The sequence below is a fragment of the Oncorhynchus kisutch genome, linkage group LG28, assembly GCF_002021735.2.
Source record: "Oncorhynchus kisutch isolate 150728-3 linkage group LG28, Okis_V2, whole genome shotgun sequence".
Taxonomy (NCBI): Eukaryota; Metazoa; Chordata; class Actinopteri; order Salmoniformes; family Salmonidae; genus Oncorhynchus; species Oncorhynchus kisutch.
The window spans coordinates 9,044,293-9,158,526 of record NC_034201.2 but is presented as its reverse complement, the minus strand read 5'-3'; the positions used below and the strand labels follow the sequence as shown (position 1 = coordinate 9,158,526).

The following is a 114,234-nucleotide window of genomic DNA, read 5'->3' as shown; positions in this document are numbered from 1 at the left end:
CTTTACACAGATCAGTCGTCCTGGTACTTTTGCAGAAAAACAGCCCCAAAGCATGATGTTTCCACCCCCATGCTTCACAGTAGGTATGGTGTTTTTTGGATGCAACTCAGCATTCTTTGTCCTCCAAACACGACGAGTTGAGTTTTTACCAAAAAGTTATATTTTGGTTTCATCTGACCATATGACATTCTCCCAATCTTCTTCTGGATCATCAAAATGCTCTCTAGCAAACTTCAGACGGGCCTGGACATGTACTGGCTTAAGCAGGGGGACACGTCTGGCACTACAGGATTTGAGTCCCTGGCTGCGTAGTGTGTTGCTGATGGTAGGCTTTGTTACTTTGGTCCCAGCTCTCTGCAGGTCATTCACTAGGTCCCCCCGTGTGGTTCTGGGATTTTTGCTCACCGTTTGCTCACTTGTGATCATTTTGACCCCACGGGGTGAGATCTTGCGTGGAGCCCCAGATCGAGGGAGATTATAAGTGGTCTTGTATGTCTTCCATTTCCTAATAATTGCTCCCACAGTTGATTTCTTCAAACCAAGCTGCTTACCTATTGCAGATTCAGTCTTCCCAGCCTGGTGCATGTCTACAATTTTGTTTTTGGTGTCCTCTTTGGTCTTGGCCATAGTGGAGTTTGGAGTGTGACTGTTTGAGGTTGTGGACAGGTGTCTTTATTACTGATAACAAGTTCAAACAGGTGCCATTAATACAGGTAATGAGTGGAGGACAGAGGAGCCTCTTAAAGAAGAAGTTACAGGTCTGTGAGAGCCAGAAATCTTGCTTGTTTGTAGGTGACCAAATACTTATTTTCCACCATAATTTGCAAATAAATTCATTAAAATTCCTACAATGTGATTTTCTGGATTTCTTTTCTCATTTTGTCTGTCATAGTTTAAGTGTACCTATGATGAAAATTACAGGCCTCTCTCATCTTTTTAAGTGGGAGACCTTGCACAATTGGTGGCTGACTAAATACTTTTTTGCCCCACTGTGTATATATATATATATATATATATATATATATATACACACTGTATCTTGGGAGTTGTGCAATGGAGCAGCTTGTGGCTGGTGGAGGAGTGACCAAGGTTTAATCGTGCCAATTCTTAGGAAAATGGGGTGAAACCAGAAACCTACAACTCAGTGAATGAAACCAGATCTGGTGCCAATAGAGGGATGGTCAAGAGCAACAATACACAGACAACACTGAACAGATTCAGCAGACTATTATTGAACAGGACTTAGTCATGGATCTATCTATGTTGTCTTTCCAACAGACAATGGTTGGAAAGATATAAAAATATGAACACTGCAAAGTGTGTGCTTTAATTAAGACACAAAACTGCACCAAGATGTTGTTCTTTGAGTGCCCTCCTTGTTTGTGGAATATTTCTCCTGAACATGTTTACTATTGCATATATACAAGTACAGAGTATTTATTTTTATGGATGTGTTTTGTCATATATTTTGTGTTGTTTATGTCACTGCTTATATTTGAACTTAAAGAATATACATTATATACATGTATGTATTAAAATGTATCATTACTGAGAAGGAAGTCGAGGAAAAAGAGGGAATATAGAAAATACCCTTGATCATTTCTTGTAATTGGGAAAGATACAGTAGTAATGAAAATCAGGCTTGAAATATAAGATAAAGGCAGCAGAGAGACAATCCTTGTCAACTTGCCTTCCTTTCGTTTATGGCCTAGATAATTATTATCTTTTTAAATGTTTTTTTTAAACAATACGTTTTTAAAGCAGTTGATTTATATTAGACTTATTCAATGAAATCCTTTGATTGCAAAACTGAGGACTTTGAGGTCCTTAGCCAAACTATTAGGTTGGGAATGAAAATATAATGCAATGTTCAACTTTCCTAGTCTTTAGATAGTATCCAGGCCTTTATCTGCCTTGTCTGTCTGCCTGTTTGTCTGCTCATCTATCTTTATCCTCCACCCATCCTAGTCTTGAGTTAATTAGTTCTTCCTGATCCGTTTATTCCCTCAAGCTGTATTCAGCTATGCCATGTTACTGTGTGTATATCATGCTCAGGATAACAGAAAGGAGCAATCCTTTGTAGCAGACAGAATGATATACCTCTCTTACTCTTATCTTCTGACGTGATGTTGTATCCCTTCTTTTACCCTCCAGTGTCTGCTTTGTGCTCCCATCTGCCTCTAGAGTTTGAATCTCTTTTACTACAATACTATGCATTGGTCTTGTTAAAAAAATATGGATTTGATCCGCGAAAACGATAACGAAGCTTTATCATTGAGTTCACTGTGAATCACACTCTTCCTGCATATTGTTTAGTTCTCAGCCTTGGTCCTTAAGTTTAAACCCATCCAACTTGTATTTAATACTGTGGGTTGTCAGTCGCCCCTTGAGCTCCAGTCTGTCAGACTGTGGTTCCTGCTCACTAGTTTTACATTTACTGATCCTTATCGCACAATTTATTCTGTGATGCCCAGACAAATTTGATCTATTAATGTCTTGCTATGTATCAAATGTGGATATAAACTGAACAAAAATATAAACGCAACATGCAACAATTCCATTTGATTTTACGGAGTTACAGTTCATATGAGAAAAGCAGTCAATTGAAATAAATTCATTAGGCACTAATCTATGGATTTCACATGACTGGGAATACCGATATGCATGGGGCACTGCATCAGCAAACCACTCGTCCACACAACGCTATACACGTGGTCTGCGGTTGTGAGGCCAGTTGGACGTACTGCCAAATTCTCTAAAACAGCTTATGGTAGAGAAATTAACATTCAGTTATCTGGCAACAGCTCTGGTGGACGTTCCTGCAGTCAGCATGCAAATTGCACGCTCCTTCAAAACTTGAGAAGTCTGTGGCATTGTGTTGTGTGACAAAACTGCACATTTTAGAGTGGCCTTTTATTGTCCCCAGCACAAGGTGCACCTGTGTAATGATCATGCTGTTTGATCAGATTCTTGATATGCCACACCTGTCAGGTTATCTTGGCAAAGAAGAAAATGCTCACTAACAGGGATGTAAAAAAAATGTGGCACAACATTTTTGAGAAATAAGATTTTTGTGCATATGGAACATTTCTGGGATCTTTTATTTCAGCTCATGAAACATGGGACCAACACTTTCGCGTTTATATTTTTGTTTGGTGTAGATTATATCAATGATCTCTAGTTGTTCCCACACACTATTTTCTGATTATTGATGATGACCCCTATTGATGGTTGTTTCATTTGATTTAGGTGCATTAAGGCCTAGTTTGTCCCCAACCTCATACCAAAGGGTTCAGTTTGATGAGGGAGCTCTGGGTTTGGCTAGACAAAACCTAACTCATGGGTGGGTGTTGCTGCTGTAAAAAAAAAAAAAGAATATATGTGTATTTAAAACTTGAACTTTTGTACTTGAGATTATGGCTTTCATATAAGTGTTCCCAAGGGATTGAGAGGTTCACTCGTAATCATCCTATGCCATAAGTGTTTTGCTGTGAAGGCATAATTTCCCCCAACACATTTTGATTGAAAACTGCCAGTAGCCCCTTTTCCAGATTTATAAACACATTTGGTATAAATGCAAGAAATCTGAAATCTGAAAACCAAGAATGCCTTTGGTTAGGATGTGTATAGCTTGGTTATCCAAAGCAAAATAGCATCCATTCATATTAAATTTGCAGTTGAATAGTTTGATCTCTAATTGATCTCTTAATTGATTCTGGGATTTTTCTCCTGCCTACTACGTAATTATGTGTTGATCTATATTTTTCTACATTTCCATTTGTTCATGACGTACACACATTTGTGTGTACCTGCATCTGAGGGAGTTTTTGACTGTGGATCTCAGTTTTGTATGAGTAAATGGTTCATCATTGCTTTTTCCAGTCATCTCTACCAGGTATTTCCGAAATAATGACCTCCAGCTGCCCTCAGTCTTGCTTTGTATTATTCAATCACGCATCAGACCTCACTAAAGGTGTGCTGTGTGTCAACACACCATATTCCACTGTGACCTCCAAAATTAGTTTATTTTCCTGCTGATCTTTTCAATTTGATCTGAATGACATCCTTCCAATGGGATCTATTGTGAATGAACCATGTCAAAGTGATGCAAAGCGGGTGTCCACACAATTATATTGCATTCAACTTTTACTTAAAAAAAAAAAAAGTTGGGTTTACCCAGCCCTCACGCTGACCTCAGACGCTTCTCTGAGGAACAATTATTAGATCGTACATTAGATCAAGAGAAGAAAAAATAACTGAATAGACTTCACTTTAATCTTTGATGGCTTCTTGAACATTCTCCCTTTAGTTCACGCAAGGCAAAAGGGAACCGTCTAAATATATAGAACTCGTGATGAGTAAAGAATCTTCCATTTGTAGTTTGCACATGAAAAGAAACGCAAACAATTTAAACAATTATTGCTTTGTTGTTTGACTTCCTTGTTGTAAATCTGTTAATTGATGAGTTGTGTGAATGTACATTTATTCGCGTATGTGTTTTAGGCTTGTTTTCTATTGTTCTCTAATTAGAGACATCCTCCTTTATAAATGATGAGGGTAATAAATGTCTATAAGATGTGGAAAACCTATCATTAGATCTATAGTGTTTTTATCCTGTTGCTCTGCATCCTTGGACATCAATCGGTCAGTTCCGCTGGCCTCTAATGATACTGCTGTAACCTTCTCAGTTTTCCAACCCGTTGAACAACTGAGCAGATAATACTATTTTCATTTTGTAATAATTGGTCTTCCCTTCCATGTATGTACAGTTTTATCTTATTGTATGGAGTGCACTGTGATTAATAAGATGCTTCTACACTACATGGCCAAAAGTATGTGGACACCTGCTTGCCGAACATCTCATTGCATCTCACTGGCATTAGTATGGAGTTTGTCCCCCTTTTGCTGCTATAACAGCCTCCACTCTTCTGGGTAGGCTTTCCACTAGATGTTGGAACATTGCTGCTAGGACTTGCTCCCATTCAGCCACAAGAGCATTAGTGAGGTCGAGCACTGATGTTGGGCTTGCGGTTGGCATTCCAATTCATCCCAAAGGTGTTCGGTGGGGATGAGGTCAGGGCTCTGTTAAGTTCTACCACACCGATCTCGACAAACATTTATGTATGGACCTCGCTTTGTGCACGAGGCATTGTTATTCTGAAACCGGAAAGGGCCTTCCCCAAACGGTTGCCACAAAGTTGGAAGCACAGAATCGTCTAGAATGTCATTGTATGCTGTAGCGTTAAGATTGTAACTAAGGGGTCTAGCCCGAACCATGAAAAACAGCCTTAGACCATTATTCCTCCTCCACCAAACTTTACAGTTGGCACTATGCATTGGGGCAGGTAGCATTCTCCTGGCATCCACCAAACCCAGATTCTGTCGGACGGCCAGATGGTGAAGCGTGATTCATCACTCCAGAGAACACGTTTCCACTGCTCCAGAGTCCAATGGTGGCAAGCTTAACACCACTCCAGCCGACTTTTGACATTGTGCATGGTGATCTTAGGCTTGTGTGCGGCTTCTCAGTCACGGAAACCCATTTCATAACGCTCCCAAACAATTCCTGTGCTGACATTGCTTCCGGAGGCAGTGAGTGTTGCAACCGAGGACAGACCATTTTTACGCTCTACACGCTTCAGCACTCAGCGGTCCTGTTCTGTGATGTTGTGTGGCCTACCACTTCGCAGCTGAGCCATTGTTGCTCCTAGAGGTTTCCACTTCACTATAACAGCACTTACAGTTGACTGGGGTAGCTTTATCAGGGCAGATATTTGACTAACTGACTTGTTGGAAGTCACGTTGAAAGTCACTGAGCACTTCAGTAAGGCCATTCTACTGTCAATGTTTGTCTATGGAGATTTCATGGCTGTGTCCTCGATTTTATACACCTGTCAGCCACGGGTGTGGCTAAAATAGCCGATTCCACTCATTTGAAGGGTGTCCACATACCTTTGTATACATAGTGTATGTCAGACAGGCATGATCAGAGTGTCACATTCAGTTAATGGAAGGTGGTAAATTTCACTAAGGACGACTGATACGAACTGGACATGCATGTTCTCAATCCTGCTTATATTTCCTCTGATCAATTCAGATTGCGGTGTACTGCTCAATGCCACGGTGCATGAGGCTGGATGTGTTGATTTATATCAGTATGGCCATACATGCATACAAACTGTGTGGTTTTCCTCAAGTTCCTCATTGACGGTGCAGGGGGAGGATCTTTCTGTTTGAGAACATTCTAAACATTCCAACCTCTTCTTTCCTACACCTTACTGTGATAAAGAAACTGTAATAATGCTGTTCAACGGCAATAATAATCAGTGATATTAATACCAACAGTGTTAATTAACAGTTGATTACATGATTACAATACTGTATATTATGAGTGTGTTTTACCCATTGTACATAAAGGACGGATGAGTGGAAGGGAGAGGATAATGATTCTTTACCCATGATTACACCCCTAAACATGTGCAGGACCAAAACAGACGGCTGGAATATAAAACCAACCACTGTGCAACATTTCTGGTAAATATGAAAAACCAGAACCGTTTATTGGAATAAATTTTTTTACATACAAAACCATGTGAATCTTTTGTTTTTATTATGTTGTAACAATACTTTCTAGTCTGACGTTTAATGGTGAATGGCACACACTTGAAAAGTCCATATCTATTCAATCCATTGTAGACTTTGTTGACTGGAAACATGCACAAGTGATATGTGTGTGCTGAAAGGTGCCATGAACCAACAAAAAAAGCAACCAATATAATGACACATTAGTGAGTGATACTCTGAAGCAGAGGCTGCTGCTCTCTCTCCATTGACTGTTGGACTTTCAAGCCAGGAATGCCAGTTTGGAAATTATCGAACAGTTACATTATACAGTCAATAGGACTGTCAGATTGCCATTGATGATTCTGATTTTCACCCAACCCGGATGCACCCTGTCCATCATTACATAAGTGTTGGTTGGGAGGCAGGGTGGTGTGATTAGGCTCCCTGGGGGCAGATCAATCAGTAGCTCCAGTCTAGGACTCACATCTACGGCATGTGGTCTGTGTGACAACAGCCTCTCCAGCCAACAATACTAGACAGGTACAGGCATAGTGAAACTGCCAAACACTTGATGTTGCCTTGGCCGGGACCTCTGTCCTTGATGAAACTTTGGTTCCATCATTGCATACAAACGGATGATTTTCAGGGACGAGAGGAAAGTGGTTAGAACAGGTTTCAGCAAGCTAAAGGGACAGGGAAAGGGGGAGGGATGGAGTGCCACAGACCAGCAAGGAATCAATGGGTAGAGAAATGTTACTGATACTGGTGCTCCTCAATGCAGTTATCATGAAAGTGTTACAACTAAAGCCTTAGAGGGAGGGAGTTTTATTCAGGTTTGCACAATATGTGTTTCATATAACCTATGACCTTCAGCTGCAACATTCTTTTCATCTGTAGGCTACTGTACTGATGTGTTATAGCTAATGTCCTCAAAAAGGACAATATATTATTATGAAGTTGTACTTATGTCTAAATCCATCATTCAAATCATATAGTCAAATACAATTCTGCAATCAGAAGAACGTAAATCCGAGCGTAGATGTTAAACAACTAAGTGAAAACAAAGGTTGTCTGTGATTTATAAATACAGTGAGATCTTTTTTTACAATAACCCTCCTGCTTTGAGGAGTTTGACTGTTTGTGTATGTGGTGGGCGGTGGCCCCATATTTCAAAACCTCATGACAGATGTGCATTCACCTGTTGGTACAGTGTATTTAGATATCTTAGGCCTATGGGTGTGGTTTGCCTTTGCCTTGTGAAGAACTCACATGCGGAGGCTCCCCTGCGTGCAAATCGGTTTTCTTCAATTTCGACGAGTGATAGTGTATATCTAATTATTGAACACAACGCCGACCAAAGCTAATAACTAACATCATTATTTTTGATTCAAAGCTATAGGAAAGAATATGCACAATTTAGTTTTTCCTTTTCCTACCAAATGGATGAAGGCGCCATAATCTTTTTGAATCTTGGGATATTGATTTGTTGACTAGCCGATTATTGTAGTTTGTTGGAGTTCATTTTCTCAATAAATTTTTTGGATTAGGCTGTGTATCATTAGGTTTTCAAACTACTAGAAGACATATACTGATGTATGCTCTCTACTCAGCATCATATCGTCTCCGCCTCAGCCTACAGTAATTTACTTCCAAATGTATTCAATATAACCTATATTTTATTTGTGATTGTTGATAATGTTTTGATTCATGGTGGCAGGCATAAGTTCACAATGACAGGATGTAGACGTAAAACTATGTGGGCTAATAACCTTGAAATATGTATTACATGGGAATTATATATCATGGCTCACATCAACACCATTTTCCCAGAAACCCTGGACCCACTCCAATTTGCATACCTCCCCAACAGATCCACAGATGATGCAATCTCTATTGCACCCTTTCACACCTGGACCAAAGGAACACCTATGTGAGAATGCTATTCATTGACTACAGCTCAGCGTTCAACTCCATAGTGCCCTCAAAGCTCATCACTAAGCTAAGGACCCTGGGACTAAACACCTCCCTCTGCAAATGGATCCTGGACTTCCTGAGGGGCCGCCCCCCAGGTGGTAAGAGTAGGTAACAACACATTTGCCATGCTGATCCTCAACACGGGTGCCCCTCAGGGGTGCATGCTCAGTCCCCTCCTGTACTCCCTGTCAACTTATCACTGCATTGCCAGGCACGACTCCGACACCATCATTAAGTTTCCCGATAACACAACAGTGCCGACAACGATGAGTCAGCCTATAGGGAGGAGGTCAGAGACCTGGCCGTGTGGTGCCAGGACAACAACCTCTCCCTCAACGTGATCAAGACAAAGTAGATGATTGTGGACGACAGGAAAAGGTGGACCGAGCACACCCCCATTCTCACGGGACTGTAGCGGAGCAGGTTGAGAGCTTCAAGTTCCTTGGTGTCCACATCAACAACAAACTATCATGATCCAAACACACCAAGACAGTCATGAAGAGGACACGTCAAAGCCTTTCCCCCCTCAAGAGACTAAACATTTTTTGCATGAGTCCTCAGACCCTTTATATGTCACTCTCTTAGGTTTCTTCCCCCGTCATCAATGTTTCTGTATCTGTGTCATGTTGGTGCGCTGTTTGTGTTTCTTGTTGTGTTCGTTTATTTATTAAATGTATTCACTCCCTGTACTTGCTTCCCGACATTCAGCGTACATCATTACAGAGAGTCAACTTATCGTACATACATTTGGAAGCTAGACTCACGGGAATATGAATACTTTGTACATGAACGATCGCTCATTCGGAAAAGAAATGCAATGTATATATTTACACATAGATGTCTTTGTCTTCTCTCTGTTGAACTCGATGGTTCTATGGGAAGTGGTTGGATGTAAGTCTCTTGTTTTCCACCAGAGGTCACAATGTCATTCTTAGTTAGCTTCTTCTGTCTTGGAGTGTTTGTTAGGATAGATACCTCAGGTGTACCACGAGGTGGTGAGAGAGATCTGTTCTTCCCTCTCGTCTTTGGCCAAATGTCCTAGACTACTTAACATACACAGCTGCAGACTGTGAATGTTTGGTCTAGTCTTTACCTTCTTCACTCGTTGAGAGTTTCAGAGGGTCTTACCATTTTCAGCCTCCCCTCCACACTGTCTGGTCTTGTAGTTAACCATTTCAACATGTGGGCCACTGCCTCACAAATCAAATCAAATTGTATTGGTCACATACACATGGTAAGCAGATGTTAATGTGAGTGTAGCGAAATGCTTGTGCTTCTATTTCCGACAGTGCATGTCACGCCCTGACTGTAGAGAGCTTGTATTCTCTATGTTGGTTAGGTCGGGGTGTGACTAGGGTGGGTCATCTAGGTCATTATATTTCTATGTTGGCCTGGTATGGTTCCCAGTCAGAGGCAGCTGTTTATCGTTGTCTCTGATTGGGGTTCATATTTAGGCAGCCATTTCCCCTTTGTGTTTTGTGGGATCTTGTCTATGGATAGCTGCCTGTTAGCACTATTGTTAGCTTCACGTTTCGTTTTGAGACGTATTGTTTTGGTTTTGCTGTGAGTTTCACTTAGAAATGAAAAAGATGTGGAACCCAGATCACGCTGCGCTTTGGTCCAGTTATTCTAACGATCATGACAGTGCAGTAATATCTAACAAGTGATCTAACAATTCCACAACTACCTAATACACACAAATCTAAAGAGAGGAATAAGAATATGTATGTATAAATATATGGATGAGTGGCATAGGCATGGTGCAATAGATGGGATAAGGTACAGTATATACATATGAGATGAGTAATGTAAGATATGTTAACATTATTAAGTGGCATTGTTTAAAGTGACTAGTGATCCTTTTATTTAAGTGGCCAGTGATATGAGTCTCTATGTAGGCAGCAGCCTCTCTGAGTTAGTGATTGCTGTTTAGCAGTCTGATGGCCTTGAGATAGAAGCTGTTTTTCAGTCTCTCGGTCCCATGATGATGATGCACCTGTACTGAACATGCCTTCTTTGTATTAAAAATAAATAGTGCCTTAGACCACTGCGCCACTCGGGAGGCCCTGACCTCTCCTTCTTGATGGTAGCGGAGTGAACAGGCAGTGGCTTGAGTGGTTGTTGTCCTTGATGATCTTTTTGGCCTTCCTGTGAAATTGGGTGCTGTAGGTGTCTTGGAGGGCAGGTAGTTTGCCCACGGTGATGCGTTGTGCAGACCACACAACCCTCTGGAGAGCCTTGCGGTTGAGGACGGTGCAGTTTCCGTACCAGGCGGGGATACAGCCCGACAGGATGCTCTCGATTGTGCATCTGTAAAAGTTTGTCAGGGTTTTAGGTGACAAGACAACTTCTTCAGCCTCCTACTTCACCACACTGTCTGTGTGGGTGGACCATTTCAGTTTGTCTGTAATGTGTACGCCGAGGAACTAGGGGGGTGCTCCCTCTGCTGTTTCCTGAAGTCCACGATCATCTCCTTTGTTTTGTTGGTGTTGAGTGAGAGGTTGTTGATGGGGGTCACCTTGGGGTCATGATAGGGGCTGCACCAAATGATTGATGTTTTATAATAATTGATTATGCTTATATTTTATTAATAGAAGGGAAAGGCTATAAGACCTTCTCCAACTACATTTATAGGGTCCTGGACCACAGATTAGCAATACATGCATTATAAGGTTTAATACTGTTCCACAGTTCTTTTCTAGTCTCTGCCTCTTATAAGAAATGTTCTGAGCAGATGTGTGAGCCATTGCATTCAAAACAAGGTGTCTGTGAGAAAGCACATCAAGGCTAAAAGAAATACATAGACCCAGACCCCTGCAGAGGAGTAAATAGAGAAGAGACAAGTCAGACACAACACTGTAAGCCACACGGGAATGGAAAATTACTGCTGAGTCCTTAGAGAATGCTGGACTATTGTTTTCTCCTGCAAGTTTGTATAACTGTATATGCATGGGCTTGGTCTCACGAGTAGAAGGTGTTGATGTAGGCAGTTACATCACTAGGGGTTGACTGCAAGTAAATTAAAGTAACTTTGACCTTTTTTATTTTGCAGAACTTACTCTGAAACATACGTGCTGTGTTTCCGTTGTCAACTTCTGTCTGCAATTACATTAATAAAGGTTTGATTGATTTACTTAAAGAAGATATTGTCCGATTGCTGATTTCACCAATAAGCCAATCATTGACAAGGAACAAGGAACCTACCCCGACATTGTTTTCCTAACACCACACTCTAACACCACACACCACACCGCCCTCACCTCCTCCCTGTGGGCTGTCTCGTCGTTGTTAGTAATCAAGCCCTCTACTGTTGTGTCGTCTACAAACTTGATGATTGAGTTGGAGGCGTGCATGGCCATGCAGTCATGGGTGAACAGGGAGTACAGGAGAGGGCTGAGCAACGCAACCCTTGTGGGGCCCCAGTGTTGAGGGTCAGTGAAGTGGAGGCATTGTTTCCTACCTTCCCCACCTGGTGGCGGCCAGTCAGAAAGTCCAGGACCCAATTGCACAGGGCGGGGTTGAGACCCAGGGCGTCCAGCCTAATTTTTTTAAACATTTTTATTTCACCTTTATTTGACCAGGTAGGCTAGTTGAGAACAAGTTCTCATTTGCAACTGGGACCTGGCCAAGATAAAGCATAGCAGTGTGAACAGACAACACAGAGTTACACATGAAGTAAACAATTAACAAGTCAATAACACAGTAGAAAAAAAGAGAGTCTGTATACATTGTGTGCAAAAGGCATGAGGAGGTAGGCGAATAAATACAATTTTGCAGATTAACACTGGAGTGATAAATGATCAGATGGTCATGTACAGGTAGAGATATTGGTGTGCAAAAGAGCAGAAAAGTAAATCAATATAACCTTATGGGGATGAGGTAGGTCAAATTGGGTGGGCTATTTACCGATAGACTATGTACAGCTGTAGCGATCGGTTAGCAGCTCAGATAGCAGATGTTTGAAGTTGGTGAGGGAGATAAAAGTCTCCAACTTCAGCATTTTTGCAATTCGTTCCAATCACAGGCAGCAGAGAACTGGAACGAAAGGCGGCCAAATGAGGTGTTGTGTTAAGGTTTTCTTCCGATGAAGGAGAGGAGGACCAAACTGCGGCGTGGTTATTTCGATACATCTTTAATAAAGATAATGACGAACAATACAAAACACTAAACGTAACGTGAAGAAAAAAAAAACAGCCCTATCTGGTGCAAACAAACACAGAGACAGGAACAATCACCCACGAGACACTCAAAGAATATGGCTGCCTAAATATGGTTCCCAATCAGAGACAACGATAAACACCTGCCTCTGATTGAGAACCACTCCAGGCAACCATAGACTTTTCTAGACAACTATACCACACCACAATCCCATAACCTACAAAAAAACTCTAGACAAAACACACCACATAAATAACCCATGTCATATGGAGGGTACTATGGTGTTGAATGCTGAGCTGTAGTCAATGAACATCATTCTTGCATGGGTATTCCTCTTGTCCAGATGGGATAGGGCAGTGTGCAGTGTGATGGCGATTGCATCGTCTATGGACCTGTTGGGGCGGTATGCAAACTGAAGTGGGTCTAGGGTGGCAGGTAAGGTGGAGGTGATATGATCCTTGACTAGTCTCATGATGACAGAAGTGAGTGCTAGTAGTCTTTTAGTTCAGTTATCTTTGCCTTCTTGGGTACAGGAACAATGGTGGCCATCTTGAAGCATGTGGGGACAGCAGACTCGGATAGGGAAAGATTGAATATGTCCGTAAACACACCAGCCAGCTGGTGTGTTTCAGAGCACATGCTCTGAGGACGCGGCTAGTGATGCCGTCTGGGCCAGCAGCCTTGCGAGGGTTAACACGTTTAAATGTCTTACTTACGTCGCTTGTTTGATTGCCTTGCGGAGGGAATAACTATACTGTTTATATTCGTCCATATTCCCAGTCCTTTTTCCATGGTTAAATGCGGTGGTTCCTGCTTTCAGTTTTGCGTGAATGCCGCCATCCATCCACAGTTTCTGGTTAGGGTAGGTTATAATAGTCACAGTGGGTACAACATCTCCAATGCACTTCCTTATAAACTCACTCACAGAGTCAGCCTATAGATCAATGTTATTCTCTGAGGCTGTCTTGAACATTTCCCAGTCCGCGTGATCAGCGTGGATTCTGATTGGTTAGACCAGCCTTGAATGGTTCTAGTCACGGGTACATCCTGTTTGAGTTTCTTCCTATAAGACGGTAGGAGCTAGATGGAGTCATGGTCGTATTTTCCGAAGGGAGGGCGAGGGAGGGCCTTGTATGCATCACAGAAGTTAGAGTAGCTGTGATCAAGTGTATTGCCCACGCGAATGCTGCAATCAATATGCTGATAGAATTTAGGTAGCCTTGTTCTCAAATTTGGTTTGTTAAAATCCCCAGCTACAATAAATGCAGCCTCAGCATATATGGTTTCCAGTTTACATAGAGTCCAGTGAAGTTCCTTGAGTGCTGTCGTGGTGTCTGCTTGAGGGGGTATGTACATAGCTGTGACGATAACTGACAAGAATTCTCTTAGGAGATAATATGGCCGACATTTGATTGTAAGGAATTCTAGGTCGGGTGAGCAGAAGGACTTGAGTTCCTGTATGTTGTTATGATTACACCATGAGTCATTAATCATGAAGCATACACCCCCTGACCTTATTCTTCCCAGAGAGGTGTTTATGTTTGTTTGCGTGAAGCATGAAGAAGCCCGGTGGCTAAACCGACTACGATAACGTATCTCGAGAGAGCCTTGTTTCTTTGAAACAGAGAATGTTACAATCTCTGATACCTCTCTGGAAGGCAACCCTTGCTCTAATTTCGTCTACCTTGTTGTCAAGAGACTGGACATTGGCGAGTAGTATACTTGGAAGCGATGGGCGGTGTTCACGCCTACGGAGCCTGACCAGGATGCCGCTCCGTCTGCCTCTTCTACGGCGACATTGTTTTGGGTCGGCTTCTGGGATTAGATCCACTGTCCTGGGTGTTGGTCCGAACAAAGGATCCGCTTCGGGAAAGTGGTATTCCTAGTCGTAATGTTGGTAAGTTGACGTCGCTCTTATATCCAGTAGTCCTTCCCAACTGTATGTAATAACACTTTTTTCTGGGATTTTCTGGGCTAACAATGTAAGAAATAATACATAAAAAAATAAAAAATACTGCATAGTTTCCTAAGGACTCGAAGCGAGGCGACCATCTCTGTCGGTGCCATCTTGTTAGCCATCACGTTCTCTGGTCTAATGTAAAATTTTGTTAGCGAGTCCTCTTAAGCACTCTGGCCTTGGAGGTTGATTCGTCATGTTGACACGAACTCTGAGCTCACTTAGGCATGGCTACTGACTGGGCACAAGTTTGCATGAAACACAATTCTCATTTTGAAGGCTAAAATCACATTGCTATCTTCACAACAATATTCTCATATTTAATCATATAATTTGTACAACATTTAGATGTAAATCTGATATATACAAGTGTGAAAGCTCTTAAAGTTGTTTCCGTTATAATGTGTTTCCTATCATTTTAATGACAATCCCAACATAGACATTAATTTTCCATATTCCATCTCTCATCCAACATTTGGATGTTGAAATATATTGTCCCAGTGTCCATTGTTTGATGTTGAAGTTTTTGGTGGCAAGAGTCTCTCTGTAACAAAGGGATTTTTACCTTCTTGATACTGCAGGGCAAGAGAGAGAAAGTTTATGACCGGCTGTTAAGTCATAAAACTGTCCCAACTCCTCCCCCCTCTCCTCTCTTGTGGGAGAGTGATGGTCTGGCTATCTATCAGCCATTGCCAGTTGATCTGGCACCTTTGATCCTCACCAAGGGGAGAGGGTCATGACAGAAGTGATGTCAATGTCTATTTAGATTTTGAAAAAGCATATGATACAATGTGCAGCATGGTCCACTGATTTAATTGAATGGAATTAGTGTGAGATTATAAACTGGGTGGTTCGAGCCCTGAATGCTGATTGGCTGACAGGTATGACAAAACATTTATTTGTACTGCTCTAATTACATTGGTAACCAGTTTATAATAGCAATAAGCCGCATCGGGGGTTTGTGTTATATTGCAGATATACAGTTGAAGTCAGACGTTTACATACACTTAGGTTGGAGTCATTAAAACTCGTTTTTCAACCACTCCACAAATTTCTTGTTAACAAACTATAGTTTTGGCAAGTCGGTTAGGACATCTACATTGTGCATGACACAAGTCATTTTTCCAACAATTGTTTACAGACAGATTATTTAACCTATAATTCACTGTATCACAATTCCAGTGGGTCAGAAGTTTACATACACTAAGTTGACTGTGCCTTTAAACAGCTTGGAAAATTCCAGAAAATGATGTCATGGCTAATTTACATTATTTTTGTCAATTGGCGGTGTACCTGTGGATGTGTTTCAAGGCCTACCTTCAAACTCAGCGCCTCTTTGCTTGACATCATGGGAAAATCGAAAGAAATCAGCCAAGACCTACAAAACATTGTAGACCTCCACAAGTCTGGTTCATCCTTGTGAGCAATTTCCAAATGCCTGAAGATACCACGTTCATCTGTACAAACAATAGTGCGCAAGTATAAACACCATGGGACCATGCAGCCGTCATACCGCTCAGGAAGGAGACGCGTTCGGTCTCCTAGAGAGGAACGTACTTTGGTGCTAAAAGTGCAAATCAATCCCAGAACAGAAAAGGACCTTGTGAAGATGCTGGAGGAAACAGGTACAAAAGTATCTATGTCCACAGTAAAACGAGTCCTATATCGACATAACTGACAACTGACAAGATAACTGACATGGTAAAACTATGTTGTTCTGCCCCTGAACAAGGCAGTTAACCCACTGTTCCTAGGCCCTCATTGAAAATATGAATTTGTTCTGAACTGACTTGCCTAGTTAAATAAAGTAAAGGTAAAACAAATAAAATGTAAAACCTGAAAGGCCGCTCAGCTTTACTTGGCTCATCGCGCTCTAGTGATTCCTTGTGGCGGGCCGGGCTCCTGCAGGCTGACACTGTCGTCAGTTGAGCGGCGTTTCTTCCGACACATTGGTGCAGCTGCCTTCCGGGTTAAGCGGGCGGGTGTTAAGGAGTGAGGTTTGGCAGGTCATGTTTTGGAGGACGCATGACTCAACCTTCGCCTCTCCCAATCCCGTTGGTGAGTTGCAGCGATGAGACAAGATTGTAATTGGGGAGAAAAGGGGGTAAAATACAAAAAAAAATAAGTGTTTTGGCCCATAGATTGGACAAAGAATATAGGAATATGGACTCAGAGAAATAGTTATAGGGCCATCTGTGGCAATAGGAAACGTGCCACCATGGTTTTATACAAGACCACATGTTGATCTGAGCCTGACAGAAGTAAATAAACAGTGGTGTGGAGATGATAACATAGGAACAATAGTGGATCGATATATTAGTAATCAGTTTTATTCTTGTCTTGCGGTGTATACGGATTGTTCAAAGGATCCCATGAATGGGAAGACAGGAGCAGATGTATTTTTTCCTGAGTTTGATATTAATCTATGCAAAGAGATTAACAAATTATTTCCATGTATATTCAACAGGAATTGTTGTGATAATTGTTGTATGCAGAGAGGAGGTGCAACATAGAAGAGTAGTAATATGTTGGGACTCTGCATCAGTTTTGTGTAGTTAAAGATCTGGAAAGTCAGAACATGAGGATTTATGGTTAGAAATAATGATGCTATTGTTGGGGTTACAAAGAAATGTTATTGAAATTCAGTTCTGTTGGATTCCTCCTCATACAGGTGTTTATGGAAATGATATAGTAGATATGTTAGCAAAAATATCAGTGAAAAATAATATTGTGGATATACAGGTGCAGTTGGGTGGAGGGGAAATTAAAACATTGATTCTGAAAAACGGATTCGATTGCTGTCAGATAATGGGAACAGAAGGGAGGAGGTTATGTTGTGTGGGATGAGATTATGGCATACAGGTTTGAATTCCTCTTTAAAATTGATAGGGAAACATGATATTGGATTGTGTAATGGCTGTATGGTATAGGAAACGGTTGAACATGTATTATTATTTTGTGAAATGTGTGATGTAGAAAGGGAGAGGTTGTTTGACGGGGTCAGATAGGTTGCACGGGAATGGGGAGTGGTTGGTGTTTTGGGTGGGGGTAATAGGAGTAGTGAGGTTTGAAGGGAATTATTTTATTTGATTAGAAATTCGGGGTTAGTTTAGGAAGAGAATTTAGTGGTATAGATAGGTAGTTGTCGGCCAGTACAGTACGTGGCGATGTATGCACCAGTCAGTTTGTTGTGATTCGTCAATAAAACTTAAAGAAGAAGAACGAGGTCAAATCATGACTTCAGTGCTCTTCAGGTCGGAGCTCAAGAAAGAGGCCCGAGTGAGAGATATACTGATTGGATACTTTACCTACGAGAGAAATAAGCTGAAACAATTTTATGTAATTAATTTCATTATTCCTTTGGCCAAATTTCATATTCACAAATGTACATTTACAAACAAAACATCACATTTTCTTACCTTACAAAAATACATTGAACTGTATTTTAAGACAATTAAATACTCTGCTAACAAATAAAGCTGTTAGAAATATAAGTGTATGTATGTCTCTTAAGGTCCTTGTGTAATGTGATATTGTAACCCCTAGCCCAATTGTACTTTGTATATTATTTATATATACTTGTGTTCCCCCATGTACTTACTGTATTGATTTGTTGTTAATAAAAATAAAAATAAATACAAAATACAGAGGCCCGAGTTCCTGACTTCCTTTCAAAACGGTTTTTCCCAGTCGGAGCTCGTTCTTTTTTCCGAGTTCCCAGTTTACTTGAACGCACTGAAAGCATTTGCTTTCAAGAAAACTGGTAAATCGAGGTGAAATCATGACGTCAGTGCTCTTCAGGTCAGAAAGAGGCCCCGATTTGGAATTCCGAGTTTGATGATAGTTCATAACGATTTTTCGCAGTAGGAGCTTGTTGTTCATTTTTCGATTTTTATTTTATTTTCTAATATCGATGCAGCATTCAAAACAAATAGTAACTCGGAACTTGGAATCTCCGACTTCAGTGTGTTCAAAACAACTGGGAAAAAATCGATTTGAACAGTAATCCAACTCGGAATTCGGGCCTCTTTCCAGAGCTCCCACTTTCCGACCTGAGTATCAATTACGTTATGCTTTGACCTCGTATGTTTCCGTGTTCCCAGTTGTTTTGAATGCAGCATAAAACCAAGGATGTGACGTTTCATATGACACCAGACATAAATCCCAAAAGGTCTTAACAACAAGTCGTCCATTCGTTTCCAGTGTGTTTTTTAGTTGTTATTCACTCATACGTAAAGACTAGCTTAAAACATTTGTTGGAGATTGCACCAAGATGGGGGTTGACTAGCAAGCATTTTAATTATAGTTCAACGTTTTCCCTCTAGCCAGCTAACGTTGTCGCTGGCACGTTAGTTGCACAGACCGGTAAATTGGTGGTACTTCTTTTAAACTAGTTAACGTTAGACATCACTTTGTAGTTGTACAGCACATAACAAGGAAGATGGGGTCGTCGAAGAAACATAAGGAGAAAGGGCGTGATAAGGATGCAGAAGAGCGTCACCGCGAACACAAAAAACACCGTCACAAGGAGCGGGACAAGGAACGAAATGTCACCCGAGAGAGGGAGAAGAGGAAACGGTCCAGATCGAAGGAAAGGAGCGGACGGGGTTCCGAGAGAGAAGGTCGCAGTAAAGGCGAAAGGAGTGCTGGGGAGCCTCGCGTAAAGAAAGAAAAAGTGGAGGCCGGATATCAAGAGAGTCCAGGTAAATGCAGGCAAATATCCTGGCTTAAACAATTACATACATACATAATTAGAACCAGTCAGTGCGCAATACACTCATATAGTCTGCAGGTATGATATTGAAGATGCTATCTTTTCTCCTGTGTTTTTCACTTCAATTGTAAATTTCCTTTTAGGAATTGGACCACAGTCTGCAAGTGGAGATGCCTCACTTAGCATTGAAGAGACAAAGTAAGTGACGGACATTGAATGATGGTGCCCTGATGATGGTGTAAGTAAATTCTGAATAACTTTCTAACCTGCCTGCCTTTCTTAACAGCAAGCTGAGGGCCAAGCTTGGTCTGAAGCCTCTGGAAATGACTGACACAACTAAAGGTGAGAAACTTGAGCCATATGGGGTCTCTGGTTAGAACTAGAACATGGCTGCAAACACGTAAAAGATGCATCCTCAGCCCTCAAATGAAGTGGACTCTTCTGATGCATTATGATGTTTGGTGAATTGACACTTGCAGGGCGAGGGAAGAATTAATTCATTTTAAATGGGCCGCCCTTGACTGGAAATTTGTCACTCGTTAGTCCCACAGTTGTGTTTTCAGTCGTAATGGAACCGGTAGCTGGTGTTTTTAAATTTTTATATGAGCTATAGTTCATTATGATTGCATTTCATATCTTGGCTAGAAGATAACGCATCAGCAGACATCGAATGCTGGCCATCTGATATCAGGTAAATCGAAAATTACAGTGTAGAAGTGTGATGTCAGGGAAAGTTGTATGCACTAGCTAATGTTTCCAAAAGCTAACCAAACAAAAACATAACTTTTACGATGTATGTTAGTGCCGTCATGTGCATTAGTAGCACAATTTCTAATTTATTTACATTTGTTTTTACTTACACTTGCATGTTGACTTCTCCATGTTGGAGTTAAGTTTCGGATGACTTTTCTTAGTGGATGTGCAATCATCGCAAATTGAATTATGGGGTGTTTCAGGCCCCGGAGTGAACAGAATTGTACACTCGCAAACTTGATAAAAAAACGGGGGCTGAGGGGCTTATGTTGCCAACTTCACTTGCTTGGCTAATTGTTTGGAACAACGGCAAAGATGGCCGTGGGGATTCCACCCAAAGGCTTAAGGTGAGGGTAAGTGGAGTAGGCTGTGTCTTTTGTGTTTGAAATGCAGCCCATAGTCTATAGTAGTGACATCATGTATGAAAGTGTGGCTGATCGTGATTGGCTCACCCATGTCTGCTGCCCCAGAGCTCGGTACGAAGGAGCAGCCAATGGTTGCGGAGACGATCAATCCTGTGTACATCAAACAGCAGAACGAGATGAGGGAGAAACTGGCGGCTATGAAGGAGAAGAGGCTCCTCAATAAGAAACTGGGGTAAGGTCTAACTGCAGGAAGGTTTTGTCTGCACATACTCCACCAACATACTCCACCAATTTGCACTACATTGATAAGTGATTTAATGTAACCTTTTTTATTTTCTCTTCCTCGTCCACTTTTTTTTCTTCTACTTCAGGAAAGTGAAGACTTTAGCAGAGGGAGACTGGCTGGACGACACTGTAGCTTGGGTGGAGAGGAGCCGGAAGATGGCCAAAGAGAAAGAACTGGCAGAGAAGAGAGTGAGTAGGGAGGGAACCATGTGGGGAGCAGGAGGGCTGTGAAATGAAGGGAGATGCTTATCTTAGTTATGATTTTGTACTCTGTTTGATTGGTTCCTTTTGATTTCTTTGCTTTCCCTATCAGGCCAAACTTCTGCAGGAGATGGATGAGGAGTTTGGTGTGAGCAATCTGGTGGATGAGGAGTTTGGCCAGACCAAGAAGGTAAAATCTGCTTTCTTGCGTTGAATATCTCACCTGCTCAACTTACGATTGTGAAGACACTGTCTTCTGGTTTGTGTATGAGTGCAGGCTAGATTTCAACCGCATTCAGTGAATCTGTCAGTTTCCCCCCCTATGGAGTTTGAGACCTGTGACACCATGCTTGATGTAGGATGCTTGATGTCTTGATTCTGTGCAGACTGAGTTGTCGCCCTACCTGGTGTTAGAAAATGCCTCTTATGTTATTCTGCTTATCTTTGTTATAGGCCGCTTACAGTTCTCGGGACCTAAAGGGTCTCACTGTGCAGCATAGGATGGAGTCATTTAATGAAGGGGAGACTGTCATCCTCACACTGCAAGACCAAGGTGAGAGGAGGTTGAAATGTTAACATTAACACAGAAATATATCAATGAAGACTATGCCTACACCAGACCCTTATCAAACACCCACACACTTGGCCTTTGTGTGTCTCTTTCAGGTGTGCTTGAAGAGGAGGGTGATGTACTTGTAAACGTGGGTCTAGTGGACAAAGAAAAGGCTGAGAAGAATGTGGAGTTGAAGAAGAAAAAGCCTGATTACAAAGCTTACGAAGAGGACGAGAGTGTCGATGACATGGCTACGGTAAGAAAAGAGTTTGTCTTCTTTTTAGGAAATGCTGTCATGTCGCTCTCATGCTTAATTCAATCTCACTGACCAATGTCCGCCTCTGCACTTATTCTCTGCAGTTCAAGCCGCGCACTGTGCTGGGCAAGTATGATGAGGAGATTGATGGAGAGAAGAAGAAGAGTTTCCAGCTGAGCAAAGGGGGCTGTGCTGAGGGGGAACGGGAACGGGAGCTGCAGGCCATCCGGGAGACCCTGAGGAACCAGGCCCAGTCCCTGGAGATGCCTGCTCTCGCAATTGCCTCAGAGTACTACACACCACAGGAGATGGTGAGGGTTGTGGGGAGGTGCTGCTCTGGAGAGGGCCTGGGAAAGCTGTCTTTTGGATATGGTTTCTCTCAGGTTTCATGTGTAAATGTGTCTACTTTTGAATGCTGTGTTTTTTTTTTTTATAGATTTGTTCACACACAATATGAGCTCTCATTAATGGTTGTTCACACAGATTCTTACTACTTTTGTTGTTAAAGGTGGGCTTTAAGAAGACCAAGCAGCGCGTCAGGAAGATCAGGAAGAAGGCGTTGCCTGACGAGCTCCAACTAGACGACACGCGCAACACCGACTTCGGCTCCAGGTTCTGCTCCTCTCCGCTTCAAGTGGAATATGACAGATGAGCCACCTTAGTTTCAGTCTGACTCTTTCTCTGTCTCTCCTTCAGGGTTCGGGGTCGGGGTCGCAGGCAGTTGGATGAGGGCCAGGAGGTGTCAAAGGAGGGTGTCATCATACCGGGACTAGATGTACCCCAACAGTCTGATGACATCAGGATGGCAGACATGGACATCAGTGACGATGGTGAGGGAGACATCTGTTAGTGGTTTAGTGATGAGCGAAACAAATGTATGGTTCACTCATGTCTGGTTTTGTTTAATATTATGACAACACTTACACTTTACTCTTCCTTCAGAGGACTTCATCCCCACTGAGCCAGCTGTGCTGGAGGAGGACGAGGCAGAGCAAGATCTGCAGAAGCAGCTGGAGAAGCAGAGGAAGCTCAAACAGAAGCAGCTGGAGAAGCAGAGGAAACTCAAACAGAAGCAGCTGCTCCAAGACTCTGGGGAAAAGGTGTGAGCATTGGTGTGGCAAAAGATTCTATCCTGTGTATTGATCCCTAATTTGATGACTGAAAACTGCAATATTGTGTAGATTACCATCAAAACTTTGCTATTAAATCACCAATAAGTGGTTAAACATTGCTCTCACTCTCTTGTGCTTCAGGTGGCAGAGCAGGTCCCATGGCTTGCAAGAGTGGACGGCAGTGACGACGAAGACAACAAGAACAACCTGAACATTGTATTTAACGCCACCTCTGAGTTCTGCAGAACTCTGGGTGACATCCCCACCTACGGTCTGTCAGGAAACAGAGAGGACCAGGAGGATATCATGGTGGGTACATTTTAAGAGATGGGAAATAGCTAATTGGTAAGAAAATGTATATATCATTAGAATTGGCACATAATCACATCATAAACAAGGAAACTGTTACAATTGTATTCTAGTGTGCTCAGTAGAGAGACTTGACATATCCATGAGCTCTGTTGTGTGTTTGCACTTGAACACACTATGGTTTGAGTCTGTATCCTTCTGTTTCTAGGATTTCGAACAGGAGGCGGCGAGAGATGGGGCCGGAGGATCAGACTCGGATGAGGATGAGAACGTTGGCTGGAGCATCGTCAACGTGGATGAGGAACAGAAGCAGCCTGATGTGAGTGTCATCCTCCTGCCTTGTTGTCTCTTCCATTTTTCCATGCATTTACCAGTAGTGCTGGTTGGAGTCCCCTGGTGGGTCATTTACAGAATAACGTACTATGATTAGGGCTGTGGCGATCATTTAATTTTGTCAGCTGGTGATTGTCATGCAAATAACTGCCGGTGTCACTGTAATTGACTATTGGCATAAGCATGTTTAACACTGATGCTGACTTTTGGAACATCTACATTTTAGTCTAATAAATCCATTTAATATAGCCTACAACATCACAATAAATGCATTATTTATTTTAGACCGGTCTAGAGAAACATGATGAAAATGTAGTCTATTTCAGAAGAACAGAATGGCATACTCTGAATTGTCCCTATGTTAGGCCCTGATCTGGCTATACCAAATGGCTGTGGGCTACACTAGTTCATTTAGCAGACAAGATTTGCTTAGAATTCCGTGGTATTCTTTTATAGTATGAAGAATACAATTAAACAAAGCTGAATAAAATAGTGTATTTTCTCCAAACGAGTTGAGGGACTGCGCACATGTGACTATTCTGTGTTGAGCAGTTAACAAAGAACCAGGTACTCCTATATGCTTAATTTAGAGTTATTTATGCAACTTTATATTGTGATACAAATGTTAGGCTATACGTTTTTATACATTCTAAACCTGCATGATGCGACTAATGATCTGCTCTGTTTCTTCTGCAGGCTGCACATACCATCAGTCTAATTCCCATTTTGTCTAGAACTTGATAATATTCTCACCCATCAGACTACTCTTAATTTAATATGGTCTTTACATATAGCCTACTAATAATATGTGTGGAATTATTTTAGATTTGGAATCCCCCCCATATTCATCATTGTTGGGTCAGTGATACTTAAGTTTGTTTTTGGACAATAATTTCCTCCTCCAGTTTAGATGGACGTCATATTCTATTTGTCTTATATTATTAGCCAAAATTATGACTATCCAATCTACTCGTCACATTACGAAGTCTATCTTACATAAGTTCACAAATGCGATGATGCATGAAATGCTTCATTATAAAGGTGCATTTTTATGGTGAAATGTATCTTCCCCAAACGTAACTATATATATATATATGCAACATGAGGCAATTTCAAAGATTTTACTGAGTTACAGTTCATATAAGAAAATCTGTCAAATTTAAATATATTCATTATGCCCTAATCTATAGATTTCAAATGACTGGGTAGGAGTGCAGCCATGGCAGCCAGGCCCAGCCAATCACAATGAGTTTCCCCCCCCCCCCACATAAGGGCTTTATTACAGACAAATACTCCTCTGTTGTGAAATAAATATAGGTGGCCTAGTTTATCGAAAGATGATGGGATTCTCTTTTTAAGAAGCAATCAACTCTGTTTTCTCACACTGTTGCGTAGCCTATAGAAATGTTGAGCAACATGAGCTCATGGGCTCTCATGAAGTGTTTGATTAGATTTTAGATGGCATTTGCATTGTCAAAGAGTGATTAGAGGGACAGTATGACGCCTGAGTACCCGGCAGTTAGGACCTGATTTAGGGACAATAGAGCGCTGAGTACCAGGCCATTAGCGACTAGCCGTTGGTAGGCTACTAATCCATCAGTGGTATCAGTGTGCAGTTTTGGAAAAGCCTAGTTACCTTAAATGGTCACGTGGTATTTGACTGTGCTCTTGACTCGTGACCACTGGTGTGGCGGTAATATGGTCAGCCCTAACCATGATAACCCATAAAAATACACAAGGCTTTCCCATCTGAACTACTGAGGTGAAAATGTTTGTCAGCTGTATGTGCCTTACTCACCTTTTGCTTCCATCTCATAGTTCTCCACAGCATCAACCACCATCCTGGATGAAGAACCCATCGTCAGCTCTGGGCTGGCTGCCGCCTTGGCGCTGTGCAAGAATAAGGGTAAGAGATTGGAGTAGCCCCACTGACAGTATTTGCTTAGTAAAGGACTGTCATGTAATGTTTCTGGTCTATTCCTCTCGTCTCTCTCCTTTACAATTTTCATTATTTCTTTCATACTCTCCTTCTCTCCCTTAGGTCTCTTGGACACTCAAATGCAGAAGATATCCCGTGTCCGTGCTCCTACCGGTGCCCTGCCCAATGATAACTACAGCATTGAGGACAAGATGTGAGTTCCCTGTGCTTTGTGTGCTTATGCTGCCCAAATAATTGCTGCTTGCTCACAGACATTGAAAAAGTTACATCATAAATAAAGTGGCATGTTTTGTGTGTTCCATGTTTTTAGCGCAGTGCCTCGTTAAGTTGCGGATGTAAAATGGAGTCCTAACTGTACTGTATGAAAACCCGTTAGCCCCTCCATCTCTCTGGTCTTGTTTCTCCAATTCTCTAGGACTATAGATGACAAGTACAGTCGGAGGGAGGAATATAGAGGCTTTACCCAGGACTTCAAGGAGAAGGACGCCTACAAGCCTGACGTCAAGATTGAGTATGTGGATGAATCTGGGCGGAAGCTCACTCCCAAAGAGGTAGATTAAATAATCTTCCCTTAACATCATTGACATACAGAATGTTGCTTTTGTCAACTGCTGTTTTGATGTAGGTAAAGGGTGTTCGTTGAGAATATTGCACCCTAATCCTATTCCTTTTCTAGGCTTTCCGGCAGCTCTCACATCGGTTCCATGGGAAGGGGTCTGGCAAGATGAAGACTGAGAGGAGGATGAAAAAGCTGGAAGAGGAAGCGGTATGTCTGACCTTGCTCACTCAAAGATTATTTTAGGTCACTTTTGAAGTGGCAAGCCCTACTTGGTAGGACTGAAATCAGTATTTTTGTCTCTCATTTAAGTTAAAATCTTGGTCTATCTGATACTTTTCATCCAAACTTGCATATGGCTTTCAATTGAATAACACACTTTATTTTCCAGGCCTTACAAGACCATTCAGGTTGCAGGGCTTGCCCAGTTTAGTCTAGACCTGGGACGATAACCAAATATTATCGATACCGATCACTCATCGCAGGCATTTTGCTTATATTTCATTACAATATGTAGCCTATACTAGAGAAATGTGATGTTTTGGAATGAAATCAGTTTGCGGTTGTGGGGGATTGTTAATTGGACAATTGATGGCTGCAACCATCAAACTAGTAGTTTAAATTATCATAAATAAATCTGTGGTGCAGATTAATGTTCTAAAATGGTTGTTCTATTTATCCCTAATGCATCAATTCAGGCAATTTATCGCACTATGGATTTTTGTTCATATGGCCCAGCTCTACTTTAGTCTAGTCAGTGGTTTGACCGAGGATGTATTTAAATTGATCCCCCACCTGTCTCTTATCAGCTGCTGAAGAAGATGAGCAGTAGTGATACCCCTCTAGGAACGGTCGCTTTGCTTCAGGAGAAACAGAAGTCACAAAAAACACCTTACATTGTTCTGAGTGGGAGTGGGAAGAGCATGAATGCGTGAGTATTTTACAAACCTCTTTCTTTGTCCTCTTTCACCCTGCCTTAGATGTATGTATTTCTAGTTTAATTATAGTGGAGGTGTTTGAGAATGACAGAGCAGCTCAGAATATTTCATTTCAGTATTTAATTTAAAGGAGAATGTGACCTGCATAGATTATGTAACTAATTATTACTCACACTACTGTATGTTTCCCTCTCAATATGTTTGGCCTGTATTCCTCCTCTTTCCTCAGAAACAACATCACCAAATAGATGTGGTTGTGAAGAGGGATCTGACCAGTGAGGATGCAGGCTGTGCACCGTTAGACACACAAACACAGACTGAGATGTTTTACATTTGATTTTCCTTGTTGGATAAAATCAAGTAGCTGCATATTGCTGTTGTGTGTAAAGAAAGTAGAGTTTTTGCTTTTGATCCTGGATTTATGTAAACAAGGATTGTTATTTACATACAGTAAAGATTTGACATGAATTATTGTTCCTTTTTTTATTTCCCAAATGTATTTGTTTTCGGGGCAAATTAAACCATTGAAATTGCAAGGTGCTGAAGTTGGGGCAGCATTGTGTGTAGATTATTTCATGTGAGTCGGGTAAGGTTTAATATGTATCCTCTGTCTCTCCCACTTTAACACACTTGTACAGCACACAACACATGCACTGAATAAATTATTTCAAAGATTTTGGTAGAAATAACAAAGCATTGATTCATTATTGACAGATGCCATTAACCAAAATCTTTATGTAAGTCACACAGACATACACACACATTCCCAAATGGGCCCCTTGCTTAGACCCTACACTGTAGTCTATGCACTTGTGGAGATCAAAGAGAATTTGACAACACCAATCAAATATAGAGAAGATATCAACAATATGTGTATCTTTTGAAAGCTGAATATTAAACATTGAAATGCTCTTGAGATAAATTTGGAAGATGATTATTAGAAGTAGGTCTAAATTACACGTGGGAAAGTGGCAAATCCACATTTACGAACCAGAGTTTTTGATTCAAACCTGAGTTGCAAAATTAAATAACGGAAGCGGAAATAACATAACGGCGGGATAAGGAAGTGTTATCGGAATTTATGAAAACCATTTATCACATACACAACCGGTGCGGTAACTACCGTCTACTCTTCGTGGTTGGAAAAGGTCACGAAACCGTGTACGACAAGAAACAAGGTAGCTTATACACCACTATGCGACTCGAATAGTTGTAATATTCTAAACTTCTACGCTTGCTTTAAATCTGATTGGTGGCACGGGAGACTAGCTATAATATATCCATAGAAGCAGACCGCACACGTTAGATCCGTCAGCTCAGGCTAGTTAGCTAGCACACAATCACCATTAGCAAACATTGAATAGTCATGTGAGTTTCAGTTCAATTGTCTGATCCAAACACGTTTCTACGTAGCTAGAAGCTAGTTATTTCTGACGTAGCAAGCGTTTTATCACTAGAAGCTAGCTGGTTACACTTTTGCTTGCTAAATGGCTAACTAGCTAGCTCAAGTGAAGCTGTTGGGCGCGGAGTTTGAGAGCTCCAAAAATAGTGCTCCTACTGTGGCTATGTATATTAGCAAACTCACAATGTAGCTTTGCGTGGATTACACGGTGGTCCTGGTCAAGTTAGCATACAAGGAGTATTTGTTTCCCACAAACAACATGGAAAGGTTTTGGTTTCAGTTTGGAACTGGTAAGACACAGGTCATGCTAGGGCACTCCCATTATGATTTATGCAAACTGTGGCACTGCTGTTTGTCATGTTCACCCGGTATGTCCTGTTTAATATACGTTAGAAACACCTAGCAACACCATATATTGGCGTAGATCAAGTGTGTGCCTCAACTGTTTAAAACTAAAAGCAGTAGATAAAAGGTGCAATAACCTCCAATTGTGGTGAATTACTTCATTTTCTATTCTGTTCCTTGTGTGAAGGTACTCTAGGTGATCACTGACAGAAAGCAGCCATGTCGTCAACATCCCAGAAACACAAAGAGTTTGTGGCAGAACCCATGGGGGAGAAGTTAGTGAATGCACTTGCTGGCATTGGAGAGGTGCTTGGCAAGAGACTGGAGGAGAAGGGCTTCGACAAGGTGATGCAGAGTTTACTTAACTTTGGAACTTTAATCAATCGATTTAATATATTTCTAAAGCCCATTTTTACATCAGCAGATGCAGATGTCACAAAGTCCTTATACAGAAACCCAGCCTAAAACCCAAAGCGCAAACAATGCAGATAGGCATGGTGACTAGGGTTAAACTCTCTAAAAAGAAAGGAACCTAGAGGAACCAGGCTCTGAGGGGTGGCCAGTCCTCTTCTGGCTGTGCCGATGGACATAAGAGATAATGGAACTTTGTTTTGTATATTAATTTTACCTAGTGGTTAGTGTGTCTATGTTCTCTTTTTTTCCCCCCTCAATTCTCACTTATGTACTCCCATAGGCTTACGTGGTCCTGGGTCAGTTCCTAGTGCTGAAGAAGGATGAGGAGCTATTCCGGGACTGGCTGAAAGATACATGCGGGGCCAATGTCAAACAGCAGGGCGATTGCTACGGCTGCCTGCGTGAGTGGTGCGATTCTTTCCTGTAGAGAAGCTATTTTATCCAGTTTCAGTTTTTCCAATTTCTAAATCCCAAACATCCATTTACCTCTACTGTGGTCTCACATCAACTTACACCTCATATGGACTCTCACTGCACATGAGGAAGTTAAGCAAAGTCTGAAGTCGTAAGACCCAGTTATTTTTTTAACTATAGTCTTATAGACTTAAGAATGCTTTTAAAATCAGTAAGACATACTTTGCTGCAGTCACCCATGGGGTTGTTACACCCAACTGTGTAGCTCTGTAATGCTGACCTTTTCTATGATTCAAATCTTTGGCTGCACAGAAACGTTGGGAATGAGCTCATTTTGGTTTTCCAGCAATGTGTTATTTCAATTTGTTCTCTGTCAAAGGAAAACTTTTATCAACACGGTCCCTTCACATAACTAATGTTTGTACTCATCTCCAACTGACTGTTTGCCCGTGCATTTATTTAAATTAACTTATAATAGAATTTTAAACCATTTTAGATACCAGATAGCTTTAACATCTGTAGTTAAAATGTCAAGATGTTACTGTTCATTTTTACAAAACAGAGTTCACAGGAAACACTAAGGTGTAATTGCTCCATGTTATCTTGTGTTTGTTTTTGTCAAAGTTGAAGAGATGCCTCAATGTTGTAATATTTTTTTATTTTTTACGATCTACTTAAGTTAGCTACCACAAATCACCCAATTTTCACACACAAAATGAAAGCCTAAAGTAAACCCACGAAAAGGAGCACTGTTGTTCCAGGAAGTAATTTCTAGGCATGCGCGTGTTGCTTGCTAACGTTTAATTGCTGAATGATGGTTTTTCTGAAATACTGGTTCATGTTTTTGTGTTTTGACTGTGAAAGCATATTAGTTTTTATATTTTTCTTTTGAAATGAACAAAACCAACTGCAAGATCTGGACAATTCTGGGTTTGTTTTGTTTTTGCCATTTTTTGGGGGGGAAATAAAATCACAAATGAAATGCAAACTTGTTTTTGGTGACGGTGTTTATTTTAGTCTTTGATTACCGACGTCTCCTTTTATTCAGAGCTCTTTATTTTGAAGAAATATAAACAGTTAAGGTCTACATTGTAACATTGATCTTAAGAGTGATAATATTCCTAAGCATCCTTAAAGACTGGTCTCGAAATATACCTCTTAGTTAATGCTATTGTCATAAAGGCATAACTTATTTATTATTAGGCTCCCACTTGACAAATTTAAACCGCTTTTATCATTTATCCAGGCTGTATCACAACCGGCTGTGATTGGGAGTCCCATAGGGCGGCACACAATTCGCCCAGCGTCGTCCGGGTTTGGCCGCTGTAGGCCGACATTGTAAATAAGAATTTGTTCTTAACTGACTTGCCTAGTTTAAATAAATAAACATCATTGATCATTTATTGGGAACCTCTCTTTTTGGATCACTGATCCTGTGTTAAGGCAGCTTACCACTTGTACACACCAGTGGAATTATTTGGGTCAGTGTGTATTGCCTTGTCCTCTTAATACCCTCTTACTGGGCGGCAGGTAGCCTAGCCTTTCGGTTGCTTGATCAAATCCCCAAGGTAAAAATCCGTCTTTCTGCCCCTGAACAAGGCAGTTAACCCACTGTTCCTAGGCAGTCATTGTAAATAAGAATTTGTTCTTAACTGACTTGCCTAGTTAAATGAAGATTCAATTACTGATCCAGTGGCACCTACATTTCTGCATTAAAAAAGGGACATCCAGGACTGTCTGTCGCACACAAACTATTTAACAAAGGCTGATTAGGGCAGGCAATGGATATTTACCATGAAGTGTGTTTTAAAAATGACAAATAATTCAAATTTGTTTTGTCACCCCTCCATCATCCATCTTGCCTATTGAGTTGATTTGAGAAATGAGCTATTTCATGTTGCATAATGTATTTACAGTATATCCACTTGTATGTTTTTCTTCAGGTTCAACATTGTTAGCTTTCTTGGTGTGTTTAGGTGTGTTTTAGATGTGTATTTGTTTTGAAAGGCTATCATGACTCCTTATGTTAATGGTTACGTATTGTTTGCATTTTTGTCTGGACATTGTATTTCACAACATCCTGTGGCTTGTCTCAAAGGAGTGCACAGAAGAGCTTCTTCTCCCTGAATGGATTCTCTGAGATGGGCACAGGGGTGATGAGGGGGTCTTCAATCGCGTGGTTATCACAGTATGCCATCAGGTCTGCAGCCGCCTTTGATACCTGAGGGTGGCAAGTAGTGGTAATTAAGACTGGAAATGAAGGTGTGGGCATACACCAAAGGCATTAAGGCACGTGCAATGTGCCCCCTCAGTTTCAATGGGCATGATGCCTCGTCCGAGGCTTACCTTGATCCTGCAAAAACTGGCTTCAATCTTCAATTGCTCCACCAGCTTCCTGGCTTGGCCGACACTCATGGTGCTGTTCACTGGGGTGTCTCCTTTCATCCTGTCAAGAGAGCCAAGAATAAATATGGCACATAATTGACACAAACACATTCAATTATTTGTTTCAGAAAAAAGACCACTGACGGCTGGAAAGGCAGATGTACATCAGGGTGCATCACATTAAAACATTGCACTGCATTCATTCTAGGTAGCTTACATTTCTATTCTTATCAGATTCTTATCAGTGAAAATATATGAATCACTGACTGCATCCAATTCCACTCCCTCCTAAATTTGACACACTTTTTTAGCTCATTTACTTCAATCTTCCTCTGCTCTCCTTCCATCTCCAGGGACCAATGGTGTAATTTACTACTTCCTTGCCACTCAGGACTCCCTAGTGGCGCAGCTGTCTAAGGCACTGCATTTCACTACTAGAGGTGTCACTACAGACCCTGGTTCGATTCCAGGCTGTATCACAGCCGGCCGTGATTGGGAGTCCCATAGGGCAGTGCACAATTGGCCCAGCATCGGGGTTAGGGGAAGGTGTGGCCGTGGTAGGCCGTCATTGTAAAATAAGAATTTGTTCTTATTAACTGACTTAACTGACCCCCTAGATAAAGGTTAAATAAATAAAAATTTAAAAGCTTTCTGCCCAAGAAAAACAATCTCCTCTATATATAATAACAATCAGTTTTTATACTGAACAAAAATATAAACACAACATGTTGGTCCCATGTTTCTCGAGCTGAAATAAAAGATCCCAGAAATGTTCCATATGCACACAAATATTATTTCTCTCAAATGATGTGCATAAATTGGTTTGCATTTCTCCTTTGCTAAGATAATCCATCCACCTGACAGGTGTGGCACATCAAGAAACTGATTAAACAGCATGATCTTTTTACAGGTGCACCTTGTGCTGGGGACAATAAAAGGCTTCTCTAAAATGTGCAGTTTTGTCACACAACACAATGCCACAGATGTCTCAAGTTTTGAGGGAGTGTGCAGTTGGCATGCTGACTGCAGGAATGTCCACCATACTTGTTGCCAGAGAATTCAATGTTAATTTATCTACCATAAGCCGCCTCCAACGTCATTTTAGAGAATTCCCACCCCTACCTACATGTACAAATTATCTCGACTAACTTGTACCCCCTGTATATAGCCTCGTTATTGTTATTTTATGGTGTTAATTTTGACTTTATTTTATTTAGTAAATATTTTCGTAACTCTATTTCTTGAACTGCATTGTTGGTTAAGGGCTTGTAATTAAGCATTTCACGGAAATACTGTTGTATTCGGCACATGTGACAAATAAAATTTGATTTGATTTGAACTCAATAAAATCGTTTAAATTGTTGCATGCATCTTCACAAGCTGTAGGACAATTCATAATGTGTACATGGATGATTGGTTTAATTGTCAGTGTACAATTTATTTGCTATACAGATAGTCATCTTAAGTCGGTTAAAGATGCAATCTCAAACTTTTGTAAAATTTCAGCCAGTAGTTTTGAAAGTGGTGGTCACGAGCCAAACGTGGTCTCCGTTTTTCGTGTACTATGTCATCCAATTGTGTACTATGTCATCCATTTCGTATGATATGTTACCAATTTTGCCATTTGTATGATATCATACGAATGTAACATTTTGTGGGATATGTTTTGAATCCAATTCGTTAAATATATGTTATGAATTTGGATCCCAGAGGGCATCTTTAATATGTGTATATGTACTGGCTGAAAGATAAGTGCTTTTTATAGAATATGTGGACCACCAAGAGTACAATACACGTATGTTCAGAGACCATGTATGATTTTCTCTACCATTACCACTCTAGCTGTAATCTATGAATAATGTAAAATAGGTTATATTCTATTTATTTTATCATGGGTTTGTCTGTCATTATGTGTTCAAGCAGACAGGACTATGATCCCAATGGCAGGACAATCTCTAGAGCTTATAGAAAGTATAGAAACAGCCCCTTATTCTTGTTGAAAACAAATAGTTTTAGGTCAGGATGATGGGATTTTGTAGATATATTTGATATGGACAGTTATTTATGGGACCTCATTTGACGGGAACACACCAATTGAATGGCTCAGGCAGCCAAAAAAACTGGGCCAAATGCACAAATGCGTCAACACAAAGATCTAGATGTATGTGAATATCATCAAATCACATCCACATCAAATATGCGAAGGCTATAAGCACACCACTGCCTGGTTAATACACATCAAGTTGAAGGGACAGTACACCACTGCCTGGTTAATACAAATCAAGTTGAAGGGACAGTACACCACTGCCTGGTTAATACACATCAAGTTGAAGGGACAGTACACCACTGCCTGGTTAATACACATCAAGTTGAAGGGACAGTACACCACTGCCTGGTTAATACAAATCAAGTTGAAGGGACAGTACACCACTGCCTGGTTAATACACATCAAGTTGAAGGGACAGTACACCACTGCCTGGTTAATACAAATCAAGTTGAAGTGACAGTACACCACTGCCTGGTTAATACACATCAAGTTGAAGTGACAGTACACAGAAAGTTCAACAGGAAACAAATAATGAATGGACAAGAAGTGTGAAGAGAAATCGCTAACTGGAGAAAGAGAGAGGCAAAAACACCAGTCCATTCTGGGCCTCTCCCGCTCCTCTGATTATTCCTTCCCTTCATCACCTCTTGTCATCCTCTCCCTTACCCTTGTTGTATTCCTCTTCTGGTGCTCTCCCTCCACTTCTCTCTCTCCCTCCCTCCCTCTCTCTCTCCCTCTATCTGCCCGTATTAGGTATTTTAGTGTAACTGAACCCCACCCCTCATGTATGCTACACCGTTCTGGTAAACAGTCCTGTGCCCTGAAATTCTGTTATAATGAACATCAGACTCCTAGTACATGCATAAGAACCCCCTCTGCAGTGAGTGGAACCTTCCGGGCAAAGGGAGGAGGGCTCCATTGGAATCGATTTTCTTCTGCGAGCTGGATCATACCATCTCTACATGAAAAGAAAGGGGAATGAGGTGGATAGGAGTCTCACAGATGAAATAATTGACATAACAAAATATGAACATGATGTTGTGTCCAGGCCAAATACAATATTCACAATCATTGATGTGCACTGTTAGAATTTATATTATTTATTAGTAACTCTCTACCTCTCTCTTCTGTTGCCATGGGAACTGCTGCAGTCTCTGGGCTCTTTGACTTTTACCTTCTATCATCATACTGCCCTCAATGGTCTCTCCCACCTTGGCAAGAGATATTTGTAGTCCACCCTACCAACCCTGCCCATCACTTGCCCCTTCTTTTCTCCACCCTTCCTCCCTTTCCCATCACGCCTCTCATGTTACAGTCTCTATCTCAATCTATTAAATTGGAGAGAATAGAAGATGTGAACAAGGACCACGGCATGGATAATATTTCTTAGAATGTTGAATTCAGTTTTATAAGAATTTCTATGAGCTGTTAGGCATATGCTATGGTTTTGACCACGTTATTTTTATTTTACCTTTATTTAACTCGACCTCATGGATTATCTTCCCTAATCGAATCTATTTTATCTTTCTAATTTGAAATGTCTACATCCATTCTCATGAATGACAATTTTCATGGGTTACATACTGATGGTGTGAAATTATATCAACTTCAACCTCTGTGCACCCTTTGCACACGAACGAGTCGGTTTTGCTCTTGAAGTTTGTCCTCTCGTCCGTATCTTATTTGGAGTTTGGCTGTAGTTTATGCATTTTTAGAAAGTAGTTACCTAGCTACAATAAATAGAAGTGTGTATCATAAATATTATACGATGTTTAACTTTGAATAATGACAATTATGTGTATGTACATTATTTATCTATAGTGCTTTAGGTACTATAGACGAAAAGGTGATTATAAGGATGTTGCACATTTCGATGCATTCTTGCCAATCCCTTGCACTTGCCTTGCGCGAGTTAGCCATTTTTTTCCCATGTAGCTGGCTACAACGTTAGCATGCTACCTTTATATGTGTATTGCTATAAAGGTTTTAATATGTCAACTGAATCCTAGATCATATAAAATAAATGACATATATGGGTAGCTACCACTGTCATTCATGATAATTTTGAAATGTTGTTATCTTTACGAAAATGTTGAAGCTAGCTAGCCAGCAGCAGATGAGTCTTCTATTATAGGGGCTCTGGTTAGCAGCAGCATAGTTACACTATACATTGCATTCGGGAAAGTATTCAGACCCCTTGACTTTTTCCACATTTTGTTATGATACACCCTTATTCTAAAATTGATTAAATATTTTTTTCCCCTCATCAATCTACATACATTACCCCATATTGACAAAGTGAAAACAGGTTTTTAGACATTTTTGCAAATGTACTGAAAATAAAAATGGATATATAACATTGACATAAGAATTCAGACCCTTTACTGAGTACTTTGTTGAAACACCTTTGGCAACGATTACAGCATCAAGTCTTCTTGGTTATGAAGCTATAAGCTTGGCACACCTGTATTTGGAGAGTTTCTCTCATTCTTCTCTGCAGATCCTCTCAAGCTCTGTCAGGTTTGATGGGGAGTGTCGCTGCATAGCTATTTTCAGGTCTCTCCAGAGATATTCGATCCGGTTCAAGTCCGGGCTCTGGCTGTGCCACTCAAGGACATTCAGAAACTTGCCCTGAAGCTACTCCTGGGTTGTCTTGGCTGGGTGCTTAGGGTCGTTTTCCTGTTGGAAGGTGAACCTTCACCCCAGTCTGAGGTCCTGAGTGCTCTGGAGCAGGTTTTCATTAAGAATCTCTCTTTGCACCGGTCATCTTTCACTCGATCCTGACTAATCTCCCAGTCCCTGCCATGGAAAAACATCCCCACATTATGATGCTGCCACCACCATGCTTCACCTTAGAGATGGTGCCAGGTTTCCTCCAGAAGTGATAATTGGGATTCAGGCCAAAGAGTTCAATCTTAGTTTCATCAGACCAGATAATCTTGTTTATCATTATCTGAGAGTCCTTTAGGTGCCTTTTGGCAAACTCATAGCAGGCTGTTATATGCCTTTTACTGAGGAGTAGCTTCCGTCTGGCCACTCTACCATAAAGACTTGATTGGTGAAGCACTGCAGAGGTGATTGTTCTTCTAGAATGTTCTCCCATCTCCACAGAGGAATTCTGGAGCTCTGTCAGAGTGACCATCGGGTTCTTGGTCACCTCCCCGACCAAGGCCATTCTGCCCTGATTACTCAGTTTGGCCGGGCGGCCAGCTCTAGGAAGAGTCCACTGCTTTCTTGGGGACCTTCTATGCCGCATATTTTTTTTTGTACTCTTCCCCAGGTCTGTACCTCGACACAATCCTGTCTCTGAGGTCTACGGACAATTCCTTCAACCTCATGGCTTGGTTTTTGCTCTGACATGCACTGTCAACTGTGGGACCTTATAAGGACAGGTGTGTGCCTTTCCAAATCATGTCCAATGAATTGAATTTACCACATATGAAATCCAATCAAGTTGTAGAATTGTCTTGAGGATGGTAAAAAAAAATGCACCTGACCTCAATTATGAGTCTCATTGGGTCTGAATAAGGGTCTGAATAAGGGTCTGAATACTTTTGTAAATAAGGCATTTCTGTTTTGTTTTTTAAAATTTCAAAATTTCTACAACTTTTTTTTTCTTGGTCATTATGAGGTATGTGTGTAGATTAGGGCTCCCGAGTCACTACAGTCCCTGGTTCGAATCCAGGCTGAATCACATCCGGCCGTGATTGGGAGTCCCATAGGGCGGCACACAATTGGCCCGGCTTCGTCCAGGTTTGGCCGGAGTAGGCCGTCATTGTAAATAAGAATTTGTTCTCAACTGACTTGCTTAGTTAAATAAAGGTTAAATGAAATTCTTTCTTTAAAAAAAAAGATTGATGAGGGAAAAAAATACAATTTCAACCATTTTAGAATTAGGCTGTAACGCAACAAAATGTGGAAAAGTCAAGGGGTCTCAATACTTTCTGAATGCACTGTACATACAAAAGTAAGTGGACAGCCCTTCAAATTAGTGGATTTGGTGTATAAAATCGAGCACACTGCCATGCAATCTCCATAGACAAACACTGGCAAGTGACTTTCAACGTGATACCGTCATCGGATTCCACCTTTCCAACAAGTCAGTTCATCAAATGTCTTCCCTGCTAGTGCTGCCCTGGTCAACTGTAAGTGATGTTATTGTGAAGTGGAAACGTCTAGGAGCAAAACGGCTCAGCTGCGAAGTGGTAGGCCACACAAGCTCACAGAACGTGAACACTGAGTGCTGAAGCACGTAGCGCACAAAAATGATCTTGGTAGCAACTCTCACTACCTGGTTCCAAACTACCTCTGGAAGCAGCGTCAGCACAATAACTGTTCGCCAGGAGCTTCATGAAATGGGTTTCCATGGCCGAGCAGCCGCACACAAGCGTAAGATCACCATGCGCAATGCCAAGCGTTGGCTAGAGTGGTGTAAAGCTTGCCGCCATTGGACTCTGGATGCAGTGGAAACACGCTTCACCATCTGCCAGTCTGACGGACTAATCTTGGTTTGGCAGATGCCAGGAGAACGCTACCTGCCCCAATGTATAGTGCCAATTGTAAAGTTTGGTGGAGGAGGAAGAATGGTCTTGGGCTGTTTTTCATGGTTCGGGCTAGGGCCCTTAGTTCTAGCGAAGGGAAATCTGAATGCTACAGCATACAATGACATTCTCAGATGATTCTGTGCTTCCAAATTTATGGCAACAGTTTGGGGAAGGCCCTTTTTCAGCATGACAATGCCCCCGTGCACAAAGCAAGGTCCATATAAAAATGGTTTGTTGAGATTGGTGTGGAAGAACTTGACTGGCCTGCACAGAGCCTTGACCTCAACCCCATCGAACACATTTGGGATGAATTGTAATGCCAACTGTGAGCCAGGCCTAATTGCCCAACATCAGTGCCCGACTTCACAAATGCTTATGTGGCTGAATGGAAGCATGTCCCTACAGCAATGTTCCAACATATAGTGGAAAGCCATCCCATAATAGTGGAGGCTGTTGTAGCAGCAACTTCATATTAATGCCCATGGTTTTGGAATGAGATTTTCGACAAGCAGGTGTCCACATACTGTTGGTCATGTAGTGTAGCTAGCTATGAGGCTATACTTAATGTTTTGTCATAGAATGAGTCCCTAGTCCATTATCTTTTACAGTTTCATATCTGTCTTATGTGTGTGTATGTCTAATTGCTCTCTCACATGTCCATTGGCTGTATAGAAAAAAGTCTTAAAACTCATTGTATGATGCACTAGAAATTATATTCCTAGAAATTACTAAAGCAGAATGAGTGATGTAGATTTGAATGGTGCCTTTGTATTCCGTATCCATCTGCATTAAAGTCTCAATGCTATTCTCTTCTATTTTACAGCTTGCTACAGAAATATTATGAAAGACCAGCCTGCACATTATCAGGTTTTAAACTTGCAGTAGACAAAGAAAAAGTAAATTAGCTAGAAATTAATGTTATATAAAGGGATGTAACAAATATATTTGTATTCTGTACTTGTAAGAATCCCCATTTAAGGATCCCCATTAGCTGCTGTCCAGCAACATTAAGACAGTTATATACAGTTTACAATATTACATTTCTGAACCCTGTACCCAATACATTTAGTGTATTCCCTCAGGCCACTACTCCAAATCAAATCAAATTTATTTATATAGCCCTTCGTACATCAGCTGATATCTCAAAGTGCTGTACAGAAACCCAGCCTAAAAGCCCAAACAGCAAGCAATGCAGGTGTAGAAGCACGGTGGCTAGGAAAAACTCCCTAGAAAGTCCAAAACCTAGGAAGAAACCTAGAGAGGAACCAGGCTATGTGGGGTGGCCAGTACTCTTCTGGCTGTGCCGGGTGGAGATTATAACAGAACATGGCCAAGATGTTCAAATATTCATAAATTACCAGCATGGTCAAATAATAATAATCATAGGCAGAACAGTTGAAACTGGAGCAGCAGCACGGCCAGGTGGACTGGGGACAGCAAGGAGTCATCATGCCAGGTAGTCCTGAGGCATGGTCGTAGGGCTCAGGTCCTCCGAGAGAGAGAAAGAAAGAGAGAAAGAGAGAATTAGAGAGAGCACACTTAAATTCACACAGGACACCGAATAGGACAGGAGAAGTACTCCAGATATAACAAACTTTGTTGCCAACCCAGACAGTTGGCACCAACTTTGGTGCCAACCCAGACAGGATGACCACATCAGTGACTCAACCCACTCAGGTGACGTACCCCTCCCAGGGACGGTATGAGAGAACCCAAGTAAGCCAGTGACTCAGCCCCTGTAATAGGGTTAGAGGCAGAGAATCCCAGTGGAAAGAGGGGAACCGGCCAGGCAGAGAGAGCAAGGGCGGTTCGTTGCTCCAGAGCCTTTCTGTTCACCTTCCCACTTCTGGGCCAGACTACACTCAATCATATGACGCACTGAAGAGATGAGTCTTCAGTAAAGACTTAAAGGTTGAGACCGAGCTTGCGTCTCTGACATGGGTAGGCAGACCGTTCCATAAAAATAAGGCATGCCTCCAGCTGTTTGCTTAGAAATTCTAGACGGCAGGACCAAATCAGAGAGATAGGTAGGAGCAAGCCCATGTAATGCTTTGTAGGTTAGCAGTAAAACCTTGAAATCAGCCCTTGCTTTGACAGGAAGCCAGTGTAGGGAGACTAGCACTGGAGTAGTGCAGTCTCAGTGCTTATGATGGGGTCTAAAACCAGACTGAAGCATTTCGTATACATTGTTAGTCTTCAGGAAGGCAGTGAGTTGCTGCGCAACAGCCTTTTCTAAAATTTTTGAGAGGAATGGAAGATTCGACATAGGCCGATAGTTTTTTATTTTTTCTGGGTCAAGGTTTGGCTTTTTCAAGAGAGGCTTTATTACTGCCACTTTTAGTGAGTTTGGTACACATCCGGTGGATAGAGAGCCGTTTATTATGTTCAACATAGGAGGGCCAAGCACAGGAAGCAGCTCTTTCAGTAGTTTAGTTGGAATAGGGTCCAGTATGCAGCTTGAATGTTTAGAGGCCATGATTATTTTCATCATTGTGTAAAGAGATATAGTACTAAAACACTTGAGCGTCTCTCTTGATCCTAGGTCCTGGCAGAGTTGTGCAGACTCGGGGCAACTGAGCTTTGAAGGAATACGCAGATTTAAAGAGGAGTCCGTAATTAGCTTTCTAATAATCATGATCTTTTCCTCAAGGAAGTTCATAAATTTATCACTGCTAAAGTGAAAGCCATCCTCTTTTGGGGAGAGTGCTGCTTTTTAGTTAGCTTTGCGACAGTATCAAAAAGGAATTTCGGATTGTTCTTATTTTCCTCAATTAAGTTAGAAAAATAGGATGATCAGCAGCAGTAAGGGCTCTTCGGTACTGCACGGTACTGTCTTTCCAAGCTAGTCGGAAGACTTCCGGTTTGGTGTGGCGCCATTTCCGTTCCAATTTTCTGGAAGCTTGCTTCAGAGCTCGGGTATTTTCTGTGTACCAGGGAGCTAGTTTCTTATGAGAAATGTTTTTAGTTTTTAGGGGTGCAACTGCATCTAGGGTATTGCGCAAGGTTAAATTGAGTTCTTCAGTTAGGTGGTTAACTGATTTTTGTCCTCTGGCATCCTTGGGTAGACAGAGGGAATCTGGAAGGACATCAAGGAATCTTTGTGTTGTCTGTGAATTTATAGCACGACTTTTGATGTTCCTTGGTTGGGGTCTGAGCAGATTATTTGTTGCAATTGCAAACGTAATAAAATGGTGGTCCGATAGTCCAGGATTATGAGGAAAAACATTAAGATCCACAACATTTATTCCATGGGACAAAACTAGGTCCAGAGTATGACTGTGACAGTGAGTGGGTCCAGAGACATGTTGGACAAAACCCACTGAGTCGATGATGGCTCCGAAAGCCTTTTGGAGTGGGTCTGTGGACTTTTCCATGTGAATATTAAAGTCACCAAAGATTAGAATATTATCTGCTATGACTACAAGGTCGGATATGAATTCAGGGATCTCAATGAGGAACGCTGTATATGGCCCAGGAGGCCTGTAAACAGTAGCTATAAAAAGTGATTGAGTAGGCTGCATAGATTTCATGACTAGAAGCTCAAAAGACGAAAACGCCAATTTTTTTTGTAAATTGAAATTTGCTATCGTAAATGTTAGCAACACCTCCGCCTTTGCGGGATGCACGGGGGATATGGTCACTAGTGTAGCCAGGAGGTGAGGCCTCATTTAACACAGTAAATTCATCAGGCTTAAGGCATGTTTCAGTCAGGCCAATCACATCAATATTATGATCAGTGATTAGTTCATTGACTATAATTGCCTTTGAAGTAAGGGATCTAACATTAAGTAGCCCTATTTTGAGATGTGAGGTATCATGAGGCCCTGTCTATGTTGGTAGATAAGATGAGAGCACCCTTCCAGCTAGGATGGAGTCCGTCACTCCTCAGCAGGTCAGGCTTGGTCCTGTTTGTGGGTGAGTCCCAGAATGAGGGCCAACTATCTACTCCACTATCACATATTTACCATGTAACATCCATGTGTACATGTGTGTAGAGTGCCCGTGTGTGTCTTTTCACGGTCCCTGCTGTTCCATAAGGTGTATTTGTGTATCTGTTTAAATCCGTTTCTAGTACTTGCATCAGTTATCTGATGTGGAATACAGTTCCATGTAGTCATGGCTCTATGTAGTACTGTGCGCCTCCCATAGTCTGTTCTGGACTTGGGGACTGTGAAGAGACCTCTGGTGGTATGTCTTGTGGGGTATGCATGAGTGTCCGAGCTGGGTGCTAGTAGTTTAAACAGACAGCTGGTGCATTCAGCTTGTCAACACTTCTTACAAAAACAAGTAGTGATGAAGTCAATCTCTCATCCACTTTGAGCCATGAGAGACTTCCATACATGTTATTAATGTTAGCTCTCCGTGTATGTTTAAAGGCCAGTCGTGCTGCCCTGTTCTGAGCCAAATGTAATTTTCCGAGGTCCCTCTTTGTGGCACTTGACCATACGACTGAACAGTAGTCCAGGTGCGACAAAACTAGGGCCTGTAGGACCTGGCTTGTTGATACTGTCGTTAAAAAGGCAGAGCAACACTTTATTATGGACAGACTTCTCCCCATCTTAGCTGCTCTTGTATCAGCATGTTTTGACCATGACAGTTTACAATCTAGGGTCACTCTAAGCAGTTTAGTCTCCTCAACTTACTAAATTTCCACATTATTTATTACAAGATTCAGTTGAGGTTTAGGGTTTAGTGAATGATTTGTTCCAAATACAATGCTCTTAGTTTTTGAAATATTTGGGACTAATTTATTCTTTGCCACCCATTCTGAAACTAACTGCAGCTCTTTGTTAAGTGTTGCAGTAGGCCTCACGAGTGGCGCAGTCCGGATTCGATCCCGGGCTGTGCCGCCGCCGGCCGTGACCAAGAGACCCATGAGGCGACGCACAATTGGCCCAGCGTCGTTTGGTTTGGGGGACAGTTTGGCCAGCTGCGATGTCCTTGCCCCATCGTGCTCTAGCGACTCCTTGTGGCGGCCGGGCGCATGCACGCTGACTTCAGTCGCCAGCTGTAAGATTTTCCTCCGACACATTGGTGCGGCTGTCTCCCGGGTTAAGCGAGCCGCTCATATGATTTGGAAAGACACACACCTATCTACATAAGGTCCAACATTTGACAGTGCATGTGAAAGCAAAAACCAAGCCATGAGGTCAAAGGAATTGTACGTGGAGCTCTGAGACAGGATTAATGATGAGTTTGGAGGGTACAATGGTGTTAAATGCTGAGCTGTAGTCAATAAACAGCATTCTTACATAGGTATTCCTCTTGTCCAGATGGGATAGGGCAGTGTGCAGTGTGATGGCGATTGTGTCGTCTGTGGACCTATTGGGGCGGTAAGCAAATTGGAGTGGGTCTAGGGTATCAGGCAGGGTGGAGGTGATATGATGCTTGACTAGTCTCTCAAAGCACTTCATGATGGCAGAAGTGAGTGCTACCGAGCGATAGTCATTTAGTTCAGTTACCTTAGCATTCTTGGGAACAGGAACAATGGTGTCCATCTTGAAGCATGTAGGCACAGCAGATTGGGATAGGGATTGATTGAATATGTCCATAAACTCTGAGGACGCGGCTAGGGATGCCGTCTGGGCCGGCAGCCTTGCGAGGGTTAACACATTTAAATGTTTTACTCACATTGGCCATGGAGATGGAGAGCCCACAGGCTTTAGTAGGCTGCTGTGTCAGTGGCACTGTATTGTCGTCAAAGCGAGCAAAGAAGAAAGAAGTTGTTTAATTTGTCTGGGAGCAAGACGTCGATGTCTGCGATGGGGCTGGTTTTCTTTTTGTAGTCCGTGATTGACTGTAGACCCTGCCACATACGTCTCGTGTTTGAGCCATTGAATTGAAACTCTACTTTGTCTCTATACAGATGATTTTCTTGTTTAATTGCCTTGCGGAGGGAATAGCTACACTGTTTGTATTCGGTCTTGTTTCCAGTTTCTTTGCCATGATTAAAAGTGCTTTCAGTTTTGTGCGAATGCTGCCATCAATTCACAGTTTCTGGTTAGGGAAGGTTTTAATAGTTACAGTGGGTACAACATCACCGATGCACTTGCTAATAAACTCGCTCACCGAGTCAGCTTATATGTCAATGTTGTTGTCTCATAACAAAGGGTCTGAAAACTTATGAAAATAAGGTATTTCTGTTTTAGTTTTTTTGTACATTTGCTAACATAAAAAAAAACATTTTGTTTTGTCATTATGGGGTATTGTGTGTAGATTGATGCTTAAAGACTGCTTCTTTAACACAGCGTGCATCCAACCCGGAAGCCAGCCGCACCAATGCGCCGGAGGAAACACTGTGCACCCGGCCACCTTGGTTAGCGCACACTGCGCCCAGCCCGCCACAGGAGTCGCTGGTGCGCGATGAGACAAGGACACCCCTACCGACCAAGCCCTCCCTAACCCGGGTGACACTAGGCCAATTGTGCGTCGCCCCATGGACCTCCCGGTCACGGCCGGTTACGACAGAGCCTGGGCGCGAACCCAGGGACTCTGATGGCACAGCTGGCGCTGCAGTACAGCGCCCTTAACCACTGCGCCACCCGGGAGGCCCGTCAATCACACTTCTGTGAAATCAAACTGTCCACTTAGGAAGCAACACTGATTGACAATACATTTCACATGCTGTTGTGCAAATGGAATAGACAGGTGGAAATTATAGGCAATTAGCAAGACACCCCCAATAAAGGAGTGGTTCTGCAGGTGATAACCACAGACCACATCTCAGTTCCTATGCTTCCTGGCTGATGTTTTGGTAACTTTTGAATGCTGGCGGTGCTTTCACTCTAGTGGTAGCATGAGACGGAGTCTACAACCCACACAAGTGGCTCAGGTAGTGCAGCTCATTCAGGATGGCACATCAATGCGAGCTGTGGCAAGAAGGTTTGCTGTGTCTGTCAGCGTAGTATCCAGAGCATGGAGGCGCTACCAGGAGACAGGCCAGTACATCAGAAGACGTGGAGGAGGCCAACAACCCAGCAGCCTCCGCCTTTGTGCAAGGAGGAGTAGGAGGAGCACTGCCAGAGCCCTGCAAAATGACCTCCAGCAGGCCACAAATGTGCATGTGTCTGCTCAAACGGTCAGAAACAGACTCCATGAGGGTGGTATGAGGGCCCGACGTCCACAGGTGGGGGTTGTGCTTACAGCCCAACACCGTGCAGGACGTTTGGCATTTGCCAGAGAACACCAAGATTGGAAAATTCTCCACTGGCGCCCTGTGCTCTTCACAGATGAAAGCAGGTTCACACTGAGCACATGTGACAGACGTGACAGTCTGGAGATGCCGTGGAGAATGTTCTGCTGCCTGCAACATCCTCCAGGATGACCGGTTTGGCGGTGGGTCAGTCATGGTGTGGGGTGGCATTTCTTTGGGGGGCCGCACAGCCCTCCATGTGCTCGCCAGAGGTAGCCTGACTGCCATTAGGTACCGAGATGAGATCCTCAGACCCCTTGTGAGACCATATGCTGGTGCTGTTGGCCCTGGGTTCCTCCTAATGCAAGACAATGTTAGACCTCATGTGGCTGGAGTGTGTCAGCAGTTCCTGCAAGAGGAAGGCATTGATGCTATGGACTGGCCCGCCCGTTCCCCAGACTTGAATCCAATTGAGCACATCTTGGACATCATGTCTCGCTCCATCCACCAACATTGCACCACAGACTGTCCAGGAGTTGGCGGATGCTTTAGTCCAGGTCTGGGAGGAGATGCCTCAGGAGACCATCCGCCACCTCATCAGGAGCATACCCAGGCATTGTAGGGAGGTCATACAGGCACGTGGAGGCCACACACACTACTGAGCCTCATTTTGACTTGTTTTAAGGACATTACATCAAAGTTGGATCAGCCTGTAGTGTGGTTTTCCACTTTAATTTTGAGTGTGACTCCAAATCCAGACCTCCATGGGTTGCTAAATTTGATTTCCATTGATAATTTTTGTGTGATTTTGTTGTGAGCACATTCAACTATGTAAAGAAAAAAGTATTTAAGAAGAATATTTAATTCATTCAGATCTAGGATGTGTTATTTTAGTGTTCCCTTTATTTTTTTGAGCAGTGTATAATCGATAATATATCAACGCAAATTTTTCAAAATAAAAGCCTGAAACTATGTCTGAACACTGTTCACACCATGGGGAAGCCATAGGAAAAGGAATCTGGTTGATATCCCTTTAAATGGAGCGAAGGCAGGCTATGGAACATGGAGCTTTCAAAATAGAGGCCACTTCCTGGTTGTATTCTCCTCAGGTTTTTGCCTGCAATATCAGTTATGTTATACTCACAGACAATATTTTCACAGTTTTGTAAACTTTAGAGTGTTTTCTATCCTAATCTGACAATTATATGCATATTCTAGATTCTGGGCCTAAGAAATAGGCAGTTTAATTTGGGTACGTTTTTCATCCAAACATCAAAATACTGCCCCCTACACTCAAGAGGTTTTTAACAGAATGTGACTGGCAGAACGGGTGTTTTATGTGAAGAATGACGGCTACAGTAGATATTACAGATAGGGGGGAGTGAGGCCTAAGAGGGTTTTATAAATAAGCAACAACCAGTGGGTCTTGTGATGGGTATACAGAGATGACCAGTTTACAGAAGAGTATAGAGTGCAGTGATGTGTCCTATTAGAAGCATTGGTGGTAAAGAACATTTAGCCACTCGAGAGCACCCTTACCCGCCGATCTATAAATTATGTCTCCGTAATCTAGCATGGGTAGGATGGTCATCTGAATCAGTGTAAGTCTGGCAGCTTGGGGTGAAAGAGGAGCGATTACGATAGAGGAAACCAAGTCTAGATTTAACTTTAGCCTGCAGCTTTGATATGTGCTGAGAGAAGGACAGTGTACCGTCTAGCCATATTCCTGAGTACTTGTATGAGGTGACTACCTCAAGCTCTAATCCCTCAGAGGTAGTAATCACACCTGTGGGGAGAGGGGCATTCTTCTTACCAAACCACATTACTTTTGTTTTAGAGGTGTTCAGAACAAGGTTAAGGGTATGCAAGCTTGTTGGACACTAAGAAAGCTTTGTTGTAGAGTATTTAACACAAAATCTGGGGTGGGGCCAGCTGAGTATAAGACTGTATCATCTGCATATAAATGGATGAGAGAGCTTCCTACTGCCTGAGCTATGTTGTTGAGGTAAATTGAGAAGAGCGTGGGGCCTAGGATCGAGCCTTTGGGTACTCCCTTTGTGACAAGCAGTGGCTGAGACAGCAGATTTTCTGACTTTATACACTGCACTCTTTGAGAGAGGTACTTAACAAACTAGGCCAAAGACCCCTAAGAGACACCAATACTCCGTAGCTCGCCCACAAGAATGGAATGGTCTACCGTATCAAAAGCTTTGGGCAAGTCAATAAAAATAGCAGCACAACATTGCTTAGAATCAAGGGCAATGGTGACATCATTGAGAACCTTTAAGGTTGCAGTGGCACATCCATAACCTGAGCGGAAACCAGATTGCATACCAGAGAGAATACTATAGACATCAAGAAAGCCGGTCAGTTGATTATTGACAAGTTTTTCAAACACTTTTGATAAAGAGGGAAAAACAGAAATAGGCCTATAATAGTTTTTACCCGGTAAGTTGACTGAAAACAGATTCTCATTTACAGCAACGAGGGGAGAGGAATTAGCCAATTGGAAGCTGGGTATGATTAGGTGGCCATGATGGTATGAGGGCCAGTTGGGAATTTAGCCAGGACAGCGGGGTTAACACCCCTACTCATACGATAAGTGCCATGTGACCAGAGAGAGTCAGGACACTGACTCTAGGAGTGCCTCCTACTGGCCATCCAAAACTACTTCCAGCAGTATCAGGTCTCCCCTCCAGGACCAACTCTGCTTAGCTTCAGAGGCAAGCCAACGGTGGGATGCAGGGTGGTATGCTGCTGCACTAGAAACCATATTCATATAAATTCTAGTAGAAACAATGTCTAAGCCATGATCTTGTAGGCCACACAAGCTCACAGAATGTGAATGCCGAGTGCTGAACCACGAAGCACAACAAAATCAGCTGTCCTCGGTTGCAACACTCACTACCGAGTTCCAAACTGCCTCTAGAAATGCGTTTTCTGGAGGGATGAATCACGCTTCACCATCTGGAAGTCCAATGGAAAAATCTGGGTTTGGCAGATGCCAGGAGAATGCTACCTGCCCCAATGCACAGTGCCAACTGTAAAGTTTGGTGGTGGAGGAATAATGGTCTTGGGCTGTTTTTCATGGTTTGGGCTAGGCCCCTTAGTTCCAGTGAAGGGAAGTCTTAACGCTACAGTATACAATGACATTCACAGCGATTCTGTGCTTCCAACTTTGTGGCAACAGTTTGGGGAAGGCCCTTTCCTGTTTCAGCATAACAATGCCACCGTGCACAAAGCGAAGTTCATACAGAAATGGTTTGTCAAGATCAGTGTGGAAGAACTTGACTGGCCTGCACAGGGTCCTGACCTCAACCCCATCGAACACTGTTGGGATGAATTGGAACGCCGACCAGGCCTAATCGCCCAACATCAGTGCCCAACCTCACTATTGCTCTTGTGGCTGAATGGAAGCAAGTTCCCACAGCAATGTTCCAACATCTAGTGGAATGCCTTCCCAAAAGAGTGGAGGCAACTTCATATTAATGCCCATGATTTCGGAATGAGACGTTCGACGAGCAGGTGTCCACATACTTTTGGTCATGTAGTGTAGCTAACTATGAGGCTATACTTAATGTTTTGTCATAGAATGAGTCCCTAGTTCTTTATCTTTTACAGTTTCATATCTGTCTTGTGTGTGTGTATGTCTAATTGCTCTCTCACATGTCCATTGGCCGTGGAGAAAAAAAGTCTTAAAACTCATTGTATGATGCACTAGAAATTATATTCCTAGAAATTCCTAAAGCAGAATGATTTATATCTTCCGACTGATGTAGATTTGAATGGGGCTTTTGTATTCCGTATCCATCTGCATTAAAGTCTCAATGCTATTCTCTTCTATTTTACAGTTTGCTACTGAAATAATATTATAGACCTGTCAACAGCTCATTATCAGATTTTAAACTTGCAGTAGACAAAGAAAAGATAAATGAGCTAATAATTAATGTTATATTAAGGGATGTAACAAATGTATAGATATAATTCCGTACAGCAGTTCACTTAAATGAGCCTGCCAATGTTGGCATTGTTGAGTGGGCGTCTTCCAATGAACAGGACGCCATAACCTTCAAAATATAAACTCATTTTCCAAGTAAACAGACAGAGAGAGAGAGAGAGAGAGAGAGAGAGAGACAGAAAGAGATAGCGAGGGGCTTTTGACAGGAGCCACGGGAATAAAAGGCAGTGAGATCTCAGCGAGTGCTGAGGAACGTCTGGAAAGAGTCAGTTCTGGGTTGGTCACCATGGGTGGTGTAACGGAACCAGTTTTCCTGTGGCTGCAAGTTGTGTTGGGGGTAACCCTCCACAGAGCCCGTCGTACTTTACTGCAGGCTGCCATCCTCTTCTGCGTTTTAGCGCTGCTGGTCTGGGTGGCCGTCTTCCTCTATGGTAGCTTCTACTACTCCTATATGCCCACCGTCAGCTTCTCTACACCAGTGCACTACCACTACAGGTACTGGGAGACATCATGGAATGTTTGTTTGGTGCCTTTTTTTCTTCAAATTGAAGTAAAATACAGTCTTTCTACTCCTTTCACTCACTTTGAATGGATTATTTTAAAAACAAATAATTGCTTTTGCATTAGCATTTAGCTACACTTAACAAAATGCTCTATGCTGTTGCACCTGATTTTTTATTTTGTGCTGTTAGTACCATGTCAAGGTAAAAAGCATAGGCCCAACATCACACCTTTTTTCCTGGCCGCTGTTTGTTCTAGTTCCGACTGTGATGCTCCCAATTCCGTCCTCTGCTCTTTCCCTGTGGCTAACATCTCACTGCTGAAGAATGGCAAAGACCAGGTATGCTCTTCACACATAACCATCGTTTCTCTCACCCCGTCTATCCTGAGTTAGATGCTAATATAATTACAATATGCTAAGAAATTATTGCTGTAGTCAGGTATGCTCATTGTCTTTCACAGTATTCTATCCCTCATTGTCTTTCCTAGGTTATGATCTATGGTCAGCCATATCGAATCTCTTTAGAGCTGGAAATGCCTGAGTCGATTGTCAACAAACAGCTTGGCATGTTCATGATTAAGATGTCTTGCTACACCAACGATGGCCAGACAGTTGCAGCTGTGGTGCGCTCTGTGAGTGCTAAAAGTGCCAAGTTTATTCTGTTTGTCTTCCTACCAAACCCCACTATTGAGCCTCTCCAAGCGTTTCAGCGCCAGTTTGTTCTTGGTTGAACATAACGTGTCCGTTCCTTCCGTTTCCTCCCCACATAAAAGATCCTCTCGTACTTCACAATGTGATGTATTCGATTATTGTGGGACCCTCTGAGTGACTTCTTTCTTTCCTCCAACAGGCTATGCTGCACTACCGCTCTGGTCTTCTGCAGACCTTGAATACTTTACTGTTCTCTCCTCTCCTGCTGACTGGGATGACGGAGCAGAAGCAGCTCGTTGAGGTTGAGCTCTTCTCAGACTACAAGGCCAATTCTGTAAGTGCTGTTTGTGGTTGCCTGTGCATGTCAAATCTGTTTTCCTCTCCCACAGAGCTTGCACTTAGTTCACTGTGCCCTCTTACTGAATCAGATCATCGTGATCTTGTGATTAACATTTGCAAGTTATCTGTATAATTTTTATTTTATTTAGGGGAGGTGGTAGATCAGCTTTAATATTGCAGATTGTGGCTCCATCAATGTAATGCTCTGCATCATCTATATATTTTTTGTAAATATATAAATGTATATTTTTTCCTTTATTACTTTCCCCTAACCCTTCCACCCCTCCCCCAATTGGAGTAAACTAATGGACAACAACACTTAGGCTTTTACTTCCAGCTTTTACATACTATATTCATTTTAGGGACAGTGTATTTTACAATAGTTCTCTTTTGTCCCGTCACCATCAAGTTGTGATTTCTATTTGTCACACCCTGATCAGTTCCACCTGTCCTCATTATTGTCTCCACCCCCTCCAGGTGTCGCTTGTTGTCCCCAGTGTATTTATCCCTCTGTTGCCTGTTTCTCTGTGCCAGTTTGTCTTGTATGTCAACCAGCTGTTTCCCTGTTTGTCTGATTTTTTGCGGTCTCCTTTTTCTGGTCCTCCCGGTTTTGACTCTTGCCTATTTCTGGACTTTGTACCCTCCTGCCTGATCATTCTGCCTACCTTGACCATGAGCCTGTCTGCCACTCTGTACCTCCTGGACTCCGATCTGGTTTTTACATTTGGTCGTGGACAGACAAATTATCTTGCCTACTCCTTTTGGATGACTAAACATTGCAAGACTCCAACCATCTGCCTCCTGTGTCTGCATTTGGGACTTGCCTTGTGCTGTGATCCTATTTGCCGTGTCTTTTTCAACTCTGCTGTTTCACACAAGATCTAAAACCTATATACATTTTACAGACACAGTATATTTTACATTAGTTATCTTATTATTTTTTGTTCCACCCTTCAGCTCCACTCAACCCATTTAATTTTTATTTGATGTAATTCGATTTACTTGTGGAAACCTCCCTGACGAAGCATACTTCCCTTTCAGCAGCATTTGATGTTAATGTGCTTTCAATTACACCGTTCTTGGACAGACCTCATTAAGTAGTCCAGACAAATTACAACCTGTCGCAATAAAAATGTCCTCTTCCAAAGTAAGAATGAGTTTCCCATTTTATTAGACTTTTAATTATCTGCAAGACTGGCCAACTCAGACTAGTCTTTTTAGGTAATAAGGTCAATATTTTTCTCTTATTGATCTCTGCTCTCTCTACCTGTACATTTCTCTCGCTACAGTATCAACCCACTGTTGGCGCTGTCATTGAGATTCAGTCTCAGCGGGTGCAGGTCTATTCAGTTCAGCTCAGGATCCATGCTTTCTTCACTGGCATCAGGTACAGACCTTCCAATAGTATCAATTTTTTTCTGTTTCAAATCCAGATTATTTGAGGCCAATAAGTCAAATATATGGAATGTCATTTGATGTTCTTACCTACTGTTGTATCTTTTTTGTGTTCCTCCTATTTCCCATCCTCTTCTATTCCTATATCTGAACCCTTTGTCTTAATAGATACCTCCTGTACAATTTCCCGGTGACGTCTGCAGTGATCGGTGTGGCCAGCAACTTTGCCTTCCTCAGTGTCATTGTGCTCTTTGGATACCTACAGTTTATATGGGGGGGACTTTGGCCTCCCGAGCAGGTCAGGGTAAGATGTGGTCTCTTTCTCTGTAATAGGACGTTCCCCATCTTTGCAGTACATCTATATCTTACATTAAAATATAACTGCTGTGAGGTGATCCTCAGCACATCAACTTTGTTTTGTTTTTCTTGTCCATAGGTTATGATGGGAGACACGACTCGCATGCAGTGGAGAAGAGAAGAGGCTCGGAAGCGCATGTCCTTCTCACAAAGTGAGTGAGTTCTACTCTGCAACAGGCATCATGCGCATTGTGTAAAACAAACATATCATGGTTAATCTGAATGTGTTTTAGCTAAAATTCCTCAGAAAGACAATGATCATGTTGCTGAGCAGTTGGAAGAACCTAGACAAGAAGCATCCGTAATACAGAAAGGTGAGGGTGTGAATGTGTATACACTTTCATTCACACGAGTATATTAAACCAATATGTTGCCAAATGTGTAATTCTCATTGAAAGCAAGTCTAAGAAGCGACAGATCTGTTCTGTGCGCAGTGGCGATTCTTGGTGGGGAACCCCCCCCCCAAAAAAATGTTGATGCATGCCAGAAAAGCCACTACATAACAATACATTAATTGCACTATAATGGTAACAAACGGTGCCCACAAACTGTTAGGGCCTACATGAAGCTGTCCCAAAGGCAGAGCTTTCTTTTCCGCACCATTACCACTGCTACACCTGGCTATCAGCAGAGCCTTGTCTGGCAGCAAAACAGATAATTCAGCCTCATTTACTGCCTTTTTAAAAAGCATAGCTGATATGGCTGACTTGCTTAAACAAATGTGCTTTCTACTGACATTTGAGATGTACAAACTATGGCATAAGGGAACGATGTGCGGATAAGAGACAATCCGTAATTTCAATTATGAAATTGATGAGCAAGCTAAGAATAACTTAGTCAATATAACTATTTGTTCACCATTTTTCAAATGTACAGCGACAGAATTCAGGACATGGGCCGTTCTTACAGTATTCTCCCTGTACACCAAGTCAGAACCGTAGGAAAAATAAAGGGGGCATATAAGCAGACACTGAAAGCTCTTACAATATTCAACATGCTATAGGCTACATGTGCACCACCATGTCAGAACAGAAGTCTAAGTTATGAGTGGGAAAGGGACCAAAGTAGCCCATGTGCCTCACCCTAATAATAACAGCTTACTACACAACATACACTTAGTATTACTTTCTTAGCTACAGTATACATATCTCCCTGGCATATTACATAATTTATGCAGCAGCATACAATACATTTTTGGACTTACCTTGTTGTGCTGTGCTCACTTGAACAGGAAGGTGAACTCACTGAAGTCTGAGATTTCCGAGTTTCCAGTTGTTTTGGATGCGGCAGAAGTCATGCTGGATTGACAACATGGCCAATGTATTCAACCTTTTCTGGCCTATGGTATTGCATGTGAATGTTTATCCATTAAAGCTTGGAAAAGAAACCCTTAAACCCAGACATGGACCACACACCCTCTCCAATGAGTAGCAGGCTAGTGATTGCTTTGCAACGCTTGCAGTTAGCCATTGATTCCTTCCACACCACTCATTGTTGAATTTGTGATTTCCAACTTGTTGTCAAATGTTCATGGCCGATGAGCACCGATACGGTTTATCTATATTTTTTCTTCATATGACAAGGATTGAAAAGGATTTGCCAGTAAATGATCGACTTGATTCATGATGACAACTGCTAGTCTAGCTTGCTAGCTAAGATTTTTTAAGAATCAGTCCAATCAAAGTTTTATCTGTAGCCAATGACATTGAGCCTTCTTGGATGGGCACTTCTAATGTAAATATGTGGTAGCTCGAAAATTGAAGCTCCTTGGGTGCTATGTAGATTTTGTGATGACGTAGTATCCCCATGAGTGACAGAACACTGAGCCAATCACGGCACAACTAGACAACATTACCAACCCCTACGTTCTGTATTTTCCCCACCACCACAGAAAGCACTGAGCTAGGCTGAAACACCTGCATTTTGGAGCTGCCTTACTCAAGAAAGGAAAAAGAGACCATGTTTGTTTTTGGCTTTATTAACTCATAGATTTAAAAAATAATTTTTTACATTATTTGCAAACTGATATGTGACATGTATTGATGGCAAAATAGGCAACAAAATTATTGTTGAAAATACAATATTTGGGGATATTTCAGTGATTTAGATGGTACAATGATTCTCTACTTTCTCTGCTTGTTTTATGACATACACTGAAATTAGGCAAACTATTAGAATTTTAGAAACCAGCTATTTTAAATAAACTGATGCTGATTTAATTTATACTGACTCGTCTCAATGGGTTAGATTACTAGTTTAGCCACACGCTGGTTTGTACGTGAAGAGTAGTAGTGGATTCTGTTTATGTTTTGTGTAACATCATGCTATGAATGTTACCGTACTGTTTATGTTCAGCATAGTTGCTGTTCACATTTTATTGTTGCATTCTGTCTGGAGCTGGAAACACCAGATGTGATTGGTTCACTGAAGGAGCCTTCGGGTTTGCCGGTGTCAAACAGGTAACAGACTCTTTCAAACTTCTTGAGTCGTTTTGTATGAACCTTTTCACTATTATGATCATTTCTTCATTATCTTCTGACGGTTATTTAATGACCTTTAAAAGTAGATGATGGTGCTCGTGGAGGCTCTTCAAATTTACGAGACCGATGCAAGTGAAGAGGAGCCTGCTGATCTGCAGGATAGAGGTGCAGTGGTGGGACCCAAGGTGCCTCAGCTAGGGGACTCTATGCTGCGTCAGAGACGGGGACCCTGGATGAGTCTATGAACCATAGATCATCGCTCACATTTTTACACACTCACAAGTCCCTCGACGTGCCTTTCCCTTTCACGCAGCCACAGAGGCATCCACTGAGAGTGAATTCCCTACAGACAGCGACTCCAGATACTGTAGTATCTGGGATCTGTTTATATTAGTTACTGTGCTGTTACTAAGCAGTAATGCATTACGGCAGTGTTACGTTACTACACCTAATAGGAAATGCACTGGGGTGCCGGGAACTGTAGAGCACAAGGGGTTTTGACTAAACGAAAACTAACTGTACTCCCGTCTCCTGCCTGGTCATTTCTCCACAACACAAATATTAGTGGCGACGAGGTGATTAAACTACATAAACGGACATCGCTTGAAGGGAAGAATGTTGCGTGAGTAATGAAACTCAAAATACTTATGTAATTCGTCAGTTTTTTTTCTTCTTTCGCCAGTAGAGAAGGCTAAGCACTGCTAGTACAGTATTCAGGAGCTGCCAAGTAGCAAGACTATTGGAGTCCAGAATAGCGACACTGCCCTCTGGTGGTTAAATTTAAAAAAACTGTCAATGAACCTATTGAAATTAGGCGATCTCAGTGGAGAAATATTGGCAAGAAAAAAAAAAGGAAGAAGGAACGTAACACGGTGTGTACATTAATACAAATGAGTGCAGTGAATGAAGTAATTGCAGAAACTTCTGAAGTGAACAATTAGATGAAAATTCAGAAAATTAAGGAATATAAGGAAACTGAACAATTAACTGTGAAAATGGCAACCATTGGTCTAGTACCAGAGTTTGAGGCTACAAAAGAGGATTTTGATTCCTATTTGGAGCGTTTTGAGCGTTGGCTGGCTGCAAATGAAATCAAAGATGGAAAGAAAGCAGATGTATTTCTCAGTGTTTTGGGTCCAACTGAGTATGGATTGCTGAAAGGTCTCATTGAACCATTGAAAGCAGTGGAGTTGAACTATGCAGAACTGACTGAAACTCTTTCAAGGTATTTCAAGCCTAAGCTAATTCTCATTGCAGAACGTTTCAGATTTGACCAACGTCACCAGAGTCAAGGGGAAACCGTGGCTGACTACATCCTTGCTTTGAAAAGGCTGGCAAGTACATGTGAGTTTGCACGATTTGTTGATGATGCTCCCCGAGACAAGTTTGTATGTGGTCTCACAGGTGAAGCATATCACAGAAGGCTCCTGTCAGAGAAGGACCTGACCTTTAAGAAAGCCTGTGATATAGCACTTGGACTCGAGCTTGCCCACAGGGATACTATTGAGCTATCGGGACATGCAGAACGTCAGAAAGGTGTTCACAAGGTCAGTGATGCACGTGGTGAAAAAAGCTCACAAAAGTCACACTTTTTTCAGTCCCGTCCTCAAGGTTACACAAGAACGACCACAGCCCACATCTCAAAGGTTTAGGCCAAGTTGCTACAGATGTGGGGGAGATAATCATCATCACAGTGAATGTCGATTAAAAAATGAAAAGTGCCACAATTGTGGAAAGGTTGGACATTTACAGAGAGTGTGTAAAGCCTCGAAACGCACAGCAAGAGCGCACAAAGTGTCAGACGCAGCACAAGAAGAGGAAGGTACAACTGAAACAGTATTGGAACTGTTCACAGTGTACACAGCTCAACAACTAAAAGATGGAATCTATCTCAACATGGAGTTAGTGGGAAAACCAGTAAAAATGCAGCTGGACACCGGAGCGTCTGTATCTCTGGTTCCAGAGAGACTCTACAAAGAAAAACTGAAAGAGTGCCCTCTTCAGCACGCGTCCATCCGCCTTTCTTCATACACTGGTGACACTATTCCTGTGTTAGGGCAGATCCAGGTACCAGTCCGGTATGAGGGGAAGGAGTGGACGCTACCGCTTGTCATTGTTAAAGGAGAAAAATCAGCCTTGCTAGGCAGAAACTGGCTACAAAAGATCAAGTTGAACTGGGGAGAAATCTTCAGTCTCAGAAATGACAAACCAGGGAGTCAGGCTACACTCACTAACATGCTGGAGACGCACAAAGAACTTTTCAAAGATGGCTACGGTGAAATACAAGACTTCACAGCAGAAGTCAGAGTGCAAGAAGGAACCAAGCCTATCTTTCACAAACCACGTCCGGTTCCCTATGCTCTTAAGGAAGCAGTAGAGAAGGAACTGGACCGCCTACAGAAGAATAACATAATCACGAAAGTAGCGAGGAGTCTATATATATATATATATATATATATATATATATATGTGTATATATTACGCATTCCTGCGTCTGTCTCCCAAATCATCCATGCCAACGTGACATAATAATCTACCATTAAGGGAGACAGTGGGAATGGCCCGTCCAACGCTGTGACTAATCTGTCCGGCGCTGCCGCAATTTGGGCAGCTGCAATTGGGCCGTCCGACATCGCCGCAACGGGTCCGTCAGACAACGCCACCTCAGCAGCCACAACTGGCCCGTCCGGAACTTTCATTGCGTACACCTGGCCCATATTCCTACTGCTTGTATTTATGTGCCCTTTGTTCACCATGGTGGGGTCGATTATTGTCACAATGTCTGTTGGTGTGTGTGAGTACCTGTACTGTGTGTTTTGGGCATTCGTGGCCTCGTGGATTGCGCAGATTACGGTTCTCGTCCCGTGTGTTAATCATTGTGCGTGTGTTGTTTACTTGAGGAACTCCTCGCTCTTTTGTTTTGGGTTTCTACCCTGTGTTTTGTTACGTGTTTGTTTGGTCTTCCCTTACACTGCACGTCGTAATTTGGGCTGAATTTTAAAAAACTATTACGCATTCCTGCGTCTGTCTCATTTATGAATCATTTATGCCAACGTGACACTCCAGTCTTGAAATGCTTACTTAATTACCTTGCTTGAATAATTGTAGCAATGACAGTTGTTCAGCCTTCGTTATATTTAAGGTTTATTAAACATTTTACACGTGCAGCTCATAGTTGAATTGCAGCACAAGTAAATTAATTGAAAAAATTAGATGTAGTATACAATATTACAGTTAAGTAGCATTAAGCGGTCTCAAAGTATGACATCCGGCTGTCTGTCAGTCAGAGTAGGGGGAAGGTTCAGTTTGTGACTGGATTGGGTAGATCTGCCACTGTCAGCCATTTGTAATCTTGGGGTTATGCAAGCTTCTGGGCAGAGGATCTGCAGGATGGGTGCGGTGGGACTCCAAGGACTGCAATCCCAGGTCACTGCATGCAGAGCTGTAGGTGGGGCCCATAATGATTATGGTTGCACGTCGTTGGATCTTGTCAAGTTGGTCGTGTTGTGAGACCTGGGTGCCATACTGGAGCAGCGTAATCGAGCACTGGACTGACAAAGCAGGTGTAGACTGTCAGGTCTTTGGCGGGAGATGGAAGTGGGGAAGATGGTTCATCATGAAGAACCTTCGGTTCCCTTCATCTTGTTTGGATCTGACCAGTCAGCTAGTTAGTTGAGGTCCTGCTGTATGGTGGAAGTGTCACATCCACAAAGGCCCGGGAGTTGGATAGGGTGCCCTCTGATGCACCTTTGACGTGAGCCACAAATACAATTGGACCAAGCCTTGTGCCCTGGGGGAGGCCACAGGAGAGTATCATGGTACTGTATTGCTGGAATGGAATGGAAGTTACAAACCCATGGCACGATCTATGGTCGGACAGATAATTGCAAAATGTGTTTCATTGCAATGGTGTGATCCACACGATCAAAGGCCTTGCTGTAGTCTGTCGGGACCCATGTGCTGGAGGTGCCTCTGGTGTCTGCTGTTCTGTACAACTGGTCTGCCATGCTTATAAGGCACTGGGCGGTTGAGCATCCCTCGAGGCAGCCAAACTGTTGGTTGAAGATGTTCTTTTGGATATCCACCCATTCAGCAACAAAACCTTCACAACTTTGCCAGAAGGGGCGTGAGCTAGACGGACCATAGCTGGTCAATGCTCGGTGGATTAATCTTTGGCAGGAGGACCACTATTGCCTCCTTCCCATTGATGTGGAACCACCCCTTCACGCAGGTGTTGAATATGTCAGTCGGGGGTGGATATTTCAACATCAAATTACTTGATGAATCTGCCACCTGGTTGGAACGGAGAGTTTTCTCCTGTGCATTTCCCATGGTTCAACAACAGCAAGGAGTGGCATAGCTGGCAAATATGCAGGTAGGTTTTTATGTTATAAATCTTAAGGAATGTGACTGAGCAGGTACACCAACATAGTTGAGAATGTCTTGGTGCCTGGGATTGAAGCCTATGGTCTCAGACCTGCTGTTTTCGACTCTCTCTCTCTCTCTACCGCACCTGCTGTCTCTAACTCTGAATGCTCGGCTATGAAAAGCCAGCTGACATTTACTCCTGAGGTGCTGACCTGTTGCATCCTCTACAACCACTGTGATGATGATGATTATTATTTGACCCTGCTGGTCATCTATGAACGTTTGAACATCTTGGCCATGTACTGGTATAACCTCAACCCGGCACAGCCAGAAGAAGACTGGCCACCCCTCAGAGCTTGGTTCCTCTCTAGGTTTCTTCCTAGGTTCCTGCCTTTCTAGGGAGTTTTTCCTAGCCACCGTGCTTCTACGTCTGCATTGCTTGCTGTTTGGGGTTTTAGGCTGGGTTTCTGTATAGCACTTTGTGACATCAGCTAAAGATGGCTTTATAAATTGATTTGATTGATTTTATTATGGCTACCATATAAATCAATACATTATTGTATGACTTTCCTTGAGCAAATATGCTTTTTAGAGCTGTTACAAAGACCACCACGTATTGAATTTTTATTTATTTATTTGGGTCGAAACATATACAGCAAGATGTACATTGTATTCCCAGAGGATAGCACTTAAAAGTATTTATTAAACACTTGTTTCCAAAGTGGTCTGCGATTTTACTTTTCTTTTAAATACATGTCATTTTTTTCTGTTTTAGATAACTTAATGTTTCAAGGAGCAATGAAGGATAAGTGAAGTTACAATTGGTAGAGTTTTGTTGAAAAGTATCCGTATAGGTAAAAACTGTTATAGAAAATAAGATATTGTCTGATGTGTCTGTCAAATTTCATTGGTGAGGTTAATTCAAATGTGAATGAGGGTAATAATGAAATGAATGGAATGTTTTGACTTGAGTATGAATAAAAGGTTATTTGAAATGTCTTCAAGATAATGTGAATTTTATCAGTATATAACTGGTCAGCTTTAATGCCCATCTTAATAAATGAAAAACGAATACATTCAATCTTTATTAATCAGGTAAAATGAAGCTGATACATGTGTATGTGTAACAGGGTTGGTAATGTTTCCAAATGTGTATTTAATGTTCAAGCATTCTTATTGGTTAGTTCAACTCTGACAATAAGGTGTGTTGTGGTTGGCCCCGCTTGCAGATAGGGGATAGGGGGAGATCGCGAACGTCTCCCCAGTATGAAAATGTGATGCAAGGGATTTTGCCATCGACAGCCATCAATACCGTTAAGCCCTGCACAACTAACGTGCTGTTTCCCATTTAACAACAGCAGAAATAAATTATGCTCAACTGGGACCACTGGCCGAAGTGATTTATTTTGAGAAAACACAACGCATGGAGAGTACATATACATCTGTTTACATATGTTAAGGATAGACAACAGGTTATGCAACAGGTTATTTTCTGGTGAAGTAGTTTTAGTTAATTTTGTCCTAGCAGTAGGATGGTAGTCTGTATTGTTATTCTAGTATGAAAAACAGTGATGTTGCTCTAACTTCCTGGCTTTTGATGTGAAATGTGAAATATGACGGGTTTCTTTGTACCTAGTTCACACCAATGTTGAAAAAAGCCAGTGGTGTAAAGTACTTAACTATTTAGATTTTTGACTACTTTTAACTTCACTACATTCCTAAAGAAAATGATGTGCTTGTTACTCCATACATTTCCCCAACGCCCAAAAGTACGCGTTACATTTTGAATGCTTAGCAAGACAAAACATGGACCAATTCACGCACTTATCAAGAGAACATCCCTGGTCATCTCTAGGATCAGGTACCCCCTGTTCATTCATAATAATCTAAAGGCCAAACGGATTCTTAATTTTATTTAACTAGGCATCAGATCCTAGGCCAGCCCAGCACATACTCTGAAATGCTTTATGAATATGGGCCCAGGTAGGCCTACTATGAAACAAAAAATAAAAGAAATGCACACACTGGGATCAGTGTGAGATCCAACATCTGAGGACTACACACACATAATACTTCTATTGAAGACAATGCTAGAGAATTAAGTGTTCATGACGTCATTATCAGAGCGTGTTATGAGCAAAACGAGTTCAAATCGAATGCACATGCTCAGACTGCGGGGTCATACATTGCATGCTACGAACAAAGTGAATGTCTTTGCTAGCTACGGATGATAAACTCGAATTGATCTACATATAGAAGTGATATTATCCAGTATTATTGGATTTACGTCTTCGTGTTAAGTGTGTGTTCGGTTCCTGATTATGTCAACAGCCGACGATTCACGTTACCAGAACGGTACGATGAGGGTTAGTTAGCTAACGCGTTAGCTAGCTGTTGTGGCTTAGCTAACTGACGTTCGCTAACAAACCTGTTAACAGCAATGTTCTTCCTTGTCAGCTAAAGTTTTTTTCGTAATACTAAATGTAATACGACAGTAACTATCAATTGATACGTAGGTAGCTAACGTTAACTAGCTACATAAACAAGTTAGCCAGCGAACGTTAGGGGTTATCCGCAGAAAGCAGCTAGATACTGTAGCTAGCCAGCCAGCTATTTGTGGTTTATAAGTTAGTTAGCACTGTTTTTATTTTATTACACTGGACCCATGGCTCGCATGCTGATACTCACTCTGACAGCATATATATCTGGCTAGCTAACACTCACACCTCTTGTGTGACAGAAGTAACGTTAGGTAACTAGTTAGCTAGCCAACAGCAACGTTGAGTAATTCCATAGCTAGCTAGCTAACTACATCGTAACGTGGCTGCAAGCCTGAACGTGTTGGCGTAGTAAAAGAGTGCATTAGCTAGCGCTTCTGCCAAACATGCATGATAACAGACGACGATGACAATAAATATGGGCCATTACCAGGCTAATTGCCGTGACCTTGTTGAAGTACTTATTCTGTGAAAGCAAAAACACATTTTTGTGACTTTGTCCATCAGATCACGATGACAGAGTTGGAGGACAAACGTTTCGCAACCGCAAAGGCAGGGGTCCTTTTAGGGCCCATATGTATAGTGACCAGGGGCCAGGAGCACCAGGGACAAGAACAAGATATCGTGGTGGCCAAAAAGGCGGTGGCGGCCAGGGACCCAGAGCGAGATTTGACGATGAGGATGGAGATGTGGCAATGACAGACAGCAACTCCCAAGATGGGTCCTCCCAACACAGATTGTGGGTTTGTCATGCAAATTAGGGGGAATATTTCATTTAAAATGTTTATAGATTTTATCATGGAAGTTATCCTTTTAACCCTCTCATGGTTTTACCTTGCCAGTAACCCTTACGGAAGGCCGAATCGCCGTGGTGATGACCGCTTTGATCGTGGCCGCAGAGGTGGCGGTGGAGGTCACAGGGGTCGTGGTAATAACAGAGGGGATGGAGGTGGAGATGGCCGCAATACCTGGTTCAAGATATTTGTGAGTCAACATTGTGAATGAATTGGGTGGCTTTACTGATCTACTAAGCTGTCATCGATTGGATTGTAATTAACCAATGCTAATTTGTGACTCTTACAGGTCCCCTATGGAAAGAAATATGACAAAGACTGGCTCATAACAGCTCTGCAGAGTATCTGCTCTATACCCTTCACCCCAGTAAATGTAAGTGACCACTGCCTAATGGCTCTTTTGCGTGGTCAAGTTAGGCCATAAATAGTTTAATTCCCATGTCCCTTGAAATTGTTTCATTTGATTGTTTTTAATATAACCTAAACTACGTTCTTTCTACACCTCTGTTTTCCAAAGTACCAAGTAGAGGGCAACCGAGCACAGTTCTATATTGACGATTCCATCACTGCGAATGCCTTGTTAAAGATATCTCGGAAGATCACAGACAAAGAAGGCTACAAGGTAAAAAAAAAAATCCCTTCCACAAGATCTCTGCCAGTTTTATCAATTAGTGTTAAGTGGAAGATTTTGGCAGACTGGGAACCAGACATGAAAACACATTATGTCATCAGGATTTTTAAATTAAAGGCCCAGTGCAGTGAATTGTATTTTTCCTGTGTTTTATATAGGGCTGACTCCCAATTAATCGACTTGTTGATTGTTTGGTCATTAGGCCGTTAGTGGACCACGATTGTTTTAGTGGAGCAGTAATATATATATATATATATATATATATATAAAGATAGATGTGTGTGTATGTATATATATATATGTGTGTGTGTATGTGTATGCACCCATCTCAGTAAACTAATCCATTGCGGAGGCCTCAACTAAAAGACAATTTATGTTTGATCTGAAGATGTGGTCGGATGCGCCATATGCAAGGTGTGAAGCAATTGCGTAGCCTGCAGAGGCCAAATCGAGCTCAGTATCCCATCACCTTGCACCTCCCAAATTTTGTAACAATGCGGAGGGCTCTGTATAACTCTGCATTGACATGATTGGTTGACGGTAGATGGGGGCGGTTTATCCTATAGAAAACACAAACTCACTTCATTGACAACTGCTCCACAAAGCTCAAGAAGTATGAATGCCCTGACTTCTGCTGAGGCCGTATCGTCATAAATGCTGCATGGCTAATGCAGATGTCGGATATACCACTTCTCTCTCCAGAATGCGCTCTCTCCCACCAATTTGTGCACGTATATTATTTCATAACTTCATTGTGTGAATTGTTAGTGTATTCAATTCCCCATTACATATATCACCAGTTGTACATTTACCGTTAATTCCTATCATTTCTAATCTACAGTGTTTGTTACTTTGATTTTGGGAATTTATCTTAATGCATTCAATATTATTATTCCAGTCTTCCCGTTATCATTGTCGTAGTGGACACATTGTCGGCAGAGTGCACAACCTACAGTGGTTCCTCCTTTAAAAGTTGCGAGTTTACACTGCGGACTTGAAGGTACCCAGTGTCACGGCTTCATTGCTCCAGACCACCACAAGGAGGAATTAGAGCACTCATTATGCATTTGGATCCCAAGGTTTTTATATGACTAATCATATTGAGTGTGACTTCAGCAAAGATGGCTGACAAAACATTACAGGGAAGCAAATGTATGTAGTTATAGCGTCATAACTAGTCCAGCAAAAACTGTACAATTGAGAGGAATATGTTAGTTAATGTAGAGGCAAACGATTGTGCGTATTATTTTGTCATAAAGTTAATTTATGAAAATCCCTATTTAGCAAGTTTTTTCCCAGCCATATCCAATACCAGGTGTATCATTATAACAAGCAGGGAGCAGGTTTCGAACCCTCAACACTCTAGCCCGAAGTCCAGCATGCTATCGACTGTGCCCAAATGTATTCGTTGGGGCCGATTGTGGCTAAAAACACTATCAATTGGAATCTTTAACGTGGAAAGGGGACAAAGTATTATTATTAGTTTTTCACAAGCGTAGCAGGATGGGCTATTAGCTGAACAATACACTATTCAACCTTTACTAAAGAATTGTCTAATAGCCGAGCTTGGTGTGAACCTCCCCAACTTGGAACAAATCATTTTCAGGACTATCTAGAAAAAGCAGCAGAGATGTGCAATAGGTTTCTAAGAAGAGGTTACTCTCCACAATGTGTGGATGAATCTCTTAATTTGGCATTGGGGAAAACACGAGATGAACAAAAAAGACCCGCTAAAGAACCCTCTGTAATGTTCACAACTACATATACTAAAGCTAAAGAACCCTCTGTAATGTTCACAACTACATATACTAAAGCTAAAGAACCCTCTGTAATGTTCACAACTACATATACTTTGAACTCGCAAAAAGTGGGAGATGCGGTCAAGAAACACTGGCTTGTTTTATTTACGTGATAAATTGGTCCGTGCCAACTGCCTGCCACAAAAGAAAATCAGCCAGAATGTTTTGGGATTTTCACCCTCCAGACATTATTTACTAGAGGTCTTAATGATGAAATGCATATGTATGTATGTATGTTGTAAATTTGAACATGAATTATGATGTTTTTCTTACACTGTACCCAAGGATTTATGAAAACTTGCTTGGTAGGTCGATGTCCCCATTGTGGTTTTACAGACGTGTTTAATACGTTTTATGTACACACTTGATTTGAATATTTTTTAAATGCATATTGTTATATTTGGTAGCACTTATTTGTTTAACTTCGCCTCCAACCCCTTTTGATGCGTGGAACGGATGTGGGTGTGGCTAGGTCTACATAACAGTGCTAATTTTTTCAAAAACTCACAAAAGCTCTGACGGAGGCTGTGAGGACGATATGTAAAGCTTATTAAAGATCAGTGATACGATCAAGAGCAGTGTGCGGGTTCCTTCCTCTTTTTCCTCATCTTATCTGGCTGTTGCACCTGCAAAAAAGATAGCTCAGATGTGCGAGTGCCTTTTTGAATTTTGAATTTGACTTTACAAACTACAAGAGGGCTTAATTGGAGTTTAAGTCTGCACGTTCAAACTAAAACAGTGTAACTAAAAAGAGAGCGCACATTTTGTAATTCCCAAACTCTAAAAGTAATTGGAAAGGTAGATACAAATGATGTGTGACATTGTGGTTACAATAAAGAATGTAGCCCATCATCCAAATGTTTCCTATTAGCAGGACAATAGACTTTTTATAGCCTGGCTACTGTTGTGAAAATCCCTCAACTTGCAATGTATCCGATGCTTAAGTACTCTAAAGTGTTACATTTCTAACTCAAAACAGCAGTACAGTATTTCTTCATCTTTATGCCTTCGTAAATAAAATAACGAGAAAAAAGGACGTTCAAATGCAGATGTTTATTTTTCATTTTATCTCCATTTGGGTATTGGTTAGACAAGAATTAGAAAATTAGGGTGCAGAAATGTTATGCTCTTAGTGCAAACTTTATGTAACTAGGCAAGTCATTTATGAACACATTTTTATTTACGATGACCTGCCGTCATTTTCCGTTCCAGCAAGTACCCGTCAAAAGTTTAGACACACCTACTCATTCCAGGATTTTTCTATATTTTTACTATTTTCTACATTGTAGAATAATAGTGAAGACATCACAACTATGGAATCAGTACAAGGACAGCCTACTCCTTCCTCCCCAACGGGGATTTGAACCCTGGTCTCCTGCGTGCCCAACATTCTGTAGTACAGACATGGCCTGCTCTCCCTTATGTAAGGCTTTAGACACTTTCCCATGTTTACTACAGTATGTATTGTAGACTGCACAGTAGCCTAAAACACATTTTGTTAATAAAATAATGATGATAAATACTCTTTCAAAATGCAGTTGTACAGCTCCATATTTTCCATTCCATCCTAACAGAAACCCTGAGGGTATAGAAACACCATAATATTATTCAAATTAATTAAGCAAGTACCAGTCAAGTTTGGACACACCTACTCATTCCAGGATTTCTTTATTTTTATTATTTGCTACATTGTAGAATAATAGTGAAGACATCACAACTATGGAATCAGTACAAGGACAGCCTACTCCTTCCTCCCCAACGGGGATTTGAACCCCGGTCTCCCGCGTGCCCTGCATTATGTTGTACAGACATGGCCTGCTCTCCCTTATGTAAGGAATTAGGGACTCCCATGTTTTCTATAGTATGTATTGTTGACTGCACAGTAGCCTAATAAACAAATTTCCTTAATAAAATAATGATGAATACTTTCAAAATGCAGATGTTGATTTAGTTCCATAATGAATTACTATGGGAATAAATATCACTGATTTACAGAAATATTGGAAAAAAGTTGTCTAATGAAGGCAAACAATTTAGAATCCTCCAATCCTGTAGCCTACTCCCGACAGTCATGTTGTACATCACCATATTTTCCATTCCACCCTGAGAGTTTCGTTTTTCTCTCACCATAATATTAATCAAATTGAGCCACATTTATTAAAATCAATCCCATATACTATGTTATTACAAAAAAGGTTTTAAATTCTCTGGTAATGCCAATACGGAATGCCCTCTGGTGGTCAAACTAGCAATAACTTGCAGTAACAGGAAAAATGGCTGATAATTAAATGACGTGCTGCGGAAGCACACAAGGTGTGCCGCAGTATGACGCAACTTTTAAAGGAGGAACCACTGTATACTACACTTGTGAGAATCAAGTTTTGGTTTATTTCATTTGCGAGTTTTGTCAATTTAGTCATTGTCTGAAAACCATAACTGGCATGCAGACCGGTAGAAATAGTAAGATGAATTGGCATTCAACATGAGAAAGGTTGCCGACTCCTCACGTAGCTTATTACTGTCAACTTCAGGAGTGTAATAGCAGAATCTGAGTGAGGAGAAAAATTGGGTCAGGTTAAGTTTTTTTCCCTTTTTTTTCTGGTTATCTAGATCTCTGGCACCCTCTTGAGGTATGTCTTGTTTCATCAAACCGCAAGCTCAATACATATAGTTGATTTTACTAAAACACAGGGTGTGTGTGTATATGGAGAAATACACGTACATGTTCTTATTTTTTTGACCAATCGATTGGCCAAAAGAACAGAACTTTCTGTTTTAGTCAAGGACAGACCTAGTTTTATATCATATTGTACAACAACATCTGATGAAACTAACACTGTAAAAGTGAGATTTAAACATTTTAAAAAAGAAAGAAAAAAATCTTATTTCCTGATTGTTGCTGGACTACACAGGACCTACTAATCAGCAGATTTGCATGGGTGGGAGTTTCGGCTTTGCATGGTGACATCACCATGCGGTAAATTTAGTTTTTTAGAACAATAACAAAGACGTCCAAATAACGGCTAGTTTTCAGTTTTCCCCTCAACTCACACCACAGCCAGGCAGTCCTAGCAAATGTATTTATTGAGAAATAGTTTTTCGCTCAAAGGCTATTTTTGCCCATTTTAATGGAGATTATTACAGTACGGTACTTAATTGTTACCCAGAAATGATTTGATATTGATATAAAAACAGCTGAGGCCAGGTTAATGGTTTGAGGATGGCAAATCAGTAAGGATAGGACCATCATTAGGATCTTGAGAAGGGGTCAAGCGGTGGTTAATGATTAGGGCTTCCAATTGGAATTCAAGGAGAACCATTTCCCCTTGGGGATACTCATTAGAAGACATGCCATTCACTCCTCCAACTTCCATCTTTCCAGGTGACTGTACTGATGAATTCCTGTCCTCCACCCTCCTTTCTTCAGTCTGAACTAAAGCCAGCTGATCTGGAGCACCTAAAGGTAAGACAAGGAGACCCGCTGTTAATAAATAGGAGATGGAGTGATGGGTTTTAATAAAGTATATTATTATGCATGGAGATGTATGGGCTGAATGTCTATTAAAACCCTTTTTCCCCTCATTAGCAATGCATGGCTAAACGCTTTGATCGCTCTCAACAAGCCCTGGACTTGAACAACATCCGGATAGACCCAGGTAAGCACACGGCAAGAGCAGTTAGTCACATCAAATATTTTTCGCTGTACATTTACATTATATGACATGGATTTTGGTAGTGCCATCTAACAGTCCTACGCTTCCCTGATTTTTCACAGACCTGGTTTCCCAGAACATTGATGTGACATTGAACAGAAAGAACTCTATGCACGCTGTTATTAAGATAATTGAGGAGAACATTCCAGAGGTATGGATGTGGCCCTTACTTGTAGCTGAATAATATGTATGCTTTCCTTTCCACTGATCCCTACTTGTTTCCTTCCATAGCTTGTTTGCCTGAACATCAGCAACAACAAGCTGTTTAGGCTGGATGACCTGTCAGAGCTGGTCAACAAGGCTCCAAACTTGAAGACACTCAATCTTTCTCATAATGAGGTGAGGAGATCGGGTCTGGTTGCGGCACAATCGGTTGTTACTCAAACACTGATCTTTACTGGGATTGCACAAAGTTCTGTTGCTTTTCAGTTATCCACATAATTCATTTAGTAAATTGACTACTCTTGGGGACTAGGATTTCTCTCTCTGTCAGGTCTTTAGAGTATCAATTAGGCTACTGGCTGTTTGATTAGATTTTATTGTCCCTACCATTCCAGTTAAAGACAGAGCGTGAGCTGGATAGGATCAAGGGTCTTAAGCTGGTGGAGCTATGGCTGGAGAGGAATCCCCTTTGCGACTATTTCAAGGACCATGCTTCTTACATAAGGTCAGTCTGTGCTCAGGATGGGTGGGTGGGTAATAGTATGATGCTGACAGTGTGTTGTGAGGTGTATGGGGGGGGGTAGTTTAGCTCTCTATTCCCTGTATTTCAGGGGGGAATTTGAATGTATTCAGAAAATTCCCGTGCTGCGGGAAATTACATGTTATTTATGGATTATATGATTCAGGAAGGACATGTTGGGTGTGGTACTACTGAATAGTAACGCGCCGCTCAAATTTGAAAGAACTGGAGTGGCTTAGTGAACACCATCCTATCAGAGAGCCTCTCACTGAGCCCTCCCACTTTACTACAATAACATATGTGGTGAAGAAGTTAAGATTTCAGATGATCTGTTCTTAGACAATGTTTTGGTTTATGTTGGAATCCTACAAATACCCTACTCAATGCTTGTGGGGAAGCACCAGAATTAAAATGTAATGCCACCTTTATGATTCTTTTAATTTAAGGTCCATGCATGCCATACCTGCCGAAGTTTTGACATGATCAAACCATTAACCTCTTCACGCCATATACCTCAACATTAACCAGCTTAACACATGGTGTATTTGAGGATAATGGCTACATCTATCACTTTAATTATTCTCCACCCCTCCCCCCTTCTAGATGCATGTTCAACTGTCTGAGTGCTCTTTGTCTGTCTCGCTCTACCTCTCCGAAACTCTGCAGCTCATCTTTACCTTCCATCTTTTTCTGCAGTGGAGATGGCCCTGTGCCCCCTACAGACACCTCTGTATAAAATGATTAGATAAAAAAAGGAAATCCATATAATTTAAATGTCGAGAAGTATTCGCTCGAACACACACACTTATCTTGGATAATACTGACCACAGCATTTTGACCCGTAGTAGTCATTGAGACTCATACTTTGGGAGGAGCTTGGATTAAGAAAATTGCATTGTGGAAAGGGATTCCTTAAATATTCATATGGGAAACATGGGAAACATGGTATTTACTATCTGCTTGTGCTACATGCTGATTGGGCTGATGGTACCTCCTTCCATCCTCCCCTATAACGGGTCCTGAAATGTGGCCAGTGAAGAGGGCTGGTTAGCCAATGACGGGTAAGATCCCACCTTTGATACCGGGACAACCTAAGACAGGCACAGCCGTGCATCTGGCCACATCGTACGCACGCACGTACATGCAGTATATGCTAAGCAAAGAAGACATTGAAGTGAAGAAGAAAACGAAGGTGAAGATTTGCTCTTACAGGCCTGGGGTTGGAGAGGGAGAGAGGTTTCCACAAAGCCAAGCAGAGTTCCCAAATACAAGCTTTCTCATAATTCCCTTAAATCTAACATGCCTTTACTTCAAGGCTTGTTTGTTTTTCGCAGGTTGGTGGACACGTCCTCAGAATGTAACAGCCAGAGAGGAGAGGCTTTGAAAATGAGGGACACAAAGATGCATTTATTGAGAGACCCTCAATCAGTGGGATTTCAATATAGGAAGTTGATTTCCTTTTAAGGATATGACTCTTAAAGTTTCTGTGGGCATAAAGACATGCAGTCATGTCAATGTTCACTGATCAAGTCCTCACATATCGCTCTCAACATGTTTCCCTAAAAATATCAAACAAAAACACCTTTGCTTGAATGCCTTATTTATTTTTAACCACCCCCGGAATGTTAAAGTTGAAGTGGGGTCCAAAATGTAATTTATAATTTATTCTGGTACAAAATGCGTTGTGTGAGATGCAGTATCATTCTTACGTCAATCAATGCTATCAACAAAGAGCTACTTCCAATAGTGCTCTGTCTGTAGTGGTGCTCAGGGCCCAACTTTCATGTTCTCTATCACTCTGTTTATCTTTTCAGTTCTATTTGTGTGTATTTTCTTCATCTGAAGGGGATGCTGTGCATGGCCTCCTCAACTTACTCGTTTTCTACTCCTAGTGACATTGCATCATCTATCAAAGCTTTTTGTGAACTCCCCTTTGCTGTTTTGGTTTGATACGGCGACTCTGTCTTGTTCTATGTTACCATAAATCTAGCGCTTCCCTCCATCCCCCTCTGTTCTACATATCGCTATGGCTTTGGTGAAATACACTGATGGCAAGTGTGTAGTTGCTTTCTACATGAAACGACAGGGTGTAACTTTAACCAGCCTTTATGTAACGGATTAACCCCGCTTCATGGAATTCAGTCATCTCCAACAGTCTCTATCATCACCTCTACATCTCATCCCCGCAGTCGTTAGATTCCATTTCACTATCTCTTGGTTCTATGACGTGTGTATCGGACAGCTCAAACATGCAACATCTAGTTTTACCACGGTACCACCCTTGTGGACTCTACCAATCACATTGGCCACATCACACGTCTGAATTACCAGTCCACTCCCCTATGCGTGTGAAAAGCACTGATTTTTCTCTTGTTGGTATGAGCGCTCACAACCAACGTTCACACCCCTACCCCTACCACCCCTTCCAAGACAGCGTGTGTCAGTGTGTTTCGGCGTGTAGGGGGGACGGTGAGTATCACAAAGGGGTGAGTACATTGCCACAGGAAAGGGGGCCGGGGTGGGTGGCGAAATCGGGACTGTCGCCGTAGATTTATTTGACATTTGATTTATCTGTATTATCTGTATCCCTGTTCATATTAGTACATGAGGACGTGTAACATTAAGTACCTCTTCACTGATATGCAGAGCTGATTAGTTCATGATCAGGCATGGGTGTGGTCTATCCTGAACAATCAAATATGAAGTTCAAACCACCCCGATAATGACGAATCAAGTCCATTGGTCTTTGGCCAAATTCCTCCCCTAATTTTTGTTAATTGTCTGGATGGGGATTATATCAACATTTGGGCAGCTATTAGAGATTATTATCCATGGATGAGGCTGTGAGTGCATGAGCAAACGTGTGTGTGGTTAAATGGTATTCAGGGGGATGACTCCGAGTCTCTTATATTTGGTCAGCAGCACTAACTCCCGTCTCTTGTATCTTCTGTGTTTTTGTGAATGTCGGACAGCACGGTGAGAGAGAGGTTCCCCAGGCTTCTCAAACTGGTAAGGATTCTAAATTCATCCTTTTCCATTCCGTTTTTGATATTATTATAAATGTATTTGTGAAACCTTTTCAACTCTTTAATGAGTTATTTTAGTTCTCTCCTTGACCTCTCTCTGTCGCTCACTAGGATGGTCAGGATCTCCCCCCTCCTATAGTCTTTGATGTGGAGGTGACTCCTGCTGCCCTTCCACCCTGCAAGGTAATACATACAACCAATTGTTTATCATTCGGGGCTGTGCATGTAATCACCTTTGTCAAAATAGGAGATTTTTCTTTACTTTACAATTTCTTTACTTTTGACTGCTGTCACAGGCCAGCTACTTCTGCTCAGAAGAGATCAAGACTCCCATCCTCGCCTTCCTACAACAGTGAGTTTGCACTTAGCTCTTTATATGTGTAACAGGGAAAGACGATGGAATCCACAGATACAGATTATTACTGTACACACTAAGCCTGAACCCAAAACACTGACTCGCTACAATGTATATTATTGTTATAAATGGTTAGAACAAAAGGGGAGAATGATTTGCTGTAATTTGGATTATTCTTTAAATGACAAATTAATCTGCAATAGGTAGAACATCTATCTGTACCGATTGGAAATGTAAGTTGTATGTTTCTTCTGATGTAACTTTAAAAAATAAAATCCCCCCCCTCCCTTTTTTAGATACTACAGTGTGTATGACTCCGGGGACAGACAACCTTTGTTAGATGCCTACCATGATGGAGCGACCTTCTCCTTGAGCATGTCCATTACCATGCAGAACCCATCCAGGTACCCCCTCGGCTAGTGGTTAATGTCTCCAGCAGCATAAACAGTGTATTATAAACGTGCTCAGCAGCACCTATTTGTCACCTGTTTCTAACATAGTCAGTCACTGCTCTAGGTGCAGTCTCGGAGATTACCATAAAGACACTCGGAACCTGAAAAAGCTCAAAGATCCCTGTGAGTCTCTTCTGATTCTCTAGTTCAAAGTTTTGAGAAGTAATGGTTGATGTCATTGTCATCTCTTTCAGTGCAAATTTAGTCTCTGAATAAAGTAAACCTCTTGGTTGTGAAAGTCACTCATATACACAAAGTAAAAGACTACATTGAGTGTAACATCTTTGTTCTTAAATAAACCCTCTTGCCCTCTGTTCTTTCAGCCACACGATTCCGCTTACTGAAGCACACCCGTCTGAATGTGGTGGCTTTCCTGAACGAACTGCCCAAAACGCACCATGACACCGCATCGCTAAATGTGGACGTCAACACCTTCACCGTGAGTAGAATTCACTTCACTTAGAAGTCACTTAGAATTCACTTAGAATTCACTTCTAACCATGCATGACCATCCTTGATTTCATAGCTTCAATCTCTTCTCTCTCTCCACTTTTACAGAACACGTTACTGTCATTCACAGTCACTGGAGTGTTCAAAGAAGGTATGCTTTTTCAAACTTTTCAAACTTATTATACTGTTTCCCCATATACATTTTCATTAACAAAAAAAGTCATTAACCATGTCTCTTTTTCTCTCTTTCACCCTAGTTGAAGGTAAATCCCGAGACTCTGTCAGAGCTTTCTCTCGGGTGTTCATCACAGTGCCGGCTGGAGGGACAAGGTAGGCCTAGACATTTGTACCAGACCACAAGCATAGAGATGGTTCCTCAATATACTATGTTAACAAAAGTATGTGGACATCCCTTCAAATTAGTGGATTAGACTATTTCAGCCACACTCATTGCTGACAGGTATATAAAATAGAGCACACAACCATGCAATCGCTATAGACAAACATTGGCAATAGACTGGCCTTCATCATGGCACCATCACAAGATGCCACCTTTCCAACAAGTCGGTTTGAATTTCTGTCCTGCTAGAGCTGCCCCGGACAAGTGTAAGTGCTGTTATTGTGAAGTGGAAACGTCTAGGAGCAACAACAGCTCAGCCGCAAAGTGGTAGGCCACATAAGCTTACAGAACGGGACCACCGAGTGCTGAAGCGCTCTGTCCTCGGATGCAACACTCACTACAGAGTGCCAACCTGCCTCTGGAAGCAACATCAGCACAGGAACTGTTTGTTGGGTAGCCGCACACAGGCCTAAGATCACAATGCCAAGCATTGACTGGAGTGGTGTAAAGCTCGCTGCCATTGGACTCTAGAGCAGTGGAAACTCATTCCGTGGAGTGATGAATCACGCTTCACCATCTGGCAGTCCGACGGATTAATCTGGGTTTCGGCGAAGGCCAGGAGAACGCTACTATAATGCCAACTGTTAAGTTTGGTGGAGGAGGAATAATGGATTGGGGTTGTTTTTCATGGTTTGGGCTAGGCCCCTTAGATTCTGTTCTTCCACCGTTGTGGCAACTGTTTAGGGAAGACCATTCCGGTTTCTGCATGACAATGCCCCTGTGCACAAAGCGAGTTTCATACAGAAGTAGTTTGTCGAGGTCGGTGTGGAAGAACTTGACTAGCCTGCACAGAGCCCTTACCTCAACCCCATCGAACACCTTTGGGATGAAATGGAACGCCGATTGCGAGCCAAGCCTAATCGCCCAACATCAGTGCCCGACATCACTAATGTTCTTGTGGCTGAATGGAAGCAAGTCACCGCAGCAATGTTCCAACATCTAGTGGAAAACCTTCCCAGAAGAGTGGAGGCTGTTATAGCAGTATTAATGCTCATGATTTTGGAATGAGATGTTTGACGAGCAGTCTTTTGGTCATTTAGTGTATTGACAACTCTGCTAGATGTCTTGACTGTAACTCAGTATAATAAAAGTTAATGGAAATGTGTAATGTCGTCTTTTCTTGTTTGTCTTTGTTTCAACAGTCTTTGCATAGTAAACGACGAGCTTTTTGTTCGTAATGCTACAACTGAGGAGATCCGGCGGGCCTTTGTTGCACCCGCCCCCACACCATCCAGCAGCCCTGTCCCCACCCTCTCAGCTCCCCAGCAAGAGATGCTTTCTGCCTTCTCCCTAAAGTCCGGCATGAACCTGGAATGGTCCCAGAAGTGAGTGGCACACAGTTAACTTGCATTAGATTTTACAGAGTGGCTGCAGATCTGACTTTTCTGGACCCTCTTCCCGACAACTAAAGGCCCTGAAGCGTCTGCGCATGATTCTCTACTTACGCAGTCTGTGCTCTAGAGAACAGGCTACTCTGGTGAATGCTGCTTGTCTAATGAAGTTAGATCAAAGCTGAATCAATGTCTGCAAGATCACATAATGATATTATTGTACATAACAGAACCCAATATAACAGCATAACGTTACTGTAAGACAAAAAAACTCATTTTGAGATTTTAGAAGGATCGATTGGTCCATTTTTGTAATCATGTAGCCAGAACTCAACAGAGCGCCACTATGCAAAATATGTACATTGATTAAATTAGACCCAGGTAGGCTATGCTACAGTTTTACGCCATTTGCTGTAAAGGTTGCTCACTGTACATAATTCGAAACACACCGTTTAACTCAAGTTCTAAAGCATCTCCCCTTGAAACTGATTGAGTTCAAATGGTTGGTATGCAGATGCTGCATGGACGTTACACCTGTAATATGCATCATTCACAATTGACAGTGGGACCGTGTGTGTGTAAAGTAGATCTAAAGAAACATGCGCAGAATGTGATTAGGATCTTCAGCTCTGGGGAATAGGGATCCGGGGGGTGGACAGACACTAAAACCAGTAGTGGTAACGCTGATGTCATCCACTTGTTCCTATGGAAAACTCCCGATTTTAAGCATTTGAATTGAAGCGTGCCATGTTTCTGAATGGTACCAACAACAAAAAATATCACGTTGAAAGTGGCCGTAACTAGCAAAGTGTCATGGTCGACGTAGTCGTTTTCATACTGCCTGAGTCAACCGGGGCCTGTGATTGGTCTGTTTCAGCACAAACTTATTTTAGAGCCAAAAACATTTTGGAAGGGCTTATTATAATTTACATGGGCACACCAGGACTTTTGCCAGCGCTAGGTTGTAGCGCTTATGCTTCAGACAGGACACTGGGTGCCTTCTCTCTACGGGTCTGCAGCCATGGCCTAGATTCTAAGTGGGCTCAAGTAGTGAAACACTGCTTCGAATGATGTTGGGTTTTAACTTACTTGATCAATGTATTTCAGATGCCTGCAGGACAATGAGTGGGATTTCAACCGAGCAGGGCAGGTCTTCACAGACCTTAAGGTAAATGCTTGATCCTAGTATATCTAATGGAGCAATGTGTGTTGCTTTCATTTGACTGAATGTCTCTTAATGTTTTGTACCCTTAAGCTTCATACTGAACTTCTGTTTCTCCTCAGGCTCATGGAAAGATCCCAGATGTCGCTTTCATAAAGTGAATAGGAATGATTGTGGAGCTTTTTTAAATGGTCACTTATTCCCCTCCTGGATTACTAGATGACAGAATGAAATGCTTATTATAATTAAAAGTGAATGTATTCATGTCTGCTTGTAGTCATTTTGCTTTGTTGATTGCTCAAACCTTAAGGATTCAAATGAACTGCTATGCCTTTTAAAGCATATCTATACCTCTAGGATGAGTTAATTTTACATGTTGAATTTGGCAATTAGTGAATCTCCAGTAACATCAAGTTGGACTGCCATGCCATCATCCAGAAAGTCCAAGCAGGTGGAAAAAACGTATCTTTGCAGTCTACATGTTTTGCTTTAATCACAGTTTATGAACCATACAATGTCTGTCCATTAAACCACATCTATCTTCACAGGCATGTGACAAGGGTCAGGTAAAGTAGTATGACAGTGCATTGTAACTTAAGGTTAGACTTCTGTCTGGTTGGAGTGAGCTAGTCCCAACAGGCCTACACCAGCTCAGAGAGCATATTAGAGGCCAGGCTGCATGTCAGACCAGTACCGTCAGGCTCCACATTGATATTCTTCACAACGCCATCTTCCACCAACATAGCGTACCTGAGAGACATAAGGAATATGAATTACTTTATTGGGGTTGATTATGCTTTTTGCAGTGTGAAATCCAAATGTTGAGACTAAACAGAAGTGTTAACTGTGACCCACTCTACAGTCTGTTGCGGCAAGTTAACACTGATATAGGGGAAAAGACCTCACCTCTGGGAGCGCTTGTTTCCAAGCACAGCAACAATCTGATCGTTGTCTAGCAACAGGTCCACTGCCTGTAAATAAAATGGGGGTTACATTCAGTGTACAAAGTGTACACTAATAAAATCAAGGCTTTGAAGACATATCTGACCTTAGTGAATGCGCCAGTAGGATCAGCCAGCATTCGCACCTGCAAAAGACAGGCCGTAGACACCACACACGCAAGTATAAATTGGGTACACTAGCTGTATGTATGATTAAACTACAAACGATATATTCATTTCATGCTTGCATACATGTTTTATATCCACTCCTGTGCAGATTAGGGCCGGGATTCAATCTGAAACCAAGCCGTAGCGTTCATGGCAATGAATTAAAAGGTCATTTCCAATTGAACCGACGTCTGCAGCTTTTACCTTGAATGCAATCTTCGCAAACGTAATATTGCCTTTGAAAGTTGGATTGATTCCCGGCCTAACACGAGATGAAACATGTTCAAGAACATGCCTAGACTGAAAGATCAATATACAGTACCAGTCAAAGGTATGGACACATTCATATTCAGTAAAAAAAAAAAAAAAAACTAATATGTTCTACATTGTGATTAACATCAAAATATTTGCCATGACAGCTTAGCATTCTCTCAACCAGCTTCATGAGGTAGTCACCTGGAATGCCTTGAAAAGTTAATTTTGTTCATTTGAGCCAATCAGTTGTTGTGACATGGTAGGGTTGGTATACAGAAGATAGTCCTATTTGGTTAAAGGTCAAGTCCATATAATGGCAACACTTCAACTAAGCAAAGATAAACGAGTCAATCCGGACAATTTCGAAGAACTTCCAAGTGCAGTCACAAAAACCGTCTAGCACTATGAAACTGTCTCTCATGAGGACCGCCACAGGAAAGGAAGACCCAGAGTTACCTCTGCTGCTGAAGATAAGTTCATTAGAGTTACCAGCCTCAGAAATTGCAGCCCAAATAATTGCTTCAGAGTTCAAGTAACACAAATCAACTGTTTAGAGGAGTCTGCGTGAAATCGTGCCGTGTCTTTGTGAGATGCGGAGATAATCCGTTCACCTACTCTGCATGTGTGGTTCCCACCGTGAAGCATGGAGGCGGTGTTGTGATGGTGCTTTGCTGGTGACCCGGTCATGATTTATTTAGAATTCAAGGCACACTTAACCAGCATGGCTACCACAGCATTCTGCAGCGATACACCATCCCATCTAAATTGCGCTTAGTGGGACTATCATTTGGTTTTTCAACAGGACAATGACCCAAAACATCCAGGCTGTGTAAGGGCTATTTGACCAAGGAGAGTGATGAGTGCTGCATCAGGTAACCTGGCCTCCACAATCACCTGACCTCAACCCAATTGAGATGGTTTGGACTGCATAGTGAAGGAAAAGCAGCCAACAAGTACTCAGCATATGTGCAAAGCTGTCATCAAGCCAAAGGGTGTCTACTTTGAAGAACCAAAAAAATATTTTGATTTGTTTAACTTTTTTTTATAGTTACTACATGATTTCATAGTTGTGATGTCTTCTATTATTATACAATGTAGAAAATAGTCCAAATAAAAACCCTTGAATGAGTAGGTGTGTCCAAACTTTTGACTGGTACTATAATTTAACCAGTTCTGGGCTTGTTGTAATAATGTCTCTGGGAAAGAAGATATTTCCAATGAATGTTAAAGAGGCAATCTGAGGTTAAAACATCAAAGCTGTACACCCCGCCACTGTTTTTGGTAAACTGCTGAGGGATGGGGCTTGGGAAATGTAACCATTCAAATTCCTAGACAGCTATGGATGCAAGGCCATCTATGAGCTCAAAATTATAGTTTTAATCAAGTTTAGCCTAGAGTGTTTGTTTACAATTACATTGTTTATCAACAATGGAGTAAGAAGAGGAAATATATGGGGTTCTGATAGTATAGGACAGTAGAAATAAGCTCATGAAGCATTTGTAATTTATATTCAATAATCACTGGGTACATATAATTCAATTAAAAGTCTAAAAATGTATGTAGCAACTGCAGATTGATTACTTAGGACAAAGACTTTAGATGACTAAGATTTCCTGTACCAAGTAGAGTGCTGGAGACCAGAATAACAGAAGGGAGATATTCAGCCCAGGACTGAATAATGCACTATGTAGACTAGAAGAACAGACAATCGGGAAGGCTGAAGGTCAAGGTATCAGCTTGTTAATTTCAAACAGCATTCTGCACCTTGCCACCCGCTCCATGCTCCTTCCCCCAGGCAGCCATAACGAATGCGTCGTTAATGGAGATGCAGGCGACCTCCTGCACACCCTTGCTCTTCAGCGCTGCTGCTTGCTCCACAAACCCTGGAAGGTGAGTCTGAGGGATAAGAGCAAGAAAGGACTTGCGGTGAAACAGTGGTTTCAGATGATGCATGCAGAACATACAGTGAACAATTTTTTTTTTTTTTTATAATAAAGAGGAATGCACATCCGGGTAAATTCATTGAAATGAGGATGATCTGAAAGGAGGTTACCTTGGAGCACCCAGGAGTGAAAGCTCCTGGCACAGCAAAGAGAACTCCCTTCTTCCCCTTGAAGAGTTGGTCCATCGACACCTTATTGCCTGGCTCATTCTCATGAACCTCCACTGCCGGAAGTTTTTCTCCAACCTAGTGAGTGTGAAGCATTCAGTCAAACACTGTTGATGGTCAATCAAGTTATACATGAAAAATTTAAAATCTTATTCTGTTCTGCAACCCCCATTCCATTAGTCACAGATATTGAATTTAGAACTTGACTCTGTATAGCAACATTTGAATAATGTATTGGACCTGCAGGGAGTGGTTATGGACATTTTGCCACCACAATAGACTTGAAAAGTTACTACTGGAGCATCGTGACTTTGCTGAATGTGTAGAGCCAAAAGCAGAGTCCTCTCCGGGGCACTCACTAACAGCAGCTGGCTCAGTCATGCAGTGTTGGTATGTCTACCAATGACTCAGCTATATTACCACAAATAAAAATGGCATGTTGGGAAAAATCTAAGGACAGGGGTCTAAAGTGATAAGTAGAAAAGCGGATTTCGTGCCATATGCCTTTATATATCAGATCAGATTCCCTACAAATGATGTGGTAACCGTTTCCAAACCTGCCCCATCCGGTTATCTAATCTTGCACCTATAAAAAAAAGGTAGACTGAGTATGTTTACATTCACACTAATAGTTCAAATATTAAACTGAAGGCTGAGTATGGCATTAGTTATCTAAAATCAAAGTAAGCATACACCGATAAAAAACATCTGGTTTTCTGAGCAATCTTTCAAATGATTAGGACAATGAAAACACTATTAATCTGAGTTCCCGCGGGGGATTTGATGTGCGCATGTCCCAGCCAACCGCTGATGCCCTGTTTACACCATGACACATTTCAATACGCCCGTACATCATCTTCAGAGTCTTAAACTTCAAACACACCGACCGCCACTGCGCAAAATAGTATACAGCATCGTCTGGATATGTATGCAACATTCACCTTCTGCTACCATTTCTGTCAAGCCGTCTACGCATACAGTTTGACGCATACGTCAACGTATGCCAACGTATGCACCACACTGAACACACTGCAACTGCCTCTCGTCAGAGAAAGCATTTATTTTGGGAGATTGACAAATATTACCTTTTCATTCAAGACATGATACATATCTTGTTTCAGGTGATAATAAAACATGTTTTGTTTAGTAACCTTTTCCTCAACTGTTTTTATTTCATAGCAAATCAAGCTAGCTTGTGCTGCAGAGCAGCTAGCTAGCGACCTCCACCTAATAATGATCAAAAACAAACGCCATTACCATCACAATAAACTTAAACGGGAGGCAACAGTTATAGAATATAATTAGCTTAACAGCCAACGTGTATTTTAACATTACTATTAAAATAGTACTCACTTATAGGAATGGGTCATTGTTTCCAAGTTGCTAGCTATCCCATAAAACCCATCACCGAAAACCACATATTTTCATCTTCTTCTGTACTTTGGTAACTTCCGGTTCTTCGACGGACTCTGGCTGGACTGAAGATGCAAAATTTGAACAATTTCAAAGTATGCAACATCATCCGTCTCGCAATGGAGCATTCAACCGCAAAGGGGCGTTGTGTTTTACACTCCGTTGTGGACGTCATTGAAATGCATGACATCCAGTGCAACAGAACGCTTAGTAGTAATGTGAACGAGGCTTACCAGATGCATATGCGTTTTGTTTTGCCGGATGTCTAGCGGATGTCTGTTTGTACCCCCACACATTAAAGCAACGCACGAGTTGAAAACATTGAACGCATGAGGTACACAGAACACACCCCAGCCTAATGCGGTCCCCCCAACGCAGCTTTGCGGACTGCTCCATTGACAATGAATGACTTCCACTGGAACGCAGAGTTCGATGCATCTGGTGGACATAAGGCATGAAGCCTCGTTCTGTGTACTGCTTGTGTTCAATATTTTCAACAAGTCATGTGTTGGCTTCACCGTGGCACAAATGGAAGTACACACAGACTCCAACTTGCTAGCTTCAAAGATTATAGATATACTGACAAGACACTAAACAATGGGAGTAGTTGTCCACAAAGCGGCATGGCAGACTGTACAGCATCACGCCTATCCCTTGTTTGGATTGGTGGATACATCTCATTACTGCAATAATTTTTTGAATATTCGATGAGGGTTGTTGACATCAACCGCCTGTAATTCAATGGAGAATATGCTATGCTACTTGCCTCATTTGTGAATATGCATAGCCATCGAGGCAACTCCTATAAAGTGTTTTTTTCTCTCAAAGTTGCCAAGATGTCACGTGTCCTACTTATATAAGTACACTTTTAACTTAAGCATTATCGACTAGACTTTCATCAAATAAATCTCATGTAGCAATTAAGCAATAAATGTTTGTTTTTCAAACCAAACTGACACTCATTGACCTCCATACAAAAACTCCTTGCTTGGTGGGCGAAATGAAAAAACGCTACCTGCTGAAGAGAAATAGATTTTCCGTTTTAGTCAGATTATAGTTCGTTTGCGTGTGCATGTAACCGTGCTCACTGATTGAATGCACCAGTCGATCATGCATTACCCATCCATCATCAGGGCACTATGGCCATCGAGTAACGTTAGATATAATGCGGCTTGAGCATGGAGGATGTTTACATCATGGACAACAAGGAGAATAAATAGAAGAATCACGTGTTTAAAATAAAAACTGAATCGAGTTTGCAGTCAAGGTCATGAAGGAGCGTTATTTTTAGATCAAACATTTTTCTGACGGCATTTCTTACCTTGATAGGCATGTTGGCAATGAGTGTGGTGTGTAACGGTCTGAAGCACTGGACCGCACGGGTCCCTTTGAGGAATGCTGAGCTGGAAATCATTGGCCTATGTTGAGACGAGCCCCTTTAACGTTGTTCGAGTGGTAGCAGAGGACAGACTGGCTGGCTGCCGCAAATTCAGTGTGGCTGTCACAAAAATTGGCTTACAAATGTTACCACAGATAGAACAATGAGGCAGATATTCACCGGATGTATAAATGTGAATCATCCGCTTGGCGTTTCCACTCACTACCAAATATGGTAGTAGAGGAAGCCCAGTGGCCGGCAGGGGGAGAATATGGAAGAAGATGGCCGATATTCTGCAAATGTTCTCATCGATGAAATATTTGATCTCAATTTTCTTTTCCCAAAACGAGAATTCTGTTATTAACAGAGTGCACTTAGTTTTGTAGACTTTTCCCTTTGTCAACGTTTTAAGTAATCGTTCCCTAACGGGATGTCACTAGAACGGGCCAATAGGATCTCGCTAACTCTTGCTTGGCTCTGCCAAATTCATAGATTGTTCTGCCCACCATGACTAATTTGTTCCCGTTGGAAACGACAGGCTGTGGTCTATCTTGGTTTAGTTATAAAAAATATTCGATATTACCTCAGGTTAAACTCGAGCGTCTGTCTGGTTGCAAGGAATTTACTAAAAGCTTCCGCCTCTCCACCTGGCAGGAACCTGACACTACCTTTTCAACCGCTATGAACTGTTTTACCCATTTAACTATTTTTATTTCATGAAATTGAAACAAGCACATATACATACTACACTAAACCTTACATTACATATGAATCACTTAACACATTGATAAATTATATTTATAGGATCATTACAAATTATACCGATTCTGATGGGTTGGGTTAAATGCGGAAGACACATCTCAGTTGAATGCGTTCAGTTGGACAACTGACGAGCTATCCCCCTTTCCATTATACCTTTTTAAAATGCAGAACTAAATGTCATTAAAGCACTGCAAAGGGGAAGCAAAAGCTGCTGCACTTCTTCCAGCGTTCCAATGAGAGGACAGTCTCAACCAATCAAACCCGAGAGACTTAACCATTGCACATATTTCGGTTTCATTGGTGTTAGTGAAAATATGCTTTGATTTTTAGCTCAGATGGCTAACACACTCTGACAGTGAGGAAATATCTAACAAGTAATATCTAACAAATTACACAACATTTAAGACTATATACATATAAGACTATATACAGTTGAAGTCAGAAGTTTACATACACCTTAGCCAAAGACATTTCAACTCAGTTTTTCACAATTCCTGACATTTAATCCAAGTAAAAAATTCCCTGTTTTAGGTCAGTTAGGATCACCACTTTATTTTAAGAATGTGAAATGTCAGAATAATAGTAGAGTGAATTATTTATTTCAGCTTTTATTTCTTTCATTACATTCCCAGTGGGTCAGACATTTACATACTCTCAATTAGTATTTGGTAGCATTGTCTTTAAATTGTTTATTAACTTTAACGCGTAGCCTTCCACAAGCTTCCCACAATAAGTTGGGTGAATTTTGGCCCATTCCTTCTAACAGAGCTGGTGTAACTGATTTAGGTTTGTAGGCCTCCTTGCTCGCACACGTTTTTTTCAGTTCTGCCCACAAATGTTCTATGGTATTGAGGTCAGGGCTTTGTGATGTCCACTCCAATACCTTGACGTTGTTGTCCTTCAGCCATTTTGCCACAACTTTGGAAGTATGCTTGGGGTCATTGTTCATTTGGAAGACCCATTCACAACTATTCCTGACAGATGTCTTGAGATGTTACTTCAATATATCCACATAATGTTCCTTCCTCATGATGTCATCTATTTTGTGAAGTGCACCATTCCCTCCTGCAGCAAAGCACCCCCACAACATGATGCTGCCACCCTCGTGCTTCACGGTTGGGATGGTGTTCTTCGACTTGCAGGCGTCCCCCTTTTTCCTACAAACATAACGATGGTCATTACGGCCAAACAGTTCCATTTTTGTTTCATCAGACCAGTGGACATTTCTCCAAAATTACAATCTTTGTCCCCATGTGCAGTTGCAACCGTAGTCTTGCTTTTTTTATGTCGATTTTGGAGCAGTGGCTTCTTCCTTGCTGAGCGGCCTTTCATGTTATGTCGATATAGGACTCGTTTTACTGTGGATACAGATACTTTTGTACCGGTTTCCTCTAGCATCTTTCGAAGGTCCTTTGCTGTTGTTCTGGGATTGATTTGCCCTTTTCACACCAAAGTAAGTTAATCTCTAGTAGACAGAACAAGTCTCCTTCCTGAGCGGTATGACGGCTGCGTGGTCCCATGGTGTTTATACTTGTGTACTATTGTTTGTACAGATGAATGTAGTACCTTCAGGCATTTGGAAATTGCTCCCAAGGATGAACCAGACTTGTGGAGGTTCACAATTTTTTTTATGAGGTCTTGGCTGATTTCTTTTTATTTTCCCATGATGTCAAGCAAAGAGGCACTGAGTTTGAAGATGGGCCTTGAAACACATCCACGGGTACACCTCCAATTGACTCAAATTATGTCAATACGCCTATCAGAAGCTTCTAACGCCATGACATAATTTTCTGGAATTTTCTAAGCTGTTTAAAGGCACAGTCAACATAGTGTATTTATGATACCTATGATGAAAATTACAGGCCTCTCTCATCTTTTTAAGTGGGAGAACTTACACAATTGGTGGCTGACTAAATACTTTTTTGCCCCACTGTACATATGAGATGAGTAAGGCAAGATATGTAAACATTAAGTGACTAAGATTCCGTAGAATAGCATAGAATACAGTATATACATATGAGATGACTAATGCCAGGTATGTAAACATTATTAATGTGACTAGTGTTCCATTCCTTAAAGTGGCCAGTGGTTTCTAGTCTATGCCCATAGGCAGTAGCCTCTAATGTGTTAGTGATGGCTGTTTAACAGTCTGATGGCTTTGAGATATAAGCTGTTTTTGAGTCTCTGTCCCAGCTTTGATGCACCTGTACTGACCTCGCCTTCTGGATGATAGTGGGGTGAGTGGTTGTTGATGTCCTTGCTGATCTTTTCGGCCTTCCTGTGACATCATCATCCTGTGTCCTGGAGGGCGGGTAGTTTGCCCCGGTAATGCGTTGGGCAGACCTCACTGCCCTCTGGAGAGCTTTGAGGTTGCGGGCGGTGCAGTTGCCATTCCAGGCAGCGATACAGCCTGACAGGATGCTTTCAATTGTGCATCTGTAAAAGTTTGTGAGGGTTTTAGGTAACAAGCCACATTTCTTTAGCCTCCTGAGTTTGAAGAGGCTCTGTTGCGCCTTCTTCACCACAGTGTGGGTGGTCCATTTCAGTTTGTCAGTGATGTGTACACCAATGAACTTGAAGCTTTCCACCTTCTCCGCTGCTGTCCCGTTGATGTAGATAGGGGGGGGGGGGGGGGGGGGGGGCACCCTCTGCTGTTTCCTGAAGTCCACGATCATCTCCTTTATTTTGTTGACGTTGAGTGAGAGGTTGTTTTCCAGGCACCACACTCCCAGAGCCCTCACCTCCTCCCTGTAGGCTGTCTCGTCATCGTTGGTAATCAAGTCTACTACTGTTGTGTCGTCTTACTTTCTTACTTACTTACTTACTGACTTTATTGTCCCCATGGGGAAATTTTGTTGCAGTGTCATGTACACGTTTAAAGTGGTGTTTAAATACAAAACAAAATTGACAATACAACTTTATTAACCGTTACATACCAATAAAACATTTATAATTTCCCCCCAAAAAAGACTAGCGTGCTGGCCTTACATGAAAGGCCGCTTTATAGGAACATTAGCCCAAGCTATTTAGGAGGGATATCACATCTTGCACAAATGGTTGTCTAGTTCTGTTTTTCCTGCTGAGGGGTGCCCTATACTTGCGCCCAAAGGGGAGTAGTTCAAAGTCCGGGTACAGGGGGTGGCTTGGGTCTAAAACTTGATGATTGAGTTGGAAGTGTGCTTGGCCACGCAGTCATGAGTGAACAGGGACTACAGGAGGGGGCTGAGTACGCACCCTTGTGGGGCCCCAGTGTTGAGGATCAGCGGAGTGGAGGTGATGTTTCCTACCTTCACCACCTGGGGGCGGCACGTCAGGAAGTTCAGGACCCAGTTGCACAGGGCGGAGTTCAGACCCAGGGCCTCAAGCTTAATGATGAGTTTGGAGGGTACTATGGTGTTGAATGCTGAGCTATAGTCAATAAACAGCATTCTTACATAGGTATTCCTCTTGTCCAGATGGGATAGGGCAGTGTGCAGAGTGATGGTGATTGCATCATCTGTGGATCTATTGGGGCGGTAAGCAAATTGAAGTGGGTCTAGGGCGGCAGGTAAGATAGAGGTGATCTGATCCTTGACTAGTCTCTCAAAGCACTTCATGATGACAGACGTGAGTGCTACGGGGCGATAGTCATTAAGTTCAATTACCTTTGCCTTCATGGGTACAGGAACAATGGTGGCCTTCTTGAAGCATGTGGGGACAGCAGACTGGGACAGGGAGAGATTGAATGTGCCCGTAAACACACCAGCCAGCTGGTCTGCACATGCTCTGAAGACGCGGCTGGGATGCCGTCTGGACCGGCAGCCTTGCGAGGGTTAACACATTTAAATGTTTTACTCACGTCGGCCACGGAGAAGGAGAGCCCACAGTCCTTGGTAGCGGGCCACGTCCGTGGCACTGTGTTATCCTCAAAGCCAGCAAAGAATGTGGTTAACTTGTCCGGAAGCAAGATGTCGGCCTCTGCGACATGGCTGGTTTTCCTTTTGTAGTCTGTGATTGTCTGTAGTCGACGCCACATACGTCTCGTGTCTGAACCGTTGAATTGTGACTCCAGTTTATCTCTATAATGACGTTGATGATGATGTTTATATTCTGCCATATTCCCAGTCACCTTGCCAAGGTAGAAATGAGGTGGTTCGCGCTTTCAGTTTCGCGCGAATGCTACTGTGGTTAGGGTAGGTTTTCATAGTCACAGTGGGAACTACATCTCCAATACACTTCCTTATAAACTCAGTCACCGTATCCGTGTATGCATCTAGATTATTTTCGCAAGCTACCCGAGCATATCCCAGTCCACGTGATCAAAATAATCCTGAATCGTGGATTCCGATTGGTCAGACCAGCGTTGAATAGTCCTTAGCACAGGTACTTCCTGTTTGAGTTTCTGCCTATAGGAAGGGAGGAGCAAGATGGAGTCGTGGTCAGATTTGATGAAAGGAGGGCGGGAGAGGGCCTTGTAAGCATTCCGGAAATTTGAATAGCAATGGTTGAGAGTCTTAGCAGCGCGAGTAGTACAGTCAATATGTTGATAGAACTTCAGCAGCCTAGTTCTCAAATTTGCTTGGTTAAAATCCCAGCCACAATTAATGCAGCCTCAGGATATGCGGTTTCCAGTTTGCATAAAGTCCAGTGAAGTTTTTTGAGGGCCGTCGTGGTATCGGCTTGAGGAGTGATGTAAACGGCCGTGGCAATGACGGAGGATAATTCTCTTGGGATCTTGGGAGATCACATTTGATTGTGAGGTATTCTAAGTCGGGTGAACAAAAGGACTTGAGTTCCTGTATGTTCCTAGAATTACACCATGAGTCTTTAATCATGAAACACACCCCTCTGCCCTTCTGCTTCCCGGAAAGATATTTATTACAGTCTGCACGATGTATTGGTGAAACAAAGTATGTTACAGGCCCCAATGTCTCTCTGGAAAGAAATCCTTGCTCTGAGCTCATAAACGTTGTTATCCAAAGACTGAACATTAGCAAGTAATATACTCGGAAGCGGTGGGTGGTGTGCCCGCCTCCAAAGTCGAACCAGCTGGCCACCTCGTTTGCCTCTCCTCGACCGGTGATGTTTTGGGTTGGACTCTGGAATAAGTTCAATTGCTCTGGGGAGAGCGAACAAAGGATCTGCTCCAGGGAAATCAGATTCTTGGATGTAATGCTGGTAGTTCTGGTGAGTTACCACTGCTCTAATATCCAGATAGATAGATAATGTTCACCATGCTAAAATTGATTAAATACTTTTTTTCCCTCATCAAATGACAGACAATACTCCATAATGACAAAGCAATAACAAGTTTTTGGAAATTATTTACATAAGTAATCAGACCCTTTGCTATGAGACTCAAAATTGAGGTCAGGTGCATCCTGTTTCCATTGATCATCCTTGAGATGTCTCTACAACTTGATTGTAGTCCACTTGTGGTAAATTCAATTGATTGGACATGATTTGAAAAAGCACACACCTGTCTATATAAGGTCCCACAGTTGACCGTGCATGTTAGAGCAAAAAAAAAAGCCATGAGGTTGAAGGAATTGTCCGTAGAGCTCCGAGACAGGGTTGTGTCGAGGCACAGATCCGGGGAAGGGTACCAAAACATTTCTGCAGCATTTAAGGTCCCCAAGAACACAGTGGCCTCCATCATTTTAGAATGGAAGATGTTTGGAACCACCAACACCCTTCCTAGTGCTGGTTGCCCAGCCAAACTGAGTAATCAGGGGAGAAGGAGCTTGGTCAGGGAGGTGACCAAAACCCGATGGTCCCTCTGACAGAGCTCCAGAGTTCTTCTGTGGAGATGGGAGAACCTTCCAGAAGGACAACCATCTCTGCAGCACTCCACCAATCAGGCCTTTATGGTAGAGTGGCCAGACGGAAGCCACTCCTCAGTAAAAGGCACATGACAGCCGCTTGGAGTTTGCCTAAAGGCAACTAAAGGACTCTTAGCTCATGAGAAACAAAATTCTCTGGTCTGCTGAAACGAAGATTGAACTCCTTGGCCTGAATGCCAAGCGTCACATCTGGAGGAAACCTGCTACCATCCCTACGGTGAAGCATGGTGGTGGCAGCATCATGCTGTGGGGATATTTTTCAGCGGAAGGGACTGGGAGACTAGTCAGGTTTGATGACAAGATGAACGGAGCAAAGTACAGAGAGATCCTTGATGAAAACCTGCTCCAGAGCGCTCAGGACCTCAGACTGGGGCGAAGGTTGACCTTCCAACAGGAATACAACCTTAAGCAAAGAAGCCAAGACAATGCAGGAGTGGCTTCGGGAAAAGTCTCTGAATGTCCTTGATTGGCCCAGCCAGAGCATGGACTTGAACAAACATCTCTGGAGAGACCTGAAAATAGCTGTGAGCAACACTCCCCATCCAACCTGACAGAGCTTGAGAGGATCTGCAGAGAAGAAAAGGAGAAACTCTCCAAATACAGGTGTTCCAAGGTTGTAGCGTCATACCTAGGAAGACTCGAGGCTGTAATCACTGCCAAAGGTGCTTCAACAAAGTACTGAGTAAAGGGGATGAATAATTATTTAAGTTTTTTTATTTTGAAGACATTTGCAAACATTTCTAAAAACAGGTTTTTGCTGTGTCATTATGGGTTATTGTGTGTAGGTTGATGAGAAAAAAACTACATTCAATCAATTTTAGAATAAGGCTGTAAAGTAACAACATTTGGAAAAAGTGAAGGGGTCTGAACAGTTTCCAAATGTGTCTTCGGAAAGTATTCATACCCCTCGACTTATTCCACATTTTGTTGTGTTACAGCCTTGTACTAGAATTGATTAAATAAATAAAAAAATCCTCATCAATCTACACAAAATACCTCATAATGACAAAGCGAAAACAGGTTTTTGGAAATTTTGGTTAATTTATCAAATAAAATAAAACTGAATTACCTTATTTACATAAGTATTCAGACCCTTGCTAGGAGACTCAAAATTGAACTCAGGTACACCCCTTGACTTATTCCACATTGAAAATTGATAAAATATATTTTTTTCTCACCCATCTACACACAATGCCCCATAATGACAGTGAAAACATGTTTTTAGATTTTTTTTCAAATTTATTGACAATGAAATACAGAAATATCTAATTAAATAAGTATTCACACTGAGTCAATACTTTGTAGAAGCACCTTTGGCAGTGATTACAGCTGTGAGTCTGGGTATGTATCTAAGAGCGTTCCACACCTGTAATGTGCAACAATTGCCCATTATTATTTTCAAAATTCTTCAAACTCTTGTCAAATTGGTTATTGATCATTGCCAGACAACTATTTTCAGGTCTTGCCATAGATTTTAAAATAGATTTAAGCCAAAACTGTAACTCAGCCACTCAGGAATGTTCACCGTTTTCTTACTAAGCAACTCCAGTGTAGATTTGGCTTTGTGTTTTAGGTTATTATCCTGCTGATAGGTGAATTCAAATATGGAGAGGTACTCAGTGATGTGTTGTATTGGATTTGCCCCAAACGTAACACAATCTAGATGTGGAAAAGTCTGAGAGACTTACCCAGAAAGACTCACAACTGTAATCACTGATAAAGATGCTTCTACAAAGTATTGACTCAGGGGTGTTAATACTTAGATATTTCTGTATTCAGAAACATTTCTAAAAACATATTTTTTTTTACTTATGAGGTATTGTGTGTAGAATGTAATCCATTTTGAATTCAGGCTGTACCACAACCAAAAGTAGAATAAATCAAGGGGGTATGACTACTTTCTGAAGGCACAATCCATATAATTGCATATTAGAACTAATTTAAGAGGATCTCTGTGTTTATATCTGACTCATGAACTTTGCTGAGCAGGACAGGAAACAGTTTATAACATGACTGGGAAACAGGGCAGCAGCAGACAGACAAACATTCTAACAAACAAACAAACCATGACAGAAGACGTACGAGACCAATGAAATGTGATGGTGTGTGTTAATTTATTACAAAACACAAAGCACCTACAATATTTTAATCTACCCCTTGTTTACTTCAGTGTAGCATTTGTCTTTTCTTCATAGTAATAATGCACCTGTAATTTAATAATTTTGTTTAGACAGTCAAAATAACCATTGTAGCTTACTGAAAAACAGTACATACACACACGGACATTCACAGCCATTTGACTTAAACCCACACAAAAGATCAAATGAGTATCAACAAATATCAGCAAATTGAGTAAAAAATAGAATTTAATCTTTTAAATACAGTATTTTTAAAAATACAAATATTGATTTGAACTTTTCCATGTTATAAGCTTTAGTACTACTATTAAATGTCATTATTATTATTATTACTGTTTATGTTGAATTTACATTGTGACTATACAAGGAAATGTGAAACAGAGTTTTGGTAATTTCTTGTATTGCTCATTTTACAACAACCACCAATGATTTTACATCCTCTAAATTGTGATACTCTAAATGCCCCCCGAACCATACCTATATATGACAGACAAAGTGATCCTTCTGAAAACACTACCTTTGTATTATTATATTAGTTATTATTGACACAAACATTTATATATCTTTTTTTACAACTTTCTTAAACTGGACCCAGGCATCCATGTTTGTTTACACATTTTCAAAAATTCCAAGTCGCCTTTGAGAAACAAAATGACAAAATAATGATTGAACAAAGAACAAATCAGACCGCAAGATATAGAACAGAGTTGAGCCAATTGGCACCTAATGCTACTGTTCAATTAAAAAAAAGAAAAAAAAGAAAGATTTCAAATAGTCACAAATCAAAACGTCAAATGCAAACATCCACAGCCATGAAGAACAGAAATGAATGGGTACATTATAAATCTAGAACATTTGTTTGGGAGAGTGAACAGACTGCAGAATCTCTGACAGATAATGTAGGTGGGATACTTAAGAGGGGAGTATGTCAATTCAGTAATGGTGTAACAATTCCTAAAGGACATGGTTTTCTTCACAGATTCAAAGCATTGTCAGAAGAAAAAAATTCATACTAAAATCCATTTGAAAAACATAAGTCACAATATTCTCAATGGATTGCTTTATTTCAGTACCAAACCTGAGGCCAAGTGTAACAATTTAAATTTAATTTTTTTTAAAGAAAAAACTACATTGGAAAATCCAGATACTCAAGCATGAATTTCAATTAACAGTGGCAACCAGTCTAATCTATTCCATCATTCATGTCAGGGACCGTCTCCTACATTTACAGGCTTCAGCTCTCATTGGTATGTCCAAACGTTTTCTTTAACAGTGAAAACACACATTCATAACGGTTTTCAGTTATTTCTAGTAATACGTCTATTCCACGTTGGTTCAATGTAGTTTCATTGAAATTACGTGGAAGCCACATTGATTCAACCAGTGTGTGCTCAGTGGGTTTGAAAAGGATTAAAACTATGGTATCTGTCAGACTGGGCTGGAGCTTCCCATATGAGGCTGAATGTGTTGCAATTCAATGCCCATTTGGGCACCAATATGCTTGCAGTTCAAAGATCATACACAGTACGAGGACCTCCAGGTCAAAACAACAGAGGTCCCTTTCTTCAGTCTTTGAGCGGCTGCAAGAGCAGCAGCAATCTGTTTCGCTGGCACAACAATGAAAATATAACCGTTTAAATTCCTAATTTGAGTCCCAAGTCAATTTGATCACTCATAATGGCCAATTCAGTTAATCAAACTAACGGTTTTAAGCAGCACATTCCATCTGAATCAGACGGGTTGGAGAGGACTAGCGAAGAGATCGATTTTGCTGCACCTTCATTGCTTCAATGTGGTGCCAACACTGCAGTAAACCTTCCCTTCTGTCTCGCACACAACTACTTGAGCAGTATTCCATTTTTTGTGTACCTATTGAGTCTACTTACAGTATAAATCAAATCTAACAACTTCCAAGTAAAGAGACACGTCAACATTTTGTTGACAATCATAATATTCTTCTTTTCTTAGACTAATAATCAATTGCACAGCCTTTTATAAAGCAGTTTTTCCACACCCACCTGGCCACCTAAGCCTATATGTATAGCCAGTCATTGCCATACGAGTCACAACTATTATTTTTCTTGCAATTAATTGTATGTAAAAGTATTGCTTAAAAACACATTGCAAGTAATTCATATGAATGCATTGTAAGACTGTGTATGTAGAGAAACCTACAAATACTCTTATGGGTGCATGTCGGTCTGACCCCATACTGCAGTCATTGTCAATGGCTATTTCTTTGTCTGGTATTTTAGTATGGCTTTTGTGTGGAGGGAGGTAATTGCATCGTTCGCCATAAAGTCTTAGCCACAAGGTTACAGTCTGGTCTTAGATATCTCACTGCAGTCCTTCAGTAGTTTATCATCTGAAGGTTAGGGATAGAGGGCATCTAATATGATTCTGTCATTCAGATTGATTGGATGTAGTTTATTCCCATATTTGAACTGACCGAGTCTTGGAGTCTTTCAACAAAGTTTGGCGGTCATGTATTAAGGAGTTATATTCCACCATCAACCTCCACAGAGGGCATCTAATACATGTACATGGGTTCTCTCTGTTTTTAAACACACTTGAATCTCTGAAGAGGTCGATGATTAAAAAACAAAACAATCCACAGACAATCTCCACATTCTTCATTATCAAAATCGAATAAAAACTTCAATCCAATCACACCAGCCAGTCATTCATTCTTTGCAGATTCCCTGTCTCTCATGCCTTTGCATCCTCTTTCCTTGGCTTTCCTCTCTTCTCTCTAGGGCGAGTCCATCATGGCTTCCAGCATCTCTAGGAAGAGTTTGTGCATGGGCACGCCGCCTCGGGTCTTGATGCTGTAGAAGGTGGTGAGGGCGCGACCAGCTGTCTGGCGGAGAAGGGGGAGGGTGAGGAGGAGACGCCCCGCCCGCTGGGGGTCCTCGGGGCGTCGCTGGCACTCTAGCTCCAACAGGGTCTGGTGAAGGAGGTCCCTCAGCTTCTGCACTGCCTCTATGTCCTCTATGTACACAGAGTCTGGCAGGGGAGAGGGCGAGCATGGTCAGCGTGTATTTCTAAAAGCTTCCTTTTGTCTTTTGGACAGAGGGTTTTGTAAGATTGTGTATGGCAGTAAACGTAGGTGATTAAGTAATAGGACGCAATGGTCCCTAACGTGACAAATATAAAAGAAATAGTGCCTTTGTACACTAAGCAGACCGTGGGGGTGAATTATCGTCTGTCAGTCCCTCAGGGCTGGAGTTAATGCACTTCAACAATCTCCTCAGAGAATGGGACTGAGACAAATCTTTACTAATCTGTCTGCGCTGATTTTTTTGGGGTGTATTTTCTCTGAAATAAACTGTTTTGACCAATCTGCTAAATGAAACTGAAGTAGAGTAGTGCTCCCAATAAAGAATGTTAGTAACTTATTGTGCATATGGAGGGTTCGATATTTCAGTCTCACCTACTGCTTTCATCACATTTTCATGTTATGTCACTCCACATAATGCTGATTAGATGGATATTCTATGATTATACTTTGTATAGCTAGTTTACCTGAGTTGGTGAGTGCGATGGCTTTGAGCATGACAAACTCCTCCCGGTCCAGCTGCAGGGAGCGGAAGCGTCGGGCCAGCTGGCTGACGGCTGCGTTGAGCTCTGTCAGTCCAGCCACGCGGGACATCTCCTCGTCAAGGACAAAGTCCTCAGCGAACACTACCTCATCCTCACAGCCCAGGGAGCGGAAGGCCACACCCAGCACCAGCACCTCCAGCCACACCGACTGCAGCACCGACATCTGGTCTGCCAGGGACAGCGACAGGAAGCCTGCAAGGGTGGACACATGAAGGGAAGGGAGGGTTAGGGTTAGAGCAGACTGACTGCTCAATCACTAGGCAGACAGCTGATACAAAGAGACAGCATTCTAGTCCCTGAATAAGACATAGTGAACCACTGCAGGACTACTGATAAGTGCTGAGGGCTAGTTCCAACCAACTTATTTCACCGTAGACCCATACTACATTCCTCCATTCTCTTCCCATGCCAATCTCCCTCCCCCACCCACCCCTCTTCCCTACCCCCCTTACCGGGGATGTGTTTGGCCCAGCCGATGATGACGACCAGTTCGCGGTCGGCGAGGTCACAGAGGGTGGTGAGTGTGCGCTGAGCCGTATCAGGCTGCAGGGGGTCAGGCATGGCAAACAGTTTCTCTGGCTCTGCCACCAGGAGGTGGGACACAATGATGCTGGAGGATCCTGGGTCACACACACAGAAAGCAAGCATTATGGCACAACAGAGCTGTTACATTTACCATAAAACAAAAGATATTATGTTAATATAATGGTTTTGTTGGGAAATGAGGGCTCTTTAGAAAACTTGCCTGCACAGTTGTGTTCTTTCTTTTTACCCCTTTTTCTCCCCAATTTTGTGACATCCAATTTATAGTTACAGTCTTGCTGCAACTCCCGTACAGACTCGGGAGAGGTGAAGGTCAATAGCTGTGCATCCTCCGAAACAGAACCCAACCAAGACACACTGCTTCTTGACACAATGCCCACTTAACAAGGAAGCCAGCCACACCAATGTGTCAGAGGAAACACCATACACCTGGCAACCGTGTCAGCGTGCACTACACCCGGCCCAACACAGGAGTGACTAGTGTGTGATGGGACAAGGACATCCCTGCCGGCCAAACCCTCCCCTAACCCGGATGATGCTGGGCCAATTGTGCGCCACCCCGTGGGTCTCCCGGTCACGGACGGCTGCAACAGAGCTTTGACTTGAACCCAGAATCTCTAGTGCCACTCTGGCGGCCCACAGTTGTGTTCTTTCAAGACAGAACCTGACACGGTCTTCTCAGTCCCTTCCTTACCTTTCTCCCCTTCCTTCCTAAGCGGTAAAGCGGCACTCTGATAGGTCGCGCTCTCCACCTCTGGACGTCTTTTATACTTCTGCCTCCCTCCTCTGACTCGGTCCAGACGGACTCCTGCGACACACAATGCCGCGACAATGAAGAGAGCGTGATAAAGAGAGTAGGGGAGAGGGAAAGAGAGACAACGAAGTTCCCTTTGCTTGGAGAAGGATGGAGATAAAGATCTTAATCAGATAACTACTTGTCACAAGGCATCAAACAGTGCCTCCAGACCAGACCAGACCGGTCCAATAGTTAAGGGCGATGGATCATATGCTCACCCTCTTTCAGCATGCCCACTTTGAGGCACTTGGTGAAGCGGCACGCCTGGCAAGCCTTTCTGCGCCTCTTGGTGATCTCACATTCGTTTGACGCCGGACAGCTATATTCAATGTTACCTTAGGTAAGGCAAGTTGGTGGAAAGAAGGACGGAGAGACGAGAAGGAAGAAAAAAAACTGCGATATGAGACTTTTGTCAAAGCAATCAAGGTCTACCCCATTTCAATCCTCATACTGTCACACACTCAACTTCACCCCCACAAGCATCCTTACCCTGGATGGTTCTCTTGAAGAAGGCCTTGCAGGCTTCACACGAGGCTACACCGTAGTGGTAGCCAGAGGCTACGTCTCCACACACTAAACACAGTCTCTTAGGTAGCGTGCTCAGGGCATACTTGCACCGCCCTCCTCCGCTACCTGTGGATCCCTCCTCTACCCCATCCCCACCCTCCTCCTTGAAGTGGCAGCGCAGGGCTGGGGTGTACAGATGGGGTGAGTAGCGCCCAACCCCGTCTCTTCTATTTCCACCTCCACCACTCTGGGAGGAGTCTGAGGAGGCTCCCCCTGGGCTGGCCCGGCCCCCACCACAGCCATCTGGACTGCTGGGCTCTGCCTTGATGTACAGTTCTGACCGACGCTCCCTGGAAGACATGGTCACTGCAGATGGAGGGAGAGCGATGGGAGGGGGAGGGAGGGAAAAAAAGTGAGACAGAGGTATTAGACTGTCACACACCCACTTCTAATGTGCCACCCTTTCATTACATTTTAGTATCAATAGACCCATCCAGACAACCAGGACAATCATCAATCCTGGCAGGTAGCCTAGTGGTTAGAGCATTGGGCCAGTAACCGTAAAGATTGCTAGATTGAATCCCCGAGCTGACAAGGTCAAAATCTGTTGTTCTGCCCCTGAACGAGGCAGTTAACCAACTGTTCCTAGGCCGTTATTGTAAATAAGAATTTGTTCTTATTAACTGACTTGCCTAGTTAAATAAAAAAACATTAAGATAATCAAAACTGGCGCTGAATTATATCACTAGCTTGACAACTGACAAGTCACGATGAACACTCCTTTGGGTCGACTGTCAAGCCTTCAACGGAGAACTGCATAGACTGAACATGATGTTTGCACACGCTATGCGTGTCCTTTTCCCTTATTAAACACATTAAAAAAATGTAGGCCTACTGGAGCTTGCAGTGTGTGTGCCTATTGCCTAATAAATATACCGCACAGCAACAACAAGCAGCCTATAAGAAAAATGGCTGCTGCAAACCAGCAAAGAATAATCTGACATAATGGGATATTTTGAAGAGACAGAGAATGGGGAGTGAAGGGCGAGTGAGAGAGTGTTTGTGCGTGCGTGTGGAAGTACTGTATGTTTGTGCTAAAGTGAGTGCTAAAATGCTACGGGCTGTGAGAGAGACCATAATCCCAGCTCCAACCTACTCTGCCCTCTCCAGATTAGGGTAATTAATCCACAGCAGAAGAGCAGCAATCCCTTAATGAAACCCACATAAGGAATTCCCAGTAAGGAGATGGACAACACTCTCCATTATGTCCCACCAGAACCTACAGACAGCATCAGAGTTATGTGTTCTATTGAATGCGGACACTTTTGCAAGGGCGATTGTACAATTCACTTAATCATCTGAACACTTTCAAAATGCTATGTAAAAATGTAACTTCAAATACAGAGATTCTGGGATTATGACAGCACACAGACAGGGATTGTGTAAAACAGGGAATTTCTGTCTGAACTCTAGACTGTAGGCCACTGGGTTTACCCCGACTCCTCCTTTCCTTTCCACAACTCAGCAGGTGGTGAAATGTGGGACATAGTACTTCTTTTGGTCCAGTGGCCCAATGCTTCTCAAACGCTGTACTCTGGCCTGTAATCTTTACGCCTTTACATAACATGTCCACCCTACTACAGTGTAAAGATTGTACGGCTGTTGTAGCTCCCACATTTGGCATGGATGACAATTTTTTGTATTAATTCCCCATCATCTGTGAAGATATTCAATAATTAACATTGTCTGATAATGATGATCCCTAGCCACAGAAAAAAATACTTTCCAGACTTCACAAATTAACATGTCTTAGACTTGAAGTGCCAAAACAGACATGTAAATGATCTGACAAATGCCGTGAGGTCTTCACCCCCCCCCCCCCCCTCAGTTAGCTAGGTAGCAAGCTAAAGGTGTTAGCAGCAATGCCTTTGCTAGCTATTTGAATGCACTTGAATCCGGGCAAAGCCATTCGTGAGATTGTGAAGGAGGCAGGTTGAGCAGGTAAAGGAAAGAGTGAGGACAATAAGAAAATGAATGCCACCGAGCAGGTAAAGGAAAGAGTGAGGACAATAAGAAAATGAATGCCACATCCCTATTATGTTGCTAGAATTTATGAGGAATGTGGCTATACAATTAGCTAACGTTACAGCTAGGTATCACAGTTAGCCGTGTTAACAAGTGAAGTTCCATGTGTGGCGTTTGTACATCCTCAAGACAACTAGCCTTTCGGGCAAATATGAACTATTAAGATCTGTGTGGATGTTCAGGTATTTAGCTGAATGGAAAACGTACATTTAGTTAACAGCTAGGTAGCTAAAGTTAGTTAATCACAAGTTTAAGGGCTAAAGAAAATAACCAAGCAGTAGCTAGCTAGCATACCATTCGTATGTGTTGGCTTTCCTCATCAGGTGACATCAACTTACTTCTAGCTAAGCTAGCTAGTTAGTTACCAAACTGACTAGCCCAACTCCCTCAAGGTACCTTGAGTTCCCCAAGTATCTGGTTGCCCTCGGCGATATTACCACGGGCGTTTGTGTTGACAGGATACACAACGTAGGTAACGCGCTATAACGCTTCTAAAAACGTGTCGAATTCAAATGTTGGTTTTCAGACAGGATTGGAGAGATGGGAGGTCTGGTGCATGATAGGAAGTAGCTACTAATATTTCAATGACAGAGAAGGGTGACACAGTACTGGGGTAGTGGCTACTACAGTTCGCTGTATATGACAAAAGGCAGGGGGAAAAAAATAAAAACACTTTACCTTCTGATCTGTGAAATGATTCAACTCCTCAAACGTTCATGAGGTTTATCCACAGGCTGAGAGGCCAACACTTTATCTTAGCGCTTAAAATCAATCAGTTTGACCATATCTTCAAAATAGTTTCAGCATACAACTTCACAACAGCAATATTTAGATCACTGGCTATTTTACATCCATAATTATTGGTGGTTCAGATTTGACTAAAGGCCATATAAAAAGCAATTACCTGTGTGCTGTGCTGCAGGAAAGCCTTATTGGTCTCTTCTGCTGGTAACCCCACTCACTCTCTATTGGTTTAGAATTGTGGCTATGGTCTGGGTAGAACAGTCCAATTATTAGGAAACCTAAGAAGGCAGACAAAACATTTACTGATTTCTCCTCACACCATGTCTTATTATGTTCATGTTCAAAATTCATGTGTCCTGAAGAGTGTATCACAGGACAAGGACATAACATATTAACTCTTGGTCTCCCAATTCTGACTTTATATTTTCGAAATCTTAACTCCAACACTATATAAATGGTTGCTTTATCCAACATAAGCCTGAAGATGCTAGCATTCATCCTTGTCATAGAGGGGTCAATCGTATTTTAAGCACTCTGTCTAGGTGTTTCCAACTTATTAGGGTATGGAAATGTATAGCCAAGAAAGTGTGTGTGTGTGTGTGTTGGAGAAAGAGAGTTACAGAGATTTGTGAAAAGCTTTGTAAAACTACTAAGCTACTCCTAATCTCTAAACCAAATAGTAAGGTATAACAGATGTATCATACACTGTGTCCTGTTCTCTTCATCAACACCATTTGGTTTAAATTGCTAGACAGAAGTCGAAACCATTGCTTTGACTTTCTCACAGGCACAATTTAGCTCATTGCAGTAGCCTTTTCTCATTACCATACAAGCACTCAAGCACATGTTTCTGCACACTACACCCAACCACCCCTCCCCCTTACTCTCACCCTCTGACACATTCCAAAGGTCAAAGTCACAGGAAAGCTTGAAGGACAGATAGAGTAACTGCAATTCTGCCTCTCTCTCACACACACACACAGGCTTAAATTGGGTGATAATTCACAACGTTTTGAGAGAAGGGGGCAAATCAAATATTGGAAGAAATGTTAGGGGATAAAATGACAAAATGGGTATATTACTGGGTAAAATATAATGATAAAATATCTCTGATTTACATGTATAAGTATAACATTTTCATATTTGAGGTTAAAAAAAATACTTGTCTTTGGGATATGACACAGTGCCATAACTACTGTTCACACGCATCACAATAGTTTAATCTAAAGTGAAGCTTTAAAACTTTCCAGTTTACCCGACAGACAAATAACAAGTCTAAAACAGTTACTAGATAGCGTCATCTGTTTACTAACTCAAGTTCTGCATGATTATAGCTCATCTAGTGCATTATAAAAAGGTTTAAAAGGCTTTGAATGACCATTGTGAGCTCTGAGCACAGTAAACCTATCATGACAGTTGACACTTCAAACAATGCCAACAGCATCATCAAAAACCCTTCTGTCTCTACTTCCTTTGTCTGGTATTAGTTTTTTAGTTAACTATATACAGTACCAGTCAAAGGTTTGGACACACCTACTCATTCAAGAGTTTTTCTTTATTTTTTAAAATTTCTACATTGTAGAATAATAGTGAAGACATCAGAACTATGAAATAACACATATGGAATCATGTAGTAACTAAAAAAGTGTTAAACAAATCAAAATATATTTTATATTCTTCAAAGTAGCCACCTTTTGCCTTCATGACAGCTTTGCACACTCTTGGCATTCTCTCAACCAGCAACACACTGAATGCTTTTTCAACAGACTTGAAGGAGTTCCCATATATACTGAGCACTTGTTGGCTGCTTGTCCTTCACTCTGAGGTCCAACTCATCCCAAACCATCTCAATTGGGTTGTCAGGTGATTGTGGAGGCCAGGTCATCTGATGCAGCACTCCATAACTCTCCTTCGTGGTCAAATAGCCTTTACACAGCCTGGAGGTGTGTTTTGGGTCATTGTCCTGTTGAAAAACAAATGATAGTCCCACTTAATGCAAACCAGATGGGATGGCGTATCGCTGCAGAATGCTGTGGTAGCCATGCTGGTTAAGTGCGCCTTGAATTCTAAATAAAACACTGACAGTGTCACCAGCAAAGTACCCCCACACCACCATCACACCTCCTCTTCCATGCTTCACAGTGGGAACCACACATGTGGAGATCATCCATTCACCTACTCTGCGTTTCACAAAGACACGGAAGATGGAACCAAAAATTGCACATTTGGACTCGTCAGACCAAGGGACAGATTTCCACCGGTCTAATGTCCATTGCTCGTGTTTCTTGGCCCAAGCAAGTCTCTTACTCTTATTGGTGTCCTTTAGTAGTGGTTTCTTTGCAGCAATTCAACCATGAAGGCCTGTTGCGATTTGTGTCTGTTACTTGAACTCTGTGAAGCATTTATTTGGGCTGCAATTTCTGAGGCTGGTAACTCTAATGAATTTGTCCTCTGCTGCAGAGGTAACTCTGGGTCTTCCTTTCCTGTGGCGGTCCTCATGAGAGCCAGTTTCATCATAGCATTTGATGGTTTTTGCGACTGCACTTGAAGAAACATTCAGAATTCTTGAACTTTTCCGGGTTGACTGACCTTCATGTCTTAAAGTAGTGATGGACTTTCGTTTCTCTTTGCTTTGGAGTTGGTCTTTTACAAAATAGGGCTATATTCTGTATACCACCCCTATCTTTTCACAACACAGCTGATTGGCTCAAACGCATTAAGAAGGAAAGAAATTCCACAGATGAACTTTTAACAAGGCACACCTGTTCATTGAAATGTATTCCAGGTGACTACCTCATGAAGCTGGTAGAGAGAATGCCATGAGTGTGCAAAGGTGTCATCAAGGCAAAGGGTGGCTACTTTGAAGAATCTGGTCTGATGAGTCCAAATCTTAGATTTTGGAGTAAGAGACTTGCTTGGGCCAAGAAACACGAGCAATGGACATTAGACCGGTGGAAATCTGTCCCTTGGTCTGACGAGTCCAAATGTGCAATTTTTGGTTCCATCTGCCGTGTCTTTGTGAAACGCAGAATAGGTGAACAGATGAAGGAGGTGTGATGGTGAGGAGGCGCTTTGCTGGTGACACTGTCAGTGATTTATTTAGAATTCAAGGCACACTTAATCAGCATGGCTACCACAGCATTCTGCAGCGATACGCCATCCCATCTGGCTTGTACTTAATGGGACTATCATTTGTTTTTCAACTGGACAATGACCCAAAACACACCTCCAGGCTGTGTACAAGGAGAGTGATACAAGGAGAGTGATGGTGCTGCATCAGATGACCTGGCCTCCACAATCACCCGACCTCAAACCAATTAAGATGGTTTGGGATGAGTTGGACCTCAGAGTGAAGGAAAAGCAGCCAACAAGTGCTCAGTATATGTGGGAACTCCTTCAAGTCTGTTGGAAAAGCATTCCATGCGAAGCTGCTTGAGAGAATGCCAAGAGTGTGCAATGCTGTCATGAAGGCAAAGGGTGGCTACTTTGAAGAATATAAAATATAAAATGTGTTTTGATTTGTTTAACACTCTTTTGGTTACCACATGATTCCATTTGTGTTATTTCATTGTTTTGATGTCATCACTATTATTCTACAACGTAGAACATAGTACAAATAAAGAAAAACCCTTGAATGAGTAGGTGTGTCCATACTGTTGACTGGAACTGTATGTAAATGTTCCTTTTCTCAGAGTAAGAACTATTACAGCACAACTGTTCTGTGTAAGTGAGGACTGAGGAGTATGACATATCTAAAGTTCATGAAAGCTTTGCATGCGCCACACTGTGGAGACATTGAGGACAGCAGAAGTGGGCCTTGCCCACTTATCTCAGACTGGTGAAAGGTTAATTGCAAAATGGGATTATTGCTTCTTTAATCTCTGTTAACTCAGAACTAAAGTCATGTGTAATTGGTCAGATGCTCGATTAAGTTCTGGGTCCATACGTGTAAAGATAAGAAATAGAACGACGATTCGGAACCGGAACGAAGAGCTCCACCCTCTCTCTTTGTAAGTTACAGACAAGTCTATGAGCCAATTGTTCCCTCCCCTTCCAAAATTCGAAAGATGCTATTCACCTACTCTGCGTTTCACAAAGACACGGAAGATGGAACCAAAAATTGCACATTTGGACTCGTCAGACCAAGGGACAGATTTCCACCGGTCTAATGTCCATTGCTCGTGTTTCTTGGCCCAAGCAAGTCTCTCACTCCAAAATCTAAGATTTGGACTCATCAGACCAGATTCTTCAATCATGATTGCGAAATCATGATTGCCAAAAGCACTGGAACTTGTGCTGCTCGTTATCTCAATCTCACGCATACAGTTGTATTTTGAAAGATCTATGATACCATTTACAGTGGGGCAAAAAAGTATTTAGTCAGCCACCAATTGTGCAAGTTCTCCCACTTAAAAAGATGAGAGAGGCCTGTAATTTTCATCATAGGTACACTTCAACTATGACAGACAAAATGAAAAAAATCACATTGTAGGATTTTTTATGAATTTATTTGCAAATTATGGTGGAAAATAAGTATTTGGTCAATAACAAAAGTTTATCTCAATACTTTGTTATATACCCTTTGTTGGCAATGAAAATGCAAAGTCTTCACAATATACCCTTTGTTGGCAATGAAAATGCAAAGTCTTCACAAGGTTTTCACACACTGTTGCTGGTATTTTGTTTATTTCCTAATAAATGGAAGACAATTGCTCCCACAGTTGATTTCTTCAAATCAAGCTGCTTACCTATTGCAGATTCAGTCTTCCCAGCCTGGTGCAGGTCTACAATTTTGTTTCTGGTGTCCTTTGACAGCTCTTTGGTCTTGGCCAAAATGGAATTTGGAGTGTGACTGTTTGAGGTTGTGGACAGGTGTCTTTTATACTGATAACAAGTTCAAACAGATTCCATTAATACAGGTAACGAGTGGAGGACAGAGGAGCCTCTTAAAGAAGAAGTTACAGGTCTGTGAGAGCCAGAAATCTTGCTTGTTTGTAGGTGACCAAATACTTATTTTCCACCATAATTTGCAAATAAATTCATTAAAAAATCCTACAATGTGATTTTCTGAATTTTTTTTCTAATTTCGTCATTTACAGGCCTCTCATCTTTTTAAGTGGGAGAACTTGCACAATTGGTGGCTGACTAAATACTTTTTTGCCCCACTGTATGTTTACATAGTCTGTACATTATGGCTTCTCACTTTTTCCACTTTGTTATGTTACAGCTTTATTCTAAAATGGATTAAATAGTTTTTTTCCCTCATCAATCTACACATAATACCCCATAATGACAAAGCAAAAACTTAAATATCACATTTCCGTAAGTATTCAGACCCTTTACTTTGTTGACGCACATTTGGCAGCGATTACAGCCTCAAGCCTTCTTGGGAATGACACTACAAGCTTGGCACACCTGTATTTTGGGAGTTTCTCCCATTCTTCTCTGCAGATCCTCTCAAGCTCTGTCAGGTTGGATGGGGAGCGTCGCTGCACAGCTATTTTCAGGTCTCCAGAGATGTTAGATCAGATTCAAGTCCGGGCTTTGGCTGGGCCACTCAGGGACACTCTGAGACTTGTCCCAAAGCCACTCCTGCGTTGTCTTGGCTGTGTGCTTAGGATTGTTGTCCTGTTGGAAGGTGAACCTTCGCCCCAGTCAGGTCCTGAGTGCTCTGGAGCAGGTTTTCATTTTGCTCCGTTCATCTTTCAATCGATTCTGACTAGTCTCCCAGTCCCTGCCACTGAAAAACATCCCCACAGCATGATGCTGCCACCACCATGCTTCACCGTTGGGATTTTAAAATGTTTTAAATGTAGCCTTTATTTAACTAGGCAAGTCAGTTCAGTACAAATTCTTATTTACAATGACGGTCTACACCGGCCAAACCCAGACGATGCTGGGACGATTGTGCACCGCCCAATGGTGCTAGGTTTCCTCCAGATGTGACACTTGGCATTGAGGCCAAAGAGTTCAATCTTGATTTCATCAGACCAGAGAATCTTGTTTCTCATGGTCTGAGAGTCCTTTACGTGCCTTTTGGCAAACTCCAAGCAGGCTGGCATGTGTCTTTTACTGAGGAGTGTGATCCGTCTGGCCACTCTATCATAAAGGCCAGATTGGTGGAGTGCTGTAGAGATGGTTGGCCTTCTGGAAGTTTTTCTCCTCCACAGAGGAACTCTGGAGCTCTGTCAGAGGGACCATCGGGTTCTTGGTTACCTCCCTGACCAAGACCCTTCTCCCCAGATTGCTCAGTTTGGCCGGGCAGCCAGCTTTAGGAAGAGTCTTGGTGGTTCCAAACTTCTTCCATTTAAGAATGATGGAGGCCACTGTGTTCTTGGGGACCTTCAATGCTGAAGGCATTTTTTGGTACCCTTCCCCAGATCTGTACCTCGACACAATCCTGTCTCGAAGCGCTACAGACAATTCCTTCGACCTCATGACTTGACTCTGACATACACTGTCAACTGAGGAACCTTATATAGGTGTGTCTATATACAGTTGAAGTCGTAAGTTTACATACAGTTGTGGACATATTTTTGAGAATGACACAAATATGAATTTTCACAAAGTCTGCTGCCTCAGTTTGTATGATGGCAATTTGCATATACTCCAGAATGTTATGAAGAGTGATCAGATTAATTGCAAAGTCCCTCTTTCTCATGCAAATGAACTGAATCCCCCAAAAACATTTCCACTGCATTTCAGCCCTGCCACAAAAGGACCAGCTGACATCATGTCAGTGATTCTTAAAAAGATGAGAGAGGCCTGTAATTTTCATCATAGGTACACTTCAACTATGACAGACAAAATGAAGAAAAAATATCCAGAAAATCACATTGTAGGATTTTTTATGAATAACAGACTGGATGCTTCTAAAGGAGGGTGGCGCTTATAATCATTGTTCTTCCTCTGTCAACCATGGTTACCTGCAAGGAAACACGTGCTGTCATCATTGCTTTGCATAAAAAGGGCTTCACAGGCAAGGATATTGCTGCCAGTAAGATTGCACCTAAATCAACCATTTATCGGATCATAAAGAACTTCAAGGAGATCAGTTCAATTGTTGTGAAGAAAGCTTCAGGGCGCCCAAAGTTGATTCAGCTGCGGGATCGGGTCACCACCAGTACAGAGCTTGCTCAGGAATGGCAGCAGGCAGGTGTGAGTGCATCTGCACGTACAGTGAGGCGAAGACTTTTGGAGGATGGCCTGGTGTCAAGAAGGGCAGCAAAGAAGCCACTCACAATTTTGCCTAGGAACACAGCCATGAATAAAGAATGGTACCAACACATCATCTGAGAGCAACTTCTCCCAACCATCCAGGAACAGTTTGGTGACGAACAATGCCTTTTCCAGCATGATGGAGCACCTTGCCATAAGGTAAAAGTGATAACTATGTGGCTCATGAACAAAACATCGATATTTTGGGTCCATGGCCAGGAAACTCCCCAGACCTTAATCCCACTGAGAACTTGTGGTCAATCCTCAAGAAGCGGTTGGACAAACAAAAACATCTGTCATCAGCCAAGACATCAGTCAGGAAGTTAAAGCTTGGTCGCAAATGGGTCTTCCAAATGGACAATGACCCCAAGCATACTTCCAATGTTGTTGTAAAATGGCTTAAGGACAACAAAGTCAAGGTATTGGAGTGGCCATCACAAAGCCCTGACCTCAATCCCATAGACATGTTGTGGGTAGAACTGAAAAGGTGTGTGCAAGCAAGGAGACCTACAAACCTGACTCAGTTACACCAGCTCTGTCAGAAGGAATGGGACAAAATTCACCCAACTTATTGTGGGAAGCTTGTGGAAGGCTATCCGAAATGTTTGACCCAAGTTAAACAATTTAAAGTCAATGCTATCAAATACTAATTGAGTGTATGTAAACTTCTGACCCACTGGGATTGTGATGAAAGAAATAAAAGCTGAAATAAATCATTCTCTCTATTATTATTCTGACATTTCACATTCTTAAAATAAAGTGGTGATCCTAACTGACCTAAGACAGGGAATTTTTACTAGAATTAAATGTCAGGAATTTTGAAAAACTGAGGTTAAATGTATTTGGCTAAGGTGTATGTAAACTTCCGACATTGACTGTAAGTCATGTCCAATCAATTGAATTTACAAATGTTGGACTCCAATCAAGTTATATAAACATCTCAAGGATGATCAGTGGAAATAGTATGTACGTGAGCTCAATTTCAAGTCTCATTGGAAAGGGTTTGAATACTTATGTAAACTTGATTTAAGTTTTGTATTGATTTTAAAATGTGTTTTAAAAACATGTTTTCGCTTTGTCATTATGGGGTATTGTGTGTAGATTGATGAGGCATTTTTTATTTAATCAATTTTAGAATAAGGCTGTAACGTAACAAAATGTGGAAAAGGGATGGGGTCTGAATATTTTCCGAATGCACTATATTTCCACAATAGGAGGTTGGAATAATACTGTGAAATTGTGAAAATTATAATGTCCTTTAGTGTGAGAGCTGTTTGAAAAAACCACCTGAAATTTCAGCCTGTTTTGGTGGAAGGGAGTTTTGGCCTTCCACGGTGACGTCACCATGGGATAAATGAGTTAATAGACCAATAAGAAAGAGTTCCAAACCTCTGCCAATAACAGCTCGTTTTCAATTTCCACCTCCCCACTCAAAACAATTCCCAGACAGTCCAAGCAAAATTCTCATTTGAGAAATTGCTCTTAGCTAAGAATATTTTTGTTTAAACTTTAAAACGGTAAAAAAAAGAAAACAATCACAGTAAGGTACTTCATTGTTACCCAGAAATGATTTGACATTGAGATAAAAACGGCTGCATCAGACCTTTAAGTTTCAAGTCACATGCACAAGTACAGTGAAATACCTTTCTTGCAAGAAACCCAACAATGCAGTAATCAATAACAACGTAATACTAAAAATAACAAGGTAGAAAAAAAACAAGATATAAAAAGAAGAATAAGAATAAGATGATAAAGTAAGTAAGCATACTATCTATATACAGGGTCAGTTCCAGCACCATGTTTACAATGTGTAGGGATACTGGATCAGGAATCTCAATCAGGTCCTGGAGGGCCATAATTTGCACAGGTCATTGCCTTGGGAGACTATTCCAGGGGTGTCAGTTGTGTACAATTATGTATATAAACCCTGGATTGCTGATGCTATGCATTGGGCAATAAGAGGCTTTTATGCCACCGGTCAGCCATATTGGCACTCCCCAGAAGAATCAAGGAGGCGCGTTGGCTTCAAAACAGTGCCCCCTGTCAGTCATCTAGTGTGTATATATATATAAAGCCTAGCTCAAGACCAAAGATGTAAAAGTAGGTTTTGCCATACCCAAGGTTTAGCTGGACTGACGCCATTGCATATTCAATTGCATTCTGAACACCGATTAAATGTAGGTTACTAACTCAACAGCAGTTGAGAAACTGGACTGTATGTGTGTTGAACATGACTGTGTAAAGCATCAGACTGTTCAAATGATGGTTGTCACTCAGTATGCCATCAAAGACTATTGGTCAGCACTAGCCTTTACCTGGAGAAAATAATTTTATGCGTTTGGCAAAGATCAGAAACCAGAAGTAGTTCATTGCAATCCAAAAACCATATCCACTATCGCTAAAGTAAAGCTACTTTATACATTTGTTTGGTTCCATTTCATACCAATCTGGTTGGATTGATACATGCTGTAGACTTCATGGGAATCTGTAGATGACCAAATTGTGCTGAAGACTGACAGTACAGGTAGGCTATATACAATAGGTTATAGAGGGGGTGGATCTTGCTCAATGGATGAGTCACGAAGTCCTAGAGACACAACACACATGCCAAAGCATTTGGTAGTTTATTATTACAGCAACGCACGGTTACCATTATCGTTGTCACGCAAAGTTAATCAGCGGCGGAATAGAGGAACCGTGCGAGCCAAAGTAATACAGTAAACTATATGTGCACAGATTTACAATGTTGACCATTATGAAATACTTACTTGTATTTGTGAGAACATCACTGGAAAGAGTTCTCAACACAGGCAGTACCGTAGCTACGGAAGCCACAGATAACTCCACTACAATGATGTATGTCGACCGGTTTAGCCACAGTTAAGATCACGGTGTTTTCGACATTGCCACAAGAGTGGATGCAGATCGTGAACCCCCCCAATTTTGTATTTATTTTTTATCCTATAACATTTATGTAGGCCTATATTTAAATAGCAGGATCTCAGAGGCGACGAGTCGTCGTAGCGCAAAATGTTTCCAAAATTATTGCTTGAAAATAAAAACAATGTATCAAGGGCCACAGCGTTGAAAGAATGATTGCAGGTGATACAATTGGTCAACCCGATTTGGTAGACTATTTAATCCATAGGCTATTCTCTTATCCAGCCTAGTCCCGCATATTGATGTTACTTTCTGTAGCCTACTGTGTGTTCTATATTATTTTCGCTGCTACAATTGAGGCTCTAGTTACGTATATCCCTTATCCATTCTCCTCCCTCTCTCCATTTGCGTCTGCTGTGTCTCCGTAATCCGTTACATCCGTGCACGCCCTCCAATCCAGCCTCCTTCTATTAGCGTAATCGGCGTTGCAAAAATGAAAAATCCTAGGTCTACGGTAGTCTAATATAGCGTCTGTCTGACTCACTGGTGTCGTTTAAAAAAAAAATACTACCCATGTATTAAAAAATAAATGTTGTGATCATAACCCAGGCCATATAGGTCCTATACTATTTAGATCATTCTCACTACCAACATGAGAAAGCACAGTAAAATGACCTGGTTTATTCTTGTATCTAATATTGAATGATATACTGTCTCTAGGTTCCAATGCAAACCAGTAATATGCCATAATTGGTTTAATTAACAGGTTTCAGGGATTTCAATAGAAATGTAAATGTGTAGCCCACATTTGAAATGTTAAATAGTTGGATCGATATAATGCCTAGAACTACCCCGTAGTTGGGCCTACAAACTTCCATAAAGGCTGCTCTTTGGATTGCCTATGCAGTTTGATCATTTGTAGGTCTACTTAATTTCTGAGGTGGCTATTTGATTATGCAATCCGCATTTACTTAGGCTACACAATGTAAATTCTGCACTCTTCCCAGTCCTGTCATACCTGAGTTCCTAATTAATAATATGCTTCAAGTGGTTTATTATACGCCAATTTACAAAATTCATTAGGCCGACATTCGTACTTTTTTGTAATGCAGTGGAATTCATGTTCCCCTATGGATAACACCACACCATAGTAAATCACACAGCGTTTAGGATGGCATGGAAAATGTTTGCAGCCACGCTTAGTCAACTCGGTTTTGTGACACTGACCCGGCTCACTCCGCTACAGGCCCCACTCGTCAACTGCTACACCGAGTTTTTGGATCGAGGCGAAGGAAGTGGGGGTCAGTGGATGACTGTAAGGAGACGAGAAGAGCTAGAACCGGAGTCTCGAATCCGCTTGGTAACATGACCATAACCTGGCATCGAGAGAGGAAGGGAGAGGGGTGCGCGTTCTCCCTGGGCTCTTGCAATGGTTTCACCAAAAAGTGCGGACAACCCCTGTCTCTAGTATTTTTTTAAATAGCTTATCACGAGGAACACCTTATGTGGTAGTCTCCTATCATAACACATAGGCCTATTTGACATTAAATATGCTTTAATCAAACCCATCAATCATAAAATAATTACCATATAATAATGTACATTCACGTGTTAGAAGCACTACGGTAGCATATATGGTATGTTTAGACGAGATGTTGTTAACCTATAGACACTGCAGAAAGATTTAGGATGATGGCAACAGTGTTCCCATGTCATAAAAAAAACCCACTGACCTTGGATTCAAGGTCATACATGGACTCCTCATGTGCTACATTGGAAAGGGCTGCATGATGTTTTAGTCAACCTCGTGTATCTTATTACTGTAGCCCAGTCATCCAATTGTTTTTCAATACTTTTCATCCCCTCACCCCCTACACTTGTAGAAATAAGGTGCTATCTAGAACCTAATAGAATAACCCTTTTTGCTTCCAGGTAAAACCCTTTTGGGTTCCAAAATGATTATATGTGGAACTAAAAAGGCTTCTCCCAGGAACCAAACAGTGTTCTCCTATGGTGACGGCCAAAGAAGCCCTTTGGAACCCTTTTTCCTAAGAGTGTATAGCCAAGGGAGAGGTGTGTGGGTTAGTGTTGGGGGTCTGCTGCTAAATGGTTATAGGCCAGTGCAGAGATATAAAGGAGTTTCATTATTTACTGATTTTAATTGGCAGGGTGCCTTCAGCCTTTTCTTGTCCATCTAAGGTTAAATAACCAAGAGTGAACTGAACAAATGGGGAAACGGGTCATAGTTTAAATGGGGAAACGGGTGAAAGAGAGAGACCCTCAAAGTGATCAAGTTGTTTTGAAAAAGGCCTTGTCGCCTGAGGAAATGTTCAGCCTCTCTATAGGAGACAACTCCATCCAATAGCCAAACACACATAACTGTTATATGCCATGTCACATGACATGTCTTAGTTATTATTGGATCATTGTGGAATAAGACACCTGCTGTCACCATTGCACAATTTACAGTCAGCATTGATTTTGAGTGCCAACAATTTTAACTACATCAATGGTATATATTTAGAAAGAAGACCGAGATATTTTATCATTTATTTTTAGATTTTCAATGTCAGGGGAATCTGAATTGCCGCATTTATTAATTGTACTATTTATTAGTTCTGGTCGCTTTAATAACTCCTACATGTACATATTACCTCAATTACCACGACTAATCGGTGCCCCCGCAGATTGACCAGTACCCCCCTGTAAATAGTCTCGCTATTGTTATTTTACTGCTGCTCCTTAATTACTTGTTACTTTTAGTTCTTATTCGTATTATTATTTTTTTACTGCATTGTTGGTTAGGGTCTCATAAGTAAACATTTCATTGTAAGGTCTACCTACACCTGTTGTATTCGTCGCATGTGACTAATACATTTTGATTTGATTCGATTTGATTAATATTGTAGCGCTCTCTGGTGGTATCTTGATCACATTGCCAGTATATGTGCCAGCCTGTCTGTGGTGACGTCTACGTTCGTGTTGTCGAGCGCAAGGTCACAGACTTTCCTGCGCATGCAGGCTCAACGGTTTATCAGTGCCACCACGAAGTCCGAGAGTTCATCAGTCATCAGTCAACCTTTAGACCTTAATACCGAATAGATTCGGATAGCAGCTAATTCATTCTGGTGCCGGTCAGGGCAAAGTTTTAATTTAGCGCATTAGCCTATAAAGTAAGGTTGGTTCGACATTTCTAAATGGACTTTTGATATGATAAAAACTAAGGCCATTTACTAAAATATTAGGACATTATTTACGAAACAGTGTGGCTTGTGCTTTTTATCATCACTTTGGGTCTACAGTACACCCAGTGTGCCAGATGCATGATTAGGCTATAGAAATGGGATTTTCAACACATTATTTACAACTCTTTTCTATACGAAGAATGTAGGTTGTGGCTAAATCTCTTACAATAAACGGGTTATTAACTCAAATTAACTAGATACTATCTATAGTTTATTATCTATAAACTAATAATGTAATACTTATAAACAACTTTATATACTCTTTATAACCGGTACCTTAATGTAAAGTGGTACTGTTAAAAGAAGGAATTGTTTATTTAGGGAGGGTCCCTTGCTGAAAACTGAACCGTTTGGACCATTAACCCATTACAGTCTCAGGCCTGTCTAAGACGGGAAGATCTACTAAGCTGTACGCAATTGTTTTAAGAAAGTCATACAAAGGATCATTTTGCTATTTGATTAGTAATTATAGACCCCTTGAAGTAGCCTATCAAAAAACATATAAAACAATTATTTGTCTCATGGTCTGACAGACACCCTCTAGCTCTGTTATCTCTGTTATCTCTGTTATCTTTCACCACAGATGTGAATGTGCGCCATCGGCAGATGCGGTGGATTGAGACACATCCAATG

General features: G+C 41.8%; 7 protein-coding genes across 13 annotated transcripts; 4 read left to right on the top strand and 3 right to left on the bottom strand.

The window, feature by feature from the left end:
* Nucleotides 1–18,548: 18,548 nt before the first annotated feature.
* LOC109872920 (U4/U6.U5 tri-snRNP-associated protein 1) lies at nt 18,549–27,512 on the top strand. Its single transcript, XM_020464345.2, has 20 exons — nt 18,549–19,356; nt 19,511–19,565; nt 19,654–19,709; nt 20,591–20,717; nt 20,857–20,959; nt 21,084–21,161; nt 21,425–21,524; nt 21,638–21,780; nt 21,885–22,091; nt 22,289–22,392; nt 22,477–22,610; nt 22,723–22,880; nt 23,034–23,201; nt 23,410–23,520; nt 25,353–25,440; nt 25,576–25,666; nt 25,889–26,024; nt 26,150–26,239; nt 26,839–26,960; nt 27,197–27,512. Exons 1-20 carry the CDS (start codon nt 19,095–19,097, stop codon nt 27,213–27,215), a joined length of 2,352 nt encoding a protein of 783 aa, XP_020319934.1. The 5' UTR covers nt 18,549–19,094; the 3' UTR covers nt 27,216–27,512.
* Nucleotides 19,244–34,876, bottom strand: LOC109872844 (guanine nucleotide-binding protein G(I)/G(S)/G(O) subunit gamma-3-like). 2 transcript variants are annotated; one of them, XR_004205957.1, is made up of 5 exons: nt 34,641–34,873; nt 31,889–31,988; nt 28,553–31,763; nt 25,333–25,424; nt 19,244–23,594 (listed from the first exon to the last, which is right to left on the bottom strand). XR_004205957.1 is itself a non-coding variant. In XM_020464204.2 (3 exons), exons 2-3 carry the CDS (start codon nt 31,985–31,987, stop codon nt 31,635–31,637), a joined length of 228 nt encoding a protein of 75 aa, XP_020319793.1. In that variant the 5' UTR covers nt 31,988; nt 34,641–34,876; the 3' UTR covers nt 30,184–31,634. The 2 variants fall into 2 exon arrangements, 1 of the variants encoding a protein (XP_020319793.1); XM_020464204.2 differs by lacking the exons at nt 19,244–23,594; nt 25,333–25,424 and having other exon boundaries at nt 30,184–31,763; nt 34,641–34,876.
* Nucleotides 28,185–30,533, top strand: banf1 (barrier to autointegration nuclear assembly factor 1). The gene is made up of 3 exons (XM_031807778.1): nt 28,185–28,659; nt 28,902–29,059; nt 29,409–30,533. Exons 2-3 carry the CDS (start codon nt 28,934–28,936, stop codon nt 29,553–29,555), a joined length of 273 nt encoding a protein of 90 aa, XP_031663638.1. The 5' UTR covers nt 28,185–28,659; nt 28,902–28,933; the 3' UTR covers nt 29,556–30,533.
* Nucleotides 34,877–49,881: 15,005 nt separating the features above from the next.
* Nucleotides 49,882–54,134, top strand: LOC109872696 (BSCL2 lipid droplet biogenesis associated, seipin). Its single transcript, XM_020464005.2, has 9 exons — nt 49,882–50,103; nt 50,368–50,449; nt 50,599–50,742; nt 50,961–51,095; nt 52,390–52,487; nt 52,664–52,799; nt 52,932–53,004; nt 53,086–53,166; nt 54,084–54,134. The coding sequence occupies exons 1-9, from the start codon at nt 49,895–49,897 to the stop codon at nt 54,089–54,091; spliced, it is 966 nt and encodes a 321-aa protein (XP_020319594.2). The 5' UTR covers nt 49,882–49,894; the 3' UTR covers nt 54,092–54,134.
* Nucleotides 54,135–55,815: 1,681 nt separating this feature from the next.
* On the top strand, nt 55,816–77,262 carry LOC109872938 (nuclear RNA export factor 1). Of its 2 annotated transcripts, none has more exons than XM_020464367.2 (21): nt 55,816–55,954; nt 62,706–62,937; nt 63,041–63,182; nt 63,282–63,365; nt 63,510–63,614; nt 68,805–68,885; nt 69,009–69,078; nt 69,198–69,286; nt 69,367–69,474; nt 69,693–69,802; nt 72,790–72,826; nt 72,955–73,026; nt 73,140–73,195; nt 73,495–73,602; nt 73,715–73,773; nt 73,974–74,089; nt 74,209–74,251; nt 74,358–74,430; nt 75,643–75,825; nt 76,939–76,999; nt 77,116–77,262. In XM_020464367.2, the coding sequence occupies exons 1-21, from the start codon at nt 55,948–55,950 to the stop codon at nt 77,152–77,154; spliced, it is 1,875 nt and encodes a 624-aa protein (XP_020319956.1). In that variant the 5' UTR covers nt 55,816–55,947; the 3' UTR covers nt 77,155–77,262. The 2 variants fall into 2 exon arrangements, with proteins under 2 accessions (XP_020319956.1, XP_020319955.1); XM_020464366.2 differs by lacking the exon at nt 55,816–55,954 and adding an exon at nt 61,838–62,055.
* Nucleotides 77,263–77,456: 194 nt separating this feature from the next.
* LOC109872940 (peroxiredoxin-5, mitochondrial-like) lies at nt 77,457–83,453 on the bottom strand. 2 transcript variants are annotated; one of them, XM_020464368.2, is made up of 6 exons: nt 83,202–83,453; nt 80,411–80,545; nt 80,122–80,253; nt 78,042–78,080; nt 77,900–77,964; nt 77,457–77,743 (listed from the first exon to the last, which is right to left on the bottom strand). In XM_020464368.2, the coding sequence occupies exons 1-6, from the start codon at nt 83,292–83,294 to the stop codon at nt 77,635–77,637; spliced, it is 573 nt and encodes a 190-aa protein (XP_020319957.1). In that variant the 5' UTR covers nt 83,295–83,453; the 3' UTR covers nt 77,457–77,634. The 2 variants fall into 2 exon arrangements, with proteins under 2 accessions (XP_020319957.1, XP_020319958.1); XM_020464369.2 differs by lacking the exon at nt 78,042–78,080 and having other exon boundaries at nt 83,202–83,438.
* An 8,481-nt stretch (nt 83,454–91,934) lies between these two features.
* On the bottom strand, nt 91,935–110,806 carry LOC109872871 (steroid hormone receptor ERR1-like). 4 transcript variants are annotated; one of them, XM_020464271.2, is made up of 8 exons: nt 110,245–110,806; nt 100,419–100,536; nt 97,412–97,795; nt 97,141–97,257; nt 96,821–96,934; nt 96,036–96,203; nt 95,506–95,775; nt 91,935–94,986 (listed from the first exon to the last, which is right to left on the bottom strand). In XM_020464271.2, exons 3-8 carry the CDS (start codon nt 97,788–97,790, stop codon nt 94,733–94,735), a joined length of 1,302 nt encoding a protein of 433 aa, XP_020319860.1. In that variant the 5' UTR covers nt 97,791–97,795; nt 100,419–100,536; nt 110,245–110,806; the 3' UTR covers nt 91,935–94,732. The 4 variants fall into 4 exon arrangements, with proteins under 4 accessions (XP_020319860.1, XP_031663389.1, XP_020319858.1 ...); XM_031807529.1 differs by lacking the exon at nt 100,419–100,536; XM_020464269.2 differs by lacking the exons at nt 100,419–100,536; nt 110,245–110,806 and adding an exon at nt 99,809–100,129.
* Between the last annotated feature and the right edge of the window lie 3,428 nt (nt 110,807–114,234).

Coding starts and splice junctions, on each gene's coding strand:
- LOC109872844 (XM_020464204.2), bottom strand. CDS start 31,987: ATGAAAGGAGACACCCCAGTGAACAGCACCATGAGTGTCGGCCAAGCC. Junction 31,764..31,888: donor CCAGTTTTTGCAGGATCAAG/GTAAGCCTCGGA, acceptor TGCCACCCTCAG/GTATCAAAGGCGGCTGCAGA.
- LOC109872920 (XM_020464345.2), top strand. CDS start 19,095: ATGGGGTCGTCGAAGAAACATAAGGAGAAAGGGCGTGATAAGGATGCA. Junction 19,357..19,510: donor CGGATATCAAGAGAGTCCAG/GTAAATGCAGGC, acceptor ATTTCCTTTTAG/GAATTGGACCACAGTCTGCA. Junction 25,667..25,888: donor TACAGCATTGAGGACAAGAT/GTGAGTTCCCTG, acceptor CCAATTCTCTAG/GACTATAGATGACAAGTACA.
- LOC109872938 (XM_020464366.2), top strand. CDS start 62,022: ATGTCAACAGCCGACGATTCACGTTACCAGAACG. Junction 63,183..63,281: donor ATACCTGGTTCAAGATATTT/GTGAGTCAACAT, acceptor TGACTCTTACAG/GTCCCCTATGGAAAGAAATA. Junction 69,803..72,789: donor GACCATGCTTCTTACATAAG/GTCAGTCTGTGC, acceptor AATGTCGGACAG/CACGGTGAGAGAGAGGTTCC.
- LOC109872940 (XM_020464368.2), bottom strand. CDS start 83,294: ATGATTTCCAGCTCAGCATTCCTCAAAGGGACCCGTGCGGTCCAGTGC. Junction 78,081..80,121: donor AGCATGGAGCGGGTGGCAAG/GTGCAGAATGCT, acceptor TGTCTTTTGCAG/GTGCGAATGCTGGCTGATCC. Junction 77,744..77,899: donor GGAAACAAGCGCTCCCAGAG/GTGAGGTCTTTT, acceptor TATGTCTCTCAG/GTACGCTATGTTGGTGGAAG.
- LOC109872696 (XM_020464005.2), top strand. CDS start 49,895: ATGGGTGGTGTAACGGAACCAGTTTTCCTGTGGCTGCAAGTTGTGTTG. Junction 50,104..50,367: donor CCAGTGCACTACCACTACAG/GTACTGGGAGAC, acceptor TGTTTGTTCTAG/TTCCGACTGTGATGCTCCCA. Junction 52,488..52,663: donor GCTTTCTTCACTGGCATCAG/GTACAGACCTTC, acceptor TTGTCTTAATAG/ATACCTCCTGTACAATTTCC.
- banf1 (XM_031807778.1), top strand. CDS start 28,934: ATGTCGTCAACATCCCAGAAACACAAAGAGTTTGTGGCAGAACCCATG. Junction 29,060..29,408: donor AGGAGAAGGGCTTCGACAAG/GTGATGCAGAGT, acceptor GTACTCCCATAG/GCTTACGTGGTCCTGGGTCA.
- LOC109872871 (XM_031807529.1), bottom strand. Junction 96,204..96,820: donor TAGGAAGGAAGGGGAGAAAG/GTAAGGAAGGGA, acceptor TGTGTGACCCAG/GATCCTCCAGCATCATTGTG. Junction 95,776..96,035: donor CTGGGCCAAACACATCCCCG/GTAAGGGGGGTA, acceptor CCACCCTTGCAG/GCTTCCTGTCGCTGTCCCTG.